We start from the raw sequence: 121,896 nt of genomic DNA, 5'->3' as shown, positions 1-121,896 counted from the left end.
CTTGAGTGGCTTAATTGGGGGAATAATTAATGTTGGAGGAAATCCGTTCTGCCACAACCACAACGGTTGGAGTATAGGCTGTATAATTTCAAATGTCCTGTAATGTATTCACATTAAAACATTATTTTCTATTTTTGTGCACGTCGTGTGGATAATTTTTAAACTTTAAGTTCCTTTCTCGTGGAGTACAACTCAGACAGCCATTTTAATTCTTCTTGTTTTAGAAAGCCATGCGCGTCAAAGGCATATTTAAAAACAAATTAGAGCAGCAAATGCTTGAAAGCGTTGATAATAATGTAGGTTGCGTGGCCCGTCAGTTGCCTTCGACCAATTATTCTCCGTGCAAGAGGCAGGCGTTAGCTGGCATAAACTGGTCCTGTTATCTCTGACCACGAAAATAATTTACACACGTACGTGCTGTACACACGATGTGTATAGGTGGACTGCTGTCTGTCTACCGAGACCAACTTTTAAACTGTTGAGAAAGTCTCCGCTGTTAGTCTCGGCGAGCCTCAACAATGAATGTGACTAAACCGGAAGCTTTGTACACACCAGCCTCGTTCTAGTAGTTAACGGGGAAACAAAAAAGTCGTCTGCAAGCAGTCCACGAACACAAGCTCGTGCTGTAACCGTTACAACTGCCCCACTTCACCGCAGCTGTTGGCCTTGAGGTGCAGCGCGACATGATGGCGTCTCAGGCTCGGTGTTTGCGACAAGGGTTGACAAAGCTTCAAACGCAAGGTCGGTATTGCACTCAGCACAGCATGGCAACTGCTAATAAGTCGTCACTTCTCACTCCATTCTCTTCGACTTTGATCACAGCTAGTTCGATTGCATGTGATTTCATTAAAGGCGCTTCGTCTGCAGTCTTTTTTTCGGTAGCAGACGACCGACTTTAAAGCTGTATGAGCATATGCTGTGTATCGTATGATTAAGATCATGCACTCAGAGTTCAAAAAGTTCAATGAACTCATATTTTTTTAAAACGAAAATGAAAGCTAATGCAACTAAATAAAGTGTTTTGCCTGCAGACTTGTGTGTGTTTTATGCATTCATATTTAAAATAAAATATTTTACTTTTAAGCAACACTGACACAAAAAGTTGAAAGGGGACAGATTATTATAGTCTTATCTATGCAGTCAGGACATATCATGTTTCACCATATATTTGACAGTTGGCAAATATTGTCAGCTACAACCTTTCGACAAAGATAGCACTAAATGTATGGTTGTCATTATTTTGTCGGGATAAACTTATTTGTGTTCTCTCTTTTATATCATATGCATTCATAATGATGTATGTGATTGCTCATATGCATTCATGCATATGTGCAATTGTATGTTTGCTTATATGTCAGTATATATATATTTAAAATAAATATTACTGAAATAAAATATAATTAAAATATATATGACATAAAAATGGCACTTAATTATGTCGTAGTTTCCATCAAGGCCACAAATAACATCCTCACTAATTTGACCTACTACTAACATTTTATGGTCCCTAGTGAGTACTGCTTGTGTCCAGTAAAGGGTTCAGTGAATTTAGTGTCAATAATCTTTGGCATCAACCGCTATCATTTTGGGGACAATGCATTAACTCTTGATAAGTGCTAAAAGGTGACTACTGCTAAAAAATAAGTGGAATGAAATTAAGGATAATGTATAGAAGAGTACAGTATTTGTCAGCAAACATGTCTGATACAAATTTTTATCTCCCACCAAAACTATTAAATACATTTTCTTACATCACTTGTATTATATTGCTTCAAAATAAAAGGCACTTTTCATTATCAGAAACCTATATATTTGCTTTATTTTTTTATTACTCTAAGTAAGAGGTTTGTAGTCTTTGAAGAAAATCTGTTCACAGTTATGGATTTTGATGCTTCATTATGTTTAGTCTCAGTAGCAGCAAGATGCCTTGGTACAAGTGCACAGCAGGTCATCAGGGCCTCAAAGGATGGACTACCAGAAATGCCAGCATGCAGTTTTAAACCAGCACCTTTCCAGGTTTGACTAGTACAACTTTGAAAAAGAGACAATTTTTCAAACAACTATGATAATGGTAATTTCCAATGTAAATATGATCATGCCAAACAAAATATTGTAATATTATCTAAGGCTGCTATTTACATAGGTGAGAGATTTATCTAGTTACTTATATTTTTAGCGAAGACCAAGACTGTTGTTGGAAACTAAAATCAATATTTTATAGGGAATGGACTATGAACAAGCATTAATGTGCGAAAGACAAACCTGGCGCCAGGTTTGCTGACTTTCTACAAGAAGCCATTGTATATGTACATCAAGGCTATATGCAGTATTTGTGGGATACAACAGGCAAGAGGTACCTTGACCTTATTGCAGGGATTGTCACTGTCAGCGTTGGACATTGTCATCCGTGAGTTGCTATTTTTTAAAACATCTGTATCCCTAAATAAGGTAATAAGTTTGTAATAATAAGGGGCAGAAACACTAAAATGATGTATAGATTTTCTTTTGAAGAAAATAACTTTGTTGTAGTTTACACATCTATCTTTAGTGGTATGGAGTGTGCTGTGTTTATTGGGAATATTTTAAGTCATACAATTTTAATATTCATAGGACATTTCTGCTCCCATTGAATAATTATTATTTTGATGGAAGTGGACCAATTTATTTGTTCCAGAATACTAATCCAAAAAAATACAAAAAGGTATCTTACATTGACTTAAAAATTATTTTTACAGATTTCATTTAAAGTTATTTGATATAATCTAGTCCTAGTGGAGCAACTGTTGAGATGGTACTTGACAGTCATTTCAAGACTGTATTTCATAATGTCGCATAGGAAAGTTGTGACAGCACTAGAGAAGCAGTCGAAGAAACTTTGGCATACCACCAACATTTACATGTACCCTTCTGTCTATGAGTATGCAGAAAAGTTGGTTTCAAAGTTTCCTGGAAATCTCAAGGTAAAAGTGACACGCATGGATGTGATCTTTTATCAATGGCAATTTTTTTTAAAACCATGGCATTACTATATGTCTGTGCATTTTAGTTGTTGTATTATGTCCTTCCTGGTATTTTGTTGCTTTTTCATTTTATATACATGCATTTCATATTAATCTAGCTTTACAGAAGCATCTAAATACATCATGAAACATGATTTCCTTTTAAAACTATCAAAATTATTCATTGTTAAGCCTTTAAAATTATCTTGCAAAGGCATTTGGTTTCTTATTTAACGTTTTTGAAGTTTGAGTTGAGATGTTTGCATTTATTTCACCATCATCCAATGGAAATATGCTTAAGTTTTGTTTCAGGTTGTGATTTTTGCCAACAGTGGATCTGAAGCCAATGATCTTGCCCTTCATATAGCTCGATTGTACACGGGAGTATTCGAAGCTGTAAGTCTCAGGTAAGGATCGAAAATGTCTTTTTGTGTCATCACCATAAATGTTTGGAAAATTTATTTTATGACATGTTGTTTTAGCATATTTTTATGAAAGGTAATATTTAATTTTTTTTTGGATTTCTTTAATAAACCCCCCCACGGATAAAAGTTTTAAATTTTTTTTTTTTTCTTATTTTTTGGGTTTGCAACGATGTCTGATGTGTCTATTCAGACAATACTATAAACATTCTTGATCTTTTTCATAAAGTTTTCAATTTTGTCAATCATTTATGTCATTTGTATGTGACACTGATATAGGTGAGCTAAGCTAATTTGTGACTTTACAGCAGGTTGGGAGAGGAGTATAGAGGAGTTTCTACAGATGAGATTTGTCGTGGTAGTTTAGGAAAATCCTGATATGGATGGTAAGGAGAGTGTGTCACTGGTAGCTTCAGAAATGGTATCATCGAGCAGCCATATCTGATGTGGTGTTAGCGATGCGCTTTCCATTGCGGATACAACGACGACCAACTTTGTGGCTTTGGCAGCGACAGTTGATATTCCACAATTAGTCTGTGATTATGAATATGGGGTTAACATGTTTTTTGTTAATATTATATATATTTCAGGTAAACATAATAAGTGGATCAAAAGATTCAATGTAGGGTCTTATCGTAGCGTTTGAATATGTAATGCTGAAGATGAGTATTATATCAGCTTAATCAGTAGATGGCCCGCCCCGAATGTTTATAAGTATAATTTTTTATTTATTAGGGGTATCATAATTTTACTTTTCAGGCCAATGATGACCCATGTAGTTCAACGGTCCTTGGGTGGTGGCGTCAAATGCAGAGACTCACCTGGGCAGGTAAGACAAAAGATGTATAATTGCAAAGTTCAGAAGTGACTGTTCTAGCAGTGAAGATTACTAAAGATCACGTTTGTGTATGTGTGCAAGTACATATATGTTGCATGCAGAACACATGTGATGTGTGCCATAGATGATAAAGGGATGATGAGCTTTTGTTGATTTTGGAAGTGGGTTGTCACGTGAAATATGTGTCACCGTTTGTGGTCTGTTGATCTTGTCATCGTATGCCAATAATAAGTGTGAAACAATTTTAAACGTTGAACCAGTCGAAAGTTCTGCCTCAAATGAGTGCTAGACAATCGCGCTTCATGTGATTGGCCAAAGAACTGTGCAAGGCTGTGACCTCTATTGGTTGGATGCAGCTGGGATACGTCCTCAAGTACTCATGTCCCATATAGAAAAAGTAGCTTGCAATTCAGTTGTCTAGAGCGGTATTCAAGTATAAATTTTCTGTTTGAGTAGCGGGTGCACATTATTTTTGAGAGTTGTGTGTGGAGGCCCGATTCATTTCTTTCTTTGTATCACGTTGTATCGACCCAAACAGTGTTCGTCAACGTGTCCGAAGTTCTTAATTGGGATGAGGTGAAGCGGGAAAGGTGAAGGTTAAGGCGGTTAAAGTATAAGTATGTGCCCGAATCAGATACAAGAAAGTCCCATATACACAAAATTCTTTCTACAAGCCTTAATCCTCTACATACAGTTATATTCCTCATGCATTCCCAGTACAATATACAAGGCTTTCTACAGCAAATTCCCCACTACATTATTTCCTCATGGGTTGCTAAACATATCAAAATGTTACTACAGCAAATTCCATCACATTGCATTTATTCTACGGCATATTGCCCAAACATATGCAAGAATCGTTCTACAGCAAATTCCCGTCACATACATTACTATTCCTCATGGCATTTCCTAACATATACACAAATCTTACTACAGCAAAATTCCATTGCATACACCTCCTTTCTCCCCAAACAAGTTTAACATCAGAAATCTCCATGATATCATTCATTACACGGGATTTTGCTACACGTGGAGAACACGTGAGAACACGTGGTACCCTCTCTGTACCTAAACCCATAACCTACGTATTTTCAAACTCAAGGCACACAAAACTACATCCATCCTTTCACAATATGGGTCCTAGATATTTAACCACCATATCCCTAGCTAGTATCCCCTTATTCAATCAGCGTCGGCCATTAGCCTCAAACGCTAAGATGGAGCAGTCCTCCCCTCAAACGAAATCATAAGACATCTACTAAATACTAAATCCAACCTCCACAAAACTGTAACATTCTTTAGGCCAAAGCCTTGGCAAACGATTTCAATACAAGGTTATTTTAACCAACCTGAATTAGGACAACCTTCCACTTCGACCCCCTCGTCCTCGACACTCAACAGAAAGGAAGTCTCAGCTCGACCGGAAGTTATTTATACCGGTCAAACTCTCGTCAAACTCCCGTTACCGCGAGAGTCGACATAAAAAATATAGCTCTATTTTTTCTTTTATAAATGTGTAAATACACATGACATTTTCTCTAAATGTCATGGGTGTTACAGTCACCCCCCCTAAATAAAATGGGCGCTATTTCCCTAGAAATGTGACCATTTCACATCGCAACCCTAACAAATAAATTCGCACCCTCTACCTTCACACATCTGTTTCGACTATTGCTGGACTAGACCACTTATCCAACACCTCCAGTATTTCGTGTATAGCCCAGTTTAAGCAATGTACCACTTTCGAGGGGTTTCTCTGATCCCAACCTAAAAGATTTTTTATCTCCTGTCGGACGTCGTTCAACCTTTCATTTCCGCTGGCACATCGGTGCATCAAGTTCATCCTGTCCACCGGCCTCCTATTCCTCTGGGAACGCCTAGGCAGGTTTTCAGGGCAATAAATGTCTGGAGCTGCTTCCCCCCTTGCTTCGCACATAGGGTCTGGCTGACCCTCCGCGTTAGAGATGGTTCCTGGGACAAATGGAGGCGCCTCAGGCCTCAGTGTCGGAGTGGGTGTAGGCCATTTCCACGCCTACACTCGCGCTTCATCGTCCCAATCTCCTGAGCCATCTTCCTCTTCTGACTGCTTTTTCTCACGTCTCCGGGTTTTTTCCCTGCTGACCGTTTTCCTGGTCGGCGTGTTGATATCTAACGCCCCCACAGGCAATAGGTAATTCCTGTGCAGCGTCCTCTTGTCGTGTTCCCCTCTTTCGTCCTCGACGGTGTACACTGGTAAACCCGGTGACTTTGCAACCACAACATATACTGTCTCTTCCCATTTGTCCTCGATTTTCGAACCGATTCGATGCCCTAGACGCCTTACTAATACACGATCTCCCACCTCTAACTCTGCAGCATGGGCTGACTTGTCGTAACGAACCTTGTTACGGAAACCCATCTTCTCCATGTTGGTGACAGCTTTATGGTAGGCGTTAGAAAGTTCTTCCTTGAAGCTCTGTATGTATTTCCTAGTACTTCCTTTCTGCCTTCGATTTAGCTCTGTTCCAAAAGCTATATCCACTGGTAACCGTGGGTGACGGCCAAAGAAAAGATAGTATGGGCTGTACCCCGTACTCTGATGAATACAACAATTGTAGGCATGAACTACTGCTGGTAGGCTTCTCTTCCAACTTGCCTTCCTGTCATCTTCCAGACTACGTAGCATATTCAGAAGGGTTCTATTCCACCTTTCTACTGGATTCGAACATGGATGGTAGGGGCTGGTTCTGATCTTTTCTATGCCTGCAATCTGGCAAAGCTCCTTTATGAGTTGTGACTCAAAGTCACGCCCTTGATCTGACAGTATGGTCTTGGGGAATCCATACACCATGAAGAAATTCTTCCATAGAGTCCTGGCTACTGTCTTAGCTGTTTGGTCCTCCGTGCAAAATGCCGCTGCAAACTTTGTAAAGTGATCCATCACTACCAGTATGTTCTGCTTTTGGTTGTTGACCTCAATTGTCAAGTAGTCTATGGACAACAGCTCAAGAGGAAACGTGGTTATGATGTTTTCCATCGGTGCTTTCTGGGGCACTGCTCCTCTTCTGATACACCTGGGACACTTTTTGATCTTGCTTTCCAAGTCTTTCGCCATATACGGCCAGAAAAATCTCATGCGAAGCTGGCTTATCGCGTTGTCGAAATGCGTATGAAATAAATCTTCATGGACCCCTTCTAATGCTTGTCTCCGGTGCGAAAATGGTACTACTAACTGCCATCTAACATCACCTTCTTCTTCCACTTTACGGTAAAGAACGCCATTTCTCATTTGCAACCGTCTTTGTTCACGAGCAAACACCTTTAGCTCGAGATTACCCTGGGTCTGAGGCAATGTGGTCAACTGCGTTCTGGTCTCCATGCTGCGAATAACAACAGCCAGATTTCTATCTGCTAACTGGAATTTCCTCCACTGATCTCTGTGAGATGGCTCAGTGCTTGCCTCCATACTTTTTGGGTCCAAAACGTCGTCGGGAATCAAGAATGGGTCCATGACCATCTGTTCTACAACAGGGACGAACTCATCTTCTGTGACATCAACAGCAGGCCGTGACTTACTGCCCCGGGTTCTTTGACTGGAGGCACGAGTTTCACAACTCTGTGGAATACTCACCTTGTGCATCTTCAAAATTGCTCTCACTGAATGGGAGTCTACTACTGTCCCGTCTGACTGTTTATCAAACTCTCTAGCCTTCTCTACTAAAAATGCTATTTCCTCTCTTGTTCTTTTGTAGTTCTCGTCTTCTTCTGCTGGGCCTTGAGGTCTTCTAGACAATGCATCAGCGTCGATGTGTCCACTGCCTTTCTTGTACCGCAGCTGAAAATCGAATCTGGACAAAGACGCTAACCAACGATGGCTCGTTGCATCCAACTTAGCATTTTTCAGAATGTAACAGAGAGGATTGTTGTCCGTGACAACTGTAACACTAGACCCCAGGAGGTAGTCACAAAACTTATCACTCATCGCCCACTTCAGGGCAAGGAATTCTCGCTTATGAGCCGGGTAGTTCTGCTCAGAACGTTTTAGACCCCTACTAGCGTAAGCGATAACCCTCATCTCCCCGTCAAATTCTTGGTATAAGACTGCTCCGATTCCGGTGCCACTGGCATCGCAATGCAAAAAGAAGGGCCTAGTCTTATCAGCTAACCCTAAGACTAAGTCACTGGTAAGGGCATCCTTGATCTTCTGGAAGGCTTGATCTTGTTCTACCCCCCACAGCCCTGTTATATCCGAGGAGAGTCTTAGCGGGACATTTCCCTGCGATTTCGATTTACCTTTCGTCTTGCCCGGGACATAACCCACCGTAAGATCGTTCAGAGGTTTCACTAGCTGTGAGAAGTCAGGGATGAATCTGCGGTAAAAACCCGCAAAACCGACGAAACTCTTCACTTCCTTCACTGTCGTGGGTTTCGGCCACGAAGTGACAGCAGATATTTTATCCGGGTCAGGCCGGATACACCCTTCAGATATTACGTATCCCAGATGTCTAATCTCCGTCGCACCAAATGTACATTTAGCGGGATCTAATTTTAGGTTGTACTTCCGCAGCCTTTGCAAGACGCGGAGTGTCCTCTCTTCTAACTCATGTAATGTCTGAGCGTGAACTAGGATATCATCTAGGAAGACAATGAGCTCTACCAGGTTCATGTCCCGAAATACGGTCTCCATAATACGTTGGAAGCAGGCTGGCGCATTACAAAGTCCCTGCGGAAGCCTGTCCCACTCAAACAGTCCAAATGGCGTTATAAACGCCGAGAACTTTCTAGCTTCCTCGGACATTGGAATCTGGTAATAGGCTTTACATAGGTCCATACTGGAAAAATATCTTGCCTGACTTAGGGTAAGGAAAAGGTCTTCTACCTTCGGGATGCTGTAACTGTCCCGCACAGTGCGACTGTTCAGCTTGCGATAGTCGACACACATACGCAGGGCCCCTGATTTCTTCCTGACCAAAACAATAGGACTGGCAAAGGAGGATGTCGAGGGCCTGATAATCTCGGCATCTAGCAACCCTTGGATGTGCCGTTTGCAGTCCTGGAAGTCTTGGAGTGATAGCGGCCTAGCGCGCTCCCGAATTTCAGGCCCTGGTTGGACTTCCATATTAAACTCTGTGCCCGTGTTTGCCCGGCCAATGTCAAACTCGTCCTGCACAAAAAGATCTTTATATTCCTGAAGTTTTTGTTCAAATTGTTCCCTCCAATCGTCGGGTACGTTCTGTCCAAACTGAAAGGATATTTTACTATTTTTTGTCAGAGTTTGACCTTGGACCTCAGGGCTCGCACGGTCACTTACCACATCGGCATGTAATTCCTGTAACAATTGGTAGACATCATATTCGGCCTCGATACGCATAATATTTGCAATCACAGACCCCCCTTTCAGATTCACGTCCCTGCCAGAGATATTACATAACAGGACGTCGATATTGGACGAATCTGCTACCACTACCTTGGTGGTTATTACACCTAAACCTTCTGGAAGGGGTTGTGAAACGGGCTCTTGGACTAAGACTGCAAAACCTGACCGTGGTACTGTTCCCCTGGAAGTTCCTTGTACCATGACCTGGGAATGTGCTGGAAGAATGACATCACTCCCTTTAAGCCGTACCGCCCCTAGGTACCCTTCTGTGTCATTCCCTGACACAGCTAGCTGATACATTAGCGCGACTTCGGAGGGGATCTGCTGAAAAATGGCCTCAGGGTTTCCCTTCCCCGCTAACTGCTTAAAAAGGTTTGTCCCGATAATGATAGGTACTTTAGAGGAATACTCTGTGTCCTTACTTACTAGTGCAACAACATGTACAATATCACTGCTCCCTGCTACTGTCGCTGGTAAGCAACAGCTAACCTTGATGGCACCTATGTAAGGTACCACCTGGTCACCCGCTCCCCTCACTGACAGTTTAAAACCCAAAATCTCCTCTACATTCAATTAGGGGAATGTGAGAGAGATTGTCTCGATAGAACTGTTCTGCCACGGTCGTAATCTGAGACCCACTGTCTAGCAAGGCACGTGTAACAAAACCACAAACAGTAACGTCACATTCAAAGAGGGTCCCAACACAGCATCTAAATACTGGAACGAGTCTCGTTCTGCATGAACATTCTGGAGCTCCCTTGTCCTCAAGGTAGGTGTCGCTGGTGCAGTCACTGTCCGCTCCCTGACAGTGACTGGTTGCCTTTTAAATGTTGCGGAGTACTCGCCCGACACTCTCTCGCCAGATGTCCTTGAACTCCACACCTGTAGCACGGTCCCCTCCCGTGCTGACGCATGGGAGGTGGCAGTCCAGCTGGGCGATCACGGGGTGGCATCCTCTCCGAAGAAGTCGGTGGTGTTGACTGAGCTGATGGGGGCGGTGCTGGTGTAGTGTTGCTCCACCCTCTTAACTTTTGGGCTACCAGCGTTGCTAGCTGCTCGACGTCACAGTCAAAATTCTTCCCCTTTTTCGCACCCTCTGAAGTCGGCGTGTTGCTGCTATGTGCTTGGTGCTGCACCTTTTGGGTGCTCTGGGGGGCGTTGTTCTCCCTTTCCCTACCTGGCACAGTACTTCTGCCAGCTCGGGCTCTGCCTGGCCAGGGCTCCAAAGTTAGTGCGCAGCTCCAGCGCTAGTAAGGGGCTGGCTGTCTTTTGAGCTGAGCTAGGAGGGCATGGTACACTTTCCGGCGTATCTCTCTTTCCTCAAACTTTCCGCTCCTCGCCAACCTGTCCCATAGGCGCAGCAGGAATCCTGCTGTTCCTTCTTCTTTGTGGGGCTTCATGCTGAGGAAATCAACGAGTACGTCCTCCCCACTCTCTCGCACCTCATACATTTTCCTCAAGGTGGCAACTATCTCTCTGCTATTCGGACAGTTCTTCACTTGCTGTAGGGCCACACCTCTCAGACTGGCCCTCAGTCTCTTTACCCTGATGTCCTCCCCGTCTGTGCTCTCCTCCTGGTAGGCAAGAGCTCTCTCCTCCACTCTGCGAACTTTACTTCTTGACCCCTGTTGGCGGAAGTCCCGTGAATATACCAGCCGGGGTGGCGGGGAGCTCACGTTAACATTAACTGCTGCTGGTTGGCTCATGGTCGTCATTGCTCTCACCAAGTCTCTCTGCAGCTGCAGCAGCTCGCTCATTACGGCCGAGGTACTTGGGTCTTGGCCTGGTCCTTCGGCGACTTGATCTTCTCCGTCCATCACGAAGTGTTAGGAAGTCTCTCTCCCGTGGCACTCTCAAATCATGCCCCACATTGGGCGCCAAACTGTAGCGGGCACGATTTTTGAGAGTTGGTGTGTGGGAGGTTCACTTCCTTTCTTTATCACGTTGTACGACCCAAACACAAGTTCGTCAACCCGAATTCTTTATTGGGATGAGGTGAAGGGGAAAAGTGAAGGGTAAGGGGTAAAGTTAAAGTATGTTGCCCTGAAATCAGAACAAGAAAGTCCCATTACACAAAATCTTTCTACAGCAAATTCCCTCACATACATTATATTCCTCATGGCATTCCCCAACAATATACAAAGGTCTTTCTACAGCAAATTCCCCCACATACATTATATTCCTCATGGCATTGCCTAAACATATGCAAAAATCTTACTACAGCAAATTCCATCACATGCATTATATTCCTTACGGCATTGCCCAAACATATGCAAGAATCGTTCTACAGCAAATTCCCTCACATACATTATATTCCTCATGGCATTTCCTAACATATACACAAATCTTACTACAGCAAATTCCATTGCATACACCTCCTTTCTCCCTCAAACAAGTTTAACATCAGAAATCTCCATGATATCATTCATTACACGGGATTTTGCTACACGTGGAGAACACGTGGAGAACACGTGGTACCTCTCTGTACCTAAACCCATAACCTACGTATTTTCAAACTCAAGGCACACAAAACTACATCCATCCTTTCACAATATGGGTCCTAGATATTTAACCACCATATTCCCTAGCTAGTATCCCCTTATTCAATCAGCGTCGGCCATAGCCTCAAACGCTAAGATGGGAGCAGTCCTCCCCCTCAAACGAAATCATAAGACATCCTACTAAATACTAAATCCAACCTCCACAAAAACTGTAACATTCTTTAGGCCAAAGCCTTGGCAAACGAAATACAAGGTTATTTCAATGAAATACAAGGTTATTTTAACCAACCTGAATTAGGACAACCTTCCACTTCGACCCCCTCGTCCTCGACACTCAACAGAAAGGAAGTCTCAGCTCGACCGGAAGTTATTTATACCGGTCAAACTCTCGTCAAACTCCCGTTACCGCGAGAGTCGACATAAAAAATATAGCTCTATTTTTCTTTTATAAATGTGTAAATACACATGACATTTTCTCTAAATGTCATGGGTGTTACATGTTGAAGATTCTTTTGTGGTAAAATTAGTGATCTGTAGTCGGCCTACATTATATATTGGTAAGATGTTTATGTTAGCTATGTCTTTCTAGAAAACAAGGTTTTTATTATTCAGAATTGATTATTGATTGATTATCGTTTGGTAGAATTTATGTTCTTTATGTTGTGAGCCAATTGAAATGATAAGAAATGATAAGAATTTGATGGCAGGGTGTCGGAGGATCAGTACAGCTGCCTAATGGATACTTGAAAAAGGCATATGAGTTGATTCGTGCTCGTGGAGGTCTCTGCATTGCAGATGAGGTAAAACCATGTGAGCTCAAATCCTTTATGAATATATATAATCTATGATGCAACTCACAGGGCTAGCCATGTTATTTATGATTTGAAAGTGACACTTTGAACATTTGCATTGTTGAATTCCAGTTGTGTTATAGGTATTCAAAATGTACTTCTATTTTAAGAGTATATATGTGTGTGTATGTGTTTGAATTAATATGTGTGTGTATATAATATAGAAAATACACTGAATGGATGTGTTTATAATGCTTTCCGCATTATTCAACGCTGTTGGAAAAAAGATGTCATAACAAGAGTTTAGCTGATATAGTGGACTGAAGAGTTGGGTCCAAAATTATTTCTGATACAGCTCTTGGCATGTGTAGGTGCAAACTGGGTTTGGAAGAATGGGCTCCCACTTCTGGGGTTTGAATCTCAAGGAGTAGTGCCAGATATTGGTAAGTCCTCATTTTATTTCCATGATTATTATTTCATTCTTAATTGCTCTTTTGTAATGTTTCTTGTTGTTCGCCGTACGCCTCCACTAGGACACCCAAGGGTTCGCCGTACGCCTCCACTAGGACACCCAAGATCTTTCTCGGCGTATCTCTTGCGTCATGCGGAAGCATCAACACTCGACGTCTGGCAGGTCCCTCCAGCGAGCTCAAGATGTAACCACGAGCCGCATTCTGACACATCGGGTTTATGGCGAGAGCTAACTCGACCTCTGTTTCAATCTCGTCGACACTCGTTGGTCCACCGGCAAACTACTGAAAGCGGACTAACTAGTATGCTCGTAGAGCCTCTGCCCACCCAACGGATAGCATCATGGTCCTCTCTATGTACTAATCTTCTGTCGTGGGCTTGTACCCGTGATGAACAAATGTTTCTTTTTGTTCAGCAGTGCTTTTAGGCCCTTGGTCACCCAAGGTTTGTTGTTAGGATAAACATACACTGCCTTGATGGACTGGTGCAATCAACACTATTTTACTCCTCACTTTTACTCCTAACTGTTTGTAAATGTCTGTATGGGTATGTGAGCAAAGACAAATTTCTGTCCTCCTGGGCAGACAATAAAGTCTGTTTTGATTTTGATTTTTTGATTTTTGATTTGCTTTAAGGCTATCTCTTCATGAAGCAACAGATTTTGTCTCATTTTATGATGGTATTCATATATTTTGTGCAGTAACACTGGCTAAGGGAATAGGTAATGGATTTCCCATGGGTGCTGTGGTCACCACACCAGAAATAGCATCCGTACTTGGAGAGGCTCTGCACTTCAATACTTTTGCTGGCAACCCTTTGGCATCAGCTGTTGGTTCTGCAGTCCTTGATGTGAGAAAATGTCCATATATCTTGGCATTTTAAAATAGATAACTTTTGGATTGTGTAGTTTAATGTGTGTGCATGTTTTCATCTATGAAAGTTGAGCTGAGCTGCATCACACCTTTTTGCATTAAATACATTTTAAAACATTTGTACCTTGAGTGGAAATTCATGGAAGCTTATTTTATAAAATATTCTTGTTTATCAGTGTAAATTTTTATCTAAATGCAGGCGATAGAGGAAGATGGAACTCAGAAAATTTGTGCTGATGTTGGCACATACTTTATCAATGAGTTGATAAAACTAAGGGATGAATTTGAGGTGGTGGGTGATGTCCGAGGCAAAGGACTTATGATTGGAATGGAACTGGTTACAGATAAGGTGAGATGATTTTACCAGCAGGGGCATTTAAACAGTTAGTAGTTTGTTATAGCAAGGATGTATGCAATAGCAAGATTATTAAAACATTGTTTAACTTTTGTTTAATTAGTGGAATTATGATAACACTTATAGAGTGATGTCTTTTTATTTTCTTGTGTCTCATTTCTGCAGAAGTGTTATAAATTAGACAAAAAGTTTTTAAATATATTTTGCATATCTGTTGCATTTGCATAAATAGTTTATAGCAGTGGTAGTAAATAATTATATGAGTTAAACTAAATAGAGATCTCATTTTAGGAATCGCGGAAGCCCTTGCCTGCAGAGGATGTAGCAGCTATTTGGGAGGACACTAAAGATATGGGAATTTTAATTGGCAAAGGAGGTCTGTATGGAAATGTAAGTATCTGTGTACACAGTTTGTATGGAAATGTAAGTATGTACACAGTTTGTATGGAAGTGTAAGTATCTGTGTGTCAAGGTTCAGAAGTGGAAGTAAGCAAATCCAAGGTTGTGCTCGCTTGTTACCATGTTACATAATTGTGTACTTGGGGAACCTTATTTATAATTATTCTAAAGTATATTTTAAAGAATATTTTATCTGCTTTTAAACAAAGGGGAGTAATAGTCTAAACAATTTCTTTTCCTTTTAATTAATGTAAATGTAACTGCTGCTGAGCATTGAAACCTGAGAGGTTTTTTTTCTCTTCATCAGTGTTTTAGAATCAAGCCCCCGATGTGCATTACTAAAGCTGATGCTGATTTCGCCATTGCCATACTTCGCCGTGCACTGGAAAACTTCACCCAGAAGCGATCTTCATAAGTCTCGCCTTTTTAAAATGCATTTTTGAGCAGTTTTATGTGCAGAAGATTAAGAAGTGCCAGTGAAATTGTGTGCTGTTTGTGATGACTATTTTGTGAATATGTGACTTCCACACGTGGGAGTTAGTGCGCTAAGAAATCCTCAACAGACCTGGTTGTTGTCTTCTATTGAGTAGAAAACAAGGCTACATCACACTGAAGTAATCCAGACAGATGTGACGATTATTATGTGAAAAAGAATTTTGGGGAATGTTGCGTGGGATTTTGCATTCCACCAGCTATTTTTTTATGTGACAGAATGAAAACGTGTGCTGTTGACATTGTCATCAAAAACAGAAAGTATAGATCTGTCCACATATGTTGAATTATGTAACTAAGTCATTGTTTAATCCCCTTCAGCCTTTTTTCTTTTCTGTTTGCATTGCTTATAGTTTGTTATTGACCCTTGTATTCAGTTGTTACAGATGCACTATATATATATATACTCCCGATTTTGTAATGTTTCCTTTTTATGATTTAATTTCAGCATATGAAGAAATGTGTTTTTCAATAGCTGTGATTCTGTTTCTCCCCATGAAGTGTAAAAATCAAACCTAAAAGGGATCCAAATGACAACAATTTTCACTGGGAGCATTGTGTGTGATGGGAAACTGGCCTAAATCTGATGAAAGGATAAACACACACTGTTATTAGTCAAATAAGCTCTTTATGTGACAGTTGTTTCAAAAATGACCTAAATAAGAAGATATCTAATACTGTTATTTACTCCTGGACATTCACAGTAATGGTGCTTTGATGAACATGATGTAACTTGATGAGAATATTAAAGTCTTTATCGTAGAAAGAAATAGACACCATAGGTTTCTTTTTCCTCTTTTCTCACTGGGGGCAGTGGTAATGGGCTATTGTGGCTTTTGCTGGACTGCTAATTTGATTACTTTTTCTGCCTCTTCATTCTCTTTTATTCAAATGCTATGGAAACCACAAGAATTTAACTTCAGCTTTTGTTTGCCCCGAGTCCTATGACATCAAATATTATGTGAATATTTTCATCTAGCCATTGGTTTTGCTGAAGTGAAAATCATAAATCTCATGTTAAAAAATATATTTAAAAATGTTTAAAGTAAAGCTCGTATGGACAAGTGTTAACTAACACTCATACTTAAACTGAGAATAAACAAATATCAGACTGCTGGCGGGCTCAGATACACACTTACCTCCCTTAGATCAGTCGTTGGATCAGGTGCTGCACATCTTCCACAGATTTTAATGCCAACTTCTATAGTCGCAACATACGTACAAAATGGTTATATAGACAAGCATAACAATCACAAGCCAATATTCAGGCAGCAATAAAGTGACAAACATAAAAATACAGGTGGTGATGATGTGCTACTCTTTTTTTGAAGGGGTGAGGGAGGAGATGGACAGGCTGTCTTTCACTGGCCCGGCATGCCTCACGTCTTGTATTTTAGTTCATTATACTGTATGCCTTTCATTATGTCTTATATTATGCCATATATCTTTTCATCTTACTTCTTATATATTATACCATTTATTTTGTATCATTTATCATGCCATATATCAAAAGTTCTTTTGATGTGATATAGCTTACCTCTGTATCATCCAACATCATCTGCACATGCACAATAACACAAAGACAGTTTATTTCAGAGGATAATATATATAAAAAAAGTTGAAGTTGTTATTTATGTTTTTGCTAACGAGTTGCTCGATCCTTCATTCGCTGAATTTTCTTTCTCGCAAAATAAAGAAGAAAATAAAGAGCAAGCTTCAAAAGAGATACTTACCATTCCTCTTCCTGAAAGGATCTTTTCTGTACCTTACATTACTGACTTCAGTTTGAGAACTTTTTTGCCATACATTCCATTCACCACACCTTTTGTATCAGCAGTCTGTACTGGCAGCCAGTTAGTAAATTCTTCACACAATCCAAAGCATCGTTTCGCCCCTTAAGAGATAAACTGTTAGTTTCCTTTTCTAGAATGTTCCTGCTTCTTCGACTCGCTTATCTGGTGTTGTCTCCCAATCGCTTCATTACTTGGTGCTCATTGAAAGCCAAGCTCCACTCGCGGAATGGCTGCTCCTGGTCTGTATCAGCTTTACTCCCTCATCTCTGCAATGTGCAGAATCTGTGGATGCAAAGAGATTTTCTGGGTTTATAGAACAGACTGAAGTTGTCAACAAATGTCTCATATCATTATGCCGTTATTACCTGGCGACAGATATCATATTTTAATATTGCCTTTCTAGGAGTCGTTATGATGTCCCCATTTTTTTTTTTTTTTTTTGACAGAGTGCAAAATTATTTAGAACAATATGTTAATTTCTGTCTTAAGAAAATACTTATTCCAAAAATGAAAGTCTTGGTTTCCTTTGCGAGATAGTTAATGAGCATCGCAATTCTTAACGGAGTTTTGGAAAAAGGTCAAGACACTATTTCACCAAAATAGTTTCGTTGGTTGGACAACATCTCCCTAGTATATCTCGCACTGTTCCCTTCCCCTCTTCCTTTGTGACACCATCAGTTAGAATAACGGTCAATTTTCTTAGACGTTTCTTTAAACAAAGATTCAGAACATTCAAAAGACAACTGATTAGTGACCACTATGTGTTCTGTTAAATTGATAGCAACTTTGAGTTTAATTTCATTTTTGACGTTTGACTCCAGTAAGCCTTTAATGTAGCTGCACTGATAGTAGCAAGTTCCTGTCAGCTCTCCACCATCGCTTGGGGCTATTTTTAGGACAGGTGGATTCTCTCACCGACCAAAGATGTTGGAGAAAGCCGCTTGGTGAGCAGACGTCTCGTGGTGAATGGACCAGGCAGTGAAGTATTTACCTCTACACACCATTCACCGGATACATTCGCAAGAATGTAAGGTTCACTTTACAGACTGTATGCTTAGTGTTTGTATAGGTTTCCTTGCCAATGAACTCCGGGTTAAACGGTGTTGATGCTTGTTGCGAGGAGGACACAGCGAAAGAGCAAGGAGTGCTGGAGTGTGTGAGTAGCTCAGGGGCGCACCACGACCCACTTCGGGTTCAAAGCTTCGCTGGTGAGATAGTCTTTCTGCATCAAAGCTTTTGTTCTGTTTCCTGGGCTCTGGTCGGGCCCTTCGTACCTCGACATTGTCGACATCTTTCGGATGGTTTGAGGGGATCGCCACGAGGCTAACCGCTTGATGCTTGAAATCGGGTGGGAGTACATGTATGTAAAGCAAGACCACCCAGAGTGGTCAGGCAGAGCAATGGGTGTTACAGATCATGTGCACACCAAAAATATCTGAGGAGACATGATGGATTTTGTAACTGGCTGTACTTTACTGTGTGTGAGAGTGTGTGTAAGAGTAAGAAATTGAGAAAGGAATTTTGTGTATATATATTGTGTGAGATACTGTACATGTGGCGGTATGTGTGTGTGTGTGAGAGAAAGAGAGGAATTCTGTGCATAAGAGATACTGTCTGTGTAGAGGTGTGTGTGAGTGAGAGAGAGAATGAGAGAGAGAGGAGCGACGGGAAAACAAAAGAGAGAGTATATACTATATAGCATCACCAGTGCTAGAAGGAGGAATGAGAATGGCAACTATGACACCAGAGAAACTAATACAAAATACTCCAGTTTGAAGAATAACAAAATGATTACTTGTCCCATCATTATTTTTCACCTGTAAATGACTAAGCGCTAGTTAGAACAACGAACATTCGACTTAAAAAAATTCAAGCGTTTATTTTTTTCAGTTGGCGTACGTCTAAGTTTGCAGGAACCCGTTTGATAAAATAATTGACCAAAAAAAAAAAAAATCAAAGAAACTTTAAACTACATATTTATTTTTATTTGGGCTCTAGTATCACTTTCTTTGACCAGCTTGGCGAGGAGTGGTGTGACATGCTCGCACCATGCCGAGAAAAGTCCTCAAACAGCCCTAACGAGGTTTCATTGCGTCTCGGACCGGACTTGAAAGGTGGCCGCCGCCAGGACGAGAGCTTTATGGACTTTATGGACTCCCCGACCAGTCCACCACACAGTCTGTGGCCCGCCGGAGGAGACAAGAGAGAAGAGAACTAACGATGAGCAAGGACGAGACATGGCTGGAGACATGATGTAAAAAGTGTTTGAAGTAACGAGGGTTTTGATCGCGAGCTTTACTGCCTGACCTCCTCGGCGTTGTGAGGTCATGAAACGAAAGTCCAAAGCCAGCCAAGTGTTTGAACTCTGGAAGTTTAGTTACGTTGCTTAGAAACCAAATAAAGTGTAAAGCTAGTGTCTAGCCTTAGCGGATTTAAAGGCTTACCCGGGTGTAACATTATTTCCAAACGACTGAGCTTAATCTACTAACGGATACTAACTTCCGAAACCTGAGCGAGAAATGTTCTGTTCTCAAGATGATTTTTTTTAAAACATCGCAGTTTTGGCTGAGGTTTTCGAAAGAGGTCAAGACCTTATAAGTAACATCACAAAAATATATTCCCTTATTAGACAACCTCTCAGCACATCTTTAAAACTCTCATTGGCTACGGCTTTCAATGAAGCCAAAGGTTAACATTTAGGTCCCGTCACGTGATCTGTTTTAACCTTTTATTACATCGACTAAAACCAAGAAAAACAGTTATTATCACGAAAACATCTTAGCCACAAGCTTATGCTCATCTACCGTATTTTTGTTTTAACATTTAGTCAGGTCTTCATGACTTGAAATCCAAACCAATCATCGTAAACTAATTTCTTCCCCGCTTCACCTCTTTGGTATGTACTTCCGCTTTTCATTGTTTGCCATCAACTGAAGCTTTGGGATGGCTCTGAAAAGTATATGAATATACAACATAACAAGTCTGTGAGAGTTTTGACTGTTTTATTACAAACGGTTGAAAAATGTCAATACAATAGTATCTGACGAACGCAGAGGTAGAACAAGCATCTCAAGCCAGCGACAGGTGTGGTGACTGATCACACTTCCTGCAAAACGAAGCCAGTAATATTTTCTTTTGTGAGCTGGTGATGAGTGTTTGGCATCGTTAGCTGTGGGTGAGGTCGCTGCTTGATGTCGTTTGCTGACCTCACTAGCTGTGGTTGATGTCCACACACCACAGACACCAGTGTCCAGCTTCAAGACATATTTGTCATGCGCACTCAAGCGGCCATAGCTCGTAGATTCGGAGGAACATGAAGATGATATAGTAAAGACTAAAGTTTTGACACAATTATTTTAATAATTGTTATTGTTCATTTCTGCGGGAGTGTTTTCACCGTGTAAAACTTGTAAAAGTTCATTGATACATAGTATATCAGGCCACAGGCAAAGTAATGCCCTACGTCATGGTATCCACTAGAAAGGTAGCTACAATAAATTTCATTTCAACTTAAACAAAAAAAAAAAATCCGTTTGCAGGTAGAGAACAGAGAGACAAGAAAAGAACTTAAACACACAAACACATCAGTGAGAACCATACACAACATGGACACCAACACCGAGAAGTCAGCCTCAGGCTGTCAGGTGAAGGAACTCAACTCTCAAACCTTGTCAACCGAGATAACAGACTGTCATCAATATACTTATCACGCTCTCACATTTTCTCACACTGAAGAAATAATTCATTTTCATGGACAAAATAATTCTGAAAAATTAAAGCTGCTCCCATTAAAATGTGACACCAACGAAGGTTGTTAGATGACAAGATGAAAACCCGCTGTGTATGGATTAAAAAGTCAAACGCAATGACGATAAGAAAATACCTGAGGATAATTAGTACAGAAAATTATAAAAAGTATAAGTTCACCATTGAAACCATCCGATCTACCACTGCAGCAGTCAGACAATCGCCACAAAAACAAAATGCGGTGTGGATGAAAATGTAAGTTTACAAACATGATCTGTGTCTTGAAGATGTGTCGGTCCTCTTCCACGAACAGTCGAGGATGAATATTTCTGGACTTTGAGGAGCCAGTGAACACCTTTTGCCTCTTCTTTTGCCGCATTATATTCTGGGATCTGGGAAACGCATACATTTTTATTCACAAAAACCAGAATACCTCACCATTTATGTCACAAACCAAGGCCAGGAGTCAGAACAGGTAAGTGTGCAGGTAAATGTCTGTCAAACACGCACGTGACTTTCTGTGAGTCAACATGGTGGATGCAGGTGTTTGGTTCGTTCAGGTCGCTCAGGAACTAAGCTCCTGTGAGCATCTGAATAATGTGAACAACAGTGAAGTGAAACTTGCAACGGACACCAGCAGAAGGCCGACTGTCTTCTACCCGTCATCCAGAGCGAGTCAATGTCCTCCACCTGGTTACTGAAGTGTCATCAGCAATAACGGATCTTCATCAACGATAAGAGACTGACGACAAGGATAACCATGGCATGGAAACATCTTCCTTCTGACACTCCCGCCGTTAAATGTTCCTGAGAATCTCCCTCGAACTTGTCGAGTGACGTCATGGCCAGAGCGTGCGCGTGCTCGTCCGGAAGTGAGTTGATGCTCATGTCCAGGTTCTCCGCGTCGCACTTGACCAGCGGCGCTTGGAAGGCGAAGGGAGGGGTCACGTGGTAGGCTCGGATTGGCTGGTCAGACGTCCGTTGTCCGACGTAGAGAAAGAGTTTTCTGTGCACGGCCTCCATGCGCATGAGGTCCTGCTCCAAACTCGGCAAACGGATACCCAGGGTGACGCACCCGGACGTGCCGGTGACGTCTTGCTCCTGGTCTGTTGCCCACTGGCCGGCCTGACCGCACTCTGGACCCTGGGAACATGATAAACACAAACACTGGGCTTAAAGTCGTTCTTAATCAGGCAAAGATTTGAACCGTCCAACCTACAAAGTGTTCCTAAACCTTTCTTATTGAAACATGTACATTGTACAGCAATATCCTGGCAAACAGGTTTAGAAAGCATGTTGACCGATGTTCCAATGTCCATCCATCACCATTAGTTTCTTGTAACCTTCCCACTGAGCTTTGCTACACCTGGTCAAAGGTTGGGCGAGGTTTTGGTGACTAAGAGCAGGGACCACCTGTTGCCAACAAACCTCGTATCGGTTGAGAGTGTCCGCGGTGGCGTCATCCTTCGGCGTGACCCTCAGTCGTGTCGTCTTGAAGCTGTAGGTTTTGGATCCCGTGATGACCTCCGACTCTTGACCCCGATGTAGCTACCTTTGGCCCTCAGGGTAAAGGTGGGCTGACGGCAAAGTGCGTCGTGGTAGTACTCGTAGCGACCCTCCCACGACAGTCCGTCGCCAAGGAAATGCAGCCACCTGTTGACAAAGCTCGAGTTTTTAATTGTGAAAACCAATATTTCTTGTCAATAGAACATAATAGTTTTGAAAACACACAACAGACCGATACATGATTAGGATGTGGCTATACTTCGCATGCGCAACATTGTGTAGAAGCCATGAATAGAATCCTCATTTCCGGTTTCATGAAGCGTATAACAATAATATGACAGGACGACTTATTATAAATAATGCTACTAAATGGATTAGACACAATATACATACAGAGCAAACTAACGTGGTGTATGCTACTGATAATACTGTCTAAAAATGTAGGAAAGCGCAATATTTTTATTTTGACAAACACAGGAGTTATGTAAATGGTTTGACTAAATTTACTTTTTACGAAAATACTACTGTATCAGTGGGAATGAAAGTCTAAGGAACCTATAATCCAATCACTGTTCGCGGTTTTCATGCAACTTTTATCTAACTTGCTATTTACCCATCGTCCTAGAGGTCTGGCATTTTCACCATTTACTCCTTTCCGGTGACAATGCAGCATTACATCATTTCCAACAGTCCACACATAATAAAATAATGAAACATTAAAAAAATTGTAAGCCAAATTAGGGGAGATAGGAATAGGTTATCTTCCCTAATTAGAATTATAAGAAGGGAATAAAGTCACGAAGTAAAACGGGGAAAAAAAATAAACGCAGAATCGTGCGTATGTTTGCTATCAACGTTCCCATGCCTGCTCATTACAAACAAACAAAAAATGAGTCCTGGTATGCAGAAAGCCTATAGAAATCAGACGGGGCGCCTGAGTCCGATAGCCGCATGCTAGATAAGCAACCGTCACACTGCTACGACCTTGACCCTCTGGAGAGAGAGAAAGAACACAAACGGGCGAAACAGCAAAGACGCCAACTGACGAGGCAAAAGCATCAGAAGTCGGAGACTGAAGCCGAGAACATTCTGCCATTGGAAGAATGCCGTGAAAGCAAAAAAACAAAACAAAAAAAAAAAACCCCAAACAAATAAAAAAACAAACAAACAAGCAACAACAACAACCAAAAAACAAAACAAAAAAAACAAACAAACCAAAAACAAAAACAAACAAAAAACAATCGAAAAAGTAAAAATAAAAGACTAAAAACTTTAAAATAAAATAAAAATTTGTTTTAAACACTTGTATTTGAAATGTACTATTAAAGAGTAAAACTAAGATTTGCATTTTATATTTAAATAATTTTACATTTAAAATATCAAGTCCCATGCTTTCCTTCTCACCTGGTCAAGAACTGTCCGTACTGTCTGGACTCGCACCTCGTGCTGACCCACTCCCCCTGCAGCGAGAGTAGCGTCCCCTGGTGCAGGGTCAGTCGTGGTGGCGCTAGTGGGTCGGAGTCGCGCAGCCTGGAGCACACGCCGCACGCCGAGGTCTGTGAGACACAAAGATGGAGTTCTTTACAGAAATAATTGTATGCAGCAATTGTATGCAGCTCGAACACCCACCGTGCACAGTCCTCGCGAACATTTTGTGAATAAATATCTTGATACTAAAATAAACACATAAACAATTCTCTCTTTCCAAACCACACCCCCAATCCTCAGAACGAGGTTCAGTAAGGACTACGTATTGTATACAACTGTTGTACAGGGTTTAAAAAGGTTATTTCAGTTAGTTCCCTTGCTCCTGATGGCCGTGGTGTGACAGGTGTTTCCAATATTGCCATCTGCGAGCCACACGCAGTTCTGACCGACATTTGTGACCGATCGACTATTTCCGTGACCCGGATGTGCAAACAAACGTTTGACACCGCGCTAACGGCTGAAGTGTTGAGTATGAAAACAGGGGACAGTTCCTTCAGGGTTCTTGCAAATAAAGCGAAACAATTCCTGGACTTGCTGGAATTCTGATTTTTATGACTACTTCTTTAAAATAATGTGAAAGTATTCGGTCCCAAGATGTCCGCCCTCACTTTCAGCCGTTATAATCACATTCTTTGTATATGTAGATGATGAGCACGGTTTAGATGGGACATGCGCGTTCATGATAATGATAATGATAATGGATGCCTGCTTCCTGTCGGGTCTACAGAATCAGTTTCCCTGTCAATGGGTTCAGTATGGCTACTGCTAGAGGAACATTAGACATTTCTGTACAACAGATATAGATAGCTTACATAGTCTTACTGGATAGACACACTAGTCTGACAAGTGTTCGCAAATAAAAGTTGTATTTACAACCCGTTGTATACTTCAGACATGAGTGCACGTACATCCATGCAGTCACACAAATTAAAGAAATGTATGTGATAAGATTTGTTTTGCAGGTTTTAGAGATGAACATTCGCATGAACGAGTAAAGTTAACTCTGGCAGGATGATGTCTTCAAGACGAGAGGAGAAGGAACACTGTCTACCCGTCAAAGTGTCGAGGATGCTAAGGTTACACCTGGCAGGTGGTCACAAGAGAAGCTGCTCGTGCAGCCTGCAGCCAACAGCACCAAGGCATGATGGATCTCGTACAAGCAGCAGAGCACGTGGGGAGGATGGTCTGTGAACCCAGCAACACAGACCAGCATGTCGTGACAAGCTGTCGGAACACGAGAGTCAGACAGGAAGCCAGCAGTCGATCAGTTTGTACAGGTAACATCCTCCACATCTTCCACTCCTCTGACAGGCTGAGCACGGGAGGCTGGTTGTCAGGTCCTTGACCTTTAGCTCTGGCATGCTGTTTCGTCACTACAGACCGTTGACTGGGCAAAAATAGTCACAAAAGGGTTGAATATTTTTTGAATTTTTGAATTTGTTTTGAATATTTTTCGTTTGTTACTTATCTGTCTTTGGAAACCGGAGGACTGAGAGCGGATCACTTTTTCACAAAAACATTATTTTTTTAAAATTTTGTTTGTCGATTAAATATTGTTCGTTTGCTATTTGTCTTTATCTTGGAAGTCAGAGGTCTGAGAACCAGATGATGCAGATGATCGAGGGACAAGATTGTCTCAGTGGTACGAGTACCTGTCGCAAGCTAATGGGTGGCCCGCCGCACGGTAATGGGTGGCCCGGCACCGCTACATTTCAAACATGCAAATTTGTGAGTTTATACACGTGTTAATGCGTGTGCATGCTTGTGCGACTCTGCGACATTTCATGCACTTAATTTTGTTGTTGCTTTGAGTTATCCCCCGCTTGCCATGCCGCCTGCCGCACTTTAAACTGCGACAGATCACGTGACCCGGTCAGAGGGTTGTGAAGACCTAATCCTCAGTGTGGCCGCTGTTTCCACCCGCAGGGAGATTAATGCGCAGGTCATTGTTACGCATTGAGTGAGCCCCACCTCACCTGTCGCTGTCGGTTGAGATAAGACTTGTATCGTGGACTGCAGACCGCAATGGCGACCTGGCGAGGGCCTTAAATCAACTTCAGTCCTCGGCTGACGACGTGGATTTCATTGATACCTTGTAGTCTCCTATCGGGGAGGTCCTCTCCGTCGGGTCCTGCCCCGTAGGGTCCGCCGTGCTGACGGGCACAAGAGCAGAGGCTGTGAACCGTCGTCGTAAACATGCCAGAGTTGTCTCCTCCGAACACGAATGGTTTAAGTCGCGGTTATCTGCCTTGGGTTTCGGCCATTGTTCTCAGCCAACGGCGACTGTGTTCCCCGGTGCACTATCTGTCCAACTCTAGTTGGCTGGGGGAGGCTAAGCCGTTACCTGTCGGACTTTTTTATATTCTGCTCAGGTGTGAACGGTGCTAGCCGCCAGGTGGCGAGCAATCAGGTCTGTGGCAAGGTCTACTGCCCTCTCTAAGAGACAGAGTGCATGCGTCCGTTCGCGTGGGTGTCACACTTTGAGCTTTCGTGGATCCATCTTTTGGACCATACACTGCGCATGCGCACACGCAGACGACCGAAATAAATACTATATACTTGGACAATATGATGTCTGTAGATATCTGTAGACTCACAGGAAAGAATTGTAACTAGCAGCTACAAAATATAACACGGAAATCGAAATTTTCAACATATTCAGCAGCATCACATTTTTGGTAATTTAATGCACATACTGGCAGATTTCACGTGCAGCTGGGAAAAATGTTTTCCAGTTTGTCTCCTGACACTGGAACTTTTGATGCTAGGAAAAAGAATTTACTGTCCACACACATTTAGGTTTGATGTTCATTTGTAAAACCCGTACTGACACCACCATCACGAGTAGCACCGCATCACCACCACCACGACCACAACATCCACCACCAGAAATTCTACTTCTCGTCTTAATCCTCACTTAAAGATTATATTTAAAAAGTTGATTTACGAGGTAAAAAGTCGTTTGTGTGGATGACAACGACGACGATAATAGCTCTTCGTTTCCTTCTGCTCCACCTCCCACCTTTTCTCGCCATTTCTCGCGTCTCGGTTATAATGAATTTTAGCCGCTAATTACTTCCACCAGAGTTATTATCGCATGGAAACACCGAGCATGGCGCAGACAGGCTGTGGAGTCGAGGCTTTAGTCGAGGGCGAGAGTCAGCCACATCATACATCAAAGAAAAAAAAATTGCAGCTCGTGAGACTTTTCTTTAGAGGACGAGGTCTGTCCGATGTCTCACAGGTCTGAGGAGCAAAGAAAGGGTCGTAAATTTATCCCAACATGCTCATGACACCCCTGAAAGCCAGGCCGCGCTCCCTCCGTCTTCTGATAGCGGACAGACCGGAAGAAGCAGGAATCTAAAAGCCATTACATTTGATTTATTGATGTTTCTGTTTTGATCTTTTCAGTCCGTTAGCTACCGTTTATAGGGCTGGGGCTCGGGCGGGTAATAGGAACAAGATACCCGGAGACGAATATTAAAGACTGGTTTTTTTTTTTAAACACCCGTAGCTTTGATAATGCACGAACAGTAGGTTCTGTCTGTCGGTCGGTCTGTACATTGAGAATATATGGCTTAGCCCTGGGTGACCTCTTCTAGTGACCTGTAATCAATACTAATTATTACAATATTAAGGTAGGAACCGACACTTGGGCTTTGTCCCGTTTTGATAAAAGATATCTTGTGATATTAGTTGCCAGTAACAGCGTGTGTGATTATTTCTTTGTGTTTCCCCCTCTCTCATTCTTTGATCGCTGAGTAGCACAATGTCTGTTTGTTTGTAGATGTTGCTTGCTTTCTTGTCTGATAATTGCAACGGTAATGAGGTATATATGAGGATAATGAGATATATATGAGGAATATTCGGGTGTAGGAGCCACTTTCCCAGTTCACACCTCTGAATCGAGTGTCGAACTGTCAGCTGCTGTCGTCCCCCCAGGGAGGTCACTGGGTTGTGGAGGTGAAGATGGCGAGAGCGGCCCTCGTCACACGATTTACGACTGCGATTAACGGAGCAGGTCATTGGAGAGGTCAATGTGAGCGCAATAAACTTGCCGTGCGCTAAGGGTTATCGTTCTTTAATGCTCTCTACAACGAGGCTTGTACGTCTCTACGTGGTTCCAACGCTGCGCCCCCTAGCGGGAGGTGTGTCAAAGTTAAGGGTGGATTACAAATATCTGTAACGCTTTCAGTGTGGAAGCTCTGGCAGGTCACAGGTCCATGCAAAGAATGATTCAGACAGAAAAATTGTTGCTGAATTGAAAGAAACGGAAATGTTGATGCCACCCGTATTAAAGGTCAGCCTGGGTGCTGGATTATTTCAGAGTGTGTATTAACAGGGTACATATTCCAAAATCTGCACAAAACCTCTATATTTTATTAGCAAGGTAGATGCCTTTGATCACCGCAATGCCCACCCGGGTTTGGCCAAGATGGTCGGCCAAGAATATCAGTTGCAAAGATGTCATCAAAGTAGATTGTGATTGGTTAATATTTCATTAGCTTCAAATCCTTTGATTGGCTGTAGGTCAAACCATGTCTGCTTTCTTTTAAAATAAATTTTAGAAATAAATAAATGCCATTGATGTATCTTAACCAGCAACTTCGCGAGGACCTTTACTTCCTACTCGGACTAGCAACTGGTCTCCATCGTGTGGACAAACCTCGGCTTCTTTGATCCTCGCACCAGATAAACACCGCTCGTCCCCTTCAAACACCCCACCTACCCCAGATCACAATTATTGTCGGACAACATCAGCCATAAATGAGATGAAAATGTTGACGAGTGAGATTGTAGTGAGGGGAGAGAGGAGGGCGGCTTTCTTTGAACCTGCGGCAGAAATTTGTTTGTCGGCTCGACTGTATTCAGTCTCTGTCTCCTCTCACAAGATGTGTCAACAGTTTTCAGCTTTTAGCTTTTTCATGGCGCGTAGATACAGTACCCGGCTTTGTCCACCCGCATAAAGGACACGGGTTGGAGGTTTGGGGTACACGTTTACAGCTAAGTGGACTCCGTTGTCGGGTGGTTAACGACGGGTAGGGTCGGCCTGTGTGTTTGGCCTCCTCGCCACATTCGTCATGCAGCTCACCTGTCAAATGTCACACCTGAGAAAGTCACTCTGGAGACTGCGGACATTGCGCCCTCGACATCAAAGCTGTCATGGCGACTTACTGACGAGTTGACAAACTGATGTTAGCGATGTGAATTTAATATTATTGTGATAATATTATGAAATATGACTGCCAGTCACGGGACCCACATTCTCGGGTAGAGTCGCTGTGGCAAATGCTGATATAATTAGTCTGAGGATGAACTGGGTGGCGGGGGAGAGAGGGAGGGTGGAGAAGGGAGCCAATGGTGGGGTGAGTCGGGGTGGCTGGGATGGAGAAAGATGGAATAGCTGTCGTCAGAGTGATAAGAGAGGATACACCACGATCAGATGCTGTTCTTTAATACCATTTCAACATTCCAGGGTCGCTCTACCTTCAAAGGCTTGGAGCTTTCAGAAAATCGTTATTTCCGGTGAATTCAGTAAGTGCTGATAAAACTGTCTTTAATCTTGAGGGAGGCGGCAGACATGAATCTGGTCTTTAATCCGTCTAACTGCGGATCAGAGGAAATTTCAGAGTCAGAGCATATCAAAGTATTTGTTGGGAAGAAATAGAAGAAACCCTTCCTGTGCTTATTTAAAAAAAAAAAAGTCGCCTTTGACCTCGATAGATGACCTTCTGATGAAATGTTTCTCAAAGTGAGTATGGCAGAGAAAAATTGTAAGATGATAATCTTGATGCAGGGTAGAGAGGGACTGGGTCCGAGAACTGAGTCTCAGATGATGCAGATACGTTCATCGTGAAATAGCGATGGAAGGTTTGTCAGCTGATCATTGCATGTTTGTCCTGTCGATGGCTGCACGTGCCAGTGTATGTGTGTCACGTGACAGGTCCACTCACCTCCGCGTATGTCAACGGTTCTTGGAAGCTGGTGGGCCGGTGCCACTGTCTCTCCGTCAGCTCCGTGTGCACGTCCCCCAGCAACAACTCCCGCACCACTCGCGCCCCCTTCGTTTGCGCATGCGCGTGCACGTCCTTCTCCCGGCTGTGACCAATCGGTGGACTGGAGTGATGCACACGTGACTCCACTCTCAGCAGCTGCAGCTCGTTCAAGGAGAAGTTCAGCGGCAGACTGCAGTCGAATTCTTGCTGCAGGTCAGAGTCGACTCCTGTCTTCTTCTCGCTGCCGTCGCGTTCGTCCGATGGCGGGTCGTTCAAGATGACGTACTTCCGGAAAGGTTCGAAGGTCACGTTGGCGAAGTGGCGCCCGCAGGTCGACTTCAGCTGTCGCATGAGAGAGTCTGCGGCTTGTGTAGAGTAGGCAACCACGAGCACCATGTCGAGCTGATAGCGCCCTTCCATGGTCCCTGGAATGACCCAGGATTCCTGCACACACACCCCACGTGACGCAACGAACATCAAGTCAAAGGTTACGACACTACAGACTGGGCAGTGCTCAGTACTAGATACTATTCTATGGGTATCTGAAGGAATGCTTCCTATTTCCTTAAGAAACACGTACACGCCTACAAACATCAGCATGCACACGTCAAGGTCAATAACACTGACGCCAGGATTGTACATGAATACGTCATCAAAGCCACAGCCAATAGGAAAGCGTGGACATTATGTTAAGCATATCTGTGAACAATCGTGACGTCAAGTATATTTATAGGCATGCATCTCGATAAAGGAGTGTAGGGGATGTTCTTCATTCACATTTGGTGAAGTTGTGCCTGTAGTAAATAGATAACGGTCAGAGCTCAGCTCAGTAATTTACAAAAATATTTTTTGAACTGTAGACCTTTAAAACACCACCAGCTGGTCCTTTAAGATACTGTTTCTGCCCCATCTTTATTTTTCTTGTTTGTTTTTTTTAAAAGAACTTATAGCGGGGTTACTAGATACCAGTTCCAATGTTTCGAATACTTGTGAGGACATATATACGCTGGACACACTGTACATACATGTTTAACGATGAATGTGTACTGATACAGGACCAGGATTAACGACCAAAGACTGAAAGGTTTCAGGCATACTTGCATCATTTGGAGCGTGCCGTGCGCAACAAAGGCGTACAGAGGCTTGCTGCAGTCGGCGTCTGAGTAGTGGTAGACATGCGACTCGAACTTTGACCTTTGGAATTTGTGAGTACGGAGAACGAATTGCGGTCCAGATCGGATTTCGCACCTGTGAAAAGTAAGACAATGTTATTTTTCTGAAACAAAGGCTGAGCAGGAAAACAAAAGGTAAAATGTAGTCATTGTAGTGGAAAGTGAGCTGGAGTGCGTGACGAGAGAAAAATAAATATTCATGATGCCAACAACACTGACCCACAGGCCAAGGTGAAGGACACGCTCGCCTTCTTCAAGCATTCCATTAGGTCAGATACAGAAAAATTAAGGAGAAAAAATTCAGAGAGACGGAGTAGGAAACAAAAGGGAGGAGGAGAAGAAAGATTAGAAAGAGAAGAAGAAAACAAAAGGAGGAAAACAAGAAGAAAGATTAGGAGAGTAGAAAAAAAAGAGTAAAAAAAGGAAAGAGAGAAAAAGGATAAAAGAGAAAGAATAAAAAATACAGTAAAAGAAAGACAAGAACGAAAAAAGGATACAGATAAAGAGAAAAAAAAGGACGAATAAAAAAGTGAGAAGAAAAAAAGAAAGAGACGGAGTAGAATAAAATGGAGAAAGAGAAAAAAGATAAGCGAAAGATAAGAGAAGGCGAAAGACAAGAAAGAGGAAAAGGAGAAAGAATATGATAAGAAAAAGGGAAGAAGAAAGATAACTGACAGGAGAAATGGAGTAGTACAGAAAAAAGGAGAGCGAAAAAGAGAAAGATAAGGAACAGGAGGAGAACTATAAGAAAGACAAAAAGAGTACGACAGAGAAAGAAGAGAAATTTATAAATTGAGTTTACTTCAGTATTTAAGTGAAATGTATTTAAGAAAATATGTTAATGCTTGAGTGAGAAAATAAATTTCTATTTTACTGCAGCGCACGCGTTGGTGTGTGTGTACACGGGAGGAGGAGAGAGTCTCTCAATACCCGGCTTGTGGGGGGAGGTGAGGGGCAGTGACTAGGATGGTGAGGCATGTCACATTGTTCTCATTCCTGCTGCTGACAATATTTGGAGTCTGTTTCAGTTTGCAGACAATAAATGAAAAAGGGAGAGGCAATGGAATGGACACGACAAGGTGTCAGGGTGGGTAGAGAGAAGCTCTCGGGTACACAACAAAGTTCGTTTGGGGGAGTCGGGTGGGTGGAGACAAGTCAGATGGCATCACACCACTCTCTCACCCACTCTCTCTCTCACACCTCTCTCTCTCTCACCGCTCTCTCACCCACGAGGGCGAACTGTAGCTGAAACAGAAGCAGACTGATGTGCTAATGCCTCCAGTTCCTCCACACCCGCTGCCCTAGAGGCACAAGTTAGTGGGGTAGGAACCGGGTGGAGGCAAAGTCGTTCACTGTCAGCTAGAAGTTTGGTCCCTTCCCCATCAACACCCCAACTAACCCCCAAGCCAAGCATCTTCCTACCCTACTGCGGCTTGAAAGAGAGGGTGGGAGAGATCTGTGCTCATGTCTCACACAATCACACTAACACACAGACACACACACCAACATAAAGACACACACACAGGCACACGCACACCAACACGCACAATATACAGCAATAACACGCACGCACCTCCTTTCTTGCTTATTGTCGAGATAGGTCATAGTTCAAATCCACAGATCTTACTGTCATTGGTCAAAAAGCAGAGCAGACCGACCAATAATCAGGGTGGACAAACTCACCTGGTGATTGCTGGCGACACTTCACCAGAGAGTTAGTCTCATAAAAGTCTGATGTGTACTACATGTACTCTCAAGAGGCGAGTACCTGGCTCCCTCTTGAAATGAATAACCGTCGTTTCTCAACCTCCAGTCCTTCTCGACTTCCCTCAACCACTTGTGGTACCAGCCCTGCCACCCCGATATCAATGTCGTCCTCGCTGAATACCTCTGTGGGGGTTCGCACCCTCTTTGGTTGCAAAAGCAGTTACGTCACCTGTCACCTCCCTCGCCCTCCGAGGACTTGCCCCCACCCTACCTACCCTTGCCCACCCGTACCCTGACTGAACACTAGGACTAGTCACTAGGTGGTCGTGAAAAGTCGAGTGTCAAACGCGGACCTAGCGCCTGGGGGCGCCGTAAAGCAGTCACGTGGCGGTGATCTAAGATGAGTTGTCGTTCGTTGTCGGTAGTTTGAGCTCCTCCCCACGCCCCGCTTCTCCATTCCAAGTTTCTCTACGTCAGGTTAAACAGATTTGTCCCCCTGAGCGCCATCTTCAAACAAATGTCAGATGCTTCTCGGTCCGGAGGACAGGAGACGGTCTGTAAGTCTCTCCTCGCGAGTTTCCGGTAATTGTAACCTGCATTCCTTCCCTTGACTTATTGTTCTCACAGGTGAAACAGAAAAGTCTTTCTTTCCTTCACATATCTATTTAAAATAAATGTGTGCTTATCCTAAACGTATCTTAGAAAAGTAACATAGGCTACACTTCCTCCCTATACGCAAATGTTTTCTAAACATTATATATCTATATATATAGTGGCAAACTTGAGTGACTTGGATGACATCCACGTTGATGGGATTGTCACGTGGTTAGCAGCCGGTGAGAAAACGGCGTTGCTTTGGCAACGGACCAGTGGACGACAATGAAAGACACGGGCTGGCAAAAAAAAAAAAAACAAAAACAAAAACAAACAAACAACCAAACAAAAATCTCCAACCCCATTCCCCCGCCCACCAAAAGTCCCAACAACGGCCCACAATTTCAGTGAGCTCACCTGAGCAGACCCTGAGCTGAGTGAGCGCCCTATAATGCAGCCGGAAGACGTGGCCAGGAGGCATCTCCTCAAGTGACTGTGATTTACAGTCAGGGTGTGGGACAGGGGAGCGAACCTCTCGTCTGTGGGCGTTAATTACGGGTGGGCACAGCCGGTCTTTCTGTAGCGGCTTAGGGGTGTTGAGTATATTGCTGACATATCAATTATAGAATTGCATTCACACTTATCTCACAGATCACGTGGTGTGTGTTACCCACCGTGTCGGCAACTCAACTACATGTACCACAGTTCACTTCTGCCTGCAGGCTGTGACGGTTAGGATTTGAATTAAGAAAGAGCAGGTGGAGTATAATATCTGCCGTTCAACATCTGGAGAAGCAGAATGCTTCATATCATTCAAAAGTCATCTAAGTGTCTGCAAATTTTACCGAAAAAAATGAAATTGTGATTTGTACACCTGCCTCATAGAACCGATGTTACAGAAATATTTTTGTCAGTCATCCGTCAAACAGTCTTTTCTGTTTTCAGTTTTTGATTTGATTAGATGATGTGTTTTGGTCGATGCTTAAGGGGAAAGCTGACTGATGTTACATGAATGAGAAAGACTATGAAATATAAGATTGCACTTTGATACTCTTGCATTTTCACTGCACTTCAGGACTGAAGAAAAGGACAAGAATGTAAACCCTTATTAATCTTTCTTTTACAAAAACTTAGGAATTACATAGTATCACGTGCATTCGTCAACAAAATAAATTTGCTAAAGTAATTTGAGAAAAGAATGACATTTGTTACATTTGAGGTCTTAACAGTGTTCAAACACTCTGGTTTGGTCACTATGATCAGACTGCAGTCAATAGTGGAATCAGAAAGAGACAGAAAGTAAAATAAATAATTCTTCTTCATACAATTTGATACAGTCACATATCTGTTGTTGACTTTTAGTATTTCCCATACAAAGGGGATGATACAAGAGCATCTCGGTTGTTCTTAAGATTTGCTGAAAGAGAACAGACCGAGTGTTTTAGAAAACAACGCGGGACTGACTATTTTTCCCAAACAAATAAACTGACATAACTGTTGTCCACACACCGAGTCCCATTCCCCTCAAGTCCATCGTGAATGACAATGACATCGTGAATGACAACTTTCACGCCTGTAGGAAAGCTTCAGTGAGCGTCAGTGAGTGTCAATGTGTCAGTGAGTGTCAGTGAGTATCAATGAGTGACAGTGAGTGTCAATGTGTCAGTGTGTGTCAGTGAGTGTCAATGAGTGACAGTGAGTGTCAGTGAGTGTCAATGAGTGACAATGAGTGTCAGCCAGTGTCAGTGAGTGAGTACCGAGGGTGAGCGAGGCAGACAAGCTTCCATCAGTCAAGACTTGGCCAGAACACTCGCACCTTGTCGTGAACATCTTCCGGTAAGTCTGTCTCCCCCGCCGCACAAAGCAAACATGGCGGCCGTCTCGTCTGTTTGTCGTCGATAAGTGTAATCTGACTGTCAACATGGCGGGGACAGGGGAGGTCACTCTGTGCGCAGCACGCGCGGCATGTCGTCACGACCGTCAGGTCAGAGGTCGGGCGTGCACAGCGGCGCGCAAAGCTCTCCTGTGGTAATGGTTATTTAATTTTCACCTGCCAGGGAATCGCGCACTGACTCCGCTCCTTGCTGGCCTGGGCCTCACCTGGTGGAGGCTGACATCGAGCTCATCGTCTGTCGTCTGCTAGTCACGAGTTATCGCTAACCCTGCACGAGTTATCGTCCGCAAACTTCTGGCACAATGAACATGGAGTAGCATGCAGCCAGTGGTGGAGTATAGCCGGAACTTTTCTATCCAAAATATTATCTACCTCAGAAACATGTTCTGATAACTGTGCAGCATCTCTTTAACAAAGACTTCCATTGATATTGTTTGTTTATTCCTGTCACAAATTGCACTTTCATCAGTTTGGATGCTTTCAACGATTTTCAATTCTATCATGTGAAAGTTTTGTGAAGGACAATGTGGAGGCGAGACTAGTGATTGTTGATGAATTAGTGATTCTCATACTTCATCGTTTCTTGCTGCTGGCAGTTCAAGTCTTTGGTAATGACGATGGCAATGACAAATATTGAGATGTTATTTGTCAACACTGTACCGGTTGTGTACATGCGCAGTCGCACATAAACACTCTCATTCCCTTCTACCACACACACATGCGTACACACACACAAACACACATACACGCACAAATAATAGTCTAGCAAAATGAAAAGTGCATGAGTGAGCTCCCAAGACACAGTATTTACAGTCCAAAGCCTCTCGTGTGGACACCGCCATGTTAAACTGCCGGCAGAAAATGGAGGCGCAAACTGGCGTGAAAGCCGTTATTTATCAGTCCCAGTAATGACTACATTCCTCAGGCAACAAGCTGTGCTCCGTTTACTGTGGGTGACAGGTACAGACCAGGTATTAATTGAAGGTGCGACGGTTGGCAGTAATCTCTCACCTTAGCCTCCGCCTCCACGCTGGATAAGAAACAGAAAAAAATGAGAAAAATATTCTCGCAGCGTTTGCTCTCGGCATGAGGACCCAGGGCGACACAGGAAACACAGAAGCTGGAGAATGTCACATCAGATTGCAATTGTGAGCGCTGCGGTTCGTAATCCGATGCGAAAATATTTGATTTAGAGGTTGAGGGAAAGGCTAACGGTCTGAACCAACGGACAGTCAGACGAATGGACTGGAAGATGCAAAAACAGCCATCTTTGTTCAGTTTTCTCAGATGGTAAGTATTTCATTCAGATAGTATACTATTCTGGTATCAGATAGTAGGTACATGTATACCAGTCGAGCATTAGAAGGTAAGTATGGCATTCGAAGGAAGAGAGGTTTAACATCTTCAGTTTGATGTCCTCAGCAAATAGATATTTAAGAGTTTAACGAGTTACTGGAGGACCGATGTTAAACATTTTTGTCCGAGCAAAGTGGCACACAAACATCATCAAAGGAGTTTGAGTGTTTAGTGTTTAGTATCTGTGTGCAGAATAGAAAAATAAACGGGAGAGTGCATGTAGGTCTCATGTATAAACTTTACATCACGTGACAGCTTTGCGAGACCTCTCCAGCCCCGTGTAAAACACAAATAAAGTGACTAATGATACTCTCTAGTATCTATGATTAGCAACGGAGATTATAGATTACTGGTTATTATTACAAAACACTTGAGTGGAAGATAAGTAGGTAAACACCACCGAGCTTTACCCTGGAGCACAATGTCTAACACTGATGGTCGCTGGGAAATATGAGGCACAGGATGATCAGACAAGAACATTGTAATGTTTCTTTTAATGCCCTCTGACCCGGATGACAGTGGTTTATTGACTAGCAGTCTACAGACAGGTTTGTTCTTGTCGGAATTATGGAGACTGTCGTCAGCTAGAGAGGAGGAGGGAGGGACGAGGAGGATTGCTAGCCCCTGGTGCAGAAGCAACAGTTGTCTGTCCATGTCCCCTCGCTCCGTAAATAAGATGCACATCCTCTCCTGGGAGCAAAATACCACAGGCACACTGCCCACGAATTACCTCTGTGTGTGAGAGAGAGAGATTGAGAGAATAAAGAAAGAGAGACGGAGAGAAGAGAGTTTGAGCAGAGAGCGTGAGAGAGAAAGAGGAAACAAAATAAAGAATTCATATTGTGGACTAGGTCCAAATAATGCTTCTCAAACATCGATGTTTTAGACACTAGGATTACTTGTTTCTTGAATTTATTGATATTTATATCGAACATGCACACAGGTAAGCAGGTAAGAAGCAGGAATGTACAGTAAAATAACACACAAACATGTGAATCTCATCTGATTCTGAATTTAGCGGAAAAAAGTCGAAGGAAAAAAAAAACACAAGGCAAGTAAGAAATAAAACCCCTCCCCCAAAACAATAACAACAAACAAAAACACAAACAAGCAAAAAAAAAAAAAACACAAACAAACCAACATCCCCCCTACCAAAAAAAAAAAAAACCCCAAACAAACAAAACATAAAACAAGTGAAATATCAAAACACCCGCTACAATAAGCAGAATACAAAACAAACAACATTACACACAAAGCAAATAATATTCAAAGAAAAAACAAAAAAAACCCAAACAAACAAAAAACAAACAAAAAACAGAAAGCGCGAACAGACACACACACACACCAAACAAGCAGAACACACAACAAACAACAAAGCAAGCAAAACAATACCTCTCCTACACAAAACACAAAGGAGAATAAAGAACGAAAAACAAAAAGGTAAAATAAAACAAAACAAGCAGAACAGAACAATTAGAACACAAAACAAACAAATCACAGAACAACTAGAACATCGAAGAAGGCAAACACCAACACAACACAGAGCAAGGACAAGCAAACAAAATTTTTACAAATCCGAAAATCCCAAACCACTGGTGGGGAAATCCGGGTAGGAGTGATTTCTGTCCCTCCCACAACTAGTCTCGTCCTCCGAGTCACGTGGTGCGGCCTGTGAGACTCGAGTGTTTCCTCTGTCGAGGTTTGTGTGAGTGAAATAATCTCTCTGTAATTCCACTCCAGGCTCCCTTGTGTTCACTGGGTGCAAACTGTTTGCCCGAAACGTGTGCACCCCGGGTACAGATCCACCCTGATCATTGCCAGTTCTTTTCACATCGAACGGAGGAGCCACAAAAGAAGAAATAAAGTCAGGGGATGGACGAGAGCTAAAAATTAAGATGCTTCATCCACTTGTCTAATCTGGAAATTAGACAGGAGGCGGGAGGAGAGGCGAGATGCTGAACACGATACGGAGGATGAGAAACGGGAGACAGAACTGTTAGAAGTGGGAGGAACAGCCATGACAAATAATGATCACGAAAGAAGCAAGAGATAAAAAGGATATGAAGACGAAAATAGGAGAAATGATGAAAGCATATGTGGACGAGTTGAGATGGAGTGAGATAAGATGGAGCTCAGACTAAGAAACACAGGAATACAAGTGGAAATGCTCCTTCCACACCGCTGTTAGGAAACCTACCCCGGCAACACGTAGACAATACTCCACCCGTCACACATCTTAAAATATTCATTTTGTGTGCACGGACTTGGCACTCAGCCTCATACTTTATCCCCAAATGATGGTGGGTATGATCCTACCCGGCTTTACAGGCAACAGCCTGGCGGTTTCTTCTACTTCTAAAGCAGATGTTTTAAATACCGGGTGGTTCTACCCAGCAGACCAAGGCTTCTCACACCTTATCCTCTTACACAGGAAGCTCCTGTTTCAGTCCCCCACTTGTATCCAGGTGAGAAAAGGTGTGAACACACACACACAGATGTGGAGTGTTTGGGGGAGAATAATGCAGATGTCGCTTGTGAAGTCCTCTCAGTGTGGAGGAGTCTTGGTCTACCCGCTGAAACCCGCTTCGTGGACACGGGTAGACATGGAGGGTTTACCAAACAACAGGAATCAGTACATCCCTTAACATCATAGTTTATAGAATGTTCAGAATGTTTTGTGGACTTTTTAAAATGGATTGATGGCAGGCTAAGAAAAAAGTAGAATATTTGTAGCTGAGAGTGGTTTTAGAAAGTTGGTGAACCTGAATCAGAATAATATATCTTCAAGAGAAAGGATTTTCTATATTTATAAATGTATATGTCTGTATATATGTATTGTGCTATAAGTATAAATTCTAGTATACATAGGTATATATACATGAGTGTGGAGGTGATTGAGTGTACACAAGTCCACCTAGCGTGGCGAGGAGAGACTGTATACACAGAAGTGTTCAGGGAGGACTTGTTTGACAACACTTTTGACAACACCTTGACCTGTCGACATGAAACATGAGTGTTTACACTCGGCAGCTCCGCTGACATCAACCTTTGAAGCAGAACTTGCAGGCGTTTACCCAGCAGGCCCTTGTGTGTGGAATAAATACAACAATATTACAGTGTGGAGGATCACCGGTGACAGGAGTGGAGGAGCAAACACGCGGTGAGTGGGAAACTGTTCACATCGTTCCCAGTGTATGGTCTGTCGGTCTGCTGCCTACAATAATAGTGAGACACCTGATAAAATTATGTACAGTAATAGGTAGTGGTACAGAATATAAATATAAAACATTTTAATATAATGAGAAATGTACAGACTGTGGCCTGCTGAGATGAACAGTCCCTGACATACATGGGGGAGCTGGAGGATAGTCTGATCACATCTTTCACGAGCTGACTGTTGGAAAAAACAAAGAGACGAGCTTTGGTAGAGGACTTGATGAAAGAGATGACACTACACTTCTCTGTCTGTCACTCAGAATCAAGAAGAAGTGCAGAAGGCTTCCAGTTGTAAGAACCTTGGCATGATCATGGATGGACGGCTTTCCTCTCATCATGAAATGATGCTGACAGTAAGGCCTGTCAGAGATTTCAATGGAAACTTCGCAGCTTTGATGTCATTTGAGGAGCTGGATGCAGTATTCAGGTCCTTTGTTGAAAGTATTGCCTAGTATGACCACCTCGTCCAAGACGAGGCAAGGGTGGCCAGGGTCATCAAAGAGGTCAAGCTAGATAACGGGCAAAACACAACCGTCACTCTGTGATTGTATCTCCATGCAGTCACAAAGATGGCAAATCACATTAGTACAGACTCTCACCAACTTTCAACCACTACCTTCTGACAGGTGTCTCAAGGTGCCACGTGCTCGAAGAATGTATACCAGAGGGTCTTCATCTCAGCAGCCTCACCATCCTCACTGAGGCACAGAGACTCACCGGACTTCCCTCACTACATCAATTCCCACCTTATCAGTTGTAAGAAATTGGATGACCTCGGCGAGTGCTCTAATAGCGTGACCCTTGATGACTTTTTCCAGTCGAGGGCATGAAAGGTAGACTACCCAAGGTGTCCGACTCTCCGACAGTTTCCAGTTTCGTTATCGAGATCATTCCTCACCTGCTACCCGAGATAGGTGCTTCGTCTTGGACACACAGCCTGCGAGGTGACCACCCACTATCATTCCTTGATGGACGAAAGATGGAGCTTTCCAGATGACTAAGCACGTTCACTGGTTATCGTCAGAGCCGTCAAACAAGTTAGTGCACAGGGAGGTGAAAGGTCAGCCAGCGCACAGCAAGTGCAAGATGCGGATGCTGCTCGTACAGGCTGTGGTAGTGGTCGTGGAGATTTATTTGTTGTTGGTTTTGAGTGCTTGCGAGTTTCAGGACACAAACATATTTAAAAATGCCTCCCCCCAAAAAAAAACAAAAAACAAACAAACAAAAACAAACCCACACACACAGGGTCTCACCGAGAAAAAATGATCAAAAAAGAAAAGAATGTCAGTGGTCTTTAAACTCCCCATAATAATGAAGAGCTAATTTTAGGGACCACCGTTGAGACATTGAAAAAAGAAAAGTTTTTGTGGTATATGGGAGGAGGAGGTGATGGTGGAGTGGGGTCAGAAATGAATGAGAAAAAAAAGATTGTAGATATCAAAACACTCCGGCAGTTAGCAATCGCCGTTACCCCCGGGACACAAAAGACTGATTAACCCTTGTGGTGGTGTCGGCGTAGATGGCGCTGGTCCTGGCGGCAAACCAACCTTTGTTCAACATTTAAGGACGGGAGGGAGCTGGCGAAGCTGACGTCAAACACACTCGCGGGGTCAACCGGGGTCAGGCTCGGCGGTGCACGCGGGGGGAAATCGCGTCTTAACAATCAGACTCCCTCCCACCTGCTGACGCCGAGGGTAAACGCAGGAATATTTTGTGGAAAAATACGGTCACCCTGTGCGTATGGACACAGCTTCAGTCCATTTTCTCGCCTCCATTTCCGAGACTTGGCGAGCGACGTGAAATAAATGTTTTGGTAGAGAACATATTCGTCCTGTAATGAGACATGTTGGGCTTGTAAACATTGCCATCGCTAGACCCGGGTGTCCAGGCGACAGTCTGTGAGGAGAGTAAAGAACAATAACTTTGACTGTCAAGAAAAAAGAGACTAAATTTCAGTTTTCTTGACTTTCTAATCTCAATTTCATTATGGTTTGTTATGTAATCATGGCGGTCTTCAGTAACAAGTGAGATCAGAGTCTGCAGAACATGAATTACTTTTTTTAAAAGAGAGAATTCAGATAATTTCTGGAATTCCTTCTTACATTACATGTTTGTCTTATTTTAAGTGCTTGATGAATGTTTGTGCGAAATTAAATTAATTTTTGAAGAAAGAAAAATTTCCTGTTTGTCTTTTGTTTGCGTTTTATGTTTATCGGCAACTGCTGTGAATTGGAGATAAAAATAAAACAAAGTCTTGTAAATAATGACTTGAATATTTCTTATTAAAGAAGAGCAAAACAAAACATTCTAATCACAAATTTATCTCTTACAGCGATCTCCTGAGGCATCTGGTGTACGAAAACATGTTTTGAGTGTAAGGGTTTCTCGTGAGTAGTGTTTACTGACAAACGTATAAAGAATACAGCCTCGTGACTCACAGAATGACAGAACGTGTGTGAGAGAGAGAAAGAAAGAGAAAGAAAGACAGAGAGAAAGACTCAGGTGTAGCGACTCAAACAAGGGGCTTGTGAGACGGGAACACCACCGGGTGCTGGCCAAACATCCGCGAGGTGTAATGGTCTCAGAATGATAGGTAACACAGTTCTGCCTCGGCAGCTTCAAAGAGAAAGATAGACACGTGACCTTTCTTTCTCCGGTGCAGTCTCCGCCTCTCACATTCCTGTGGCAGTGAGGCCTGCACTTACCTCATGCCGGCTTCTCCCTTCCTGCCTGCCGCAGGCTGTGGGCTTGTCTCTGACAACAGAACTTGCACTGACAAGCTCCAACTGCCACTCACATTCAAACAAATTATAATTATAATATGTTTGAGCCTTGAAATAAAGTCCCTTTCACGGGGGAACGGACAGCCTCGTTGTTAGAGCAATTACCTCCGAATCCAAAGGTTTGTTTCCAGGTTCAAAACCCGTGTAGCGGAATAAACTTCCCGACCTTTATCAGTCATTGTTCAGAATGCAATGTTGATAAACATATACAGTGTATGTAGTTGGGTATCACGTGAGTTTCAAAGTAGGTCTAGGTTCCAAGTCAGATTCCATTACAATCAACATTTTTGTTGTTGATGTATGTGTTATCAGTCATCTAATGTTGACGATGTCAAATGCGTTGACTACGTAAGCTCGGGTGTGGTTGCTGTGAGAGGAGATGTACCCGGCCTGTAGAGTGGGGGCGGGGTGGATGTGTATCCCGGGTACACAGTGCAAGGCAAGCGACGGCGCGTATCGGTTGGACCACCTGATGCTGAGTGCAGGTAACACAGGTAACACTCAGGTGGGCGACAAGTGGCCACGTGTCCGTGACCAGCACTGGAGATGAAAGGCTCGCCGCCTGCTGTATGTTTATGTAAATCACAGACTGTTCATGGAGCTGAATGAAAGTGAGAACTTCTTCACGAGCTTCACGACTTGTGCAAGCATCGCCAACGGAAAGTTTGGCAAAAAACAAACAGTTCGCCGACACATCGCACAATGTTGAGGTTGATGCTGTACATGCAGTCAGTCACACCGACAAACATCTCAACTAGCAAACAGCCGACCGGCCACACAATGGATGTTACAGAGAATTTGTTTTACAAATGTGTGTTAACATTCTCATATATATGTGAGTGTGATATACAAACATCTTGATAGTCTAGTCTGCACAAAGGTAACACTGACAGGTGGAGCGTCTTCTCAACCGTTCCACTCGAGGCTACAACTGTCTGTCTGTCTGTCACAAACTGGAAATTACAACAGAAACTTGTTGTCAGCCTCGAAGTGAACACACCCGTGGCTTGAGTTCCTTGAGGCGAGTTATCTCGCTTGTGAGCATCTCGTGGCTGTGAGAGCAGACCTAACTCGCTCGACACAACAGCAGCTGTCAGGAGGTGGAGAGCCGAGGACTGCCAAGTGTCGGATGACCATTAGCTGCTTGTTCTTAGTCATCCTTCACCCGCACATGCGCAGTCGTAATTGTTATTTACGATCTTGCTCGCCCAAGCTGATTGGTCCATATTTTGTGTGTAAACAAGCCAGTGCGGTTTCTGACATATGGGAGATGATATACATGTGCACAGATATTTTTTACATGCACGCTGGGATTATTTTCTCAACAAATGAGCGGAAGGAGTTCACGACCACACAGAAATGTATAGCGGGGGGTCGAGACCAGAGAGGAGCCTGTTGGTTATTGGGCAGAGTTGATTTCTAATTATATCTCAATTTTATTTCATTATTTTTGTGCTGTCCTTGGTCCAACAAACAGACAAGCAAACAAACAAACAAACAAGCAAGCAAACAAACAAACAAGCAATAAAGTGGCACAAAGAGTGGGCGGTGAGACTTACCTGTGAGACGTCCACAGACCATCCAGCTGCGGCGGCATCTCCACTTCTACGTGTCGCTGCGTCACGCGCCGCAAGATGGCGCTGCAGCTGCGTTCCTTCCAGTCCTCGCGGTACACGTGGTGCGGGGCGACGTCCTTTGGCGTTGCTATGGCTCCTGCAACCCACAGTCGTTGTAGTGTCAAGACAATGAACAGTCACCTCAACATGGACTCTGTTCCACGTGACTGTCAGTGACGTCAAGGATTTTAAATATACATTGACTCAAGACAGTTTTCTGTGGATTTTTACCAGACCCGACATCTTGAGGACATGACAACGCCATTGGGCATCTGAAGTGTGTGGCAGTGACCCAAATTTGGCCTCAATTTGAAGGCTTTAAGAAATTTTCAGTTTTATCTTTTGTGCCTTACTTTTATTTCCTTCTTTTCCTGGCTGAATCGAAAAAGTCAAACAAACTAAATGAGTTCTTTTGGCGTCCATTGTCGCGTTTGTGATAATCCACGAGAAATGCTTCAAAGTAAAATAATAAATACATGAAAAATAATGTGAAGGAAATATAATAACCAAAACATGAGAAAGGAAACAAAAACTATTTAGGGATTTCAAATTTATCTATGCGAACACCTCCCATACATATCCGAAATTCCAAGTCTGCTTTAAGACCTAATTATTGGCATGCCAGGCTACAAACACCAACTTCATTGGTTTGTGTCCATCTAATGGTTTCAGAGTTTAATCTGGCGCCACACATTCTGTGTCAAAACACCATTTAACACACACTTACAGCCACTTCCAGAGATTCATCAGTTGGGAGTAATCTCCCCCACACTACACCCAGCCCACACTCACACCCAGCCAACGGCGGTGAAAGTCTAATCACGGACTCCGGGGAGTTTTTAAGGAGACAATGTTGCCTCTCCAATCTTTCCGCAGATTTCTCATCTGATTAATGAGAGGCCACACCTGCACGATAAACGAGACGATGATTATGCCAAGGAACAGCATGGCAGTCACCTCCCATAGAGACTAGCCCCACAGAACAGGTTTTATTCTACAGTTTACTGCATCTAGGGTTTTCTCCACCAAGGCTTCGTCCTGTTGACCTGGACACCAGCTTCGTCTGTGTTTCTTATCAACCTGGAAACGAGTTTCTTTTTTTGGCGAAGAAAAGAACTGCAAAGGACTTAAAATAGAGACCCAGCAGTTCTTCATGGAGTCTGGGGTAGAAGACAACGGGTTCTTTTGCAGCCAAGATGTTTCACCGTGTGTCCAGTCGATGACACCACCATCTGATTGACTTCCTGACTGAGCAAGGCATTGTTTCCAACATGGCAACAACTTCTCTTGAAACCATCTATCAAGCTATGGCATATTTAAAAACTATGTTCTAAGCCATCTAAGCTCTTCATTTTTTTCAAGATAGTGACAGAAGGGTGTCCTTAGCATGGTACCTGTAACCTGTTTACCTGAACGTCACGTGATAATGCTTAGAGTGCGAAAATAATTTTCCAGCAAAGTGGATTTCTTCTTCCTCAAAACCTGAAAAGTTGCTGCAATTAAAAGAGCATCGTGGCCCCTTCAAAGCCCTGATAATGGCGGCCAGCGTGTAACGTCTAGACGTAATTCGTGTTACGTCGCGACGAGCGCGCGCCTCCGTGGAGGAGAGTGAGTCACGTAATGAGAACAGAGCCGCGCAGGCCCCCGATTTCCCCTTATTAGTGCTTATGATCAAAACCACGCACAATTTCAGAAGCCAGCGAGGTACACCGGGTGTCAGGCCAGGTTGATAAACGTGATTTATTCTTCCTTTGTGGGATGTTCAGGTCACCTGTTGAATCGCGGATCCCGAGGGCCATCCAGAGACGGGCCACGTGGTTCGTCTGTCTAAATTGCATTCCAGGGGCACAGCATCCGAGCCACCCAGCGCCATCTTCCTTTCGGTGCGTATCAGCTGTCTGAGGGGCAGATAACTGCGGCGTCCATTACGAGGAGAGCCGGTTGAGTGATCTCCCCCACCCGCTTTTCTGGCGTGAGACATGTGGTTGAAATTACGAAGGGAGGCAATCAAACGAGGCCACAAAAGGGATTTGATTACTAAATCTCCGATAAAAGTAAACTGCCACCTTGAAAATAACCCAGAAGTTGTCTCTTCTTGGAAAAAAGGAAGGAAGAAGTATCTGAGTAGGTTTGTCTCTACCTTGGATGGTTCTTTGTAGTTAAACATAATTAAAATCACCAAAACCTTGGATTTCATGTGGAAGCAAAATGGCGGCTTAGATTCCATCGTCCCCGAGCTGAGCGGCAGGTGTAGTGAAAAGGAACAAGTTTCAAAATATTTGATTTTTTTCCCTCAATAGTTGAAAGTAAAATTCTTGCCTATCTGTTCGGATTCCTGTTATTATTTTATATTACTCAAATTAGTCTTATAAATATTTCGCAACAGCTTTAAACGTCAGCAAGAATGTCTCATGGTTTCTCGAAGATTCCTTTGACATCTCTGCTCTCTGATGATAATAATAACAACCGACAGTGATGCTGGAAACATTACAGTTGCATGTATTTTCATGTTAGTAGCAATAGACTACAGGGGTTGAGATCCTGCAGGTAAATATTGAAGGATGTTGAGCAGCAAGGGTTGCACGAAATAAAACACAAAAAATAATTGTCATTAATCGCAAGAATAAGCAAGGCCGACGCACTCCAAGAAAGAAGAATTTCCGGACTGTGTCGACTGGACAGCTAAACACTAGCAGCTGGTGTAGGACTTCAGTAGACTTGCTGTTGCCTAGCGACAACCCAGGTGTACAAAGTCAGTAAAAAATGTCGGGTGTAGATGGCTCTCCACACAACTCTCACCGCCTCAGATCATAATGGCACCCTGCAAGTGTAATAACCGGGTAATAACCGGGTGGACCGATCCTGGCCATCCTCCCAGTCTTGCACCTCCCCACTTATTGCAGTCCTCCCTCCCTCCCCCTCACATTCCTCTAGTCGTGCTCCCCTCCACCCACTTGACATGGTCACGTGACGAATAGTATCTCTTCCCGTTTACAGCTCCAACACCTGCCGCACCAACTCTCGCCAAGCTCTCGCGCGAGCACGCATGCGCGGGATTTCTTGCGATTTCCGCAACGATTGCTCCGCGAAGTGCAGTCTAATTGGACAGTTTTTATGACGTTGTTTACGTCCAGACATGCGCACATCCCATCAACGTCAGCCCCGCTCCTCGACTACGTTCATCTCGACTCTAAGTAGATGGCGGCTACTCTTGCTGGAATGGGTGCAAAGGTAGCTAACCCGTGCATCGAGAGACACGATAAGTTGCCTCCCCGTGATGGCACGATGGCGGGGATGACGTCAGCGTGTTTATCTCCTCAGTCGATGTTTGCATCGTGGCACAGCTCGCGAAAGATACTGCTCAATTATTCCGGGTGCCCGTGCCAACGGTCGTTGGTGTTTGGCGGGATGGCAGTGCGAGGCTGGCTGTGATGCTGTACCAGCTGCTGACGCGGCGTGAAACACCAACGGCTGAGCAGCTGCAGCAGATGATGGCGACAGGGCGGACAGGCGCGACTGACGAACAGTTTAGCTCTGTGGCGGCTTGCATGACGGTCGTAGCTACTAACCCTGAGTTAGTCAGTCGGCGAGCAGGTTGATGTCAGGACAGACTATACAATACTCGTGCTCACTCACCTGCTCTAGTCTTGTTTATTTGATGTTTTGAGTTGAGATGTCGATCAATGCTGCAGAAACAGCTGCTTTCTGTTTGTTGGCTTTCTTTTTCAGTTTCTCTTTGTTCAATATCTTATTGGGGCTTTTTTTTCAGCTCCTGTTGGTTTTTTTCTTTACCTGTTCAGTTTCTTATTGTTTGTTTGGTTTGGTTAATAGTACTTGTTTTTTTTCGCGATTTATTAGTGTTTATGAGTTTTTTTCATGCCGATTTTTTAATTATTTGTTTGGTATCTTATTGTTAAGTTTCTGTTTGGTCTCTTACTCCTTGTCTGGCTTTGATTACTAGTTAAGTGTTTTACTGGCTGCTTAATTTCTTGTTTTTGTTTGTTCCGTTTGGTTTTTTTTTTTTCTCAAATTGTTTATTTTGTACTTGTTTTGTATTTCTTATCTTTTTTTAATTTTTTTACATCAGTACGCTGGCTCAGTTTTTATTTTACTCATTTTTTTCATATTTGTTCGACTTATTTATCCTTGACCCGTTTCTTTCTGTTTAATTTCTTTGCCTGGCTTCATTCGATTTCTTCTTGATTTGTGCAGTTTTTCTGTCGGCTGCAGTGGTAACCCGACTAAGAGGAAAGCGTTTTTCTTTAAAACCAATTATCTCTCTGGCAAAAGCAAAAAAAAAAACAAAACAAAAAAACAAAACAAAACAAAAACAAAAAACAACCAAAAAAAAACAAAAAACACACAAAAAAACCCAACCCCCCCCCCCAACCAAAAAAACAAACAAAAAACAAACAAACAAAACAAACCCAAAGACCTAAAAAAAACCAAACAGCAAAAAAAAACCAACAACAAAAAAACCACAAAAACCCAAACAACAACAAAAAACCCAAAAACAAAACCAAGAAGAAAAACAAACCAGCTTAGTTGCAACATCTCCTACACTACAGGTAAGATTGTACCCACACATACAGAGCAATGTCGCCTCTTGTGTCACACCACAGTGCTCATCGTATACACCAGAGGTTCGTACCCTGGAGCCTCTACCCCCGGAGTCCGTTGACCGAGTAGCAGACGACATAAAGATAAGGGGAGAGTAGCGAGCGCTACAAGTCAGTGGTGATGGCGGCTGCTCGCTGCCTCCTGCCGACATTTACACACGACTGACATGTATATAGGTCTGTAGGACCTACTTGGCTGGGTGGACCCCGACTTCCTCTCCACACCCACTGAGCAGCAGCCAATGGATTTCACTTCCGTTTGTTTGACTCCATTGACGTCCTGGCGTTTTTGTGTCATTCGGGTGGATCCCCGGACACCCGGGTCTGGCACCCGGTCCACGCCTTCTCAACTGAGCGATCGCGCCGGGTGGTGCCATTGCTTGTGCCCACATCCGGGCACTTCAGCATGTTAGAACTACAACGAGGCCAGAGAGCGTGTGCTGACATGCGCACTGCAGCCAGTTGCTATTTCCTGCCGGGTGTTTGCACAAGGAATGAGCTGCCAAGCAGGTTGGGAAGGACTGGAGCACTGGCGTCTGTCGTTAGAAGACTGTCAACTGTCCCCCATCATGAGGCTGTCCTCTTTGTTTAGCTGGATTGTCGCATAAAACTCTCCCTCCCTCACTCACTCACTCACTCACTCACCGATTCTAGTTGTCCAGGGTCATTCTATGGAAAGCAATTGTAATCATTCTTATCAAACTATAATAATAAATAAAAATATAATAATCATCATCATTAAGAGGCCGCATGATCTGTAAACGACGAATAGTTCAACGTGTAAGAAGTACCCCCCGGAATTTGATTTTCTTCGAATAGGCCAAACACACTTACAGGCGGACATTCCACTGACTTCACAGCCTCGATGGATGGATAATCTTTGACCTCTAGTCAGAAATGTGCTCCGTCACCACAACTGTGATTACAGGGCGAATGAGGAAGGGAGGGAGAGAAGGGGAGAGAAGAACTGAAAGTAGTGTAAGGTTAAGTAGGGAGGTAGTTGTGTGCGATAAGTTGCCCAAGTAATCTGTTTAAGGAGGTGATGAAGTTGCCAGGCTAATCTGAAGACAACGGAAGTGGTTCACCGGGACAATTTACTGTTGCGATAGTTGCAGGGTTTATTGAGGAAGCCAGGATCATCCTCCGACAGATAGAAGGCCACGTGTAGCTCCCGCCTCTACAAGACAAAGGTTTATGGCGGCCCCGGGGTCAGAGGTGACTTGTTTCTGATCACGTGATCGGGGTGGCTGTCATCAGACACACACAAACCTTGGAATTAACGGGCTGTAAACAGATTTGCACGAGGAGGTAGATAGAATGCTCTTTGTTCCAACTTCAAAGAGAGATAATTGCATCAACTGAAGTAACAGTCTGATAGCGGGGGATAACCCAGTGTCATGGTGAAAGGAAAGTTTCTTGTTAAAACATTGTCTTTAGATTGGATATCACATGGGGTACATCCATCCTCTCTTCTTATTTCTGTCTGTTCGGATGCTTGTATGGTTGTTTGTGTCTCCTTCTGTGAGCACGTGTTTCTCTCTCTCTGATTTCGCTGATTATTCACCTGTCCATCTATTCCCAGTGTGCATCTGTTTCCTCTTCATCAACCGAGACTTAACAGCAAAAAAACCCACAGCAACTAGTGTAAAACCGTCTATACAATCTCCTTTCATAGAATGAAACCCCCGACTTAACCCCTTATTTCCATCTATGTTCTTTCGTTTCATTTTAACCCTTTAGTGCCCTTCTTTATTCGTTCCGCACAGCTATAATTTCTAGTGTGAGAGGCAAGAGAAAGTTTAGGGCTGACAGACGACATCCAGAACTCACAATGGTAGAAAATGAAGGCGAAATTTTTGTAAATAGGCCAACCTAAAAAAAACTTAAACATAATTGTAATCACACTTGTAAAATAACAAATATTCTTACAATTATCAGAATTACCAAAGGAAATTATTATCATGAAACTTTTGCCCCTTTACACAAGTAATTTGACTGTAAAACATCCGACAGAGCCTGTTGTGTGCGTGTTTGATGGCTTGCTTGCCAAACAAGTAAATGTTTTCTAGTTTGCAGCTGATTGGCTGGAGAGGACGTCAGCGACACATTTAGCACGAGCTGTGGGTAGGGGACCCCACCTGGCGGTAGTGTCAACACGATGTGTGAGGTAGGACATGATGACCAGCTAGTGAGCCATGTCCGCTCTCTCTCTCTTCACCATCCTACCGGGTACTTACCACGAATCAGTCAGTTATTGTGATGGTAGACACTAGACCTACCCGACCTACCGGGTCCTGAGACCATGTGCGGGTGTCTGGGGACTAATCCTATCAATTATCGAGAGATGAGGGCTTTAGCAGGGGCCAGTTAGCAGGTAGCAGCAAACCCTTTAGCAGTCATTAGAGCAGGTCGTCTGTCAACTCACAGTCTCCTTGTGTCCGGTCAGACAGCCGCCCGTCTGCGGGTTCAACCGTTGAACCAGAAACACCCGTCAGGTGTGGAAGGGGCTGTGATGGGGTCAGGTGAGTGCAGGCTGAACATGACGGGAGAAGTCTGCCGCCAGGGGGCGCAGGTCCAAAGAGAGGTGAAGGGACAGGTAGTGCGCGAGCAACAGGAAGTTGGGGTCGTGCGAGTTCTGTGGGTCCGTGTGCAAAGATCCAAACAAAAAAAAAATCTCACCATTCGATTCGTGTGTGTGTGTGTGCGAGCGCGCGCACTTGCGGACGAAATAAAAAAGTAAATAAAGGAAAACAAAACGAAAAAGGACTGAAAAAAGAGCAGAGAGTGAAAAAAGAAAAACAAAAAAAAGAGGAAAAGGATATGCCTCAAACAGAAAGAAACAGTAAGATGGTGAAAGGAAATGTATGGATAGAAGAAAAGTAGCGACAAGGAAAGATCTGGATGGATAAAAGGCTCAAGGGCTAGAAAGGATGAAGAAGAGATAAAATGTTTGAGGAAGCCATGTTACATGCATTATGTAACCAAGGTAACTGCACTGTCACAAAAAAGACAGGAAGCATCTTGTCCAGACTAAATCTCAGGCTATTCTTTTAAGCAAATATTTCTCTGCCTTCCTCCAACCCTACCGTCCTCCCTGAAAATAAATCACCGAAGCTTCTTAAAAACCCAAGAAATAATTTTGCTCCTTTATCTGACCCACTGATGCGGACAATTCCTCATCTTTTGACTTTTGAGTGAATTTCGCGATTTCACTGTGACACTAAGGACGGTGAAGGGTTCGAAAAACATTTCACACGGTGTCTGTAGTGTTTGCTGGAAACTTCACACGATGCCATGAAGTCAAGCAGCCTACACACACACACAGCTCAGTGCCGCTACCCCGGGTACATCAGCTAATAGAAGCCTGAGATTAGCACGCGCTTATCTTACTACCTACTCCAGCTACCCCGGGTGGGGAGTCCTGTAGGGAGGTGACGTAGAGTTGATTAGCACTGGTATCCACCTTTTGTTTAACCCTGTGTGTGGTAATGCCCCGCCAAACAACCAGCTTCCATTAAACTAGATTAGCTTGTCGTAAACTCTTTGAGAAGTCTGGGGCCGGGTGCACGGAGAGGCTGAGAGCTTAAGTCTAGAGGACAGCTAAGATGGCTATAAATAGTCGCAGGCATTAGCAGGTTCCTGGTCTTGGCGCATGCGCTAAATTATCGCTGGCTGTGTTACAGGTCTGTCTTGTAGCCTCCTTTTTTCTTTTTTTCTTTTTTTTTTTTTTTGGTCTGCGAATAAACTGCAAAAACAAAACTTCAGACAATGGTCGCCAGTATTACATTACTGTGGTTTTCGAAGTAAATCCCCTTTGGAAAGGGTAAGCAACCTGCCTAAGCACATTAGGATAAAGTTTTGTCACGATCGTTGCTCGACGATAAACCTGTAATACATCTGTGTAAAAACCCACGACCTTAACTACATTTAATTTAAAAAAAGTATGCAAGGCTTGCGAGCATGCAAGTGTGTTTGCGTGCTTGAGTGTGTGAGTGAGAGAGTGAGAAGGTAGACAGAGGGAAGAGGGTGTGAAGGGTGGGAGCAGCTTATAAAAACTGCCTGACAGGTGAGTTCCATAGGGTGTATGGGGGACTCGTGTAGGAGGCTGTGCACACGTAGACAGCGCCTGTAGACGCGAGAACCTCCCAGGCCGCGCCTCTCGGGGTCAGAGGTTGAGTGGCGCTATCTCTGTCTCTCGCATTAAAACCCTTGTAATCGTGCATGTTACCCATCAGTCACCAACCGCCAGCACATCATCAGATATTACAATCTTTCATACTCCAGGCATTAGCCAGAGCTTACGAGCTGAAAAGAAAATACAGTGAAGACAGCTTTCGACTGTACGATGGAAGGAGAGGCGGAAAGTGGAAAGGAAGGAATAAAGGGAATAATAAAGGCCACAATAAAAAGAAATATAGGAAGAAATGGAGGAAGGCATGAATGAAGGAGAAAAAGGAAGGAATAAAGTAAGGATTAAAAGTAGAAAAGACTGAAAAAGGAAGGAATAAAAGTAGAAAAAAACAGAAAAAGGAAGGAATAAGGGAGAAAAAAGCATAAAGGACGAATAAGGGCGAGAGGAATGGAGGGCGGAAGAAAGAAATGGATATGTTGAATGGAAAAGTAAGAGAGACTAGTGTTACCGGCTTCTAACTGCTCATAAAGTGAAGGTAGAGGTTGCCATAGCCCAGTGCTCACGGGCGGAGCAAACGTAAGTGGTTCACTCTATCAAGGGTTCGGCCTAGTCACCCGCCTCCTCCGCCACTAAGCAATAATTAGTCCCCCAGTTCTGCCGGAAAGTTGCGGGGTAGACGAGGGCAGATTTTTCTCAAACTACTGATCTTCTGCCTCAAGAATTGAGAGCTCTCCTCCCCACCTACCCCCTTAACTGCTCAGAGAACTCATTTTCTCAAGTTACTTTGGAGTTCACCGTGTAAGTGATGGAGGCTCCGAGTCACGTGATGCTACAATATGGCGGTGAGGACTGGGTCCTCTCTTGGTTCGCTGCTGCCTCACAGGTGGTTGGTTCTGGAGGCGGGGGAGCACAAGGGATGGAGGGTTACCCGGACTACAAACACTTTAGGTTTTGTCAGGGTCGCAGGGTGCGCGCACCTGTACATCATACCTGCGTGCGCAGATGTTGGTCGCCTGTTATTATAACACACTCGCTAACCACCACGGGCAGTCAGACAATTACAGAGACCGACAACTGTGAAAAACTACAATAATGACATCTACTGCAGTAGGAGGAATTGTAGTACTGTACATGTAGCAGGAATCAGTAGCATCAGTAGTAGTAGTAGCAGAGTAAGTGTAACGATGTAACATTGTACGTGAGAAACTTATTGTAGAGATGACAGTAGTAGAGCAGCAGTGATGGTAGAAGTAACTATTCTAGAAGCAGTAATAGTAGAATCTCTGGTAGAAGTAGCAGTTCCAGAAGTAGCACTAGTACAATATATATAGTAATTATAGAAGTAACGGTACTGGTAGAATTAACTGTTCTAGGAATAGTAATAGCAGAAGATGTAGTAGCTGTAGAAGTAACTGTAGAAGTTGTAATGGAAGAAATAGTAGAAGTAGTGACAGCAAAAATTGTAAAAACAAGTGATAGTCTGTCTCAACAACAGAAACACCAATAATAGAATTTGTATTACATTTCCTTTTGGCACAAACCTTCGTGTGTCATTAGTGAAGTGACCTACCACCTCAGTGTCACGTGCTGCTGACTACAGGAGAAAAGCAAGATCTGTAACAGGGGTTACAAAGGGTGAAGTGGTGTTTCTCATCATCATCATCATCAATGAGAGGACGTGTGTGGGACAGAGGGACTGATGGAGGATGTGACAACGATTACCTGCAACCATAATCCACATAATCCACGCCACTAGCTGCTGACTGCTGTCCATCTTGCTACAGGTGCTGGTGGCAGAGATGCGATGACAGGTGTTCACGTGTCGCGCGCCTGCAGGTAGACCAACATATCCACATCCACGTTTGATGGAACGATCTCCAGTGACCCCACCTCCTCTACCAAATATGACAGTTCGATCACCGCCCTTCTTACACAAGATGTGTGACGGTTTCTCGATGGTCTGTCTCAAGGTTCGTGAAAAAAACAATCTTGATTTAGTGATAATGAAATGCTGTGCGCACGCACTTCGTCTGGTATTATTCCAATTGAGGAATGCGAGTCATGCTGATGTTATTCGACAGACAATCATCTTATTTCACTTCATTTTTTCACTCAGTTAAGTCACTCCTCGATAGCAACACACAAAACTGATTTCACGCACGGAATCCGTTGTCGAGATCGAAGGTTCTCACAATCGCAGTACAATCCTGATTCATTCATGAGGTCAGACGGCAAAGGCCACCAACAATCATGTTGGGAAAAGCTGCAAAAAATCTTGCAATCCGCACGCGCACTTAATTTTCATGTCACGCTTGAGGCTGTCGTCGTGGTTGTCGGACATCAACTGTCATTTATCTTGCAAATAGTTTGCCGACCTCCGTGGGAGTCACGTCGGCCGAGTCACGCACACGACTGCCGCGAGCGGCTTGAACCCGCGCTCACCCTGGGGGCACGTCACTCACTGCTCCACGGACCTCAGCGCCTGGTCGAGGCGTCAGGTGGGCGTGGCTAGATCGTCCTCGCAGCCAATGGAGAAGAGTGGCCGACTTCATTGACAAGTTTCGCCGTTGACGTGCGATGAGGATGTCTGCCATTTGTTGTGATTGTTACAGAGGAACCGAAATCCACTTGAAATGATGGATGAGAGTGATGAGCACTTTGACACTGTCCATTCTACTTTCCTTCATCGAACGATGATTTCAGGGGTGGCATAAGCAGGGATGACTCGGGTACTCTACCAATACGAGCTTTAGACGGGGGAAGTGGGGTGGATGAAGAGGGAAGACTACAGATAAAACATCAGTGAAGAAAAGTGTTTTAGATGTTTGAACCAAAACCTTTCTTCAAAGTCAAATTCTACTCAAACATAAAATTAAGCTTTAAATTGCTGACAGGTTAAAGGCGAACCCTAGTCAAAAATAAAATCAAGCTTTACAGATTAACAGAATGCAACATTATCGTTATTCTCACCAAAGAAAACAATCCTGACATATTTGTTTTGGAAGGAGAAAGAAAGTGAACCTGGATCGACCTAAATATTATCTGAGATCACTAGAGGCAGCAACCAATGCAAGAGGAAGGCCGCCATAATAAAGTGTTGTTGCACCCAACTCTCCAACGGATTAAATTTACTAGCTCCGACTTTAACATCTAGTGTGTCTGTCTATATAGATATGCTCGTAATTATCTAAATATAGCATCAAAAATAATTTTATTCTCGGAATAGGCTTTCACTTAATCCAGTCTCAGTCGTTGCTCGTGGAACTTTGATTAAAGTAACACCTGCAGAAGTAAGTCGATTACTTTTTTGTTTTAGAATATGATTGTCCCGTTGTTAATGTCCTTAGCAAAGGTGAGCAGCTTTGTCCCACCCATGTAGATAAAGCGATATGTGTGCCATCATCTAGCATGGCGGCTACAGCAGTCATCCTCACCACGATGGAGTAATGATATTCATTAAAATCACAGGTCGGGCAGGAGATTTATAAACACGACACACACACCCTTCTTCACAGTCGAGAGAAGTAACAGGAGAAAGAGCCAGGGGCAGTAAAGTTAGTGGAAGGAGACAAGTTGGCTGCAGAGACAGCAGACGACCAGCAACAGGATCTCTCCCCGCGGTTCCAGGGAGACAAGTGGAGAGACGGGAGGTAACCCAGGCCCCGGACAGAGCAAGTCGCAGCATTAATTCCCCACAGAGGGCAGAGAGGGCCTGTAAGTCTGTCTCTGTGGCCTACATCTTACTTGCCGTGGGCAGGAGCTGCTACAGGCGACATTCTAGAGATGTATGGGATGGAGATGTACGACAACGATATCTTGGTACTGGTAGCAGGTGACTTGTCATATTACAAACTACGTGGCGCTATTAGATGTACGATTGGCATATGATACACCTGGTGGTAAGTCAGATACACCTGGTGATACTATTTTAGAGAGACTGGCATGTGATACACCTGGTAGTACTAGACAAAACAGAATTTAGTGTCCGATGTACGGGTGGATGTACCTTCCGTTTCTTGAAGAACTAGCTTCAGTACGTGACAGTGTTTCAAACACATCCTTGCCGTGACTAAGATCGTTTGTACAGGTAAACGTTTGGAGGACAGTAGTGTAGAATGCAAGAGACCACAGAAAGGAATCGAAGGAAATGATATAGCGGTAGATTTCTGTAGTGGAAGATACATCGAGCTCATCCCAATGTTGACCTTAGCAGAGCTCGGAAGCTCGCAAGAAAACGAATGACGTCATATCCGCCTAACTTGCCTGCCGGTCTAACCGTTGCACGGTGCCGTGCATGTCTTTGTTGTGCTCATGCGCACAAGCGACTCTGTCCACCAGAGATCAAATTCTAAATGAAATGTACAGTTTGTTTTCAGCATAGATTTCCTGTAAGCTTTGTGCATGGAAACACAGTTTGTGTGTTTGCATAATTCAGTGACAGTTGGACAGAGTCGCCACAATGAATGACCAGATAGGATTCCAGATTCATTATTCTGCCAAACTCTGAGAGATAGAGATGCTAGTTGTGCGCAAGTTCTGTCTAATATCTAATTATGACTCCGCAAATATTCATAGTCTTGCGGGGACAGCGTTGCACCTGTTAATTCAGCATGAAGGATTTATTCATGTTGATTTTTCTCAGCTACGCTACCACAATAACAGTTTATTTTTAAGTAAAGTAGGTATAGTTCTTTGTGACGACCGTAGACTGATTTTGAATATTTGTCCGTTTCTATTAAGAAAAGACAATCAAAATAGCTTATCTTTATGGTGGCAATTAAGACGCGAACCTTCAGCAAAGGGACGCTACACAACTTTTCAAAATTCTTCCTCGAAAGTCACAGGGGTTCTCTCCCTTGCTAGCCGCTCGCCCAGCCCACCGTTTATAATGACGAAAATAATAACCACAACACAGTGTAGCGTCCATATTATATATTGACACCACAAAGCACTGAATTTATAAAAAAAACATATATACAAACACAGTTATAAAAATTGGTGATTTTAATCATTTAACTCTTTACTTTCCCTTTGAATTTCAGGTTAAAAGTTAAGATACAACATTGTACAAGATTGTACTTACTCAAAGATGAACATTTTTAAATTTAGAAAAACTTAATGAAAAATAAATTAAAGATAATAAAAACATAAAAATACAAACAGTTAAATATAAAATTAAACTATAAAATCAAACTAAGTAGCAAAATAAGAAAATATATATATATAGATTTATATACAGACGAAAATCTTTACTTTTCGCTAAATGTAAATTTTGTTTTACGTCGGGTATCAGCCATTAGTGTTTACTACAGAGATGGGTAGGCATAATTACTGTTGTGTCACAATCGTAGATCAAAATACAGAGAGGGAAAAGAAACATTAACACTTTCTAGTATCCCGATGGGCAAAGGTTAAAAAACAAGAAGAAAACTGTGGCTGCAAGCGATCCGAGGAACTTGCCCCCTTGTGTCAAAGGTTAGAGGCGTTGGAGGACCCTCCTGGCACAGTCGGAGACTTCGTCCAAGGAATTAATCCTTTCTAATGTGTTCATGTAGGGGTTGGCAGGATCCCGTATGTAAGGTGGCGACATGCTTCAAAAAAGAAACAAATGCTTATGTATACACACAGAAATACATCTTACTTATGCTAGACATACATATCGTTCATATATTTATATAATATAATCGCTTGAAGCAGCTTCGGCTGTTCAGCAAATTGTTTCTTTTATTTTCGCACTCCAAGATGTACTTTTATTTTCTAGGGCTGCAGCTCCTGAGGGATAATGAAGGGGAACCTCGTTCACTGGATGGAAACCCTCCACTCTAGTGAAGTTCGATGTGCTGGGGGGAGGGGAATGGGGATACAACTTGCTACACACAAGTAGGAAAGGTGGGGAAGGTGAAGTGCCTTGACAAGCCATCTCACGAAACACAAACATGTTAGTTTTTTGCTAATGGTGGAAACACTATGACAATAGTCTGAAAGGTTTCAGAAGTCTGACCTGGGATATGCAGAACATTTGTAGTTGTCGTCAAAGCCCACTTGAAGGGTTTCACAGGTGGCTAGCTTCCTCATAACTTTTCGAAAAAGGTTGTCAGTGCCTGGATTTTCTTCTCCGTTTGATGTCCATACAAATATGGTCAGCAGTTCTATACTGTACGACCGGATCTCAAGACTGTTCTCCTGATGCAGAGATAGATATAAGAATGTATAGGTAGATGCACGTAGAGAAAAAAATACACATGGATAGAAAATAACATTTTTTTAGAAGGACTGTAGGGTACAATAATTATTTCTTAGTCATCAGAACCTTGTGTTTATCGTCCTCACCTCTTTCCACAGCTTCACGAGGCGAATCACCTTCTTGACATACTCCGGGATTTCCTTCACGAAGTCGCGCTACAGGTGAAAAGAAAAACATTTGGTGGATTTGATCAGTTTTTTCCTCTCTCTCTCTACACACACACATTTTGCCACACTATTGTGTTAAAGTACAAATTAATACCTGAAGTGGAGCCAAGGAAGCTGAGAACTGTTGAGCCGCTTCTCGCCTCGGTTTGAACTGCCCCATGACGTCATAGACCTTTCGCGGTGACCCGTACACTGACAAAACAGACCGCGAGAACTGTAACATTCGACAGGTCAGGGTTAGGGTCAGGGTCAATCCACCCCCTTCCATTACTGAATCAGACTATCCACAATTAACTTAAAAATCGCAAGCTGCTCACGTGACAAGACATCAACCGCCGGAAGAATGTCGACTTTGATGTCGTGCCAGTCGTAGGTCAGCGAGTATTTGCTGCTTTTTTCTGGGCTGATTTTTGCTGTCGTCCTCAGGTGATCTTCGAGATCTTCCAACAGATCCTCCCTTTCTTCTTTTAAGTCATCGATGCTCGTTAGGCCGTTGACGAAGACAACAAGATCGATGTCAGCCAGGTCTCGTACTGCTGTACCCTTGCCCAGTGAGCCACTCTACAATACGATGCAATACATCAAAATCGCTATTATTACTAATGCATTAATTTGAAAGTCACAATTATTTACTCGTACTTAACTTCGAGTTAGAAAATAGAATTCTAGAATTCAAGTATCGATAGACACAGAAAATGCTTTCAATGAGTATGAACAACATGAACTTGGGAGAAGAAATGTCAGAAACCACGGGAATATTGTAGCAACCTTCTTACCTTTATCACCTCTTTCACAGAGTATGGCGATTGGAAAGGCCGCTCATGAAGATATCTGACAAATCTTTTGACTTGTTTCGCCATTCTGAAGAAATAAATAAACGACCTTTAGTGAACAATACAATTTGAATGTCTGCGCGTGTGAAGAATAATAACATTGTGTTTATTGGCCAAGTGACAATGCACTCGGATACTCGGATTATGATGAAGATGTTACTGGGCCTTCTTGACAATGAAAACCACACTGACCTCATCTCAGATCATTGGAGATGATGGAACCCAGAAACCGAAAGAATGTGTTTATATGTCTCACGGAAAGGTCAACTGAGGTCAGCTATCTTCTGTTCATTTGTTTGTCGACAAAAGTTTGACACAAAGGGACAAAATATCAATGAACTGTCATTAAAAGCGGATTTCTATCTGTACATACATTATCTTAAGTATAATTGATACTTGAATATTGGACGGTTTGTATTCCCTTTGCAGTAAATGTCACCAATATCCAGTCGGTTATAGTTTGCTTATCAGTTTGCCAGTTTTAAACTTTTAATTTACTCAAATTCATGGAAAAGAGAAAGACATCAGAAAGGGAAGAACATATAAGGGATTATTTCTAGGGTTAAAATGTTCATGTTACAAAAGGTTGTAAAATTGTTGTTTCACTAACCTTCTTCTCTCCGATTCCGTTGTTGAAACCAGTCTTTGTGAAAAGTCGTCCAGACTTTCACCTCGCATCTGTTGTTTGAACACCTTGGACATTGTTCACCGACAACAGTAATCTGCAATTAAGTGCAATTTCTGTAAGTCTACTTATACCGACATTCAGGGACAATGGCAAGTAATCAAGCACATGAAATGAGTTGCAGCAAGCAGCCTTGTGTAGTTGATACATCACATGATCATATAAACTGTGAGGACACACGGTGTGCAGTGAGGTGTGACTACTGCTGCTGGCACTAGGGACAGATGTGAATGTCCACCACTTACAGGTAGGATGTTTCATGCATTATCAATAAGAAATTAAGGGCATTTTGTTCATGATTCTGAATTGAATGTATCATGCCTGTAAAAGAAAATAGCTACAGGGTTTTCTGTCATGACTAATTGTAGTAGAGAAACTAAGATTTCGACATCCCAAAACATATCAGCGGGATTCTAAGGTCTCATGGCTTACAAATAACATGAAAATGAAAGTTGAAGCTGCATCACTAAACATGTAAATAAATTAGTTATTCTGTATCTACGGCTCCAGACCTATATCCATCCAGTAAGTTTCGGGTTTTTTTTTCTCAGCCAGGAGCTTTGCTCATTTCATCTGCACAGAACATCCTGTTCTCCATGTCATCAGAACTATCGTCACTGTCTCTTCACTCAGACTGTGTTTTACATGTTATCAAAGCTTGACACTGCAGCCATCGAGTGGATGATATACTGTCGCTCATGAAACATGTGAAAGCCCCAAACTCTCCGGTATGACTCATGTGGATGTCATCGGTCATTTGTTATCAAAGATAAACTGCTTCAAGAAACATCCACAGAAGTAGACCTTCACTAAATCTTTCTCACATGTTGTTGTATAGCATCGCCTGTGCTTTTTATTTTAGCTTGTATTGTTGTTATTTATGTCTTTTATTATCGTTTACTTGTATGATACTTAGCATTCAAGTGTGTTTACTTTCCTGTAGAACGACATTTTGACAGAACACTTTAACCTGTAAACTCAACTTACCTGAGCCTGCACACAGGTAATCACACCCTTGTTTCTGAGTTCGAGCAAACTGAGCAGAGTGCGGTGTCGAATGCGAGCGACAGTTGCTCACCTGAGCTTTTATCCCCAGTCCTCCGGTTTCCTGGAAAAGCTTGTGACGTCATCACAAAGAAATTATCGTGCTGGCGCTAAAAATAGATTTCCCAGGTGGGTTTTCCCCTTGACCTTACGACGAAGCCTTATGCAAAGAGTCCTTCTAAGAAGACATGAAATAGAAGTACAGACTTACGACCATGAGGACATACGAACGGATGAAATTATTTCTTACAATACTTCCATGAATTTGAATTTTTAGTTACATGGCTTCTTCTGTCTTGTGACAACTCACTGCAACGGCCTGCACCCACAGTGTCGACTTGTGGTCGTTGGTGGTGTGGTGGACCTGTTGGTACTTGAGATGACCTGGATGACTCTCACAGTACCAGGGGCAGATAAGAGATAGTTCTCAGACATCAGCTCCAATTTACAACACCAATAAAAAGTGTTATAAAAGTTTCATTGTTGCAATATTTTTTATTTATTACAATGGCAAAAAATACGATTTTTTTTATAACGTAACTCGTTTGTAAGTAGGGGGAGGGGGCATCTGTCTATAATTTTGCTTTGTATTTGTAGAAGGACCTTGACACGAAAAGTCTGATAAAGAGACAAAGCTGTACACAGTCCAGTTACACAACCGTACCCGTTACAATAATGTCACGTGATGTCTGTAGCTACTGGGCTCAGCTGTCAAACATTATTCCAACTGTAATTGTTTGTCAGACAGGTTTTTACTCTCGAGTCGACTGTGAGAACAGTAAATAGAACAAAAGAAACCACAAGATGCGAACCTCTGAGTTTTCTCTGACGTGGACATCCCGCTTGGTGTTTGTCCTTTTGTCAATAAAGAGCAGATCCTTTCAGTCTTTAAATTGTAAGAAACACAGTTTTATACAGTTGCACAAAAATTTATTCCATGAACTTGAATATTAAATATAATACCAAACACTTTAAGCGATTCCCCAAAGACATGAATATCAGAGTAAAAGCTGTTAATAAGGTTTCAAATGAGAAAAATTTCTGCAGGTGAGAATTACAAATGTTCTGATATATTATTGTTGCACAAAGCGATGAAAGAACATCTCCCCCCCCACACACACACATGATGAGGAGTGAACGAGAGAGATAGAGAGATGGAAGCTAGAAAGAATGGCTACAGGAGATGGAAGAGAAGGAAGGAGACAGCCAAGCAAGTTGCTGTCATTACACAGCTGACATTACTGAGTGAAATGTAGACAGTATGTTCGTGGAATTTGAGCACAAATTTGTTCGGATAACAACCGACATGTGCTTCATGCTATTTAATAAAAATAAAAACCACAAAACCAGAAGATAATGTTATCCCTGAATTTAGAAATAATTGCATTATTTAATGCATTTATAAATCGTTGATAATTCTTTGTACATTCTGTTTGTCACGTGCACTTAAATCACTCTGTAAAATACAAATTTATTAAAAGAATTTGAGTTTCTAAGGGAGCGGTACAAAATAATACAAAATAAAATATGAATGTTTCCCGAATGATATACAGTACTAATGTAGATAGTAAGAAGCAGAAAGCATACGAAGCATAACAACAAATATTAAAAGTCTTATATTAAGGTTACACAAATAGAAAACCCAGGTGCTACAAAACCAAACTATAAGCGGTAATATAAATTTGCAAGAAATAAGTAAAACTTACAGTCTGTATCATATGAAGTTAAATGCCGATGCCTTGACACCAATATAACAATTACTAATTTAATTATTAATTAAACTGTTTGTGATTAAACATCTCTTTTTCGTAAGGCTCTGTGTTTGTGATATATCGTAAAATGCTTCAGAGAGTTCATTTGAAATACTTCATTTCTTTACTGGTCTGGAACAGTCCACGTGCGACAAGCTCCAAAACTGAGGGGTGAGGCATCTGTGGACTTTCATGGCACTTTCCGAGGTGGCGCCAATGGACGTCCTGTGGAGTGTGTTCATGTAGGGGTTAGCTGGGTCCATAATGTACGGCGACGACATGCTTCTAAATAAAGGAAAAAAAAACATTTTTAATGTATACGCAGCTGACAACACAGACACACGCACGCACGCACCAACGCACCTATTGGTAGTCTATGAATTGCGCAGCATGCGTGGATACAACAAGTGATTTTTTCTAAACGAGCCAATTATTATTAAAATCGTTAGAATTACATTAACTGAAACATGAAGTTTGTAATTCCTCTTTAATATGACACACGTAGGTTGTAAATGTTGTCTGTTACTGTGTGTAATCAGTGTTGGATGAAATAGATAATAACTTGAGAACAGAAGTTATCAGGTAACCAGTAAGCTTTCTAACCACTAACTGCAAATAAACAGAAAGCATTGGCTTGAATTTATTCCCAGAAGCCTCTACCTGATGTAGAAGGAGCTGTTGTAGTTAACATCAAAGGCCACACGGAGGGTACCACAGGTAGACAGCTGACTCATCACCTCACAAAAGAGGTAGTCAGTGCCTGGATTTCCCTTACCAGCTATTTGCCAGACATAGATGGTCAGTAGCTCCAGACTGTAGGACCGGATGTCCAGATGGTTTTCCTGATGAACATGCAGACAGAAACACACACGCACACACACCAACCAACCAACGTTATTGTCAGCAAGGAGTAAGAGGCCATATTTTAATTTTTGGAAAACAATTAGCAGCAGAAGTGTTATTAGACATTTGCACAGTCGGCAAAAGCTGACCATTGGTCAGTACTTATTTATTTATTGTCCTCACCTTCTTCCACAACTTCACGAGGCGAATCGCCTTCTTGACATGCTCCGGGACATCCTTCACGAAGTCACGCTGAGGGCGAGAAAACGGAGACATACATGATGAATCTGATTATATTCTTTTCTATGAATGTATGCCAAAAAGATGTGTGTGTGTGTGTAAAAGAGAGTGAGAGAATAAGAAAAAGAGACCCAAGTTCTTGGGATGAATAGTTGTATCCCTATCTGATAGACTGAAGCAACATACATATTTCATCACACTGTGTTCACACAGAGCAGTTCACACCTGTAGCTGTGCCAGAGAAGCTGAGAACTGCTGGGCTGCATGACCTGCTGACCCGTACCGTCCCATGACCTCATAGACCTTACTCGGTGACCCGTACACTGCCACAGAGTGTATTCGAGTGTTAGAGAAAAAACAGTTACATGATAATGTGATATAGATGTACGACACGTGTAAAACAAAATTAAATTTAACAGACAAGTAAACACAGCGGGAAGACAATGCTCACATGACAAGACATCAACAGCGGGAAGGATGTCAACTTCGATGTCGTTCCAGTTGTATTTCAAGGAGAAGCGGGTTCTGGATATTGGCTGGATCCTGGCTGACTGTCTCAGTGTCTCCTCCAGATCAGCCAGTAGCTCAGGCCTTGCTGTCTCTAAGTGGTCGATGCTGGTCAGGCCGTTGACGAAGACGACAAGGTCGATGTCAACCCGATTTCGTACTGCAGTGCCCTTGCCCAGTGAGCCACTCTAAGATACGATGCCGTACATTGAAATCACTTGAAATAACCACAGAGTACACTTGTAAAGATACGATTGTTCTAGAAAGAAATGTTCATAAGGCCAGAATGATGACAGAAGGTTTCTAACCGTCTTCATGCAATATTTGTACAGAATAAGCAGGTAGGTATCTATGATGGAGATGTGCTTACGCACGAGGAATATAAGTTTAGGCACGATGAACTTGAATTAACATATGATAAACAAATGTTCACTCTTCGACAAGCACTCGGTCGTTGCAGAATGATAATATTGTTTTTAGCATGAGCACAATAATCAGAAACTGTTGCCAGGTGAGCGAGTTACGGACAAAGAAAGGTAGATAGTGTAGCGAGTGTCCTACCTTTATCACCTCCTTCACAGAGTATGGCGATCTGAATGGCTGCTCGTGAAGATATTTCACAAATCTGTCTACTTCTCCCTCCAACCTACACAAATACATATGTCAACACTTGTGGGAAAACCGCTCGTGCGTGCACATGTGTGAGAGTGTGTGTATATATATATGAGAGAGAGTATGAGTGTCTATGTATCTGTGTATCTGTGTGAGTGTGCGTGCATTAAGGAGAAATCACAGCACACCCCCCCCCACAAAAAAAAGTAAAAATCCAAAAGAACATGAACAGCATATAATAAGCTTAGAAATAAGCGAGATGCCTATAAATATTACACTGTAGTAGACTGTTCCCTATATATATACACACGTCTACGTGTGTATATGGGTGTGTGTCATGGAGAGGCTATGGTCAGTGGAGCAGGGATAACATGTTTGCAAGTGTATGTGTGAGATGTAAACAAATGAGCCAGAATTCTAAAGAAACTATTTACTATTTCAAACGCATACACTGGTATGTCACAAGTGTCACTGGAAACATTAAAGGACTTGGAATAGTTCCATGTGGGGTTTTGGAATAAGTTTTAAGTTGACTTATCTAAGTATGATCTGGAACAGAACAAGTTGAGTTTAACTTCTGGCCAGACTTAACTTCTCACAGAAAATTAAAGTCTGCACTCCCGCTGGTCTGTGTACCACCCGCTATACTGTCCTCATTATTCACATGACAAATATGACAAAGTAACTGGCAAATGGTTTTCTGAGGGCATGCAACCGTATCCAGAAATAATTGTGGGTTGGTTTCACACACACTCACACATACACACATACACACAGACACACATACACACACGTACAGACACACATACACTCACACCCGAAAGACATTACAAGTGAACATTCATAAGTAATTAATATTTCTTCATTACCTAAGTCTGTCTGTACTTTCACTGACCTCCTTCTCTCCGATTCTGTTGTTGACACCTGCCTCTGTGAGAACTCGTCCAGACTTTCACCTGGATTTTGTTGGTCGAAAATTTTCGGCATTTTTCACTGCAGCTGTGACAGATGTGTGAGACAATTAGGAATCGTTCTCTGCCTTTCCGTCTATCATGTAGGAATCTATGTGATGTGTCTGTCTCTTATTAATCACAGGCAAGCAGGCACTGTACTGTATGCACACTGTACCATAATTTCTGACTGTTAAAATACACAACTTTTGTGTGGTTGTTGTAGTCTGCAGACAGTTGCTGCTTTGCCCACCATCACTGCAGGTTGTACAGTGTATCAGTAGGAATCGAGGACATGTTTGTTTGCAAAATGTTGTTTACTACACACAAAGAAAGAATCAGCAACATGTTTGTTCTAACACTTGTCTGCTTGATAATCAGCATACTCAGCTTTAAATATTTGTCAAAGAAACCACATCGCTACCAGGTGAGAAGAATTTCTAGGTCACAGGATGTAGTGATGACTAGAAAGTTAAAATAAATATCTATGAATAGACAAATAAATGTATAAGACCACACCCCAGTATCAAACCATGTCAAGTGATGGATAGTTGAAAAAAAACTAAAACTTAACGATGATGAGATATGGTTTGATTTACAAAATGTCAGCCACCATTTCTGACTTCATACCTGTCATACCTGTCACACCTGTCACACCTGTCATGTTTTTTTTGTTTACTGCAACGTGTGATATGTTTCTAAACCTTATTTCTAACACCTGCAAACAACTTGTTAGTTTAAGCTTCTCCATTCAAACCGCCTGCACATGTCTATGCTTTTGTTTTTGTTTTGTTTTTTTTGTTTTGTTTTTTTGAATTTTTGATCATTGTATCTCTCTCTTGTCGGGCTGCTTTCAACCAACATCATCAACAAAGTTAGAAAACTCCAAAATTCTGCGGCATTATTCCTCCTCTCAGCAATCAAACGAGATCGTGCGAACGTTTTATAGTTTGATTAACTCATTTAAAAATGCACTGAAAACACACAAGGAAGTCAGTTCCACTCAAGTACTTATTCTGTTTTGGCTGTGGTATACAGTTCTGGGGAAAAAAGATTGAGATTTTACCTTTATTATTTATATAAACTTTTTGTATTTGTCACTTTTATTTGCAGTGTATTAAATTGATGGATGATCTTCAGCATTAACTTCAATGGCTACAATAATTCCCGTAGAAAGAAACGTGTGATATGACCAGTGATTGTGTGAAAAAATAAGCTTACCTGGAGACTGAACACAGGTAATCCCGCACTAGGTTCTGAAGGATGTCAAATGAAGTAAACAACCTGTCTACACTGCAAACATCAAACGACCACCTGAGGCAGGTTTTCAGTGGAAGACCATGTGACAGTAGGAAGGACGAGTAAAACCTCAGACACAGGTGTGCCGGATCTACAAATACTTTTTTCCAGCGGCTTTTGCGCTTTAACTTTAAAGAAAGAAAGTTGATTTCTAGGTACAGGATATGTGCCTTCAAAGAAGAAACAAAAATGAAAGTAGGTGTTGTTGTTATTTATTTCCACACTGACCTGGACACAGAAGTCAGCTAACGTGTATTCATTGCAAAGCTGCAAAGCTGCTGTTGTCAGTGATGTGCTGTACATACCTGTAGTGTACTTACCTGTACATACATGTAGTGTACTTACCTGTACATACCTGTAGTGTACTTACCTTACATACCTGTAGTGTACTTACCTGTACATACCTGTAGTGTACTTACCTGTACATACATGTAGTGTACTTACCTGTACATACCTGTAGTGTACTTACCTGTACATACCTGTAGTGTACTTACCTTACATACCTGTAGTGTACTTACCTGTACATACCTGTAGTGTACTTACCTTACATACCTGTAGTGTACATACCTGTGGTGTACATACCTGTGCTTTACATACCTGTAGTGTACATACCTGTGCTGTAATACCTGTGCTGTACATACCTATGATGTACATACCTGTATTGTATATACCTGTGCTGTACATACCTATGTTGTACATACCTGTGCTGTACATACCTATGTTGTACATACCTGTGCTGTACATACCTATGTTGTACATACCTGTGCTGTACATACCTATGATGTACATACCTGTGCTGTACTTACCTGTGCTGTACATATATCACAAACCTCCTGCGATGTATTTTTTTAAATTTTTTTTTAATTAGTAAAAGTAATTGTCTGGGTGAGGTGGTAAAGACAGCTATCACTGGGGCTGTTAGTGTCAACAGTCTGAGGCGGGCCGCGCCATACAGGGATGGCCGGCTGATCTGTGTTTCATTAAGTTTGTGTTGATAGGTTGTTTGTTGGAAGAACAAAGGAAAGACTGTAGTAGTGTGTTGGATGTGTGGTGTGATTGGGGTTTTCTCTCCTTGACGGGAGCAGGGAGAAGGAACAGTCTCCTGTGTCTGTTTTTCTATTGTCAACAAGTCTTGAACGACTTATGGTGTAGTCCTGACTGGACTGAACGAATCCTGACAAGATTTGTATCTTTAAATCCTTATTAACATTGAACCTGTTGAGGTGAGTGTGTATCTTTGTTGATTTTTCTGTGAGTGTGTATTTCTGTATTGGATGAGTGTGATATATTTGTGTATATTTTATGAACATGTTTGAATTTGCATTTATCTAAAGAATGGTTTTGTTTTTTCTCTCCAGATTTTCTTTTGGATTTTCTTTGGTGTTTTGTGTTTTTCTCTTCTGTTTGTTCCTATTCTTCGTATCCGCCTGGGGTTCCTGACCAGCGCTGAGTTGGATATAACTTAAAGAAGTGAAAACATTGTGTTACTTTTCATGTGGATGTATTGTGTATGTTAGAAGTGGAAACTTTGTGCTGTTTCAAGTGAGACTTTGTGAGGAACTGTACTGTCGGCAAGAGGATTGAATACTTTTGAGGCATTGGGAAGAAACGTGTGTTCGAACTGTGGGTTGGAAAATTTCGACTTGTTTTGTGTTGTGTTGTTGTTGTTTTTTTTATTTCAAATTATATTGTTTTTTAATTGTAATCGTTGTCTGTGTTTTGATTTATTCATGTTCCTCGTATGAAAGGCACTGTAGAGTGTAGGTGACAACATACCTGTGCTGTACATACCTGTGCTGTACATACCTGTGCTGTACATACCTGTGCTGTACATACCTGTGCTGTACATACCTGTAGTAGTTGAGGCTGTGACATGTCATGTCAGTGGTAGAATGAGTCCAACGTTATTGCACCTGTGATTGTTCATCACACAAACACGAGTTGTCACTTTTGGCCTTTTTTATCTTCTGTATACATCCACCATATATTGTTTCATTGCATCATTGGTTACATTGTGCGTATATTGTTTTCCTTCATGTCTTTCTCCTTTCTCCAGAGAGCTTTTACAAATCTACTAATATTAATGACATGGATTTATATTGTGCATTTCCTGAAGCAACAGTATGATTAATGAGTTTCACAAAAGCAAAAGAGATAAACACACAACAAAATCTCGACATCAAATGCAGTGTTTCCTTATAGTTGTAGATATCATAAACTGGAAATTCATATTGCGACATATGTATAGAACTCCATGTAAGTCAATTTGGACGGTTACAACAGGTCAGGTTTACGACCTACAGGCAGGTTTAATGATGATATTTGATCCTGGCCTTTGTGACTGATACAAGGTACAAAATGTAGTCGTGTAGAACAGTGACACACACATCTTCATGGGATGAATATTGATGATTATTATAGTATAGGCAGGTATCCTTGACGAATTAAATGTTGTAGAAGTTTGTGTGAGGTACCACCCGTCCACCCGACGCCCATCAGGGGCTTTGATTACTTTGTGTTTAATAACATTAACATGTCAGATTAATTAATTCATATACAGCTATATCTTATGAAAATAACTGCTCGGGATTACTCCAAGGTAGGGTTTGCATCATGTTTTATTCATACATACAGTATTATAACAACATCACTGTAAATATTCTCCCACCAATGTAGTCCTACTCCGTTGTAAATCAGGGCATGCACGATCTACAACACTTTGACATGCACAAAAATTATTCAAAGATAATATATACAACACTGAAACATATCATCATGATAATACACACATTTTTGAATTGCGATTTACTAGACGACGACCGAATACAAAACCTCTTCTCCGGGTACATGTGATCATCTACCCTGAATAAAGTGCCATTCAAGCCACTGGGATCACTCGAGCTCGGTCATCGCCGTTTATATAGGAGAATTATGAAATAGAGACATATCAACAGATATATAAACACGAGAAAAACATGTTATTACATTACCTCAACAGTATACTTCACAAGTCTTGTTGTCAAGGTGAGGAAAAAACTCTGAATTTGAATTTTTTGTGCCAACTGATATTTAAGGGAAGCTACATTTCTCAGCAGAAATTTTTTTCCGCCGACGAGGACGAAGATCTGGATTGTAAACTGCCTTCGTCTAACCATCTCAGGGTTTACTGTTCTTTATCTTTATCTATCCTTTTCTCTGTCCATGATAATGGGTTTTAGTTTGTAAATAAACCTCACATCAACCACTGACTCAGACTACAAAGAAGTTATAAACTTCAGGTGGACCCCACTGTACTGTGTTGTTTGAAACTGTCTTGTTGTTGGAATTTAAGATGTTTTCACTCATCAGTGTGTTTATTCTAAATTTGTTTTCATGTGTCCATGAGATTTGATATTGGACTTCAAGCAAAATTAACTTGGATTAGACATTGGACTGGCCATAATGATTGTATCTAGCAACCGAAACAAAAATTAATCTACATCAGACAGACTAGGTAGATAATTATTGGACTGTTTTGTTGTAGGTTTTTGTATCAATTCCTATAAAGATATATCGTGCTTAGTTTATGTTAACAATCCATCAAAACAATGAGGTAAATATTTTAACAGATATTCAAATGAAGAAGCAAGAAACCAATATTGAGGAAATATAAATGGTAGAAAGTAGTGTAGGACATTGTAAGAAAGTAGGAAGAACCACTGTAAAACCACTATTATTGTGACATGTAGTCTGTACAAGATGACTGCAGACCTACTCAAAATCGTGTCACTCCACAGCTATGCTGACAACATATCTTTAAAAGGTCACGTGTCTCTCTGGCAGCAGCTTGAATTTCTTTCCTTTGAAATTCATCCAGTCTGGACAATGTATCCAAGTGAGGGTTAGCTGGATCCATGATGTAAGGCACTTTCCACGATCTACAAAAAATATTTTAATAAGGATAATTTACGTGGGAGATAAATCAGACAAATATACAAACTGGAGAAAATCTGCATTAAATTAAAGATGTGATTTATGTAAAATCTACATGTACATGGGTACATAGAAACACACATACATTCATGGCGCTGATAATTGAAAATAAAATGTTTCCTACTTGATGTATTGCTTCACTTTATAGTTCCTCCAAAGGCAACTCGAATGTTGTCGAAGTCAGCCAGTTGGTCAATGATTCTTTTAAAAATATTTGAAAGTGGATGCAGGTCTCTGTCGCTTTTTGGATCCACCCATGTCCCTCCATACTTTCACCGTCAACAGCTCCAGACAGTAGGACGGGATGGTGAGATCGTTCACCTCAACAAGTAAAAATACAATGATCAACATGATACAGCATCTACAGATTACAGTTTTCCATTTTCTTCCACCCCAGCTATCTGTCTGTCTCCCTACTTCTCTTTAAGTCTGTTTGTGCATGTTTTTGTGTTTATGTCGGTCTCTGGCATTCGTCATATTAATGATCTGATAGAACAACGTGAGATTTGAGACCATGCAATGACCCAAACTCGAAATATCTGACGATAAGTCATATTAGCAATTAAAGAACACAAAAAGTACAAAAAGCAAACAATTAAAAATACAAAATACGTGGACACAAATATATCAGTACCTCGAAAACCAATAGTAGGTTTAAAAATATTTGGAGCTCTGGTACAACAAAGCTAATAATTTAAAAAGTTCAGGTATTTTCTTAAAATGTACTTGAAAACAATGTCGTATCACCTTTTTCCACTGTTTCATGAGACGAATGTAATCCTTTACTGAGCACCTGAGAGTCTTGATGAACGCCACCTGAAGAAAATAAAATGTTTTATTCCTTTTACGAAGCCGCTATGGAAGATCGAACATGAAGACAGACAAGCAAAAAAATCTGGGAAAATTTACATCGATACGAACTGTTTTATATTTAGCAGGAACTGCATGGAATATTGCTATATTTCATTAAAAAGATTCTTTGGAAGACAAGAGCTGCTGATTTCGACGGGAAATTTCACTTTTAAAAGCAGAATAGGGTTACCTGTAGGGGAGCCAGTGAAGCAGAAAACTCCTGTCCAATCTTTTTACTTGAGAGTAGGTGTTGAGATATTGCACTATAAATGTTCCTGCGCTTTCCAGAATCTGCTCATAAAATCATCATCATCATCATCATCTTCATCATCATCACAATACATAACATTTGAAAGAAAATATTCCACTCTTTTATTTACACCATTACTCCTAATTGACGATAATATTTTTTATTAATATGGATGGTGTGGTTTTAAGAGTTAATTGTATTTTTAAATGATGAGTTGAAAAATTATTTTGAGGTCATTTTATTTATTTAAAAATCGAAACCAGTCAGTTATGACAAAAAAAAATCAATAAAAAAATAAATAAAAAAGTAAAAAGCAACAAATAACTATAAAGACTATGAGAATTTGTTTGGGATGAGTTGATGAGGAGTGGAGTGAATGAAGGACTGGGAGGTTGTGTGGTTAGAGGAAGAAGCACTTACATGACCTGAGAGCATCAAAGGCAGGGAGGACATCAAGTTCGATGTTATTAAAAGCAAACTTCGCAGCAAATTTAGTCGACTTCTTGGTTTTCAGGGAGCTTGGATATGTCTCCGCCGCTGCGATCATTCGTCTTTTGAGAGCCTCTCTCGCGACCATGAGGTCATCGATGTCTGTCAAGCCGTTGATGAAGACGACGAGATCAATGTCTGAGCTATCGCGGAGCGCTGTTCCTTTGGCCAGTGAGCCACTCTGAGAGGAGATTGGACGAACAAAAGGAAAGGAAACGATTTTTAACCTGTGTTATTATGTTTAAGGTTAGGGAACTCTGAAATGATTAACGACATACGAGTTAAATTGTCGAACAACAACAACAACAACAACAACAACAACAACAACAACAACATCAACAACAACAACAACAAATTTCGTGGGTTACTCTGTTGTCTGCTGGATTTCTCAAGTAAAGTCAATTTAGTTTTTTTTCTGTAGTTCAGTGGATTAGGATCACGTTTGTTCAGGTCATTAGATAATGGATTAGAGAACTTGAACATGTCAAGGATGTGAAGTGTAAACTAACGTGTGGGTTATATAAGTAGAAAAACAAACACATAGCAACAAACAAATATTTCAATAAAAAATAACGAGTGGTTGAACTTTGTGAAAACCTCGCTGTCAGATTTGAGGTCGTGTATGCTTGATTTTACAAATGAAATAAAAGACACAATATCTTACAGATGTCTTAGGTCTTCATTAGCTACAACTGAACTTATCATTGCCATGTAATTAATATGTCCACTTGGTCCACGGCTGATAAGGTTTACTGTAATGAAGTGGTCATTCTAGATTAAAAACAAAAGGAAGTTAAAATAATACCTTACCTTCAATACTTTTGCAACAGAGTATGTCGAGTCGGAAAACGTTTTTTGTAGAAATCGGACAAATAAGTCAACTGCTGTATGAAACCTGAAACAGTTTTCAAAAAAAAAAAAGAGTTGCACCCCAACATTATTCCTGTCCTGGAAGTGCTTCTTGTTCAAATAACACCACTGTTGTAATAGAAAGTCTACTTTGACCTCAAATAAAAAGGAAGGTTCATTATCACTGCAAAAAAGTGATTATAAAATGGTGGTGACAAGAAAGAGAACTATAAAAGATTATTATCAGTAAAAAAAAAATAACAAATCAGATAACAGATTGATAATTGTTGATGAAAAAAGGTTTAAAAATATTTTCGGGTCTTTAAAACTGAAGAAAAGGAATAGTACCGGCTGAATTCTTGTGGTGTAGGTCTCAAACTTTTCTCAATGTAATCATCGAGAGACTGTCCAGGTCGCATATCTGGGAATATTTCATCCATGACACCTGTCTGCCAGATTAAACAATATATTCAATGCAATGGATGTGCTAATTTTGGAAAGTAGTAAAGAAAAAATATTAAGGATGAAAGGAGGGAGGAACAGGAAGGAGGAGAAAGAAAAATAAGTACCTATACATGGGATGGCGGGCACACACACACACACGCTTACATACTCTCTTGCATACTCTCTTCGGTACTCGCACATATCCTTATTGTTATTGCTTTTTGTGTTGGTATGATGGTGTCAATCAGATATGCTAATCAGATACAGGTTATCAACACCGTCAAGGTCCCTCACTCAGGTTGAAACTCAAAGAAGAGTTAACACACTTATTTAAAGTGACTAACATCTGTGTTCTAAAAATATTCCTTACTTTGACAGAACTCCTGCAAAACGTCTGAACACCTGTCCACAATACTGTTCAAACCACTCACCTGTGGGACTGTGAACAGTTCGATCAGTCACACTGTGGACACTGTGGACACTGTGGACACTGTGGACACTGACAGGCTGGACAAGAAGCTGTGTTGGTCACAGTGTTTGGATGCTCGGTCAACATATAATCCAGCAAATCATTGAACCTAGAGTGAGATGACACTGAGCAGTCGTTGTCACCTGGGCAGCACCACCTGGATCAGTGTGTAGTAGATGTCAGTCTACCTGTTGGCACAGTACTGGACACAGTCACCTGTACTTTCGCTTTCTCTTCTTAGTTTTAACTGGAAAACTGTAGGGTGCAGTGCTTGATTGCTGTTGTAAAGATAATAAGTCGTTATCGTTTTTACTTTATAATTATATCATTAAGAATAAACACACGAAGGCACATACTGGAGTCAGGTGAGGGAAGCTTACTGAGATAGTCTCATGACTTTCTGTACTCCTACCCGGATTAGTTGAGAGTTTTACAATGTAGGAAATGAACTACGTGGTTCTAGTTCTTAGTAACTAGGACAGTGACCACTTGTAATAATTTTTAATATTCATGGTTTGTTTTTGCTGTAGCATGGAGAATGTTTAAATGTCAGAGAAAATGAGACAGCGTGATCTTAGTGCATCTAGCAACAATGTAAGACTTGACAGTTTGTGTCCCGTCTAACTAGGTCTTTGAATTGTAGGTAAGCACTAGTTGCCTGTCTGAACTGCAATTTATTTGTAAACAAAATTCTGACGACTTTTGTTGACGACCTTCGAGCAAAAGATCGCTGGTTGCAGACCCGTTTGATCACGTGACTAGTAAACTCCTTGCTGACACAGCAGAGGGCTGAAGGTTTGTTTGCCATTTATTTCATTCACACTGATCCTCGATGCCATGAAATCACTCGAACTCTTCGAACTGTGATTGTATTATCAACATTTATTTCCACTTTGCATTTTACATACGTGGTGAAGCAAAGAAGAACAAAAAAGAAACTCGTGTTTCGTAAAGGTGAGACACGTGATCAACAGCCTCCACTGGGTCTGGGTTCCTACAAAACCAAGTTTTGTTTAGAGTTACATGTACTGCTATACCACTGTGCACCTGTGGATTGTGCTCTGCTCTGTCTATCCTCTGTCTATCCTCTGTCAGTTGATGATGTAGTTGATGTAGTTTTATAGCGCGCTAGTATCCGCATCACAAAGATGCGCTCAATGCGCTCAGTTCCATGGACTAGCGAGCAGGTGGGAGAAGCTGTGGTTATTGTTGTTGTGATGTTCACCGCTAGTCGCCTGTGTGCAGTTCATTGTTATTGTGTTGCCCTGGTGACATGACAATAATAGGTAACATATACACTACAATAACACTACAGTAAAGATGGTCCATCATTACAGAATCTACAGCAGAGGAAAGGGATATTCTTGCAGAATTTTGTTAAAGGGGCAAATAGGATGGATTCGAACACACACACACACACGCACACACGCGCACTTTCACCTCCCCCTGTCTGTGAACCCTGATGTGACTCGAGTGAAGTTCTCCGTCTACTGAACAGAATGTTGTAGAAGTTTTATTCAACCTGACCAATATAAACAGGTTCTCACTTCCCTCCTTCTCCCTCCTTCGTCTCGTCAGCAGACCATACTGACTGTCACCTGTGAATAGTTCTGATCCACAGGTACACACGCTAACAAACGAGGAGCAGCAGATGCCCACCTGAGCCGTTTATGATTAAAGATTGTTATTGAATTCGTGACCTTTGTCAGGTCAAGAGGTCGCTGACATGAGCTGGCGCTTAAAATAGATCTTTCCTTGGGTGTTACTAGAGGAACCCTCGGGTAGACAATGTTTGGTGTAGACGCTGGCGCTTAAAATAGATCATTACACTCACCTTCAACTTGAGAGATAATGACTAGACCGAGGGCACAGAGTGGCACGTGCTACAGGTGATGCATGTAAATAATGTACAAAATTAGATACAAGGTGTGGACCAAAATGTTCAGCTTCTCGCCATTAGGCAGAGTTGTCAATCCTCATTTCAGTTATTTATTATTTATTATTATGCTAGTCTTAATGTGATTTTTTATTGAAGACCAGAACTTTGAACAGCGTACGTGTCAAACACCAAGACACGTGATCTGCAGTTTTAACTGTCAGCGCTATAAATTCAACAAATCCACATAATGTTGTGCACCCTCAACAAAATCTGACATAGAGTTTTGTGATTACATTCTCTTCCTTCTCCTCCGTCTCTTCCATCATCGTCATCGTCATCCTCCTCATCATCAAACCTTTGCGCCACAAGCTCTCAGAAATAACGCAAGCGGAATAATGTGAAATTGTCTTGACACAATTTTATATCAATTTTGAAAAAAAAGTTGTTTTGAAAAATCTTTAACATTAAAAGTAAAAGACAGTACTTTATGTAATGACACAAACATAACCATGAGTAACCAGCTGTCTATATGTATATGCAACTTGCTACAAAGGTTTCAAAGAAGAGAAATATCTGCCGGTAATAAGCAAAGTGCTCTGATTAAAATGTATTATTGCTGAGCAAAGATATGTACGAAAACACACACACACAAGACTGAGTAAGTGAGAGAGAGAGGGAGGGAGAAAAGAAGCAATCAAAATGGCGATGAGCTCGAAGAGAAGGAAGGAGAAGTTAAGGTCATGATAAAGCTGACCTCACTGAATGTTGTGTAGACATGATGTTAGTTTTGATCACAAGTTTTCTCGGATAACAGCCGACAAAGACATCTGTTAAAACGCTTCTTAATGACAGTAAAAGCCACAAAGTCGGAATATAACATTACACCTTAATATTAAAAAAGTCTAAATATTGTGTTAATTAATGCACTTATAAGTTTTGATATTTCTTCATAAATTCTGCTTCGATTGTGTGCACTTAATTAATTCTCTACAATGCAAATTTATTAGACGATTTCGAGTTGTCAAAAAATGCTTTAAGTAGAACATGAAAAATCTTTTGTTATTGCATAAAATATAATATTTATGTTTTCCGCGCGATGTACAGTGCGAATGTATAAAGTAGGAAGTTGGTATGAAGTGGAATAAAAATTATGTGTTAATTATAGGAAAGTAAAATAAACACGTGTTACAGCAAGAAATCATAATCAAACATACAAATTTCAAGAAATAAGAAACTGATGGTATGTATTATAAAGTTAAATACTGATACGGATACAGCACTAAAAAAAGTAAATTATTATTAATTAAATTATTAGTAACTGAAAATTCTTGTAGTAAGGCTACGTGTGTCATAAGCAGTAAACATGTTGCATTAAAGACAATTCATTTTCTCAGAGTTCATTTCTTCCTGCATTAAACTGAGTCACAAGCTGCGTGACCTCTGAACTCAGGGTTAGAGGCATCTCAGGACTCTCTTGGCACTTTCCGAGGTGTTGCCAATGGACGTTCCGTGGAGTGTGTTCATGTAGGGGTTAGCTGGGTCCAGAATGTAAGGCTGTGACATGCTTCTAAAACATGAAAAACAATTATTGAAAAGCTACACGTAGCGGTAAACACACTCACCCATGCGCGAGCACACATACACACAAAGAATCACCAATCAACATTTATGCGCACAAGAAGTCATTTTAACAACGAGTAATTAGTAATTAAAATTCTTGGTAATATATTATATCAAACGGAAAAGTTTTTAATTTTATCTTCTGTATTTCACAGAAGCAGACCATACGAAGCTTGCTACTAACAACTGATAAATATTTGAGGAACAATTGCCGGTTGTTGACAGAACAAAGATGTCAGTACTTGACGTGGGCTGTAAATTTTGTATGTACCTTTGCCTAATATTTGGGCGAAATAATAACAAAACTGATAACTAAAGGCATTAAGCTTTTTACTTGCTAATTTCAAATTAACAGAAGGCATTGACATATTTATTCCCAGAAGCCGCTACCTGGTGTAGGTGGAGCTGTTGTAGTTAGCATCAAAGGCCACACGGAGGGTACCACAGGTAGACAGCTGCCTCATCACCTCTCGAAAGAGGTAGTCAGTGCCCGGGTTTCCCCTACCAGCTGCTTGCCAGACATAGATGGTTAGTAGCTCCAGACTGTAGGACCGGATGTCCAGATGGTTTTCCTGATGAACATGCACACACACACACACATTAACTTTATTGTCCACAGGAGTGACAGGCCACTTTTAGTTTCTGGTAAAACTTTAGGAGCTGGTGTTAGTGGTCATGTTGATTGACCATTGTTTAGCACAGATGATAGTGATAGTGATAGATATAACTGACTATTGGTCAGTACTTATTTATTTATTGTCCTCACCTTCTTCCACAACTTCACGAGGCGAATCACCTTCTTGACATGCTCCGGGACATCCTTCACGAAGTCCCGCTGAAGGCGAGAAATCGAATGAAAGATATTGATGTAGATGAATTGTTGCGGGTAATAGATTCCAGACAGATGGAGAAAGAGAAAAGAAAAGAAAGAGAGCAATGAAAATAAAAATATACTTATATAAATGTATGAGAGTGACTAAGAGAGAGAGAGAGAGTGGAAGAAGAAAAAGATCCCCATCTACGTAGATGAATGCTACTTCACATGCACTAAAGTGTTCACACAGAACAGTTCCCACCTGTAGAGGTGCCAGAGAAGCTGAGAACTGCTGAGCTGCATGTCCTGTGGAGCCGCACCGTCCCATGACCTCATAGACCTTGCTCTTTGACCCGTACACTGCAGCAGAGTGCATTCGAAAACATGAAAAAAACAGTTACATGATAATGTGATATAAGAACAGATGTACGACACGTGTAAAACAAAATCAATTTCAACAGACAAATAAACACATCGAGAAGACAATGCTCACGTGACAAGACATCAACAGCTGGGAGGATGTCCACTTCGATGTCGTTCCAGTTGTAGGTCAAGGAAAAGCTGCTGCTGGATGCTGGCTGGATCCTGGCTGACTGTCTGACTTTCTCCCTCAGACCAGCCAGTAGCTGGGGCCTCGCTCTCTGCAACTCGTCGATGCTGCTCAGGCCGTTGACGAAGACGACAAGGTCGATGTCAGCCAGATTTCGCACTGCAGTGCCCTTGCCCAGTGAGCCACTCTGATAACATTCCGTAAATAGAAATGACTTTAAATAATTACGATGATATATATATATCATCCATGAAAATTACTACGCATCCTCTGAATTAAAGACAGAAAAGACTGGAAAGGAAATGGTGAGCCTAACTGTCCAATGATCACTCTTAGTAAGTTTACAACCGTGCGATGACTTACAAATTTCACAAAGATGATTCTACTCGTGAACATACGGTTGTTGAAAGAAGAAATAAATGTTGATCAGACCGACTTTCAGCTCGATGACAGTTGTACCCACTAAAGATGTGGTTACCTAGGAGGAACATGTGTTTTCCACTGTGAGCTTATCACGACGAAGGTGTGACAAAGTTTTTACTGTGTTTAGTGCTGAGACTAAGGTCGCTGCCCAGTGACTATTTATCTTGGCACTAGCACAACAACATACACTTTGCCAGGTAAGCACATCACAGACAAAACTTAAAGAAGGACAGAAAAGTGAGTGTCTCACCTTGATCACCTCTTTGACAGAGTATGGATATGAGAAAGGCTGATCATGAAGATATCTGACAAATCTGTCGACTTCTTCCAACAATCTGTGAAATAAATAATTAAACGTGTGTATGCGTGTGTACATAATCATTTGAAATAAATCATTGTGATATTTATAAATATTTATGAGATTACTTTGCACTCAGTGCTGACTTCTGCGAGTGCACCTGGTGCGTGTCATGGAGGTCATGGTCACACACCCAACAGGTGACAGAAACCGAGGTACACCCTGTTTGCACATCTTAGTTAGGAATCTTTGTGGATATGTTCAGGAAGTTTGTGGACAAAACAGAACAAAACGCAACAGAAATATGATATGAGAAGAAAAGGATTGCTGTCTTCTCCATGAACAATCAAATATTAAAAGTGGAATAAATAACAAAATTTCATTAGCATTTCTTCGCAGTCTAAATGTTTTGTTTCACTGACCTCCTCCTCTCCGATTCTGTTGTTGAAACACATCTTTCTGAAAATTCGTCCAGACTTTCACCTGCTCTCTGTTGGTTAAAAACTGTCGGCATTTTCACCTGCAACTGTGACACAGGTGAGTGAGATAATGAAGTATCCTTCTCTAAGTCTGCTTTGCCGTTTAATTGAAAGGATGAAAACAATAATGTGAACTAACAGCATCACGACAAGATAGATCGCACTCTTTGTCCTAAATATTGTTTATAATATTGTTTCGAAAGATTTCTTAAAGAAATGCATTCAGAGTTTCAACCACACGGCTACCAGGTGAGAGAATTTCTAGGTCAGTAGAGATACTGGAAAGTTTGAAGAGAGAATCTATTGATAGACAACAATGTTTTCATAGGAAACAGGTTAAAATCACATCGCAGTATCGAAGAATATATGTTAATTTGTGGATAGTTGTTCAGACCATAGCTAAACGATGATGAAAGAGAAGTTTTTTTTAATTCATAAAATGTCAACCACGACTCCTCAGTTCACACCTGGGTTAGGCTCCACTGATGTTATGTTTGTCAGACCCTTGGCTTCCTGTGACATGCAATAAGTTTGTAAAATGTAGTTCTAACATCTGCAGAAGACCTCATAGTTTGAGCTTCCCCAGCTAAGTCTTATCTGTCTCTCCTTTCAAACCGTCCGTACATGTCTATACTTTTGTTTTCTGAATCCTTGATGATTGTCTCCCTCCCTTGTCTCACCGTCCCACCAACATGATGGCAACATCATCAACAAACTTCAAAAGTTCCCAAATTCTGCGCCTGATTAATCATCTTTGCAATGAAACTAGATGATGCAAACTTTTTATAGTATAATTAACTCATTGAAACGTGCTCTGACTAGTTTAACAAACACAAGGAAGCAAGCCTCCACTCTGGTAGTTATTTGACTTTTGTACACAGTTCTGGGAGACAAGACAGAGATTTTACTTCTATTTTTTATTTGAACTTTTCTGCTAATTTGTGTCATTTTTATTTGCAGTGTCTTAAATTGATGTGATTTTCAACATTTATATAGTTACATTAATTGCCATAGAAAGAAACGTTAGCTACGACCAGCGATTGTGTGCAAATATAAGCTCACCTGGAGACTGAACAGGTAATCACTAGTCCTGAGGTGCAATGATGTCAGCAGCCTGCGCTCTCTACTGCAAGTGTCAAACGACCACCTGAGCGTTTTTATGACAGTTACAGGTGTTTCCTGGAAGACCACGTGACATCATCACAGGAAAAATCTAGTAAAATCCCACCCACAGGTGTGCTGGTTCTTAAAATAGAATTTCCAGCACGACCTTAAAGGGAGATAATCGATTGCCAAGGACAGGTAATGTCCCTTCCAAGAAGAAAGTAAATGAAAGTAGATGTTTGTGTTGTTGTTTTCTACAGTGACCTTGACACAGAACGTCTGCTAGCCCTGTGCAGGTGCTGTTGTCAGTGCCGTGGTGTACATGCCTGTTGTAGTCGGAGGTTGTCACCTGTCGCGTCTCGCACCATCAGGAGTTGTCGAACGTTATTCCAGCTGCAGTAGTCTACATGCAAACTGTTGTCTTAGAACTGGTTTTCTGCAAGTCTAGAGTGTAAACATTGTCAAAACAGCAGAAGCCTGGAGCTATATGTACAGTGCCAATACCTCTATGATAAATATGTCACCATGGCTACAGCGACTACATTTCTGACCTGACACCGTTAGTTACAAGTCCATCAGACATCGCTTTCCTTTGTATGCTTCTCCTCACTCTGTTGAGAACTTAAAATATATACTAATGCTAATGAGATGGATTAATATTGAACAATGCCTCACAATAAGATATCTACCTCATCTTATTAATGAGATTCTTTACAAGGTAAACTCTGAACAACTAACCCATAAACATTATGAACATGTGTTAGTTCTTACTATGGCATGGAGACGGATGTTCTTCGATCAAAAGAAAAACGAAAGACATTTTAGTGAAAGGAGGGACAACGAACTGTGTGCGAAGTGAAAATAGTGAATTTGTCTTTTTTCTAGGAAGTTATGACAGCCATAATAACAAGGGCAACAGACTTTGGAGATTATATTGGCACGTGATAAGGGTAAAGGTCACATAGCCGGGTGGCGGTAACCATAAGCTGGTGAGGATATTTTTGTTCACTACGAACACGGTGTCGCTTCGCCATTTATAGTCTTCATAATATATCAGGTTCTTATTACGACTGTAGGAGATTGAGACTGAATTGCTTAAAAAATGTAAAAAGTCAGAACATTATATATTTTGAAAATCACGTGATAGAACATTTCGGGTAAATAAGAAATAACGGGGATTGAGTTATTTATATGAGAGAACCTAAGAGACTTTCCTGTCATTTTAGGTTGTTGTAGTTACGGATTCTGGAGGGTGAGACTATTACTGAGGTTGATTGTGACTATGTGCTCTCTGGCACCGTTAAACTGTCTTACAGTATTCCTGTATTACTGTATTACCAGTATTGACAGATATTCTCGTTAGAAAGTCGAACTACGAGAGATAAACGTTGATATGTTCGATTGTAGAGAGACATGAGTTGTTTGAATCGCCAAAACTCATCTTTCCCTTAGTTTAAAGATAACAATTGTTAATGTATTTGTTAATGTATTTTCACTTTCTGAAATTTTTTTGGTAAACTGTTAATTGTTACCTGAGATACATTTACAAAGAAAGTAATCATGAAGACAATAATCTAGGATGTAAACAAGTCCATGTGTTGCTACACTTACTATGAATGCACCTATGCACAAACTGAGGTAAGCATTTTTTTTACCTAAGATAAAAATATTATTGTAGTAACCAGGGCTCCGGTGCATAGGCGGTCTTAACTCGAGTTAAGACAGCAGTTAAGCCAAGCACGCTGTCTTAACCTAAGACGCCTGTTAAGCGCGGTGCATGGGCGGTCTCAACTCGCTAAGCAAGCGGTCTTAGTCTTAAAATTTAAGACTGGTCCCCCCCAGGCTTAACTCCTTGCTTAACCGCGACACGCTGCTTACGCATGACCGTACGGCGGCTTTCGTAGTAACAGTGGCGCTTGATCGTGTTGTTTACTGAGTTGCCCTGCGTGTACCATTGACAGATACAGATTTTTCACTACTTCAGCGATCCATCAAATCCATTTGAAATGTATGACGTCGATTTGTTTCATCGTTTTCGATTCCGTCGAGCGAACATAACAGTGGAAAATGATTTCGACCATCATTTTCAACGAAAAGACTCTACTCCGACTTTGCTGCAGGTAAGACCATAGTCACCACCACTATATAAATATATAATTAATAAGTGTAATTGACAGCATTACGTTAAAAATATTTAATAATGTTAGAATGACTTCAAAATATAATCACGGGAGCGGCCTTGCCAACCGTATATTCCACCAATGAAAACTGCGCTACAGCAATGGTGCCGAGCCGCGAAATTCGTCTGCATACCATGGTTGAAACGAAGGAGAGATGTGCGACAGTGAACTATTAGTCTTAATCGAGGAGGTTACCAGGGAGAAGAAGAGGCTTTACCAGAAGAAGAAAAAAATGAAATAAGAAAGAAATGAAACAATTTAAAATCTTCCACAATTTCATCTCGCAGTCGTCAAAAACATCCACCAACGGGCGGGGGCAACCACCAGAAACACCCGTGATAAACAGAGAAAGTGATAAATATTTTAGATGATTGCAGACAACTGATGGACGCATAAACATCGAAGGTTAGTCATTTTGTTTACCTGTGTAGACTTATTTTTTACACGTCTGTGTCATCCGCAGAAAAAGATCTAGATACCGAGAGAATGCAAATGCAAAGCCGATATAGTCAGCACACAACAGCCGGTTTAGAAAATAAATATTTCCATCCGAAATACATTTATTTAAAATGTCTAGGTACATTTCTCATTTAGTTTTTGTGACAGGTGGTGAATCATTTACACTGGTTCCTCAAGAAGTCTTTTATGATAGGGGAGAGTAATAAAATAATATTGACATATGTAGGAGGTGCAATATGTGTACTTATGTAGAACACCCCAGTTCCATCTTCTAATTCAATAATGGAAATGCTTTTGTTAGAAGTATAAGCATATGTATTATTTTCTTGCATAACAAGCAAGAAGGAATTGAACATTTCAGACAATGTTTTCAAATGGGAAATTTTAAAAATGTACTTTATATCACAGATATTCCTGATGGTAAGTTTGAACAAAACATAAAATATTAAGGAAAAGCGCCAATGTTTTTGTACTTTACTTCCAAAGCTGGCTTAAAATTATAAATTGTTTAATTCAAGTGCCAAACACAGACTATGACATAATTTGGGAGGTGTACACAGCAGGTTTGTCTTTACATCCACAGTCAATTTGGACATTTGACCAGTTTTAACTACAATTAGTCTAATACATGTTACAGTACCAGTGTTCTACAGTTTAGATTCCAGTAGACACTGATCAGCTTCTGAGTGACATGGATGTGCAGTGTCTACATTCTTTACCAGTTGCATGTTATCAAGTTCTGAAATAGCTATACCTGGGTCCAGTGAAAAGTGCTAAATATTAACTCTAAAGAGAAAAACATGTCCTTCACAATCCCACCAGCAGCATGTAGTAAATATTAACATTACTGCTTTTTATAGTTACTTGGCATCACAAAGAATAACAAGCAAGATAATAATCTATTTATATAGAAACCTTACACAGAAGAGTAATTCAAGCAATACCTTTACATAACCTAATGGCTAATGCAATGGTAAATACTCAGTGCTCCCTTGTCAAATTGTCATGAATCAATTTCTAAAAAATATTTCTTTCATGCAGCATCAACACCACTGAGAGCCAGAGAGCAATATTCAAAGATGTCAAAGTGGCTTATGCATAGACAGTTGCACATTTCTGAAAAAAATCTTTTTGACTGTCAGATAAAACACACCAAGGTGATGTACCAAGCAGCCAGTATTCCATCTGTCAACTGAGTCATCTGAAGAAAACAAAATACCTGATGATACAAAAGAATCCACAACAAAGATTAAAGAAAGAAAAACTTTGTATTTCCTGGACAGTGAACTTGATCATGTTAAAAAAGAATCGCAATTGATGGAAATCAAAATAAATCTGGCGCAGGCTGAGGTAACAAATACTACATGGAAAAACAGATGGAAAATGAATTGGTAATGCCGGCTGCTCAGTGTTGACCAACTGGTTGAGGCGGATGCTGCTATTCAGCCAAAGTCAAATTGAATAATAAATGTTGTGACCATTCAGTTAGAAATTATGACAGCACTATGGAACACCTGATGATTTTTGCTGCTTTGGCAGGGATATATCTGAAGTCACACAATATATTCTGGAGCATTGGATATTAAAGGGGAGGAGTTTATGTATTTCTAAACCATGATGCAAACAAAAGGGTGCAATATATTATAACATGGAGTAAAGATGCATACTAACCAGCCCACAAGCAAAACTTGTGCATTTTAAACCTGACAAAGCAAAGACAGTATTTATCATAGTTGTTCCTGAAGAAAATGGAACCAATTTTTGAGAACATCATTGGTTCTCTCAATGGTGTCACTTGTTGAGCTGTGGGCACAGTTGAACTTTTCCTTGGTCTAGTGTCTGCATTTTAAAAAAGGGGGATACTAAGCCAATCAGTCAGCAGGTAGCCACTGTCTCCCATATTCATCCCATGTCAATGCCAAAAGTGTCAGCCACTACAACTTGCATTATGCCTTGTTGCATAAAATTGTAATGCCACCATCACCTGCAAAAGACATAGGAAACATTATTGACCTCAATGATTTAGATATTTTAGTACTCACATCTCAACGAAACTGTCCATTTTTAGTTAAAAAGGACGATGTGAACATTAACCTATTATGATTATTTACCTCTTGAGCCACATGCTTACAACTTGAGACATACTGCAAGGAACTGCCTGTCAAATTGATAAACATGTATTAAATCAAACTATATCAGAGATTCTGGGTGTTCTGCTACTTTATTCTGTGTTGTTTTACTTAAATACAATGACATCAATTTTTTAATAATGTTAAGGTTAATAATACTCTAAAACAATACTTGGAGCACAGTGGATGGGCCAGAATTGTGCCTCTGCTCATATGAGCCAAGTATAGCAAACTGTGAATTTTCTTGGATTATTGCTGTCACCAGAGTGAAAGTAGAAATTTTTCATTACTTTTATTGCAAAGTTCAAGTTTTATCCTTTCCAAAAATGTATTGGTTTTGTTGTCTCATGTTTACCTGAGAGCAGCAATAATAACAACAAACATCACCCACTGTCGTCAACACCGTCTTAAGTTATACGCCATTGTTTTATTATGTAATTATATTTTGAAGTCATTCTAACATTATTAACTATTTTTAACGTAATGCTGTCAATTACACTTATTAATTATATATTTATATAGTGGTGGTGACTATGGTCTTACCTGCAACAAAGGCGGAATAGAGTCTTTTCGTTGAAAATGATGGTCGAAATCATTTTCCACTAAGTTATGTTCGCTCGACGGAATCGAAAACGATGAATCAAATCGACGTCATACATTTCAAATGGATTTGATCGATCCCTAAGTAGTGAAAAATCTGTATCTGTCAATGGGCAACTCAGTAAACAACACGATCAAGCGCCACTGTTACTACGACAGCCGCCGTACGGTCATGCGTAAGCAGCGTGTCGCGGCTAAGCAAGGAGTTAAGCCTGGGGGGGACCAGTCTTAAATTTTAAGACTAAGACCGCTTGCTTAGCGAGTTGAGACCGCCCATTCACCGCGCTTAACAGGCGTCTTAGGTTAAGACAGCGTGCTTGGCTTAACTGCTGTCTTAACTCGAGTTAAGACCGCCTATGCACCGGAGCCCTGCTCCCTGATATATTGAAAGGGTAAAGGACACAAGACCCTGAGTGAGCCTCTGACAGTTCCCTCATTCTACCCTCACGAGACGGTCTTACCTTGACCCTGTCACGTGCACACCTTGTCATCACCACAAACTGTCGTCCCGCTACGACAGCGGCAACTTCCAAGAAGACGACTTTCATACTTTTGTTTTCGATTGTTCCCACGAGCCCCTGTCAATTGTTTATCAGTACATACGAGCGCCACATCTGCACCCGAATTCAGTAATAAGCGAGTGAGAAAAAAACGGCGAGGTGTGAGGCAGACGAGGGTTTGTCATGATGTAATATTGGTGCTGATTGTAACCAGATGAAAAGATACTCGTTAAAGGGATTGTAAAGGCAAAATAAAACTGCTTAGAATCTCGTAAAGAGTAGGATCACTTTGAAAATTATCTATTATCGTGTCTGTTCATGTGGAAAAAGTTGAATGTTTTATAGGATGTTGTGTTTAACAAGAGAGGTTACACAGAACTCTTTCCTCCTCCAATGACATCAACTCGATGCCGGTGTCAGCTGATGACATGATATGGTTGGACATTGGTCATAGCCATCTTGATTGTTATCACTAATATATATATATCACTAATCCAACTAAACAACAATGAAGAAAGTCAATGAAAGACTAATGAATGATCGGACACTATTGACCGTTTGATGACGTCATGGGGGGGGGGGATGAGGAAAGCCAGCAGGCGACCGGGGGACAAACGAGATTGTCACACCTCGCTGCCCGTCAGCGGCGCCGCTTGTAGGTGAGAATCTGTTACTGATTGGGTCCTAAGTGCCCCCTGGGGGGCTGATGATGACGAAAGGAACGGAGTGAGAACAAAGAAAACATGAGTAGTGTTCCTCCCCTTGATGCCGAGACCTCACCTTTGTCAGTTAGCATCAACCGGTGGACTGCAGGTTACCTACCCGGTGACCGCAATCAAAGCTGTATTGTAGAGGAACATCTTAGTGTGCTTTTGGTGAGATTATACCGTTCTTAGCTCTGTGTGGCGGTGTGCGAGTGTCTGTGTGTTTGCGCATCTGTACATATATACCGTACGTTAAAAAACACGTGACCAGCATATTTGAATGATTTCAGTTCTTTCCTACATGTTCGAGCGCCGATGTATTTTGTATTTTGTTTCAATAGTCGAGATGCCTGTGCGACATGAATCACAGATATAACATCTTGCAGCTGCTTCCCTTAGAACACATCGTATCCACATTTCTCAAGCATTCAAATATGAAAAGACAAAAATATCTACCCTGAAGTCTATTTTAAGTCATTATAAAAAATATTTTTACGATTATTATCAAATTGAAAGACTACCGCACATTGTCTGTTTATTAACAACACAGTAACTCGAGGAGCCGAGTGATCTGAAATCACTGCAAGTATTTTCACAATTTGTTATTTACTATCACAAGCGTGTCAGTGCCACTGATATTGTACTGTCTACATACTAGAAGGACAAACCCCCCCCCCCCACTTCATTCTTTTTTTCACTCGGGGATTTTCTATTCATGGGAGGCAATCCAGGAGTGTTGAGACTTTCATTGCGTAGGGGATTACCTCCCTTTACCCGCCAACGTTGAACGTACGCTCGTACCCACAGTCGGCGAATGTTTATAGCAGTTATTTTATTCGTTGTTCACTCTATTCACGCACTAGTAAGAGTTTACTATAGTAGAGTTAGGGAGACTTGACTCTCAGTTCACAGTTATAATTGTTCGTGGTTCCTACTTCTTCTACCCCTCCCTCTCCTTTTATTTACAAGTTACAGATAATAAACATTGAAAGAGGAAGAGTCTGCCGCTTAATTACAGTTTCATTAGCTATAATTACAGTCTCCTAAACTTCTGTGCTGGAGGTGTTAGGGACAATTTTCTTGGGACCAGGATTACCTTTTCCCCATACAGGCTGTCGGGCCATTTACTCGTTGCTAGTAGCTGGAAAAATTCATTGCACCACAGGGTGTCGGGCCTGTGCGCCTCTGGGTTCGAACGCCAGTGTTAACCACTCTGCCCTCCGTTCACTTCTATTCCCTAACTTCAGAGAAGCTGTCTTCTGCTGTCTCTGCTGGGTCAGAGGTCTGTATAGACAGTCTATACAGCGCTAAGAGCATACTCCTTAGGAGTGCTTTACAAATTTTGTGTTGTTGTTGTTGTTGTTGTTGTTGTTGTTGTTGTTGTTGTTGTTGTTGTTGTTGTTGTTGTTGTTGTTGTTGTTGTTGTTGCGGCGGACGAAGTAAACTTTATCACAAACGATGCTCCTCGAAGTCCGCCCCTTCGTTGACGTGTCCGTTGGCTGCGGCCGGCGCCTTTTGGTCATCGCACTTTACCTCGACAGTTATCTCCACCTCCTTGTCGGGACTTCTTTCTCCCTTGTCGGCCTCCTGCAGCCGCTGGCAGCAGCGACAGTTGAAGACTTTAGCGATGACGATGTCGATAGGTTTGAGGGAGTGCAGCCAGTGCGGCAGGAAGTCCCAAGTGCGCAGGACCGGCGGCAGGCAGCCGCGTCGCTTCCTCTGGATGACGTTGATGGCGACGATTGCGACGAAGATGACAAAGAAGGTGCCGCCGATGGAGCCCAGGTAGACCCATCCCGCGACGGACAGACCAAAGACGGCGGCGGGGAAGACGATAAAGAGGAGGAGAATGTAGAGGATGGCGAACCAGCGATGTTTGGCGGTGGTGTTGCCTAGCGACTTGGCCAAGTCCACAGGTAGGCGCATGAATGGAAGCGGGTAGAAAAGGACGATACCCGTGATGTTAAAGAAGAGGTGACAGAGGGCCACGTGCAGGGCGTTGATCAGGTGATCGCCCTCCTGCGACAGGGCGGCTAGGATCCCCGTCACCGTGGTGCCGATGTTGGAGCCCAGGGTGAGAGGGTACATGCGCTCCACCGACACGATGCCACGCCCACCAGCGGGTGAGGGTGGAGTGAAGACGGAGCTGCTCTGCAGGATCATGGTCATACCCGTGCCGAAGAGGATGGCCAGGTACCGGTGAAGTAGGCGGCGCGGCCCGGCAGCTCGGCGTTGATGATGCGGCGGACGAGCTTGGCGATGGAGCCGTGCAGCAGCGAGTGCAGCGCCTTGACGATGCCGTACAGCGCCAAGAAGATGACGAGCAGCGAGCACACCAGCAGCACCGCACCCGCCGCCGTGTCGCTCAGGTCGCTCTGTGCAAACAGGTTGTCACCTGCACGAGACCAAGACATGGGGAGGAACTTTGTCTCATTAATTTACTTGACAACAGTTGGATAATTGGTAACCAAGGGTAACAGGTGTCCATGTTCACGAGACAAGTAACTGTGTGCTTGATTCATAAACATGCTTATATTTGTATATGTAGGTGTATATATATATGTGTGTGTATTTATGTAGGAAGGAATATTTGTCACAACAAGGCCATCACTGGTCAATAGAATGAGTAATTTCCAACACAGGAGGTGAGATTTTCATGTACAGTGTTGTATGGATGTCGGTGACGACGAACCTGGCAAGAGATAAACGGAATAAAAAAGAAAAATAAGTAGAATATTTAAATTATGTGGATTTAGCAGACAACGTAAAATCCATGCAACTACATCCGGGAATATAATCGGGCACAAAAATATTGAATAGAACAGGAAGTGAGAATGAAGAGTTTAGTTACACAAGACAAAGACAATTGTGGAACAGGTACCAGGCAAAGATACAAGAATTTGTCACAGCTAGCCACTCACATCTTTTAAACAGATGGGTGACATTGTCCAGGTCAGTGTACTCCCACTTCAGATCCACCTTGACATCGCTGAGGTTGAGCATCTTGTGACTCGCAACCTGCTGACACCAGGGCAGGAGGTCAGGGGGCGAGCGAGCCGACAGGACGCTGCGGCAGTCGATGGCCAGCGTGTCCTCGTGTTCTCTGGTGATGTTCTCCACGACAGTTTTCTTGGCGCACCACCGCAGCAGCACGTTACCGATATCTTCTGAGGAACTGTTTAGCTGCGCCATTTTTTCGATCACATTCTTGTCAACCTGTCAACAGATTTTGTTGGTAAACAAATTGGTATCTTTTTAAAGTGCCCAGCCCACCCTTCACGCGCACGCACGCACTCCTTTCGTTCGGTGTTTGAAGTATAAAGCAGTTCTAGCAGACATCAACCTTAACGATAAGTTCGGTGAGTGGTTTGGTGATGGCCTTCAGCATGTCCGGTGTCTTGTCCTGCGAATAATCTGTGGGTATGGTGTCCACGATGAGGCCGGTCAGCCACTGAAGGTAGCCGGACACCACCTCGAGGGGCAGCAGCACCAGCACAGTCAGCCAGTTGAACATATCATGCACCTGCACAGTCAGCCAGTTGAATGTACCCGCCAATGGCACACACACACACACACATGCACGCACACACGTGTATAAATAAAGCACATATCTATATCCCCTGAGTATGAGCATCTCTTACTGTGGCTCCAGCAAATGCGCGACGAAACTCATTTCTGTCCGATGCCTGTGCAAGGGAGACAAGCGTGTTGGTGACGGATGTCCCTATGTTAGCTCCCATGATGATCGGTATAGCTATCTTGATGGAAATAACTATAAATGAAAAAGATAAAATATGTGTAAAAATAAATAAAAATTTTAATTAGCATTTAAATTATCTGTGTATCTATATATATAATGTGTAACATAATGTGACCGGACTATCATTCAAGTCTCCTTGGATGGTGGCCAACGCCGCGGTGGTCAGAGGAAGAACTGACTGTCAAAGACTGGACTGGTCGTCCCGTACAAGACCTGCTGACTATCGCTCAAAATAGGCGAGAGTGGTGGCCCTGTCTGCTGCCGCGTCTGTCCTTGTGATCCCCCAACCACAGGTGGTGGTCAAGGGACGACTGAGTCTCTCTCTCTATAATATATATATATTATATTGTATACTTATATATTATATACAAATCACAACATCATTAACCCACAGTCCCAGCTGCAAAAATTCACAATCATTAGCCGAGTTCACTCACTTCCTGAGCCGACCATTGTGATGACGATCGATGTGGATGTTGAGGAGCTCTGGACGAGGACTGTTGCCAGGACACCGATCATGAGCCCCGCCACGGGGTTCGACAACAGCTTGTCATTCTGGAACGTCTTACCGGCAGTCTTACCTGAAAAGGTGTTTTCTGGATATTAATGGAAGCTCATCTGGTTGGAACACTGATGTTTAACTGCTGGGAAGACCCTGTGCGAGGGCTGTAATAGAACTGACTACCATGCAGCCCTTTTACCCCTTAAATTGAGATGTAAACTAACATGGAGTGTAAACAGATTGACACCTACCTCCTCAAACTCAAAACTTCCAAGAACTGAAGTTCAAGGGGTGTGAACAGGTAATGTTAACAGTTTGTGAAAATTACAGGGCATGGCTAATATTGAGACAGTGTCGGCTATTGGCTTCAAGCAGAGCCAGTCGAGGTCTGTTCATTAATTCTTTCTGATCTGTGGGTCGATATATCTATAACGCTAAGTCTTGCACCTGGACACACACACACAATCCTAAAGTAACATAAACCAACATGTACAAAATATAGATGCTAAAGGCACTGTCTTTCACCTGCTAGTATCTAACGGCTGTCAGTGCCATGACAACCAGAAGACAAGAAAGGCGGAAGTGGTTGGAGTCTAAAGCGAGGCTGTCTTACCTCCCAGCAGCTGGAAGGAATCCTCCAGAAGCCCCAGCGAGCAGATGAACAGGTAAAGACATCCAAGCAGCAGACCCAAGCGGAGGAACACCCACAATACCCGCCAGACTTTCTTCGCCAACGACAAATCTGTGACAACATGCACTCTTGACATGACTTTGTACTTTGAATTAATTTTGTGTGGTGGTGGTGGTGGTGGTGGTGGTGGTGGTGGTGGTGGTGGTGATGGTGGTGGTGATGGTGGTGGTGATGGTGGAATAGACAAGGAGGATTATGGTCATTCTCGGGTAGAACCATTACTTTCCAAAACATCATTTAAGACCTATTTATAGAAACTTCCTAAAACTTCTGGAACATCGATTACAGATTCTTGGAATGTTTTAGAAATTCTAGAAATGATCGAATAGTTGATAGTTGCTGTCACCCAGGACAGCCTGCCTCTGGATGCCACTGAACTCTGCTCACTCGCACCCCGATCTTCCAGACACTCACCTTTCCATGGCTCTCCATCATCCTCGCCAAACTTGGCGGACTGATCGTTCGGGTCGAGAGCATAGTCATCTGTCACCGCCTGGCTGGCCTGAATGACAAGAGGATTCCGCTGAGACTGATTCCTAACTTTCACAAATTTTTTTTTCTAATGAGACTCGGGTACAGTGCCTCGACCCCCAGAGAGAAAGAGAGAGAGAAAGTGTAGGTGTACCTGTGCGTGCGTGTGTGTGTCGATGTATGCATGTATTTAGGGATGTTTACATTGCCCCGAAGGTCCCTTCTAAAGGAAAAAACAAACTGTAAGCACTTTTGTTCAATTATTGCAAGGTTTTGTCAAGAAGTCTTAGCTCCGCCCACAGATATTTATCTATTAATCTCCAGAAACGTGCCTGTCTTTAAAAACCTGTTTTTGACGACTATTTTAAGTGTTCTATTTATTGAAAGATAGCGGCTGTTATTTTACCTGCGGAGTTTGAAAGTCCACAAACACACACGATATTCTTATTACATAAACAAGTAACTGTCCCTGAGCTAGGATCCCACGTGACCCTGAGCCGGACTTGACCGTGGTTTCTATCTAACATGGTGTGGATGAAAACAAACACCTTGGGCGATAACCTTTAAGGTAATCTACTGCACTGGATGTAAATACAAGCCACCTGGGCCCAGGTACACTCGCTAGGCGATAGAAGGTTGGTTGACATAAAGCTCAGCAAAATAGTTTTTGCAATTTTTGGTTTAGAGGAGGAAAAGATTTTGAGAAATTAGAGACTAAAATGCTCACAAAATAGAAGATATTTATCTAACTGCCATGTACCCAGTCCCTTAGCAACCTGTTGTGCACCTGACCCCAGAACATGTAAGGTCCTCGACCCTTCGCCATTCCTCCCTCACTCCTCTCTCTCTCGCGGTTTGCTTATGTCTTGGCCGTGTCGACTGTTTACTTTTGTTGCTCTCGGTCATTAGTTTACATTCAGACAAGTGCTCTCGACAGAAAGGCAAAACACGTTAATGTCTGCAACGCGCCATAATCGACTAAAACCAAGATGTCAGACAGGTTAGTCATAGTCTCAGCAACATAAACACACACAAGCACGCGCAGGCCAAGGAGAAGAGAGTGATGGGTACTCGGTTCAGTCCAAAACACAAATGGCCTCTTGTTTTTCTCTAAAGTATACAAAAAACAAACGAGACATTAAAACTCGATCATAGACGTTGTCGGATGGTCAAAGGTCTAATCAACTCGTACGATGATCGAATCGTCAAATAACCAAACTGACATCGGATCATCAACGACACAAAAAAGTCCGTTCTTAACCGGACAGACACAGAAGTTGTTTTGATGAAGTTCAGTGATGTTTATAAACAATTTTTATATAAAACTTAGTCAGATGTTCTATGTATATTTACTCAATGTAAAAAGCCTTCTGTCCGGGAACAACGGACTACACTCACTACAGTATCATCACAAACAACGAACTGTAGGTACAGTTACAACAACAGACTGTAGGTGTCGCTGCGAGCATTTCACACATTGTGTGACACTTTGCTGGTAACACTATCACCGTATGTGTGAAATGTGTGTAGGTGACTTTGCCAGTGGAGCTGATGGGAAAAATAAGAAAAATGTTTCCTGGCGGACATTGAACTTGTGACTCCGTGATGCAAGGTAAATGAAGGTGACAGGGCAAAGTAAGATAATCTAGGAGAGAGAGAAAAAAGGAGGGTCCTAGAGACCGACATCGCGTGCAGCCTTTGCCTGTGTCAGTTTATAAAAAAAAAAGACACAACAGCAACAACAACAAACCCCCAACAATTCCCCCAACCCTGGCTTTGGGTGTCTGGTCTGCTGCCTGTCTGTCCCTGCACCTGTCCACTTAATGGAAAGATGGAGGAGAAAAGAGACGAACACACAGGTGGCTGCATTACCCTCGTTGCCTTCATGGCACTCCAACACGAAAACGCCTTTCAGCAATCATCTTCCTCACAAATAATACAAACAAGTCAACGAGGAATCTGTTTGTTTTCAATAACAACGTATGGGAGGAGCATCTGGCATGTGTTGCCGCCGGATGTGACGTAAAGTTCCCGTTACCGCCTGCGTTCAGACATGATCCATGGCAAAGTTCATGCGCCCACCTACAGGCTCTTGTCAACAGCTGGTCTCTGTCTCTCCTGTCCCGGACGGAGCCATCCCTAATTCTTTTGCTCTCTCCTTCACCCCAACTACTGGTTCCTTCCCACACCCTCCAGAGCGTTACAACATTGGGAAGAGGGGCAGGGGGAGGGGAGGTGCGATGTTTGAACAGACAACAGGATGCGACTGAGTTCTTTGAGCAAGTCACGTTGGGTGTCAGCAGAGAACCCTACAGGGGGAGGCGGGTACAACACGTTTTCTACCCCACACGGGTGTGTCAAGGGAATTGTGAAGTCGGGTACAACAGTTAGTTCTGAGCCCTTCCATTTTGAGCTACAATTTTTTTTTAAATCTTCAGCCCTTGATAAACAAAAAATTGGGGCCGGTCACTTCGCCCCAAGACCATCTCGCCCCAGTGAGTGCTCCATGCTTGAATACTTCGGTCCTAAGCCAATGTTTTTGAGCAAATTCTACTTTGGTGCTTGACCACTTACTGGACACTGGACCATAGAGCTAAAGCCTGCAAAGTGTAGCTCTGTCCGGGTACACAGGCACAGGTACAGTACTTTTCCTCTACAAAGCCTGGTTCCATTCACAGGCAGAGGCCAGTAACAAACTAAGGCCAAAAAATACAAAGGCTAAGATTAAATAAGATTGCTATCATTAGTTTTTCCCTTGGTTGAAACTTCAAAAATACTGTTTTGACACGTGTCACGCAAGCGGTTGCCATGGAAACGATCAAGCATGGCGCCCAAACAAACAATTTTAAAAGCGTTCAGATCAGTCAGTCTTGAGTGACATATTGCTACATGGTTTAAAATATAAAAACTACTTGGAGAGTGGATAGTTGACATGCTGAGCACTTACAATAGACCAAAATCTCAAATATCTAAAAATTATAATTTTCCTCAAATTTGAGGATCGTATACATGTACCTGATTTGTTTCTATCATATTAAAAATGTCAATAATTTAAAAAAAATAATAAACACGCATCTGTACTTTACAGCGTTTTTAGTTGGTTTTTTTTTTCAGTGTGAAATAAAAAGTGTCACAGACATACAGGAAGATAGACAGAGAGAGAGAGAGATGGAGTACCAGAGGACATAAAACAACTTTGGTCTTGACTAATATATTTTACCTGCTCATCCTTATTGCTTTCACCTGTTGCAGCACTGGGCATGATGGAGACAGGGTTTCTAGAGCTGTGTCGGGTGTGATCAAAGAACACTGCACCGTCACTGATGCTCACCTTGCTGTCTTTTATAGGAACCTACCCGGTGCCCACCCGCACCACCCGCCTCGGGTGCACGTAGGAAAAAGAAGTGGGCCACGAAAAATTCCTGGGTAGCTCGCTGGACACGCAGACACGTACACAGATACTGGTAACTAACGTGAAAGGTGCCGGCGTTCGAGGACTTTGCAAGTACCCGAGGCTCGGCCAACTGATTGACAAAATAGTTCCTGCGTCTCGGCCCCGCCCACTAGATTGGCAAACACAGTGATTGACGGCTGAAACATTCAGGGTCACGTGACAATTAAAGAAAACGACTTCAGGATAGGATTCAAAATAGAAGCTGATAAGAGCAGGGTACCTCTTGCACACCCTCCTTCGGACGAAATACATTCCTTTTTCGTAAATACAACCCGTCAATGTTTTCTTCACGATCTCTGGATTTCTCCTTTGTTTTTGTAGTTCGCAAACTGTGTTTGTTGTTTGTTTATCTCGCTGCTCTAGAGTTTAGCATCACTGGTCTTACTCCCACAAGGAGAAATTTAGCATGTAACTGCTTTTGTTTGCAATTATTTCCATTATGTTACCTTATTAAGTAGGTAAAAAAAATAATAATAATGTCACCAATAAAGATTGGGGTCAAAGGTTGGCGATTTTGTTTATGAAAAAAATCCAGGGCGGCGTTTGGGCGATGACGTGTGGTCAGTGCTCATGGAAACCTGAACTGGAAGAGCTGTGACACCTGTTCTCTGTCTTCCTGTGTGGGCAGGGCAGGGTCTAAGACCTGTTCTCTGTGTGGGCAGACCAGGGTCTTAGACCTATTGTCTGTGTGGGCAGGACAGGGTCTGACCTGTTCTATGTGTTCCTGAGGGCAGGGCAGGGTCAGACTGACCGTCTTGCTGACACCAGCACGTGCAGTGTGGGCCGTGCAAACCGAGGATCATGTACATCCTGAGTGATGCCCTGTGAGGTGGAAACGACTCTCCTTCATCGAGTTAAAGGAATTGAGGGAAAATTTTTGGTTTCTATCGACTTAAAGGGATTATAAGGCAAAATAAAACTGCTTAGAATCTCGAAAAGAGTAGGATCAATTTGAATCCCGCCTGTTCATGTGGAAAAATGTTTTACAGGATGTGTTTAATAACAGAATTTACACGGGACTTTTCATCCTCCGATGATTTCAACACGATCTCATCTCCAAGCACAGAAAGATGAACAACACGGAGCATTCAATCTATTAAGGCTTCAGCCAATTGGAGAGCTTGTATCTAATACTAATTAGACTTGTGTCTGTGTACACACGTGACGTCACGATTTTGACCCTTCATTACCCTTTTCTGTGTGTGCCAATAGGCGTGTCTACAGATTCGCTCATTTTTAAACAAATTATATCTTGGAGTGGACTTTACCCGGTCATAAGAAACCAAGCTGCCCCCCACCTGAAGTGAGGCCCCGCCCCCGTGCACTGAACACTCAGCGTTCACTGGCGTGTAGTCGCCATCGTTCACTCGTGGTGGACTCGGGAAACACTGTTGGCAGCAGCCTGATAACGAAGACCTTCAAATGCTCAGTCAGTAGTGTGCCACTCACCTCACAAGCAGACCAGGTGTTACAGAAAACTCATTCGCCATCTCTCATACAAGCAACATCAAACGAAAAAAAAAAAAAGCAGAGGTGGTGCAATGACAAGTTTTCTCAGTTCACACCACTGATCATTTCTGCACGCCCACCCCGAATCAAGAATGGACATTGGCCATCTTGCGATTTGGTCGGACACTTCCCACTTTGGCTGTAACATATATATAAAGCTCCAAAACTTTCAAAGACGCAGTGGTGAAAGTCCTTGTGTCAAAGAAATAAAAAAACACCAACCTGGCAGAAAACAAACTGAACTTGCGATTTAACATTGTAGTCCTAAGATGGCACCATTGGTCAGACAAGTTTAATGTGCATTTAAAATATCTGTTCCTCCCTGAATATGAAGCTCATGTCCTCGAACAATGTCCCTACATACAAGTCTCTGATGAAACTCTTGACCTGTTCATCATCGTGACTGTCCTATAGACATAAAAATCTTATAGCCATTAACCTTTTAATGGAAATCGCATTTCATATTCGTTGCTTGCACACAGCTGTAAAGTTCTTTCTCCAGAAGGAAATCTCACCCAAGTTTCCCATCTTGTCTTTTCGTAGTCATGAAGCTGGTTTGATGGCTGGTCTACTGTGTTTTGTGAAGATGAGAGTAAGTGAAACATGACCCTCCGTGAGTACTGAGCAAACAGGCGCCAGTCTTCGTTTAAAAATGTTTTCGTGAAGTCTGCCATCGGAGATATGTCGGTCAGAGTTTTCTTCAAAGCTGATGTTTGCTTTCCTTATAATTCTGGAGTTTGTTCCCGTCACACCAAGTACCAGGGATAGGTTACATCTGCTTTTATAAGTACCATGCTACAGTCGAGTCCTTAGAGCCACGCACATATTTCGTGAACCTACTCTTTATAAGGGTCAACACAGTTTACCTACTAACCCCTTACTCTTATTTTTTGTAGCTTCTGGTGATCAGTCTTTGATGGTTGGTACCCTGTATTCACGAAGCGAAAGTACCTCGTTGTCCTGAATAACTCGAGGGCAAGTGTCTTGTCTCCACAGTTATAAAACCTCCAGACTCCGCGGATGTTGCTTTACATCTGTAATAAACATTTTTATAAGTTAGGAAACAATGTCCTGGAATACAGTAACATTTAGCAATGTCCACTTAGTGAGTCGTATCTACGAAGACATTTTCCTTCATGTTTCTAATTTTTCAGAAGGGTAACGACTTACCCTTGCTTCATGACTACGGCCCCAGTAGACTGCTTTCCCTCTCATCTGTCTTGTGTGTTACACCGTTCTGTCTGCGTCTTTACTCTTTATCGTAGGTGCTTGGTCACAATTATTGCCCCCGTTTATTATCTTGTGTTGAGAGTACCTTCCCACACTATGTTGCACTATATACAATGGTACATTTATATTTTTATTATTGCAAGCTGAGTGAAATCAGTTTGATGTGAATTATGAGATGGCATGGTCGTGGAGTAGCTGTTTCGTAAGACGCTGAAAGACAAGATGTAAAAGGTAGAAAGGAAAGTAAATCACGTTAAGAACATTTATCAAAACATGTCACTAATAAAGCACTTCCTCGACAAGCATCATTGTTGATTATTTATTGTGGATGAAGACAAACTTGATCTTTACTTGAAAAGAATAATATTTCCCATGCCCAAAATTCTTGTTTAAAAACAACAGTTGAGCTTGATAAGCTTTGATGAATACAATGTGCCACGACTACATGACTGTCCGAGTGCAGTCTACCACAGTTCTGTGGAAACAGGCATGTCAGCAGCAAGGGGGAAGACTTGGCATACAAAAACAACATGTCTAATACCTACACGATTTTTTAGTATAGGCGGTTTCAATGAGATTCATTCAGCAAGTTACCCAATGCTTTTTTCCTTCAACAGGCATCTCTGCTGATTGTTTTCCCATTTCTTGAATTAATGTAAACAGTTGCAATGTATAGGTGGCATTCACTTTATTTATCTTTTCATCTTGTAGTGCTCTGAATCTTTGGGAAAAAAGCATTGTCTTTATATACATACCCCCTCTATCATTCACTTTGCTGTTTTTAATCAGTCTAGTTAAATTTTGTAAAATGTGCTCAACACATATATATAAGTCAGAGGGCAAATAGTTTCGGGGTTTTTTTTTTTAACGCAAGTATAGTTAAAATACCTTTACATATGGCAATAAACACAAACAGATTCTATACATATGGCAGAAGCATTTAACTTACCATGCCACTTTGACTGGCACGTTTCTGTAAAGCTTAAATCTGTGTCTGTGTGTGTACATGTGTTGTTAAACTGAGAAGACACTTGACCAAGAGTTTTTTATATTTGAGTTTTGAAGAGAGGCAGGAATGGGCCAAGATCAGTCTATTATCAGCATTAGTTCTGGGGTTAGACGGTGAAGAGGATGATTACCATACCAAACAGGCACCTTGGAAAATAATTCATTGCGATTTTGTGAGCAAGCTGGTAAAGTGAATGGAAATTTTGTATTTGGAACCAAGGACCTCTGGGAACTGTTTTGGATTGCACACTAACACATACATCTAGTGTTCTTTTGCTGGATTGAAAAATGTTTGTGGTGGCAGCAGAGACAGGTTGCATATTGATTTATACAAGTCCATGATATCACTTTAGTTGAATGGATGCTGATTTTGATATACTACTTTGTATACAATTATTTGTGATTTACATTTTCCATTCTGATAGCAAACTATGTGTGAATTTCTCTTTTGAGAGAATTACGTTGAACTGTATATTATTTTGTGCTCACATGCACAAAATATACATTTAAGCATCATACATCAGCACCTTTTACCTGAATATATCTGTTCACTACAGATCTACCCAAGCCTGCCTTTAAAGACAGGAGAACTGAAACATGAAGACCGTAACAAAATAAATATTCACAAATGATGCACTCTCTCCATCACTGCATTCACCGCACTTCCACTCGGAATAGTCTCTTAGCTTCTTCCTCTATTTTTGCATGAATCACATTCACTTCCTCTTGGGTCAGTGTTCGTTCTAGATGACGATAAACAATGCGGTAGCAGTGGCTAGCACGCTGCTTTTTAGGATGGAAGAACTCGTCAATGAGATAAACTTGCTCCACAAGATCACCACCAATATTACGCACAAGTTCATAAAAGTCATTGACGCAGAAAGCTGTGTCTGTAGATGCTGGCAACCAGAAGGAGATATCATTGATGCACTGGGGATATACACTGATAGGCTGGAGATTAAAAAACAACAACTTTATGTTCACGTTTGTTACACAGTCTCACGCATTATAAATGTTATGTAGATTTAGGAAGCTATCCATATGAGTTTAAATTGTAGGCACAAGTATTATTTTAGGAGTTGGGTATAAAGCACAGAGTAGTTCTATTTCCTCTGGCCTTGTGATTTCTGTTTTACAGGGCAAGTGAATAGGGAAATTAAACAAAATAGGAGTAGCAGAAATGTCAAGTACATGAGTGTCAAAAATTTCTACAATAAAATACAATAGAATACAACAACTGCAGAGCAATGGTATGACATCGTAAGTTTTAAGGTAATAGTATTGTAAAGATTGATCAAAGGTCTCTTCTAAGACATCAGGCAGGTGCATTTATCATACTTCAAAGTCACACAGCTTATAGTACAAAAAAGAAAAAAGACAAGTTAGCATTTCTTCTTTTCGTTCCTGTATAAAACAAGCAAGAGCATAAAAAAGTATGAGATTTTTAAATCTCAGAAAATGGAGAGAGTATTCTTCAACGGGTGTTAACAGTGGTGGTAGTCATGTTATTAATCACGAATTCACTAAAGACTCTTACCTTGTATCTAATGGGTGTATCAGGGTCAGAAACATCAAACTGGGATAAAAATCCAGAATCTTTGCTCCAAAACAGACGAATATCAGGAATGGAGTAGAGCTTCATGGCCAGTCTTTCTAAACCCAAACCAAATGCCCATCCTACCTGGTCTTGAATTCCAGCTGAAATAGCAGAAAGTTTAGTGATAATAGCTACATAACAATTGATGTACAAGTTCCTACCTGCTGGATTAGCAAGTACTATACCGTTTTTAAAGATTATTAATCCAAACATATCGTGATAATGTGCACAGTATATACAGAATATACATGTACCTGACTGCAAAATTTTCTGCTCCACTACACCACAGCCAAGAACTTCAAGCCATTCTCCCTGGTGTTTGATCTCCAACTCCCATGAGGGGTGTGTAAATGGAAAGTAGGCATCCACCCATCGTGCCTCTGTGTCTGTTGACAAATTTGTATTTATCATGATTATTTTCATCCTGTCTGGGATGCAGAATACTGCTACTACTACTAATAATAAGCATATTTATATAGCACCTTTTACCAGCATTACTCAGACTCAAAGCACACTTTTTTAAATCAGGAATCACACGCACCTCCATGAATACACATACAGAGAAATATGCATACACAAGGCACAGCAAAATATAAATAAAGTTGACTGAGAAAGGCTTTACCTATCATCAAAGGCAAGCTCAAAGTCCACCACAAAAAACAAAAACACACAGACATAACAATAATAATGGACGATAGTGCATGCCCCTATAGTCTGACCACTCCTGCTAAGAAGGTGAACACATGCCACAGTCCTGCCATTGCAGAGTACATTTGATAAAAAGTTCTGCTTCAAAAAGTAAGTGAAAGTTATCGTGACATTATTACAGAAGCTCAAATCACAATCCCAGGTGCTTTGGTCCAACCTTTGCAGACAGAAATATCATTCCATCCACTTGACTTTCGTTAGTGGATCATGCCAACGATCACTGCAAGATCATCCTACCTGAGATGCATAATGTCAGCTATGTTAGAATCACCTCAACTGTGCATGAAGCCTGCTGTGACAGCACAACATCAAAATTCTCCAATCATCACACAAAAACGGAGGGCAACAAAAGCAGACCAAAAGAGTGAATAACTTACGAAACTATGCCTGGGTATTTCTGTGTTGTGCAGCATGCAATAAGAGACGTTCATAGCATGCTGGCAGAGCGAAGTGAGGATACATAATATAATGCAGCGTGTAACAATTATTAACATCATCAAATTGGTTCCAGAAAAGGGAAACTGGTTTCTTAATGTTTACTGATCGCAATATCATAGCTAAGAATGTCTAAATGTAGATGCCAACTACATTGTCCATAATAAGTAGCACAATATCGTGGTTCCAATAGAAAAGCTACCCTAGGCTATCACTAAAAAAAAAAAGAAAAGGGATACCAGCATAGGCTCTGCATATTAACACATTTATCAATGTAGGACTGATATAAGATTTGTCCATGAAGATGTTAATATATAGAAGATTTATAAATGACTGGATAAACCCAACCTCTTCCAAAAAGGTGCAGGGCGAGACCCATGAGTGTATTCTTCAGACTGTGCTCCAGCAGTTTGGCAGCTTCCATGCTATGATCCTCTTGTTTGTCTGGCATCCGCTTGCCTTCAGTTTCAAATATGCTGAGGTTTGTTGAGTCCCGAACCTTAGTAAACAGCTGCTGTGACAAAATGATTTTGAAACCTTTTAACTACTCAGCACATACAAAGAACTGAGCACTAGGTAATGATCAAAGGTCGTACACCTCATGACATGTACCTAGTTCAAAGTTAACATCAGCTATACTGAAGTCAATGGAAACTGTGCTATGGACAATTACTTGTCTAATATAAATCGTATTATCATCACATTATGATATTTTTTATTTTCACAGAAAATGTCTTTTTCTCCTGTTTGTCTGTGAACATATATAACCAGCAGAAAAATACCTACACTTTGAAAAAAACACAAAAGATGCATCACAATTATAAAATCTTAATAATAATTCTTGGTCTCTAGGACTAAATATCTATAATTAAAAATAAATATACAAAAATGGATTACAAATATAAAATCTTTAAACTAGCAGACTTCTGGGTATTTAGTACTAAATGTAGTTATTTATAACAATACTACATTTCAAAAACTGTCAACACAAACATTATTAAGAATAAATGACTTATCTACTCATTATTTGTAGTGAAACCTCTCCTTCAAGAACACAGCAATTATTTTGTTACTTAGCCTTGCAATGAATTGCATCTTCATCAAAGTCATGGCTGAATATTGCAGTCAGTTATGATTTCCCTTTAATGAAAGGTTAAAACTTTTATTAGTACCTCATTTTGGGAGAAAAGTCGTACTCCTTCCACTTGATGAAAGACAGGATAATGTGTGGCATCAATAGCATCTCTGCGGTATACATCACCAATCACCAGAAAAGCATTCAGTCCTGACCGTATCAAGTCTCGCTGATGTGCCGATGTGTGTGCTCGTAGCATGTAGTCAGAATTGATATAGTAGCTCTCTGATGGAGCCCGACTCACATGTGCTTCTGGCACCAGGAGACTGTCAAAGTTCTGTTCAAGTGTTACCACAGGACTAATGTTGTCATAGATGGAAAAAATTGGGTTGCCTCTGCGATTCACAAAGTTTTTGTAGAAATAGTTCTCAATCCGTTTGCGGATAAGGTATAAAGGATTGCCATGCTCTCTGTGAAGATTCTGCCCCACCTGGAGAACAAGAAAGCCTGGATGACTAAAGGAAGTGAAGAGGGTAACTGGTGTTTTACACTAAGCCAACAATTAAGGCTATATCATAGCAAAGCAGCCAGCCCTGTAAACCATGCCTAAAACAAAATGTAAAATCCAGCTCAGCCATTCCTCACTCTGTTAGGGAGAGTAAAGGACTGATGGACATAATAAAGACTAATAAGCTTTAATACAAAAATTATAAATTTATTATGGTGCATTTACTTACCTTAGACAGAACCCTAGGGGATATGTTGGTCAAACTGTCAGTAGGGTAAGTGACTCCATCTACTTTGACTGAGTCACCTAATAAGACAGCTGCTGGGCTAGTTTTGCCTGATGTCTGGCTGGCAATGGTTCGCAAAAAATACTGCCTGATCCCATGGCCAAGACTGCACGGAAAAATTCCTTGAGCTCTGTTGGAGATGAACCAGCCTAAATCAAATCCCAGCTTACTATCCATTCCAAAACAATTAAGTAAAGAATCTTATATGCAATTGATGAAAAGGTGAGAAGTGCCTGATTTATACCACACAGTACAAAATTGCAGTCCAGTAAACTGGCCAGCGTTCCTTCAGTTAACTTATAGACTATGAACGTTCTTAACAAACAAACAAAAACAGCAACCAAACAAAGGAAAAAACTTCCAAATGTTTGCCATTCACTACTAAAGAAAATAAAAAATGTAAAAATATATAACTCGATGGCGCAAGACACCATGCTGATATCAGAAGCAGACGGAACAGTTACAAAAATCTGGTGCTTAAACATAAGCATTAGGTACGAGCCTATTCCTAATCAGGAGCGGAGCTAAGCAAACTAAAAAAGAGAGGAACTGAGAGTAGAGTTGTGTGATTAATGGATTAGATGATATTTTAGCTTTTTAGTATCAGCTCTAAACTTTGGCCTGGTACTGTACCTCTTGTCAAGTCAAGACAATATATCTGCGCACAATTTAAGTTTAAACACAACTTTAATACTGAAGAATTATCATAAAAATGTAAAATTTGCAACCATATCTCAAGTGCTAATAAATGATCAAGCACTGTGTAGAAGGTGATAAATATGTCCCATAAAGTCGAGTACTACGTTCCAGACTAGCAGCAGCAGGTGGATACTGATCAAAATGCAGGCTATACTAACATTAACGTACATGTACAGTATCGTGCTATTTTGTTATTTATGAAAACTTACCTGAATATCATGTCGATAAAGTTTCCATGTACAGTGGAGAATTACAACTAATTCCTTATCGATCTTTCAACAACTTTTGAACACTGATTTCCTAATGGCATCAGGTTAATTTGTTGGGTTTCTACCTGAGTTCAAGGGCGCCGCCATGTTTACAAAAGTGAAAATGTAGTTGTCGCATACCAGCAATATTTTATGTTCTTCAAGACAAGTTAATATTATCTATATAATAAAGGTCTGAATTAGTAGAAATGATTTTTGCTTGTCATATAATCTTTAATAACAAAGTCTAATTTCTAATTTGTATGGTAACCTTTTACGTTTTACGACAGTCGGTTTCCAGACACACCATCATGACATCCGCAAGATCGCAAGTACTGACGCTGTACTAAAAACCTGCTGCGAGAAGGGAAAAAATTTCCCGACTACAACTATAGGTTTGTGCGCAAAAGAATTTCCATATTGTTTCAAATCAGTTCTTAGTGCGACTTTTGCAGGTCTTGCAAATTACAAGGGAACTTAGAACCGTCTTTACTAACTTGCGCACAACGATGTTTGCATGTGAAAAACTCTCTTGCCACCACCGCACTTGATGTAAAAATAAAACTATACTAAGATATGTCGAATATAAAAATTTAGTGAAGGGTAACAGGAGGAATCGAATCCATTAATTCAGTACACAGCTTATTTTTCTGACGAGTGACCTTACGTCACTTATGCCGACATGCTGGGAGAAAGCATTAGACAAAACCTTTAAAATGTTCACGGACGGCATACACCAGCCGTCCGTGAACATTTTAAAGGTATGTTATTGGTGGTACCATTGTGTACTATGAAAAACGTTTAAGTCTCTAAGGAATTTTATTCCTTTTTAATATTATCATCCTGCATTGTCATGTCACGATTAATAAATCTGGAAATATTATGTCATTTGACATTCACATTACTCACAGTAATGCTACTGTCTCTTTTTCAGGATGTATGCATTGAGGAAAACTAGGGATGAGTTTCAAAACAACAAGAAGATTACAGACTTAGTACATATTCAGGAGCTTATTAAAGAAGCAGAGGAAAACCTGAGAGTTATACAAAGGCAGGTTAGTAGCTGGTATCTTACCATCTTGCCTTGTAAAGAGTTCTTATTTTAACTCTTATTTGAATGTGTACAGTTACCCAAACTGAACAGATTTCTAATAAAATTGCAAGCTATCACAGGTCACAATATGAAATCTTCTAACCTAGGTTTAATCGGATTGATGATGTGGTTTGTAGGTAGATTTTAGTGAAATATGGAAGTCACTATCTAGAGATACTGCTGTGATTCAACAAATAAGCTCTGATCAGTGTTAGGTAACTACCTATCTAAATTCTTTTTGGTCTTGTATCAGTACTATTGTTATTGGTTGTTTTACTTTGTATTTAAGTTTCAGTTTCAGAGCGCTTAAATCGAACATAGTTATCAAAGTCATAAACTTTTAGATTACACCATTTGTGTCTGTTATATCAAAAAGTGGTGTTGATTTATCACAGGTGGTGATTGGCCAAATGTATAGCGAGGGGAAACTTGTTATTGAATCTCAAAAACTCTCCGGGTCATCGAAAGATAGATGATGTAAAGATTATCTCCCTTATTCCACTGGACGTTTGAGTCGCCTGTTGAAGGCTTGTTTCTGGATGTTCTCCTATTTCTGTGGAATATTAAAGACTGCGGTGCAAAGCATTTGCAATGTAGCAAATGCTAATATCAATAAACAACTGTGAATACTTTGTGAAACATAAAACTTACAAAGCTGTGGTCCTTTCTTATCACCAAATCTCAAACCAAAGTATGCATTACTTTTTATTTACTGTAGTGATGTGACAGTAGATTGCATAAGCTTTAGGTTTAGTTAAAATATTGGCGAAAAGGTAAAAGACCTTGTTCAGTAAAGGGATTTTGATCTTTAGCATTACATATGGATCTGATGGTAGATTTACTGCATTCATCAGTCATGAAAGATGGTATAGAAAGTACTTGGTATAGTTTTTCTTATTGCTTTAGTTAAAACAAATTCATTTTGTGTGCAAACTGTGTATGATTAGTAAACATTAACATGGATGTGATAACCCAGAATGTGTAGTCACTGTATATTAAAGTTTTCTGTTGTTCCTTTCATGTGTGTATGGGGGTGGATGTGTGCATGCGAGAGCAAGTCCTTAGCGCACATGTCTATGTTATCAAAATAATTTCTTATGTACATGCACACTGTAATATAATACTTTGTTAAAACTGTGTGCGCAGACAGCATTCTGCAAAATATCTGATTGAAAATTAAATAGTTAAATAAAATGTTCTTCATTGAAGTATTAAATTTCACACAAGTATTTTTGAAAGCATTAAATATAATGATAATTAATATGATCAACCAGAATCTAAACAAATGATCACACTGTAACAGGGAAAGGTTAAGTTACTGAAGAAGAATTTTTTCCATTAACATGTTTTATTACTGGATCATTGAGATTCTTACTTAGTCATTGTATCTTATCATCATTAGGCTACCAATTTTTAAGACAATGGGCATTGTTAAAAAAAAACTAAAAAAAACAGGCAGTGCTATGGTGTGTGCCTACTTGTATGATCCTCTGTCACAAAATTTGTATTGATCACTTCATTAATAACAGTGTTGTGCAAAATCAGGAATAAATCATCAGGTGCTCATGTTAAAATTGTTGCACTTGATAGCTCAGGTCATTTTTGTTGTTTATTTGCATGAATGTTTATATGAACTTCCAATTCTTTGGCTGGGATGATAATTTTGTGTCAAACATTTATCTTCCTAACTTCAGTAAAGTTTTTGATCTTGCCGTTGACGAAGAACAGCTGACACCTGTAATTTTCTTAAAGCTGTAATGCTAGTCAGTTGTTATCTGCCAGCGCATCCACAGCGTGTGATGAGCCTATCCTTTTCCAAAAAGGAAAAAAGAGGGGTAAATATGGGGGACGGCAGCGGCACTGCAGCCGTTGAATGACGTCATCGCTGGTAACGGCGATTTCAAGGATTATAATGGGATTTAGTCGGTGGCGTTTTTCGATGAGTCAGTAGCTATATATAGTGGTGTGGTAGTTCGGCTCTATACAGGTCCTGGAGATTAAATTCGATCCCACAACCGTCACTGAAGATGATGGTAAACGTTTTGCCTCTGAGCAGCTAGACCGCCTATGTACAAAGATATCATCAGGCTGTGGCGAGGAACCGTCGTCATTTAGCGGACAGACAAATATCAGCGATGACAAAAGATCAAGTCAATAGTGACAAGTCAAACGACTGAGATTGCAACAAAGCAAAATGGTTTCGGCAGTAAGAGGGAGAGAAAGCCGATCGATTTTGTGACAACATGCACAAAGAACTACAACCCGTCCTCTCAGACAAACACACTGATAGACAAAATAGGAAGATAAACACCATCACCACAAGCTTCTGATCCAGCAAGATAATAAAAACCAGAATGGTAGAAGACAGCTAGGAAAGGAATTTCTGAAACAAATAAGTCTTCAATGCGCTCATCAAGGCTAAAACTAATTATGATAGTTATATATCCTATGACAAAACATCCTACTCCTCTCCTCAACCCCTCCGTGTAGTCTATTGCTGACATACACGCCCGAGAGTTGCGAAAGGTAGATAACTCCCAGGACACGTGCGGGCGCGCGTGTGTGAAATCCGATAAAACCACAATGCACCCGATCGCCCACTTTTAACAATACTCATATTGTGTGCTATAAGTCTGGGAACTGGTTAGGGTAGTTAATTCCCAACGATCATCAAAGAATGTTCCAGTAAAACCAATACAGTGCATGCGTAGATCCAGTCGGCCATGGGTCTAGTCCCTGTGACAGAAACTCACGTGCCCTTGCCACTAGCCAGACATGTTTCCATCGAAATTTAATCCTCTGTTGTAGAAGTGCGCGGGGCACACGAGGAAAGCATACAATGCCTGTGTACCCAGAGCGACATGCTAGTCCCCTATTGTTCCAGCGCGACATTGCGGGAAATGGGACAGAAACATGCGAGATCCGCAGCCACCACGAGCAGCCGACATGTGGCTTTGTTTATCGTTGTTTGATTGGTCGGTCCCATAACCTCTGGGTCATGTTTTCGTCACGTGGTTAACACAGTGAGGACGTCAGCGACTCACCTTCCGTGACATTGTTATTGTGGCGTTCGGCTGGATTATCTTCAGTTTACTCGTTTGCCTGCGATCGATGGGGAGTGAAACCACGACAGCAACAAAATACAACGAAAATATCACGTGATACAAGCCAAAGAGACGGACAAAGCGCGTGCAGTTGAGAAAAGAGCAGCGTCAGTACACGACCTTGAGCTGGCGTTCACCGAGGTCTAGGTCACGGAAGTTAGTGCGTCAATGACGGCGAAGGCTGCGTGTGTGCGTGTGTGTGTGTGAGAGCGAGACTCTGACGCTACTAGAAGCTTCAACCCTCGACTAAAAATAACGACCTGCTGCAGTATTGCTTATATATATCTACGCTTTCAGTCGGCTACAGCTCGGGTGCCGCTCCGGTCTTCACCATGCTGAGAGGTGCTGGCCACCAGCCCTCGTCAACACTAACACCCGCCTGCCCCGTGCACGAGCCGGTGAGTAGAGAGACAGTGAGTGAACATTATGGCCGTCACTGATCCTGTCATCTCACGCCGACTGCAGCAACAGCATACAGAGTGCGATTCTTCTCTCATCTCATCGGCCTCAGACGTGGCCCTCGTTTCGGAGCGTGTCGGTGCTGGTGTTGGTGGTGGTGTTGGTGTAGTGTGTTGCACCGGAGACGCGAAGGATGTACTTCTGCCCATGCTCGTGTGCTAAAGCGGACGCAGAAGGCGAAGAGGATGTGTTAATCTGTTTGCCACGGAATCTGTCGTATTCTGGCGAGAGTTACTTGGACCGTTTCAGTGTCAGTTCTGCGTACGTGCACAACTCCAAGCGTGAGCGGCAGTTGCTGCAGACTGATGTAGAGGAACATTACCGCAGTCACGGCGCCGCTGCTCGCGCCGAACAGCTGCTGCTGGAACAGACGCTAGCACTACAATCTGAGTCGTTGCAAGGACACGACAGACCGGAACTGAAACTCCATCAACCGTGTACCAGCTGCGCCATGGCGGACAGCCTAGGGGAAGCCATGGCGATGACACTAGGGTCAAAGGGCGGTCCGGAAAGCGCGAACGTGAGTGTTGAGAACACCATGACCCTCCCTCCGTCCCCTATTATCAGTTCTTCCTACCCGCTTATGCAACTGAAAGTGGATCGGAGTGTTACCCCGGACGAACGAGACCATCCCCATGATTATTTAAACAGCCTGGCGGTGGAGTCCCCCGACTCGGACTTGACCAGCGAGGAGGGCATTTTTGTCAACATGATGGACGATCTGGAGGTAGACGACGGCGTTAACGGCAAGTCGACCATCAGTGAGGCCAGCGACGACACATGCGTGTCGGGGGATTCGCTGTACTACAGTCCCGAGGAGGCGGACTGTCTGGAAGACGATGCGGCAAGGAGCGACGAGGTGCTGTCCTCGCTAGAAGAGGCCGTACAGCAGGTCGCCAGCGACCTCGAGGCTGCTTCGCCTTTCGCTGACCCGGAGGACAGCAGCGGGCAGGCCGCAGTCACCACCGACCTCCAGATCACTGTCGATGACCTGGAGGACTGCAGCGAGCAAGCCTCCGCGGCCAGGTCGGAGCAAGACCTTGGCGACATCATCGACGACACGCCTTCGATTCCTTCTGACGACTACTCCGCCTCGTGCAACATTTTCGACCTCCTGTCCCCGGAGAGCCCCGTGTATCAAGACCGCGAGTTCAACTTCACGCGCACGGAACTGCGCAAGTCCACGTCCCTCAAGAGCAAGAAGACCCCGCCAGGGACTCCGCGGCGTAAGAAAGTAGTGCGCTTCGCGGATGCCATGGGCCTCGATCTGGAGTCCGTGCGTCACATCCTCAACCTGGAGTCGCCCCCCAAGATCCCGGCCTCGGCCATGGCTGACCTGCAGGCCGGGCTGAGGCTTGACCGCAAGGACATGGGCACCAAGCACCTGATGCCGTGCTTCGAGCAGCCGGGCTGCAGCGACACCTTCGTGCAGCGCGTGATGCGCGACAAGGTCTGCCTGGAGAACGCCGTGGCCATCACCGGCACCACCATCACCGGGGTCGTGCGGGTGGCCAACATCGCTTTCCACAAAAATGTTCGCGTGCGCTTCACCACCAACGGGTGGACGACGTTCCACGACATCACCACGTCATACGTCATGGGCTCCAACGACGGCGCCACCGACCGCTTCAGCTTCACCATCGTCCCGCCCCCCGACATGACGGTGGGCTCTCGCCTGGAGTTTGCCGTCTCCTTCAACGCCAACGGTTGTGACTACTGGGACAGCAACTTCGGCAACAACTACGTCTTTGAGTGCTTCGCCAAGACTCTTCCCACGGAGGCGGAAAACTCGTGGATCCATTTCCTGTGACGTGGAGGGTCACGTGGGCTCATCCGAACCGCTTTCTTCGTGCGTGTGTGCGTGATGCTGCCGGTGTTTGTTGGCAGATACCAGAGCTGTGATGCGTGATCATAATCCGGGCTTCTCTACCTACCTAGCGCGTGGCCTGCGTCGGTGTTCGTCACCAGGAACATGCGTTACAAGCTGTGTTTGTTTTCTTTTGGTTTAGCTAAACGGTTTCGGTCTGCACGAGCCTGTGTTTACTACAGAACGAACATCAACACGTGTCACAGGGTACAGAACTGAAGAAGATGTGGAAGGAGGCAAAAGGGGGAAATTGCTGTGAAGAAAGACCTTTGACCTGTGAGACCAAGACTTGCCATCAGCTGGGTGATCGGTGGACGAGTGCTTTTCGTGTTTTGAATCAGGAATGAAACCGTCCCAGCCTGACCCCTGATTCGTGACCTATCGAAGATGGCACAGGACGTTGTAAACTATTTTGCCAAAATATGTGCAAAGTGTAGATATTTGTTACTGCAGGAAAGAATGCCACAGGTAAAAATTTGTGTGTTCGTGTTGTTGACACATTATGTCGAGATCACACACACACATACACATACACACACATACACACACACATACACGCTTATCGTAGGTACACGCTGTCTTTAGTTCTGTTAAGATGAACGCAATAAATAATAAGTTTGTTGTTGTTTACAGAGCTATAGAACTTGATAGATTACTATCATAGCTCGCAGCCAAGCCTGTCTCTTGTTACAGCCACCATCTTGTTACACAGACACCATCTTGTTACACAGTCACCATCTTGTTACAGCCACCATCTTGTTACACAGACACCAAAGAGCTCAGATGCTAGAGTCTTTCCCTTCCTGTGATATCAACAAGTTTATTGTCTTGATCGTGTTGTAGAGGTGTAGGAGAAATGTTTACAAACTGTTGTTTATCAGCATTGTTTATGTCATCGTCCGGAGTCCGGAGTGAGCAAGGAATTGACAGTGAGCACCACTCACCGCCCCCTTTCCTCCTGCTTTCTGAGAGAACTGAACTTGCCATTCCTTGAGCGGCGCCGCCTGGTCTTTGATCACTTCTCTGGTGTTGCCATGGAGCCGCGAGGCGCACCCATGCGTGACTGTGATCGCGGAATGTCACTGGACGTGAACTGGTGAGGCAGGCGCCATGTTGGGTACTTACCTGCACACCTGTGTCGGCCAGCTCAAAGTGTAGTGTTGAGTTGTGTGCTTTCTCTTGTTGGAGTTGTCTGATAGACCTCAGTTCTACTTTCTTGGCTTACCTTTGTTACAAGCATGATTATATTTAGTCTTACTATGTACTGTATACATATATATACATAGTTTCATGTACCTAGGTGTTTATGTGATCTTACTCGGTCTCTTGTTACTAATATTATTATTTCCAATAATTGTTTTAATGTGATAACCAGAGTGTATTTACCAGCGAGTGAATAACAATCCAGACACCTGAAGCATGTTTGTGATTTTGTTGATGTTCGAAAGTCACTGACCGCCTACTTACAAAACGAAAACAAAATAGTTCATGAGGTCAATCCGTGCACACACACACACACTGGCCCCTGGCACCGACTGCCAGTCTCCAGGTCAGACCCTCAGAATATTTCAGACACTTTGGATCGCCACCAAGTCTGTGCACGAGGCCGACACGAGTTTTCCTTCCGCTTTGGCGATGAGTGACGAGACTTGTTGAGAACAGACCGACACGGTCCTCGACATCAAGGAGCCAATCACAGCATGCAGCAACACCACAAGTAAACATTTGTTAGTAAATAATAAAATGAAAGTAAAAACAACAATAAAGCAACCTAACAAACCAAGGAAGCGTGTATCTATAAGCACCGGGAATGCTGGAGTTAAGAAAACAAAACTAAGAATATGTAGAAAGAAAATATACCCGACTGACACTTTATGGGTACTCAGTGACTTTTGATCATCCTCTCTATTCGCGGGGAAGTTGGACTTTAAAAGTGTATTTCACTCCTGTCAGCTGTCTGTCAGTGTGTTCACAGTCTCTGAAGCTTTGTCTGATCCTCTGTAGCAGAATATTGTGAACCTGGCGTTGCTGTGGATGCCAGACTATTTCCAGCTGAAGCAGGTAGATACAGACAGAGGATGTAGACTGTAAACAGATTCTTTTGTGACAAACAAACGCATGCAACTGCATGATGGTTGCGACTGTTGCTGTTCGCAACACAGCACAGACACAGACAACTCTGGCACTGTGCCGAGCAGGTGTCGGTGCTGTGTTGGCAGTTGGTGACAGTTGTGACGTGTGGCGAGGCCGGGGGTCAGCCAAGCGTGCAGCTGTGCATCTTACTGTGCAGTACAGAGCTGACCTGTGTACCCACAGCTGTCAGTACCTACCCGCCGCCCACCCTTTGTACAGCTGCCCACACCGTTCACACTTCACTTCTTCAAATTGTTTATTAACTTCACAATTCACATCTGCGTACGTCTGCAGGCTGTTGTACAGGTATTCACTTGTCAGGTGAACACGCGCGTGGTTACATGGTTGAAATATTTTGTACATCTGAGTCAACCTGTAGAGCACGTGGTGCAGCTGTACAAGGCATTACTCATGCCGAATATGGCGGGCAGTGTAGGACAGCTGTCGATATACTGGCTGATGGCGAGACTAGTCTGTGGTATCCGGTGCAGCTGTGTTACAGCTGTGTTGCAGCTGTGTAACTGTGATTGTTTTTTAACTGGTGTGCAATGTGTGAATAACTCACAAGTTATACCGAACTTCCTGTTGTACAAACAGCTGTTAGCAGTTCAATGTCACGGTTCATCGAATGTACTGTATGTATTTATGTTGTGGACTTCCTGTCACGAGCAGCCATTGTAAGACTTTGTTGCCGAGTGTATATACTGTATGTATGTACACCAGTGGCAGGACCTCGCTGGATGCAGTATGTTTACAATTTTTTGGTGGTTGGTGCTGGGTGAGGGAGGGGGCGGTCATGTGGTGGATTTTGTTATCTGCGAGAAGTATACTTTGAGACACACGGCATGTATATGGGTTGAGTCACCGAATGTAGGTCAAGCCAAGACCGTGCAGCGCCAAACTAGGTCACAGAACTTGCCAGCAGTTTCGACTGTGCTCACTGCGCTGCAGACCGCAGTTGCTTTTTTTCGGGATGGATGTGATCTGTTAAACAGTTTTGTCTTGTGTAGACAACCTGTAGACGTTTTGTTAGACTGATGGTTGTACAGTTGTATAGAATACATCCTTCAACCAGTGTCCTGTCTGTTGTGCCAAGTGTTAGCGGTGTACTGACTGTGAGCGCTGTAGTCTACACTATCTACCTCCCATCAGGTATTCAGTCCCTCAAATATTGCGTCTCTTCAAATAGAATCGGAGAGCGAAAAGCGATCTTTCGTGTGGTACACAGTCAAGGAGCAGTCAAAGAACAGTCCAAGCTCTCTGTCTCGCAGTTCAGTAGCCCATACACCGATGGTCAAGTATGGCCGGTCAGAGGTCATCATGAGCCGACATTAATCCCGGTCTGAGGCTACTGGGTTCTGTCGCCCCCTCAACACAGGAGGGTGTGGCAGAGACAAGAGCAGGTTCCAGTCAATAATTGTAGGTAGAGGGGCTTAGACTAATGATGAGATTTAGCTTTCAGGTGTGTGTATGTGTGTGAGATAGAGAGAGTACTTTTCCTCTATGATTTATTTATCAAAATTTTGTTTAGTTTGATATCTGTTGGCGAAAGACACATTGCGGCTAGGTAGCAGACAAGAATTTCAAACATTTATATCTTCGAAAGGCGAAAAACCCGGTACAACTGCCCCATCATGAGGACCTGCCATACAGTCCACCAACCCACCCCACTAGCCGCCCCCTCTACTCCACCCCGACAGTCACACCATCTGGTGTAAACACAAGTTTAGTATTAGAAAGCCGATGAGTTTAAAAGTTTAGTCGGGTACATTTTCCACCCAATGACTGGGTATATCTCTGAGACTCCTCAAGCCTGGGTGAAGATTCCCTATGTTCTCGACATGCGCGCCTACAAACATCGCCATACTCCACAGGACAAGTCGGCAGCACTTCAGAGTTGTACATCAGCACATGGATACGTTGACGTTGTCAAGACTACAACCAATGGGAGAGCTGGCATCATATGCTAATTAGGCGTGTCTGTGTACAAACGTGACGTCACGATTTTGACCTCATTGTGGTTGGTGATGTTTGTAGTCGCGTATCTCTTAATTAAGAGTATGTTGTAATGTAAGTACATGAAATTTTTGTCACCTAGATTGAGATTTCTGTGTGTGAGGAGGGTGTGGGTGGGGTGGGTTTTACGGCTGAGTCTTGTCGTTTGCCGAGGCTTGTGCCTCAGGAAATCCAAAGAAGATTTTAGCAAAGGTCATTTCCAAGCAGATTAAAAACCCTGATAATTAGGAGTGTTTAATCCATTAATCCATAGTGCAGCCATCGGAAAACGATAAAAATAGTTTGTCTGCGTTGTTTGCTTCAAGTTCTAAACATTGCAACATTTGTAATACTTTGTGTCGAGGCTCAATACTTTTATTTTAGCAGGGGCAAAAATTAAACTTGGATAAGAAAAACCGGTTCAGCCTTTAACAGGTCATAGACACGCATCATTCTTTGACAGGCTTTCGATAAATGAAAGGGTGAAGCATCGCTGGGTCCACATCGCTCCCAGGCGGTAAACACCAACAGGTGTGACGTCACACTAGTGCAGACCACAGGCTGTCGGGACTGAGATCACGCACGCACACCTACATGTGCGTGATATGCCTGATGTATACATGTATACATAAACTTTTCTCAAGTGTGGAGCTCGCTGTATATTTTGTTGAAAGATATAAATACAAAATTATATGAGATATAAAAATATAAGTTATATATTCCTATAAACTTCTAATTATCTCAAAAATTATCTTCAAGAGGTCTCAATAGGTTTTTTCCCCGCAAAGATGTCCCCCCACTCCAGTGTTTGATGTAATTATCGTTAGAAGACCAAAGCACCTGCTGGCAGCCCAGATGTCACTCAGGTACAGACATTTGTATCCTACTTTATCAAAGTAAACTGTTTTAACAGACTACTTCTTTTGTTTCCGCCACGACACCAGTGTTGTTCAATGTTAAAGATTTGTTCAACTTGTTCCTCAATAAGAAACTAGAATTGTATTTTGTTAGAGTTGAATAGTCGCCATGGACAAATCCGTTTTTGTGATGTCTGCCATGAAAGCACGTGCACGCACGCACTGTGCGCACATCAGATGCTTGCAGGGTTGGACCGCTTGTGTAGTCGCTTGTAGACAGGTCTTCACTGTATTGCTGTACATGCAGGGCTTCTGCTTACGCAAAACATTGCGTACAGTACGCATTAAAAGTTCGGAGGACCCCTTCAATTTTCGTCAATGGGGTCCCTTCAAATTTGGGCGAAGAACAGGGACCCTTAAAAATCTGAAGAAGGGGTCCCTGGGACCCAAAGAATTTAGCCTTAGCAGAAGCCCTGATATGTATGTACAACAGCCATAGCATCAGTAACTGAAACAGCAGTATCACATGTTTTGACATTTCTCAGGACTGCATCATGCGCCTCCGTCTCCTCCCTCCACCCTAAAGTTTTTTTTAAAATGTGCTTTAAGATACCCTGCACCCGGACTTCTCAACAAGACACGGTCTGATGACTTTGTCTTCTCAGGACTCTCAGGTTCCTCTATTCAAATTATTTATCCACATTTTTAGGCGAATTCTGCAGTTACACCCGCATTGTGACACAGAACCTCAAACAATGTCCTCTGTGACCTGTCATCGGTGTTTGTCAACAGGCTTTGTTGTCAGGTTGTTTGAAGACAGGTACTCTGCTGTAACGAGCTTTTTCCACCTGGGATGAACTGAGATGAATGTTTTAGAGGAAAATCTGTCCATAATCACTATTTTCTGTGTGTTGATATCAAGGGAAAAGAAATATACTGAAGGATATGTGATATTTAGTACATGAGGAGGATGTAAGGGTCTGGTTGATGAAGCAGACTTGAAGATGTTATCTTTCCACCAAAGAAATATTTCACAAAATCAGTTTTGAATGTTTCCTAAGAACGACTGAAAAGAGGAAATGAAAGGATATTATAAAAAGCTTAAATAACGAAAGCAAACAAATGTAAAATGTAAATAACCTATTAAGTGTAACCTAAGTAATATTTTTTAATCTCGTGGGTGTTGAAATCATAACCGCTGTAGGCTGTTTGTACCCTGAATAAACAATAATCCTTGCGACAGCATTGTGTACACCTTCAGCCATATTGAGTTACCTGATGCATTGTCAGGGTAGATCCGAGGGTCAGTTGAAGTGTAACTGTCAAACACGGTTAGAGGCTGTTTAAGTGCTGCGGCTTGTTATCGGGTGGCCTGGGGTCGGGTGCACAGTCGTGCTTGCTGTCAGTCAAGTGATTTTAAAATATGAGCCGCTAGCAGCCAAGCAGAACGGCCATGTACCCGGGACCCGAGCACAGATTCATGACAAGGTAGATGGTTAACTAAAGTGTTCATTTCTCAGGATTACAAAATGTAAACAGCTTAGCTAAATGATTTGAATTAACCAATCAAAGGCTGTGAGTAGTTGCCTTAGGGCAAAATGTGGAAACCAGGGCAAAGTCTTGCCTCCGTGGTTATGGAGTAGTGTCCAGACCCCGCGGATGCTGGATTACCCCAGGGGCTGTAGTTATAAAGCAGTGGATAGATATCCTGGGATAAAGCAACATGCATGAAGTAACAAAATGTCTGCGAGATGGGCACGGCTGAGAACTAGAGATGAGACTTGCCCTTTAGGGTTTCACATCTTGCCCAGGGGTTGTAACCATGGCACCTGAAGCGCTCAGTGACCAGTGGGGTACATGCTTCATGCTGTGAACGCACACGGACCTCGGAATAGCTGTCACCTTGGCAACAGTCCTTAGTAGCACGAGATGCAGTTCCTGTGTGCACCCTCTACTGACGACAATGGCGCCGGCGCAGCAAATAACGAAGCTTCTGGAAACTTCATGGATGTGGATAGAAAGGAGGTGATGGATATCATCAGACCACCCATTACCACACTAACAGAGACGATGAGGACAGCGGTGCTGTGAGCGACTGTGGGTCGCGATGACATCGTCAGGTCGTGACTTGAGTGTGAACCTCATGGCCGCCTTGTAGAAAGTTCTAGATGAAGGCCTGCCGGGCTTTGCTAATGTGCTGCTGTGCTGCTGTGAGGCCAATAAAACTTTGGTTGACCCGACATTTACAGTGAAGCAGTCATTGTAGAACCCGCGCCATCGGGGGAAGCAAGTGAGTGTCTCGCTATGTAACCTACGGTGCGCCAGTCGTGCTACAACCGCCATGTACGGCGTAACAGCTGTGCCAGAACCTGAGGTCTACACTGAACCAGTCTTCCTGGAACAGGCGTCTGAAGTGAACCAGTCTCCCAACGAGTGGTTCATCGACATGACTACAGGACATCTGTCACGTGACCTCCCGCTCCACCGAGCCTGCCAGCCCAGTAATCCAAGGTAGGTTTCTTAACATCCTTCCTAACTGTTTGTGGTTTGATTTTTCTTTGAACTTTGGCTGTGTGCCGAGTTGACAAGTGTTTTTGAATGTGAAAGTTGAATTACCTTGTGTGTGTTTGGTTCTGTTTGAGAGCTGTGAGAATTCATTCCGTTTATTTTTTTCTGAAACGGTAAGTGACACTTCATGTTGCTGTTTTATCTGGTCCGCAAGTGTAGTGAGCGCTGACAGCCTGTCATGACAAGGGCCATCACTTGGGCAAACTCGTTTTCTTTGCTATTTTGTGATAGAGGTATAAAGGTGTTGCCGGTATTTATTCACATTTATTTTTACTTTGTCTAAAT

The 121,896-nt window shown here is 42.2% G+C and overlaps 10 protein-coding genes and 1 long non-coding RNA gene across 13 annotated transcripts; 3 read left to right on the top strand and 8 right to left on the bottom strand.

The window, feature by feature from the left end:
* The first annotated feature begins 562 nt into the window (after nucleotides 1–562).
* Nucleotides 563–16,270, top strand: LOC112577308 (alanine--glyoxylate aminotransferase 2, mitochondrial-like). The gene is given in 15 exon segments (XM_025260364.1): nucleotides 563–741; nucleotides 1,907–2,016; nucleotides 2,222–2,243; nucleotides 2,246–2,298; nucleotides 2,301–2,407; nucleotides 2,837–2,960; nucleotides 3,312–3,406; nucleotides 4,181–4,250; nucleotides 12,824–12,916; nucleotides 13,279–13,315; nucleotides 13,318–13,350; nucleotides 14,079–14,227; nucleotides 14,450–14,599; nucleotides 14,897–14,995; nucleotides 15,312–16,270. Coding segments are annotated over 15 exon segments (1,308 nt in total). The 5' UTR covers nucleotides 563–683; the 3' UTR covers nucleotides 15,420–16,270.
* Nucleotides 11,580–12,629, bottom strand: LOC112576902. The gene is made up of 2 exons (XR_003101970.1): nucleotides 12,406–12,629; nucleotides 11,580–11,658 (listed from the first exon to the last, which is right to left on the bottom strand). It is a non-coding gene; the product is annotated as an uncharacterized LOC112576902 (long non-coding RNA).
* Nucleotides 16,271–20,277: 4,007 nt separating the features above from the next.
* LOC112577307 (protein APCDD1-like) lies at nucleotides 20,278–55,562 on the bottom strand. The gene is made up of 7 exons (XM_025260363.1): nucleotides 54,838–55,562; nucleotides 44,308–44,461; nucleotides 31,124–31,274; nucleotides 29,985–30,470; nucleotides 23,947–24,098; nucleotides 22,521–22,689; nucleotides 20,278–22,179 (listed from the first exon to the last, which is right to left on the bottom strand). The coding sequence occupies exons 1-7, from the start codon at nucleotides 54,887–54,889 to the stop codon at nucleotides 21,745–21,747; spliced, it is 1,599 nt and encodes a 532-aa protein (XP_025116148.1). The 5' UTR covers nucleotides 54,890–55,562; the 3' UTR covers nucleotides 20,278–21,744.
* A 2,467-nt stretch (nucleotides 55,563–58,029) lies between these two features.
* LOC112576996 (2'-5'-oligoadenylate synthase 1A-like) lies at nucleotides 58,030–62,209 on the bottom strand. Its single transcript, XM_025259902.1, has 8 exons — nucleotides 62,032–62,209; nucleotides 60,970–61,081; nucleotides 60,303–60,387; nucleotides 59,844–60,087; nucleotides 59,621–59,718; nucleotides 59,446–59,514; nucleotides 59,117–59,298; nucleotides 58,030–58,706 (listed from the first exon to the last, which is right to left on the bottom strand). Exons 2-8 carry the CDS (start codon nucleotides 61,059–61,061, stop codon nucleotides 58,592–58,594), a joined length of 885 nt encoding a protein of 294 aa, XP_025115687.1. The 5' UTR covers nucleotides 61,062–61,081; nucleotides 62,032–62,209; the 3' UTR covers nucleotides 58,030–58,591.
* Nucleotides 62,210–63,001: 792 nt separating this feature from the next.
* Nucleotides 63,002–68,390, bottom strand: LOC112576995 (2'-5'-oligoadenylate synthase 1A-like). The gene is made up of 8 exons (XM_025259901.1): nucleotides 68,213–68,390; nucleotides 66,937–67,040; nucleotides 65,991–66,075; nucleotides 65,374–65,617; nucleotides 65,148–65,245; nucleotides 64,866–64,934; nucleotides 64,500–64,681; nucleotides 63,002–64,124 (listed from the first exon to the last, which is right to left on the bottom strand). Exons 2-8 carry the CDS (start codon nucleotides 67,026–67,028, stop codon nucleotides 63,956–63,958), a joined length of 939 nt encoding a protein of 312 aa, XP_025115686.1. The 5' UTR covers nucleotides 67,029–67,040; nucleotides 68,213–68,390; the 3' UTR covers nucleotides 63,002–63,955.
* Nucleotides 68,391–70,893: 2,503 nt separating this feature from the next.
* On the bottom strand, nucleotides 70,894–75,868 carry LOC112576997 (2'-5'-oligoadenylate synthase 1-like). 2 transcript variants are annotated; one of them, XM_025259904.1, is made up of 8 exons: nucleotides 75,578–75,868; nucleotides 75,051–75,147; nucleotides 74,664–74,748; nucleotides 73,785–74,034; nucleotides 73,305–73,405; nucleotides 73,010–73,078; nucleotides 72,387–72,583; nucleotides 70,894–72,207 (listed from the first exon to the last, which is right to left on the bottom strand). In XM_025259904.1, exons 2-7 carry the CDS (start codon nucleotides 75,140–75,142, stop codon nucleotides 72,467–72,469), a joined length of 714 nt encoding a protein of 237 aa, XP_025115689.1. In that variant the 5' UTR covers nucleotides 75,143–75,147; nucleotides 75,578–75,868; the 3' UTR covers nucleotides 70,894–72,207; nucleotides 72,387–72,466. The 2 variants fall into 2 exon arrangements, with proteins under 2 accessions (XP_025115689.1, XP_025115688.1); XM_025259903.1 differs by having other exon boundaries at nucleotides 75,051–75,151; nucleotides 75,578–75,864.
* A 2,029-nt stretch (nucleotides 75,869–77,897) lies between these two features.
* Nucleotides 77,898–83,165, bottom strand: LOC112576994 (2'-5'-oligoadenylate synthase 1A-like). The gene is made up of 9 exons (XM_025259900.1): nucleotides 83,109–83,165; nucleotides 82,741–82,857; nucleotides 81,622–81,725; nucleotides 81,152–81,236; nucleotides 80,422–80,665; nucleotides 80,191–80,288; nucleotides 79,881–79,949; nucleotides 79,505–79,686; nucleotides 77,898–79,061 (listed from the first exon to the last, which is right to left on the bottom strand). Exons 1-9 carry the CDS (start codon nucleotides 83,148–83,150, stop codon nucleotides 78,947–78,949), a joined length of 1,056 nt encoding a protein of 351 aa, XP_025115685.1. The 5' UTR covers nucleotides 83,151–83,165; the 3' UTR covers nucleotides 77,898–78,946.
* A 6,642-nt stretch (nucleotides 83,166–89,807) lies between these two features.
* Nucleotides 89,808–98,241, bottom strand: LOC112553352 (sodium-dependent phosphate transport protein 2B-like). Its single transcript, XM_025220511.1, is given in 9 exon segments — nucleotides 89,808–91,552; nucleotides 91,555–91,749; nucleotides 92,276–92,570; nucleotides 92,698–92,877; nucleotides 92,996–93,126; nucleotides 93,552–93,695; nucleotides 94,230–94,358; nucleotides 94,722–94,809; nucleotides 97,999–98,241. Coding segments are annotated over 9 exon segments (1,953 nt in total). The 5' UTR covers nucleotides 98,041–98,241; the 3' UTR covers nucleotides 89,808–90,803.
* Nucleotides 98,242–101,276: 3,035 nt separating this feature from the next.
* On the bottom strand, nucleotides 101,277–107,672 carry LOC112577172 (phenylalanine--tRNA ligase, mitochondrial-like). 2 transcript variants are annotated; one of them, XM_025260168.1, is made up of 7 exons: nucleotides 107,497–107,672; nucleotides 106,532–106,718; nucleotides 105,892–106,284; nucleotides 105,068–105,233; nucleotides 103,831–103,962; nucleotides 103,517–103,677; nucleotides 101,277–102,930 (listed from the first exon to the last, which is right to left on the bottom strand). In XM_025260168.1, the coding sequence occupies exons 1-7, from the start codon at nucleotides 107,505–107,507 to the stop codon at nucleotides 102,634–102,636; spliced, it is 1,347 nt and encodes a 448-aa protein (XP_025115953.1). In that variant the 5' UTR covers nucleotides 107,508–107,672; the 3' UTR covers nucleotides 101,277–102,633. The 2 variants fall into 2 exon arrangements, with proteins under 2 accessions (XP_025115953.1, XP_025115954.1); XM_025260169.1 differs by having other exon boundaries at nucleotides 105,068–105,230.
* Nucleotides 107,673–107,846: 174 nt separating this feature from the next.
* LOC112577173 (LYR motif-containing protein 4-like) lies at nucleotides 107,847–110,227 on the top strand. The gene is given in 4 exon segments (XM_025260170.1): nucleotides 107,847–107,882; nucleotides 107,884–107,930; nucleotides 108,470–108,590; nucleotides 109,024–110,227. Coding segments are annotated over 4 exon segments (285 nt in total). The 3' UTR covers nucleotides 109,105–110,227.
* Nucleotides 110,228–111,648: 1,421 nt separating this feature from the next.
* Nucleotides 111,649–121,554, top strand: LOC112576963 (glycogen-binding subunit 76A-like). Its single transcript, XM_025259861.1, has one exon. The coding sequence runs from the start codon at nucleotides 112,325–112,327 to the stop codon at nucleotides 113,999–114,001; it is 1,677 nt and encodes a 558-aa protein (XP_025115646.1). The 5' UTR covers nucleotides 111,649–112,324; the 3' UTR covers nucleotides 114,002–121,554.
* The last annotated feature ends 342 nt before the right edge of the window (nucleotides 121,555–121,896 follow it).

This window comes from Pomacea canaliculata, linkage group LG12 (assembly GCF_003073045.1).
Source record: "Pomacea canaliculata isolate SZHN2017 linkage group LG12, ASM307304v1, whole genome shotgun sequence".
NCBI classification, from domain to species: domain Eukaryota; kingdom Metazoa; phylum Mollusca; class Gastropoda; order Architaenioglossa; family Ampullariidae; genus Pomacea; species Pomacea canaliculata.
Note: the sequence above shows the minus strand (reverse complement) of the source record. Positions and strands in the feature narration are given on the sequence as shown.

Excerpts from the sequence above, each read along its gene's own strand:
- LOC112577307 (XM_025260363.1), bottom strand. The coding sequence starts at position 54,889 with ATGGACAGCAGTCAGCAGCTAGTGGCGTGGATTATGTGGATTATGGTT. Across the intron at positions 44,462-54,837 it reads TATGTGGATTATGGTTGCAG|GAGCCATAGCAACGCCAAAG; the intron begins GTAATCGTTGTC and ends TGTGGGTTGCAG. Across the intron at positions 22,180-22,520 it reads CTACAGCTTCAAGACGACAC|GGTCCAGAGTGCGGTCAGGC; the intron begins GACTGAGGGTCA and ends TCATGTTCCCAG.
- LOC112576996 (XM_025259902.1), bottom strand. The coding sequence starts at position 61,061 with ATGTCCAAGGTGTTCAAACAACAGATGCGAGGTGAAAGTCTGGACGAC. Across the intron at positions 60,388-60,969 it reads ACGGAATCGGAGAGAAGAAG|AATGGCGAAACAAGTCAAAA; the intron begins GTTAGTGAAACA and ends TTATTTCTTCAG. Across the intron at positions 59,719-59,843 it reads GGCGGTTGATGTCTTGTCAC|TGTACGGGTCACCGCGAAAG; the intron begins GTGAGCAGCTTG and ends CTGTTTTGTCAG.
- LOC112576995 (XM_025259901.1), bottom strand. The coding sequence starts at position 67,028 with ATGCCGAAAATTTTCGACCAACAAAATCCAGGTGAAAGTCTGGACGAG. Across the intron at positions 65,246-65,373 it reads CGCTGTTGATGTCTTGTCAT|TGTACGGGTCACCGAGTAAG; the intron begins GTGAGCATTGTC and ends ACTCTGTGGCAG. Across the intron at positions 64,682-64,865 it reads TCGTGAAGTTGTGGAAGAAG|GAAAACCATCTGGACATCCG; the intron begins GTGAGGACAATA and ends CATGTTCATCAG.
- LOC112576997 (XM_025259904.1), bottom strand. The coding sequence starts at position 75,142 with ATGGATGAAATATTCCCAGATATGCGACCTGGACAGTCTCTCGATGAT. Across the intron at positions 74,035-74,663 it reads CTGTTGCAAAAGTATTGAAG|AGTGGCTCACTGGCCAAAGG; the intron begins GTAAGGTATTAT and ends ATCTCCTCTCAG. Across the intron at positions 73,079-73,304 it reads CTTCACTGGCTCCCCTACAG|GTGGCGTTCATCAAGACTCT; the intron begins GTAACCCTATTC and ends TATTTTCTTCAG.
- LOC112576994 (XM_025259900.1), bottom strand. The coding sequence starts at position 83,150 with ATGGTGCGAGACGCGACAGGTGACAACCTCCGACTACAACAG. Across the intron at positions 82,858-83,108 it reads ACAACCTCCGACTACAACAG|GAAACACCTGTAACTGTCAT; the intron begins GCATGTACACCA and ends GTGGTCTTCCAG. Across the intron at positions 79,062-79,504 it reads AACAGCTCCACCTACACCAG|AAGCATGTCACAGCCTTACA; the intron begins GTAGCGGCTTCT and ends TTCATGTTTTAG.
- LOC112577172 (XM_025260168.1), bottom strand. Across the intron at positions 106,285-106,531 it reads CCCCTAGGGTTCTGTCTAAG|GTGGGGCAGAATCTTCACAG; the intron begins GTAAGTAAATGC and ends CTTGTTCTCCAG. Across the intron at positions 102,931-103,516 it reads ATACACCCATTAGATACAAG|CCTATCAGTGTATATCCCCA; the intron begins GTAAGAGTCTTT and ends TTTAATCTCCAG.
- LOC112576963 (XM_025259861.1), top strand. The coding sequence starts at position 112,325 with ATGTACTTCTGCCCATGCTCGTGTGCTAAAGCGGACGCAGAAGGCGAA.